Source organism: Lepeophtheirus salmonis, chromosome 5 (genome assembly GCF_016086655.4).
Source record: "Lepeophtheirus salmonis chromosome 5, UVic_Lsal_1.4, whole genome shotgun sequence".
In the NCBI taxonomy this organism is placed as follows: Eukaryota; Metazoa; Arthropoda; class Copepoda; order Siphonostomatoida; family Caligidae; genus Lepeophtheirus; species Lepeophtheirus salmonis.
The window spans coordinates 39335842-39476666 of record NC_052135.2 but is presented as its reverse complement, the minus strand read 5'-3'; the positions used below and the strand labels follow the sequence as shown (position 1 = coordinate 39476666).

General features: G+C 32.4%; 17 protein-coding genes and 6 long non-coding RNA genes across 38 annotated transcripts; 10 read left to right on the top strand and 13 right to left on the bottom strand.

The window, feature by feature from the left end:
- Nucleotides 1–20569: 20569 nt before the first annotated feature.
- Nucleotides 20570–22010, bottom strand: LOC139905580 (uncharacterized). 2 transcript variants are annotated; one of them, XR_011780455.1, is made up of 3 exons: nucleotides 21799–22010; nucleotides 21109–21260; nucleotides 20570–21043 (listed from the first exon to the last, which is right to left on the bottom strand). It is a non-coding gene; the product is annotated as an uncharacterized lncRNA (long non-coding RNA). The 2 variants fall into 2 exon arrangements; XR_011780454.1 differs by having other exon boundaries at nucleotides 20570–21039.
- Nucleotides 22011–26481: 4471 nt separating this feature from the next.
- On the bottom strand, nucleotides 26482–31496 carry LOC121118500 (uncharacterized). Of its 3 annotated transcripts, none has more exons than XM_071888669.1 (3): nucleotides 29466–31496; nucleotides 27155–28024; nucleotides 26482–26829 (listed from the first exon to the last, which is right to left on the bottom strand). In XM_071888669.1, exons 1-2 carry the CDS (start codon nucleotides 29785–29787, stop codon nucleotides 27357–27359), a joined length of 990 nt encoding a protein of 329 aa, XP_071744770.1. In that variant the 5' UTR covers nucleotides 29788–31496; the 3' UTR covers nucleotides 26482–26829; nucleotides 27155–27356. The 3 variants fall into 3 exon arrangements, with proteins under 3 accessions (XP_071744770.1, XP_040569014.1, XP_040569013.1); XM_040713080.2 differs by having other exon boundaries at nucleotides 27132–28024; nucleotides 29466–29874; XM_040713079.2 differs by having other exon boundaries at nucleotides 27182–28024; nucleotides 29466–29874.
- A 57-nt stretch (nucleotides 31497–31553) lies between these two features.
- Akt (Akt kinase) lies at nucleotides 31554–36215 on the bottom strand. Of its 3 annotated transcripts, none has more exons than XM_040712095.2 (9): nucleotides 35557–36215; nucleotides 34893–34989; nucleotides 33939–34179; nucleotides 33732–33873; nucleotides 33468–33665; nucleotides 33216–33407; nucleotides 32680–32946; nucleotides 32423–32587; nucleotides 31554–32359 (listed from the first exon to the last, which is right to left on the bottom strand). In XM_040712095.2, the coding sequence occupies exons 2-9, from the start codon at nucleotides 34954–34956 to the stop codon at nucleotides 32102–32104; spliced, it is 1527 nt and encodes a 508-aa protein (XP_040568029.1). In that variant the 5' UTR covers nucleotides 34957–34989; nucleotides 35557–36215; the 3' UTR covers nucleotides 31554–32101. The 3 variants fall into 3 exon arrangements, with proteins under 3 accessions (XP_040568029.1, XP_040568030.1, XP_040568031.1); XM_040712096.2 differs by having other exon boundaries at nucleotides 35392–35842; XM_040712097.2 differs by having other exon boundaries at nucleotides 35388–35707.
- Nucleotides 36216–44329: 8114 nt separating this feature from the next.
- LOC121117676 (peptidyl-prolyl cis-trans isomerase) lies at nucleotides 44330–45329 on the top strand. The gene is made up of 2 exons (XM_040712133.2): nucleotides 44330–44552; nucleotides 44645–45329. The coding sequence occupies exons 1-2, from the start codon at nucleotides 44489–44491 to the stop codon at nucleotides 45178–45180; spliced, it is 600 nt and encodes a 199-aa protein (XP_040568067.1). The 5' UTR covers nucleotides 44330–44488; the 3' UTR covers nucleotides 45181–45329.
- Nucleotides 45330–45772: 443 nt separating this feature from the next.
- On the bottom strand, nucleotides 45773–46959 carry LOC121117675 (uracil phosphoribosyltransferase krishah). Its single transcript, XM_071888667.1, has 2 exons — nucleotides 46128–46959; nucleotides 45773–45832 (listed from the first exon to the last, which is right to left on the bottom strand). The coding sequence occupies exons 1-2, from the start codon at nucleotides 46835–46837 to the stop codon at nucleotides 45826–45828; spliced, it is 717 nt and encodes a 238-aa protein (XP_071744768.1). The 5' UTR covers nucleotides 46838–46959; the 3' UTR covers nucleotides 45773–45825.
- Nucleotides 46960–64575: 17616 nt separating this feature from the next.
- Nucleotides 64576–67181, top strand: LOC121118109 (tachykinin-like peptides receptor 99D). Its single transcript, XM_040712654.2, has 5 exons — nucleotides 64576–64703; nucleotides 65308–65490; nucleotides 65559–66105; nucleotides 66164–66509; nucleotides 66568–67181. Exons 3-5 carry the CDS (start codon nucleotides 65561–65563, stop codon nucleotides 66697–66699), a joined length of 1023 nt encoding a protein of 340 aa, XP_040568588.1. The 5' UTR covers nucleotides 64576–64703; nucleotides 65308–65490; nucleotides 65559–65560; the 3' UTR covers nucleotides 66700–67181.
- LOC121118110 (max-like protein X) lies at nucleotides 66919–68383 on the bottom strand. The gene is made up of 2 exons (XM_040712655.2): nucleotides 67760–68383; nucleotides 66919–67626 (listed from the first exon to the last, which is right to left on the bottom strand). Exons 1-2 carry the CDS (start codon nucleotides 68059–68061, stop codon nucleotides 67182–67184), a joined length of 747 nt encoding a protein of 248 aa, XP_040568589.1. The 5' UTR covers nucleotides 68062–68383; the 3' UTR covers nucleotides 66919–67181.
- A 221-nt stretch (nucleotides 68384–68604) lies between these two features.
- LOC121118107 (eukaryotic translation initiation factor 4E) lies at nucleotides 68605–72585 on the bottom strand. Of its 3 annotated transcripts, XM_040712653.2 has the most exons (5): nucleotides 72489–72585; nucleotides 72241–72411; nucleotides 71782–71965; nucleotides 71285–71719; nucleotides 69966–71223 (listed from the first exon to the last, which is right to left on the bottom strand). In XM_040712653.2, exons 3-5 carry the CDS (start codon nucleotides 71951–71953, stop codon nucleotides 70013–70015), a joined length of 1818 nt encoding a protein of 605 aa, XP_040568587.1. In that variant the 5' UTR covers nucleotides 71954–71965; nucleotides 72241–72411; nucleotides 72489–72585; the 3' UTR covers nucleotides 69966–70012. The 3 variants fall into 3 exon arrangements, with proteins under 3 accessions (XP_071744766.1, XP_071744767.1, XP_040568587.1); XM_071888665.1 differs by lacking the exons at nucleotides 69966–71223; nucleotides 71285–71719; nucleotides 71782–71965; nucleotides 72489–72585 and adding exons at nucleotides 68605–69102; nucleotides 69176–69371; nucleotides 69584–69815 and having other exon boundaries at nucleotides 72241–72375; XM_071888666.1 differs by lacking the exons at nucleotides 69966–71223; nucleotides 71285–71719; nucleotides 71782–71965; nucleotides 72489–72585 and adding exons at nucleotides 68605–69102; nucleotides 69176–69371; nucleotides 69584–69787 and having other exon boundaries at nucleotides 72241–72363.
- Nucleotides 72586–72664: 79 nt separating this feature from the next.
- LOC121118106 (monocarboxylate transporter 12-B) lies at nucleotides 72665–77118 on the bottom strand. Its single transcript, XM_040712652.2, has one exon. It carries the CDS (start codon nucleotides 75247–75249, stop codon nucleotides 73336–73338), a length of 1914 nt encoding a protein of 637 aa, XP_040568586.1. The 5' UTR covers nucleotides 75250–77118; the 3' UTR covers nucleotides 72665–73335.
- A 738-nt stretch (nucleotides 77119–77856) lies between these two features.
- LOC121118111 (insulin-degrading enzyme-like) lies at nucleotides 77857–81207 on the top strand. Its single transcript, XM_040712656.2, is given in 3 exon segments — nucleotides 77857–78194; nucleotides 78269–80643; nucleotides 80645–81207. Coding segments are annotated over 3 exon segments (2898 nt in total). The 5' UTR covers nucleotides 77857–77998; the 3' UTR covers nucleotides 80972–81207.
- Nucleotides 81208–81275: 68 nt separating this feature from the next.
- On the bottom strand, nucleotides 81276–87923 carry sea (mitochondrial citrate transporter scheggia). Of its 3 annotated transcripts, none has more exons than XM_040712659.2 (4): nucleotides 87769–87923; nucleotides 82369–82589; nucleotides 81960–82297; nucleotides 81276–81896 (listed from the first exon to the last, which is right to left on the bottom strand). In XM_040712659.2, the coding sequence occupies exons 2-4, from the start codon at nucleotides 82541–82543 to the stop codon at nucleotides 81501–81503; spliced, it is 909 nt and encodes a 302-aa protein (XP_040568593.1). In that variant the 5' UTR covers nucleotides 82544–82589; nucleotides 87769–87923; the 3' UTR covers nucleotides 81276–81500. The 3 variants fall into 3 exon arrangements, with proteins under 3 accessions (XP_040568593.1, XP_040568594.1, XP_040568592.1); XM_040712660.2 differs by having other exon boundaries at nucleotides 87626–87831; XM_040712658.2 differs by lacking the exon at nucleotides 87769–87923 and having other exon boundaries at nucleotides 82369–82668.
- A 71-nt stretch (nucleotides 87924–87994) lies between these two features.
- On the bottom strand, nucleotides 87995–89251 carry RpS7 (ribosomal protein S7). Its single transcript, XM_040712661.2, has 4 exons — nucleotides 89096–89251; nucleotides 88773–88946; nucleotides 88197–88526; nucleotides 87995–88124 (listed from the first exon to the last, which is right to left on the bottom strand). Exons 2-4 carry the CDS (start codon nucleotides 88944–88946, stop codon nucleotides 88047–88049), a joined length of 582 nt encoding a protein of 193 aa, XP_040568595.1. The 5' UTR covers nucleotides 89096–89251; the 3' UTR covers nucleotides 87995–88046.
- Nucleotides 89252–89547: 296 nt separating this feature from the next.
- LOC121118112 (CAAX prenyl protease 1 homolog) lies at nucleotides 89548–91348 on the top strand. The gene has a single exon (XM_040712657.2). It carries the CDS (start codon nucleotides 89887–89889, stop codon nucleotides 91210–91212), a length of 1326 nt encoding a protein of 441 aa, XP_040568591.1. The 5' UTR covers nucleotides 89548–89886; the 3' UTR covers nucleotides 91213–91348.
- A 3396-nt stretch (nucleotides 91349–94744) lies between these two features.
- Fs(2)Ket (Importin subunit beta Fs(2)Ket) lies at nucleotides 94745–101357 on the top strand. 2 transcript variants are annotated; one of them, XM_040713040.2, is made up of 10 exons: nucleotides 94745–95589; nucleotides 95664–95722; nucleotides 95891–96295; nucleotides 96434–96586; nucleotides 96640–96938; nucleotides 97007–98330; nucleotides 98386–98606; nucleotides 98673–98840; nucleotides 100437–100537; nucleotides 100975–101357. In XM_040713040.2, exons 1-10 carry the CDS (start codon nucleotides 95538–95540, stop codon nucleotides 101241–101243), a joined length of 3051 nt encoding a protein of 1016 aa, XP_040568974.1. In that variant the 5' UTR covers nucleotides 94745–95537; the 3' UTR covers nucleotides 101244–101357. The 2 variants fall into 2 exon arrangements, with proteins under 2 accessions (XP_040568974.1, XP_040568978.1); XM_040713044.2 differs by lacking the exons at nucleotides 100437–100537; nucleotides 100975–101357 and adding an exon at nucleotides 99244–100352.
- A 1437-nt stretch (nucleotides 101358–102794) lies between these two features.
- Nucleotides 102795–103140, top strand: LOC139905465 (uncharacterized). Its single transcript, XR_011780227.1, has 2 exons — nucleotides 102795–102931; nucleotides 102988–103140. It is a non-coding gene; the product is annotated as an uncharacterized lncRNA (long non-coding RNA).
- A 1066-nt stretch (nucleotides 103141–104206) lies between these two features.
- Nucleotides 104207–105601, top strand: LOC121118462 (very-long-chain 3-oxoacyl-CoA reductase). Its single transcript, XM_040713045.2, has 3 exons — nucleotides 104207–104288; nucleotides 104362–104851; nucleotides 104917–105601. The coding sequence occupies exons 2-3, from the start codon at nucleotides 104536–104538 to the stop codon at nucleotides 105516–105518; spliced, it is 918 nt and encodes a 305-aa protein (XP_040568979.1). The 5' UTR covers nucleotides 104207–104288; nucleotides 104362–104535; the 3' UTR covers nucleotides 105519–105601.
- A 2202-nt stretch (nucleotides 105602–107803) lies between these two features.
- On the top strand, nucleotides 107804–108199 carry LOC139905466 (uncharacterized). Its single transcript, XR_011780228.1, has 3 exons — nucleotides 107804–107938; nucleotides 107994–108112; nucleotides 108174–108199. It is a non-coding gene; the product is annotated as an uncharacterized lncRNA (long non-coding RNA).
- Nucleotides 108200–108237: 38 nt separating this feature from the next.
- LOC139905464 (uncharacterized) lies at nucleotides 108238–109481 on the bottom strand. Its single transcript, XR_011780226.1, has 2 exons — nucleotides 109342–109481; nucleotides 108238–109286 (listed from the first exon to the last, which is right to left on the bottom strand). It is a non-coding gene; the product is annotated as an uncharacterized lncRNA (long non-coding RNA).
- Nucleotides 109482–109843: 362 nt separating this feature from the next.
- Nucleotides 109844–110684, top strand: LOC121118650 (uncharacterized). The gene is made up of 2 exons (XR_011780225.1): nucleotides 109844–110241; nucleotides 110296–110684. It is a non-coding gene; the product is annotated as an uncharacterized lncRNA (long non-coding RNA).
- Nucleotides 110685–111761: 1077 nt separating this feature from the next.
- Nucleotides 111762–122246, bottom strand: Pi4KIIIalpha (phosphatidylinositol 4-kinase III alpha). 4 transcript variants are annotated; one of them, XM_040713317.2, is made up of 17 exons: nucleotides 121576–122191; nucleotides 121331–121507; nucleotides 121100–121277; nucleotides 120754–120906; nucleotides 119916–120005; nucleotides 119603–119849; nucleotides 119366–119543; nucleotides 119088–119306; nucleotides 117883–117969; nucleotides 116377–117694; nucleotides 115996–116301; nucleotides 114970–115932; nucleotides 112928–114905; nucleotides 112632–112872; nucleotides 112417–112576; nucleotides 112256–112345; nucleotides 111762–112201 (listed from the first exon to the last, which is right to left on the bottom strand). In XM_040713317.2, exons 1-17 carry the CDS (start codon nucleotides 121868–121870, stop codon nucleotides 112066–112068), a joined length of 6816 nt encoding a protein of 2271 aa, XP_040569251.1. In that variant the 5' UTR covers nucleotides 121871–122191; the 3' UTR covers nucleotides 111762–112065. The 4 variants fall into 4 exon arrangements, with proteins under 4 accessions (XP_040569251.1, XP_040569252.1, XP_040569253.1 ...); XM_040713318.2 differs by lacking the exon at nucleotides 117883–117969; XM_040713319.2 differs by lacking the exon at nucleotides 120754–120906.
- mei-W68 (meiotic W68) lies at nucleotides 122244–126191 on the bottom strand. 2 transcript variants are annotated; one of them, XM_040713320.2, is made up of 6 exons: nucleotides 125825–126191; nucleotides 124859–125084; nucleotides 124642–124797; nucleotides 124371–124579; nucleotides 124111–124278; nucleotides 122244–122525 (listed from the first exon to the last, which is right to left on the bottom strand). In XM_040713320.2, exons 1-6 carry the CDS (start codon nucleotides 126137–126139, stop codon nucleotides 122343–122345), a joined length of 1257 nt encoding a protein of 418 aa, XP_040569254.1. In that variant the 5' UTR covers nucleotides 126140–126191; the 3' UTR covers nucleotides 122244–122342. The 2 variants fall into 2 exon arrangements, with proteins under 2 accessions (XP_040569254.1, XP_071744765.1); XM_071888664.1 differs by lacking the exon at nucleotides 122244–122525 and adding an exon at nucleotides 122820–123011 and having other exon boundaries at nucleotides 125825–126171.
- A 4787-nt stretch (nucleotides 126192–130978) lies between these two features.
- LOC121118421 (uncharacterized) lies at nucleotides 130979–131470 on the top strand. The gene is made up of 3 exons (XR_005864441.2): nucleotides 130979–131119; nucleotides 131175–131288; nucleotides 131336–131470. It is a non-coding gene; the product is annotated as an uncharacterized lncRNA (long non-coding RNA).
- Nucleotides 131471–132354: 884 nt separating this feature from the next.
- On the bottom strand, nucleotides 132355–133915 carry LOC121118419 (innexin shaking-B). Of its 2 annotated transcripts, none has more exons than XM_040713003.2 (5): nucleotides 133597–133915; nucleotides 133310–133527; nucleotides 133078–133247; nucleotides 132632–133021; nucleotides 132355–132565 (listed from the first exon to the last, which is right to left on the bottom strand). In XM_040713003.2, the coding sequence occupies exons 1-5, from the start codon at nucleotides 133609–133611 to the stop codon at nucleotides 132555–132557; spliced, it is 804 nt and encodes a 267-aa protein (XP_040568937.1). In that variant the 5' UTR covers nucleotides 133612–133915; the 3' UTR covers nucleotides 132355–132554. The 2 variants fall into 2 exon arrangements, with proteins under 2 accessions (XP_040568937.1, XP_040568936.1); XM_040713002.2 differs by having other exon boundaries at nucleotides 132636–133021.
- Nucleotides 133916–140825: the final 6910 nt, after the last annotated feature.

Genomic DNA, 140825 nt, shown 5'->3' with positions numbered 1-140825 from the left:
TTAGGGCTCTTAGTTTAATTATTATCTCGATGTTTTATTACAAACTCCGTCCCTTTAAAGAGTGACTATTAACACTATTTATAGTTAATTAATTACTGAATGTAGTATTTTTTTTTAAATCCTTATATAATGTCCTGCCAATTTTTTTTTTTTTTTTAAATTTAATTATAAGATCAACTATCTCATAAATTTTCTAAAAAAATAATATTCGTCAAGGAAATGTACACATAAAACTTACAGAATATATACACTTTGAAATAGCAAATATCTTTTGGGATATTTGGGAAATAGTTTGAAATATTGTGTATTTCAATTTATGGTCGGGGAAATTTATAACAAAAGTCGGTTTTTCTTTAAACGCGAATTAAATTTAAATTTTTTCGCTTTTGTAAAAAATAAAATGCAGGGTTTTTTTTCAATATTTTTAAGTGAGCTTATTTACTTTTTACCATATGTTTGTAGGTTATATATATAAAAGGCTAATCCTTTTTATATCATGTCTTAGTTATAGAACTAATTGGTGTAGACCAGTGGCTCTGAACCTTTGAGTAATTCCCCACTGTTGGAAAATGGTAGAGTTGTCAAGTGGGGAATTACCGGTCCGACTGAAGTGTTATTGTTTCAAAATTTCATCAAATTTTCAACGAAATTTCAAATCAAAATATTCACAAACTTTTTTTATAACAAAAACAACAAATTTATGAGGTATTGTAAATCATGTTTGGGAAAAAGTTATTAAACTGTTGGGTTTTTAAATGTCTACCACAAGCTCAATCTTGTTGCGTCTCTCTTTGGTGTAATAGATCGGTACCAGAGCTCCCATTACTAAGTAATTACTCATACGTGCAAGGTTGTGTTTTTATCGGTCTAGCGGTTCAAACCGTTCTGGTTCATGAACTGCTAGAACCGGAACCGATAAAGTCGAACCGAGACCATAATATATCACTTATCAGTATCAGTTCTTGTATTTATGTTCTTATATAGAATATATACAGAAATTACAATATGTATTCTAAGAAATAAATTAGATTAAATCAATAAGTCAATTTTTCTGAGCTCTTTTTTTGTGCAATTGTAGCGTTTTTCAATGATTTTTTTAAGTCGTCTCCGTAATACAGATGTATCTGAGTTACAATAGCTAAGGGCTTCTTATTAATCTTAGTGGTTTTAGGCACCGGACGGTGTAAATAAAAGAAGGAAGGGTGAGGTGCATTATGGATCAAGGTCCGCTCCTAAGCTTGACGGTACCCTATAAATTGATAAATTTAATATTTCTTAATCCAGGGTTTCCCAAACTTTCCTATACAAAGACCCCCTACACTAATACATTTTTAGCTGGGTACTCTTTATACAAAACATGTGTACTATATTTATGTAGACTGAAAGAAATCTTCCATCCTCCATCTGCCTGCACTACCCTCCCCCCTTTGGGCACCTGCTAGAACATTTTCAATATATTTAGTTTGTGGGAATATATGGTTTGATTCTGGAGATGAATCAACGCCATGATCACTAATAGATTGATAAGCCTAATTATTTTTCTAAAAACTGATACTTTTTACACGACTCCACTAATACCTACTTAAAAATTGGTGGAGATTATAGCAGGAAATACTATGTTAAGGATTGTTTTGGTGAACTATCTTTTGTCTCTCGTCTGCTGTCACGACGTCAAAGAATTTCCCCTGCTTTGCTTAATATCATCACTCTTTGTATTTTATCAATATGTTTCAGACCCCTTCAGTGCGGGAAAGCATTATAAATAATATAGTGCCTATATAAAAATATTATATGTATTATTATGAATTTCCTTTTAAATTGTGTTATAAACTTCAAATAACATACCAACATAAATGCATGCAAAAGTTTGTCTAGATGAGAAGTCCATCTTTTATTATTTTCAAAAAATTGCAAAATAGAAATTAGCAAAAAAATGCTAAACATTGTTTTGCTCTGTTTTTGAAAGAAAAAGTAGTTATAACTACTTATTGGCTCTTTAGAGTGGAACAAAAACATACCAATATTTTTTTGTCTTTGCAAAAACAAAAAAGTTTTGAAGAATAATGCCGTCGGAGAAATATCCCTCGATGACTTGTTCATTTTAGCAAATATTGCAAAAGTTATGTAATAAAATGTTCCGTAAATTGAAAATACTCTAATTTTAAGCTGATGACATCAATTTTGTGTTCAATATGCATCGTTTTGTGGCATTTCTTTTTAAAAATTGAAAATTTATGTTTGATGAAAATAAGACAAACAATCAAAAAAAAATAACATATATTTCAGTGAAACATCAATCTTTATAGATCAAACGAATTTCCAGACAAATTTGTACAAACTTTATTTTATCTACAAATCCAACCTGTCATAGGAAATCCTTCTTTTTTTCTTTTCTTTTTTTTGGACAATAAAAAAAAACCGACACTTATTCATATATAGATTTTTTTTTTTGCCAATAAATTTTGTGGTTTGAAATAAATTTAGGAAACGTCGTTATTGTTATAGTTGTTTTTTGAGACGCCGTCACTTTTTGAAGTGTAAGTCTCCTTGAGGTCCAAAAAAATAATTTTTGTGTTTTGGGTATAGAATATGTCCAGGGTATTGACAGCTGTAGAAAAATACATAGGGTATTTTTTCGTTAGCGAAGTAACACAGTAATCTCCTATTTATATTATTACTAAATTTTGTCCAATGTTCACTGAGACGTCATTTATGCACTATTGGCAAGTTATTCAGGTTTACAGGGTTTTAAGTGCATCCACCTATAGCCCCAAAGAGGATGAATATGGTTTTAGGTCGGAGCTCTATGAGGCCAGGGGGGTTTTGATTGCTCCCTCAATCGAATTGATTTAATATTTTAAAACTTATTCAATTATTCACGTACAAAAATGGTTCATTGTTCATTTTACTTTATTGTGATTCCATTATTTGTACTTTTTTCAAGATAAGATAACTAAATTTAAAGGACGGAATTGAGGCATATTTTTAAAGATTTGAGACTCTAATTTGGAACCATCTACAAAATAAATAGTAATAAATCTTAATCAGAATATATTTCGATTAATTCTAAAGGCATTTAATAAGTAAAAATTGTTTCAATCTACATAAGTATAATTCAAAAAGAAAGGTTTATGTTGCCAACTTTGATAGACAAGATATCTGCTGAGAGATATCAAATGAAAACTTATTGAGCTTCTTACTGGGTAATATGTTTGAATTTTCAAAATAGGGAGAAATAATTAGTAAAAGCACTAATATCTAATAGATTATTAATATATACTTTTTTTTAAATGTATGTATGCTCACAAGGATCTGAACAATTTTTACATCCCTATTAATAAGATATTATTAAGGATTAATGGGTGCATAGCACGATTATGTATCTGTGATCAATGTACTTATACATGTATGTATATCTATTAATAAAGTATAGCATTAGCTTCAAACATAGTTAATTGGTTATTAAATCATAGTCAATTGAGGTATATTTATGGACTGATTGGGTGTGCCCATTACGACTGTTGTTAAATCTTTTTCGTAGTTAATTCCACGGGTATGAGTTGTTGCTATGCGTAATTATAATTAACATAAAATCATAACGGTTAAATAAGAAATACACTCATATACCTTATAACCCTTAAATACTAGTTATATATGTAGTTATTGGATCGATCTTGGTTTCAAGAACAGTCTAATTATCAATTTTCGAAGGTCTTGAACATGAACAGAGCTGGAAGTTTGCATTTTATTTGTACATAGTTCTAAATTACTCATAATTCATCAAAAGTGTAGGCGATAGGGGCAGATTAGGCAAATTTGGGAAATTAGTTTTCCATATTCGAGAAATTATTATTTATTTATTTTTGTACAACAGAAATTTTTTTTAAAAGTCATCATAGAACTGTCTTTTCTAAAAGAAAAAAATCCTAATTCCAAATTTGTATTGAATTAATCACTAATATTTCGGCAAAATTGAAGTTGACCCTCTAAAAAAATATTATTTCCTACGTCTATGGGAGTCATTAACTGAGATTTCAGGCTCAAAATGAAAAGAAATTCATAAAATTGTATTTTCGAATATTCGGACAAAATTAAAAAATTTAAAATATAAAAGTTTGAACGGATTGCTGAACCAAGGCAAAGATCAATGAAATGATAAAAACCGTCGAGCCTATGCAAGATAAAACCTTGAAAATTATTATATTGTGTGCTAATTATCCTGTTTTTGAAATGAAATACATATTATGATTTATTTATTCAAGATCAAAGCCTTACCAAGATGGAACTGTGGTGGGGGTAATCATGTCAGTCAATTCAGCCATTATAAAATGTGCTTTTCTCTTGAGCACACAAGGTTTATTGTTCATATTTGTTTATAATTATAGCAGGATTGTTATAAGTATACCATACATATATTATCTGGTTCCTAAATCTAATCTAAATTAAAAATATAATAACTATCAAACAATGATAAATATATCAAACCACAAATTATTATTTTTATTACTACTTTTAATGGAGGGTATAAAGAAATACACATCCCAAGTTTGCATTCGATTATAATTTTTTTAAGGATGTATCGCTTCTAAACTTTCAACGTACCTCGGCCCCATTGTAAATCTTAGGGATGCATCCGAATCGAATGCAAAATCAATTCCAAAGAACAACCAAATGCTGTTATGAGACCAATAATTTTGTACCAGTTACTGTAACAAATTTGGTATCACTATTTCGGTACTTCTCAATACTTCTCCGAATATAATTATTAACAAATGTCTTTAAAGGAGATTAATATATACTTACGGTGGCGTTTTTAGGATTTTTGTTTGGAGTAGGGACAAGCTGAGAAATAGGATTTTCTGTGAACTATAAAAGGCATTTTTTTTTTTTTTTTTTTTTGGGGGCTTAAAAATATGTAGTGTTACGTCATCAACGGTTCAATTTTTCAAAAACGGAATGTAACTGAAAGTACTAGCCCCAAAACCAAATTCGTATACAACTGTTGCTACTGCGTCAGTACTCCGGTGCCAGTATAATTAGTTATTGATGAAAATCGTGTGCATTTTGGGCGTGTTAAAAAAAAGAAACCAAAAATCAATACGGTAACCATTACAATTTGAAGAATGTTTGGGAGGAGAGAAAGAATATTGCTCATGACGTTTCATTAGATCAGCTACAATCAGTTGTGACAAGAGAGGAAGGAAAAAAGAATATAAAATAGGACATTTGCTAGAATTACTCCGATGTCGATCCCCAATTCTAATCTGAATCCAACAAGGACTTACAATTGTAAATCTGTAACAAATCCTCAGGGTTATGCTACGATTTACATCACTAACTATAATAATTAAATATCGAGCAACAATAAAACAACCAATGTTAAATGACGTCATCAAAGACATCAGCCAGTGGCGTGATCATCAATCAATCTTCACCCATTTTTATAAGAATAAGGAATTAATGATTTAATAAGGCCAAAATTAAGAATAAAGCAAATAATTCACGTGCTTTAAAGATAATTAAAGTTTTACTTATCTCATTCCATTTGTGTAATGAGGTGCTTTACTATAATATTTATGAGAGTGATGTCTTCTAGGGGGCCTTTAAAATTTGGAACGTTACTGTATGACAGATAACAAAGACAGGGATATACTGGAATAAGCAGGACGTGGAACGGGCCGGTTATAAGTTTCATATTAAGGAACGATACAGCCTATGATTGAATATTATACCCACTAGACCTGTTCAAATTTTAACTTTTTTTTTCAAACCTTTTAATATTTAACTTTCTCCCCGCTCTCCAAGGTCTATAAAATATGATATACCAGCCATTGCGTTTTTGGACGTCGGTAATGCATGCCGCATGGGCCTTAAAAATTTATTATTGGTAGCTCTAAACTAAGGAACAAAAAAAGGGGATTTTTGGTATTCTTCTGACTATAGCTTCGCAATGGCTTATCGTATAGCCTTGATTTAGGTATCAAATCAAAGTCAAAAAACAGCACTTTAATTTGTATACATATACTGTTAACTCTTTATTTGTAACCATAGGTAAATTTTACGGCGGATATTAAAAAATCCTTAAATTTTTTTTTAATTTCCATTTTTTTCCTGTCTTTTGAGATATTCTACTAAGTTATTATTATCCTGACGTATATGTATACCAAAATAGAATAAAATACAAAAATTACTTTTTTTCCTGGAAAAAACTCTATACTAAAAAACATAATAGTTAATAGTCTCGCTGTACTCGTCTCAGGTACTCCATAGTACGAGAAAGGGAAAATGCTTTCATAACAAGTTCCACCGGACTTCAACAATAAAAAGTTACGTTGGACCTATAGGAAAAATGGAACCTGAAAACGAAATTGTTGATCTAGGATTTGTCACAACAGCTAGCAATAGTGGCATCAACAACGGTACAACCAAACGGATTGAAGACTAACTTGGGAGAAAAGTTTTATACTTCGTTTGGAGACATCATATATCAAGGGTGATAATTGGAAGAGCAGGAGAGGGTATTTTTGGCAAGAGTAAGGGTCTTGACAAAATGTTCGGTAAATCAAACGAAGTTTGGTTCATCATAGATAAGGACAATCCAAGAATTTTAGCCAATGTTGAAAATGATTTGAACCCCTTGAAGTAAAAATCAAATAATGCCATAAATAATTTTTAGAGAAGACATCTCCAAGCCAGACTTCAGAAAAGAAACGGAGCTGTGCCTGACTATTCTCAGTAAGAAACCTAGTTGATGTATTCATTGGACCAAGACCAGTGCAATTCATCAAGACCGTTAGATTGCCAAGAATACATATTTTATAAAAATGCTAATGTTTTTAAAATACAAAAAGGACACCATCATTAAACTAGAGAAAATAAATAAATTCATGGGTTTATTTTATACAAAGCACTAGATAAATCTGGCCCCGATGCTCCTATCCACGACTTCCAATTGATTAAAAACATGCTTCACTATCAATATATTGATAATGGACTCGCAACCTCTATTCTGAAGAAAATTAGAAATCACATTAGTTATGACTCCAGAATTAGTAACATTTACCTTATTCAGTTAACATGAGAGTATGACAATGCCTATAAAACAAAAAGCTGGCAATCAAGGTATCAAAAACCGAAAAGCTGGAGTTTTATAGAAAAGGCAAGCCAGTTTTTCCAGTCATCACTCAAACTACATCTCTCACAAACTTGGTAGAACCTGAGTCACATTTTCTTTTTTGAAAAGTAACTGGCTTATTACACCGGTTGATACCTGGTAAAAAATTAAAACTCTAAAGCAGCATAGGAGTTTGTGAAGTCTGTAAAAGTGACCAATGATTTTGCTGAAAGAGGCGACAAATCCATGAGTTACTTTTCAACTAGGATTACCACCGATCAAGAGTAGACAAACTGTTTACTGCAAGTTGTGGAATACCACAGAAAATAAATATATTAGATTCAAGAAATCTAATTTAAACCATTAAAATCAATGTATTTCTAGTGTGGTATATTGGATTGTTTTTTAGTATAGAGCTATTTTTTTTGACAGGAAAAAATATACTTTTGTATTTTATTCCATTGGATTCTATTTTTGCTTTAATTTTTGTATACACATACGTCAAGATAATAATAACGTAGGAGAATACTTAATAAGAGAGGGAAAAAATATAAAAACAAGCCTTTTTTTATATGTGCGGTAAAATCTACCCTGTGGTGCAAATAAAGGGTTAATATTATATTTATACGATAGATAAAATACATTTTATTGGCTTTGATTTTATACCCATATCAATTCTATACGATAAGCTATTTCGAAGCTATAGTCAAAAGAATACAAAAAATACTTTTTTTTTGCCTTATTTTAGACCCATAAATGTTCAATGCCCATGCAGCAGGCATTGCCCCAGTCCAAAATCGAAATGACTTGTATATTAAATTCTATAGAATTTGAAGAACGGGAAAAAGTTAAATATTAAAAGGTTAAAAAAAAAGTAATAATTTCAACAGGTCTAACACCCATTTTAAAACTGGAGCTATCAATTTCAATGAATGAAACAAATCAACTTATTGTAGAAATAATATGATAAAACGTGTTTATGGATAATTACATTCATATTTTTATAAAACGAAAATTGAAATCCTATTACATAAATGTCATCGGAATGATTATTACTAAATTAGAAAACCCTAAATTTATATTAATGAAATCTTCTAAATCCAATAAATAATTATTTAATATTCATACTAGGAGGAAGTCTTAATTGTTAATAATTAGTTTAATAAAATATGAAGGAACAGAATATGGGTTCCCAATCTTATTTCCTCCATTTGGTAGAAATTTAGGCACTTTAACTCCTCTAAAATTTAAACTGAGTTTAAAATCAGATTAAATTTAATTTTTTTTATTTTTTAAGAAAAGGGAACAAAAATCCCAAAGATCTGATTTGTGCTTCCAACTCCTTCTCGTGAAGGGATATAATGGATCTATAGCTCATATATTCCCTTGATTCCTCCAATATATGATGACAGTCAAATTCAATCTAAGGATCCTAACTCTAACCAAGTACCGTATGGACTTTTTTTAGAGTCCGAACTGTTTTAACTCATCAGTTTGGGGGAAATCCACATTGAAATCAATACAAAGTACGAATTGTGCAGAGCGCGGCTAGTTATTAATCAACTTGTATATATAAATATTTTTTTCCAAGGTTCAAAATAATACTCAACTTTTGCTTTTTATTTCTTAGCATAGTTAATGAAACTTTAGATGCAATATCAATTTAAATGTTTGTAATTTTAGGTTTCAATTTAGCACATTGACCAAATAATTTGGCCCACTAGTGATTATCGATAAGTTGATAGGAAATAATAGCATTTATTAGCATGAAAGAAACAAAATTTAATTTAAACTAAAAAAATAACATTTGGGTTTCATAAAAAAGTAAGGGTTAAGAATGGAAGCTAATCCTTGAATTTTAGAAGAAAACTAATGAATATGTATGGAAAAAACTACTCCAAAGCTCTAAAATCAGAAAATGTATCACAACTCAGAATTGAGCAAAGGCATTGCTAATCCAACACTACTAGGTGTTTATTTCACAAAAGTGTAGGAACACAGCGCGTAGAAACTTGTGCAAAATTGAAGAATGCCAACTTTCCATCTCTTTCTTACTTCTAATGATGATAACTATGAAAGCAGTTGTCTTTTTTCTTTTTATATAGGGTTTCTATAAAATTACATTTCACATAAACCATTCTTCCCTTGAACGCATTTCAGACATCTTACATTTTAAAAGAAAATCTGTAACATAATTTCTGGTTGTAAATTTGGGGTAATAGAACATTAAGACTAAAATATTTTATCCAAGTACAAGCTTTCTAAAAAAGGCTCATTTTTGACCTAGAAATAACTCCACTCTCATTTTTAAATGCGCACTTCCTCAGCATAAATGTATTAAAACAAATTTTTTTTCTCATATTTTAGACTGTCTTCAGTGCAATCAAAATAATGTATAATTTAGTGCAGTAAAAAAAAAAGAATTGAACAAAAAGAGGTATAAATATCTATAGGTTTTATTGTAATATGTATGATAGCTATTATAAAAATAAATGGGATTATTGATTTTTAAAACTTTGGTTACCTGTTTTCCCCAAAAAAATAAAAATATTATATTATATATTAATATTATTTTATTTTTTAGAAAGGAAATTTGATATTTTTAAGGAAATAAGCTGGGACTTTTGGCAATCATTGAATGAACAAAAATATTTTTAGACTAATTTAATGTATTTAAATTTGAAAAATAGAATACCTATACGTGGAATTATTTTAAATATGTCAAGTAAACCTCCTAAATTGATATTGAAAAAAGCATATATCATGGTTTAATACATCCCAAAAGTTTGCACAATAAGAACTTGTATAGAAATGGGTTAGTATGTGCCCCCTACACAAACACTCAATATAACGAACTAATTATAGAAAGCCAAATATCCAATTTTATAGACTAATTCCTTATCATTATTGAAATTTACCTTTAATTTTCTAAGGAATAGAGTGGACACAGTGGGGGAGACGGTAATATTTCACAAAATCATGGATTTTTCTTAAAATTGGATATGTTGTGAAGAAATAAATGTATTGTGCATGAGATACAAAAACACATTTAAAAATAGTTAGTAGAACTAATTTTATGGAAGTTTTTCTGAAACAAATCTAGGATTTTTTTTCGCATTAATTAATTAAGCTGTGCTATTTCTTTCATTTTTTTAAAACTCTTATTATTATTTATTTTTTTACAACACAAAAAGCCATATATGAATTTTGTTTATGGTTTTTACAGAAGTGGGCTACAGAAAGAATGGGCATTTTTTAGAATTAAAATGGTAAAAATAGTTGTTAGTACGCAAGAGTGCGTACATTTTGGTTTTATTTTATATAACCATGGATTCTTACGGACTTTCTAACACCAGAGAATCTGCCTCATTCTGTCCCTCTTGCTCATATGACAAAATTAAATTTCTATTATTTGGTTATTTTTGGGTGTATTTATACTTTTTTATATCTGATGAAGCCATATATATATATATGTATATAGTTGGATACAGAAGATTTTATAATAAAAATAAAAGTACAGAATGAAAAGATCCTTCAATATGTGATTTAGTAGATCCTCTTTCATTTAGTAGTAACCAGGGTGGATGTGGGTGGTAACATAAGTTATACAAGAGTCAAGTGCAGTTCTTTTTTTCAATGGGAACTCAACTCCTGGAAAATGTAAAAAAGACACGTAATCCTACATTACTCTAATAAATTACCTGGTTTGGATATAAATATAAGTGGAGAGTTGAGGGTTTTTTAAAACTCTCGAAGTTCTTGACGATTGGACATTGCCACAAAATCTAACATATGTTGTAGTGCTTTCTCGTACATTCATTTTCCCAATAGTAAATCATGCTGTATTATCGAGGATCTTCATTTCTGGATAACAGAAACACCAAACTTCCCCATAACCAAGTTCATCTCTTTTATATAAAACATGTATATACATTCTTGAAGAGTTCAGCCAGCCATGCTAGAGACATGCTCATTATAACATAACTCTAGGAGCTTGTAGACTTCCTGTATTCGAAGATAGTGATTATAACGATATAAATCGTGGAGGTTTCGTTTTTACATTTTATTTGCACAGGTGCTTGAGTTGAAGTTGGTGTTTCATCCACGGATTTGTAATCCGACAGCGTCACGTCCAACCCTGTCCTCTTACTTTTGAGGTAGAACTTGAGATATTGGTCTCTTTATTTAAAGGTAAGAACTTTATTGGGACCTTTTCATTGGCAGCCTGATTTCTTACTCTCGCAATCGCTCGAAACGCTTGTCTGTTCTCTTTCTGATTGAACAACAAACTAGACTACTTCCTCACTTAGTCTCTAGGCTCACCGACAGTCAAGGTAGGACAATCTCGGCATAAATAGGGGAGAAACTTGAGTGTCATGTGTTCAAAGTTTGTTATTCCCATTCTATTGTAGGTATGAAATAGTTAAATTATATCACGTAAGTGTCCTCTTTACTAGTTGAAACTACCATCAAAAGACATCTGGGACTATCGAAACTTGTTTTGAATTATTTCTGGTAAAATTTTTGCCCTTTATTATAAAAAAGACACAAATATCTTCACTCTTTCGTATTAAAAGGACACTGGTGTCCCATATTTTGATTCATTCATCATCACATTATTTTTCATGATATCTGAGATATTTTAAAATATTATATTTGTTGCTTATTTAATATTTGTCTAGTATATGGAATAATTGTTGAAAAGTGTGCTTTTTTTTGATAAAAAATGTAAAAGTTCAGACAATTTATATTCGTTTGGACACTGCTGTCCACTCTAATTCTGGCAACATTAGTTATTGAAGTTATTGTTAAAATTATTTCGAATTAGTTATAATATGATCAAAAAGATCATTGATCAATTGACAGCAATCATCTTTGATATTCTTTTCAATTCCTTGTGGGTCTGAAAGTGTAAAATAACGGGTAGTTATTGTAAACGTTTTCAATCTTATCTGATCTCATCTCATATCCTACAAACCTGTTTTAATATAATAACATACTAATAGAGATTAAATCCGGTGGTAATGTCATTCTACCAGGTCAGTTGTTCATTATGCTTCTTTACGAATACATGCCCCCGTGTATATACAAGGTTCGGAAGCAAAACGTGCACTATTAATAAATGCTAATTATATAATTAAAATAGAAAGGGTTTGTAATTTTTCCCTGCATCTCCTGTAAACAATCATAAACATTTCTCAAATCTTTCATCATGAGTGAGCAAGAAGCAAAACGGCAGAGGATCTCAGATCTTCTGGATGCCAAAATTGAGGTGGCAGAGATTATTGGCATTGTCAAGTGCTCCATACATGAAAAAGGATGGAAAATACCTCACAAGGAAAGAAGGAAGTGGGGACACAACTTCAAAAGGGATTTAGAGTTTCTGGTGGACATGAAGAAGAAGATCAAGGAGGACCTCACAAAATCCATGAATCGCCTCTCTAACAAGTTAGACGTGTACTAGCGGACAATCAGGAGTGCTGTGTAGGAGGACTTGGGGTTGTCCTCTTACACAAAGATCCCACGCTACCTGTTGAAGGACACTCTGAAAGAAAGGAGATTGTAGAGGTGCAAGAAAGTTTGTGCGTGGATCCATAGTAAAAATTTTCTCTGGCGAGAAGATTTTCACCGAGGGCCAGGTCCACAACCGTCGGAACGACTGTGGGCTTGGGGATCACCAAAGGAAGTAAAGGAGGAGTTCTGTAAAAAACATAAGGCCCAAACAATGGTCCTGGGGGGCGTGGTGTCTGACGGCAAGAAGATACACCCCTTCTTTTTAAGGCTGGGGGAAAAATCGGCCAGGAAGCCTACTATTATGTGCTGAGGTTCACCATACTGCCATGGTTCAAGACCACCTACCCAGAGGTCAACTATGTGTGGACCCAAGATGGTACAACCTCACACAAATAGGCCAAATGCCAGAAGTTCTGCGCCAACAACATGGCTGATTTTTGGCACAAGCATGTGCCCATCATCTTCGCCGGATTTTAACCCGTTGGACTTTTCTGTGTAAAACACATTGGAGAGAGAGACTAATCGAACATCTCATCCGAACGTGGACTACCTGAAGGCCGCCATTGTGAAGGAGGGGAACAACTTGTCCAAGAAGTGCATCATCAACTACTGCCAGGCTTTCTGCCGCCGTGTGGATGCTGTGATTGCTACTGAGGGTGTCATATTGAGTGAACATTTTCACAAAATTCGTGTCTCAAAGTTTTGTTAAAAAAATTTCAAAATTATTGACATTTTTCTAAAATCAGTCATTCGGTCCACGTTTTGCTTCCGAACCCTGTAGTTCTAATGATAATGTGTAATCCGCAATATTTAATTATTATTATACTCGATACAATTTCCTTATATTACATGAAAAAAGTTACTTTTTGCCAATGACAATAATTAATTTAACATAGGAGAACCAAAACCATTAAAAACTGTATATATATTTTTTCGCAAAACTTTAGAAACAGGTAAAAATCCAAGTACTCTTGAAAAGTACAAAGATATTTGAATTAAATCAAAGTAATAGGCACTAAAACTTCCTATGAAATGGCTAGATTTGTAGAATTAATTTTATTTGGGATCGACTAGGAATTTAAAAAGTAGGATTATTGGTGGATTTATCTGATCCCTGCAATTGTAATAATTAATTAATTTATTTATTTTTTTTTTTTTTTTTTTTTTTTTTTTTCCTTCCTATGCACATATCTTTATTTCACACATTAAAATTATTACAAGTATATAGTTATAGTATATAGTTTGCCCCACTAAACGAATATTTCCTATTATAACAAAAAACAACAACAACAACAACACGAGTGCCACATCTTTTTTTCTCTTTCCTCTCCCTCCAAAGCACCGGCTTTACAAGTAAATACTATCGATAAATAGAAATATCATCCACTAATAGGTAGCATGTATATATAAACAAACTCTCTCAATATTACTATTATTAAAAAAGAAATCAAAGAACACAGTGATGGACTAATGATAATTTAAAAACAATAGATTTTTTTAAACAAAGCAAAAGACAACGATCCCAAACACCACATTTTCGTCGCATTAAAGGAATTAAAAGTCCGTCTTTATTATTGTTAGTTCAAACTCGTCGAGAGCCACCTCCGCTATTTTTGGAGAAGGGCAGACACCTCTGAACCGCGCCGAAGAGATAAGAGTCTGTAGCTTGCATATCACCTTCGATGCCAAACGTAGTCCCTTGTTGGTTCCTTCGAAGCCGTACAGAAGCTCGTGGTTTGATGGCTTCCTACCCAATTTGGACTCGACACCTTGGCTCACTTCATGTATTATATATTTCAGGGCGCTGCAATCCCTGAAGTTATGCGATATTGTCTTTTTTTTACCACATTCCTTGCAGGTTGCCCGGTCGTCATTGAAGAGCCCTTCCGTGAAAAAGACCCGAGACGAGATGCGATATTTCATGTACATTTGCTTTGGTGTAAGAATAGGATCCCAAACACGCTTGATGAAGTCCTGTACTCCTTTGGTTTCCCTCGCAGCCTCTCTAAATTTGTCAGTGTGGTCTTGCCTACATATGTTGTCTCTGATAGTCGATGTGGCCACTTTGAAGGGGTCCCCGTCTCTTTTCCTTTTTGGATAGAATGAGTATTGCTGGAGTTGATTCTTGAGCATGACCAATAGAGGATGAACCCCTCTTGCACTTAACACATCTTCCACTGTGACTAATCCCAAATTATTCTTCACTTTTTCAGGTAGATAAATGGTAATCAGCTCATTTCCTTCGATTGGGGCCCCTAAGCCTATAGCCCGCCAGTATGCTCTTCGTGATTCAATCGGAACGCTATTCATTTCTCTCATCGGCGACCACTGTAAACCATCCGGATACTTTTTACCTTGAGCTTCTAGCATCGCCCTCTTCCACGGGAACCCTACATATGGGGCCCTCCTCCTCCAAGATAATAAAAGGAGTTGCCACTGTAATCTTAGGTCAAGCATTCCCAAGCCTCCACGGATCTTGGGAGTGAACAAACGGCTCGTCCCAACCGTTTTTGGGAGCCGAACGAAATCAATTCCTTTCTTCCTCCAAGTATGGCACAATGTCTCATCATATGGTGTACATCTAAGGATGTGGTTTACTCTTGGAATTACCACTTGATTCCAACATTTTATTCTCTCGACAAGGGTGAGTCTATGTTTTAAAATTTCATCAATGGATCTGCTAATAATGCTATCTATCTTCTTTAGGTTTTTTACATTATCGTTTTTGATAGAGATGGTATTTCCCAGGATTGTTGCTTCTTCCACTAAATTAAAGGAACATAGATTTTGAGGAATCGTTGTCATATTTGTAAGCATCTGAGTTTTAGATGCATTCACCCTTAAACCAGATCTTTCTCCGAATATTTCCAACACTTCCCCCAGCCTAGACGCTTGGGAGTCAATGTTGCAACCACTAAGAATGACAGTTCCATCATCTGCAAAAACAGGTTCGTCACTTTTTCCCCTCCAATATTTGCACCTCTAATCTCGGCATCTAACATTTTTTGTAGGCGAGCAACGGCTAAAAGAAAAAGCATTGGACTCACAGGATCCCCTTGTCTCACACCCCGCTGTAGCCTTACTGTCGGACTCTTTCTAATATCAATGATTGACTCCGCTTCATTCGTCAAGTTTTTCACAGCCTCACAAAAGACTTGAGGGAAATTCATCCTCATTAGTTCGTCAATAATGAAGGAATGCTCAACTGTATCGAACGCTTTTTCAAAGTCCAGAAGAATCAAGGCAATATCTTCTCCTTTTTGCCTCGGAACAACCAACAACGGTTTTTAATGACATCGTTACATCTTCCATTTGATGACCAGGGCGGAACCCGAATTGAGTTTTTGGAAGCTTTTTGTTTAAAATCGGTTTTAATCTCTCAGTAATACAGCCTGAATAAATTTTATACTCAGTTTCAAGTAGTGTTATTGGTCGCCAATTTTTAATCTCTGTCTTGTCTTTTCCTTTTTTGGTATTAAAATTATCAACCCCTTTTTCGATCGTTTGAGAGACCTGAGCCATAAAAAGCATTGTTGAAAAGTTCAGCAAGGTATAAAGTTAATTGTGGGAAATGCTTGTAAAATTCAGCTGTAAATCCGCTTATACCTGGGGATTTTTTTACCTTAAGTTTTTTAGTTATATATTCCCAGATCTCAGATGGAGTAAATCTCTTTGTCAGATCCCCCTGCTCTTTTTCAGACAGATCATTTTCTTTTACGATTTTTCTCCCAGTCCTAAGCTCTTTCCTGGCAGTATATAGGCGTTGATAATAGTTCTGAATAAATTTAATCTTCTGGTCTGTGGTGCATTTTTTTGTATGTTCAGTCTCAATGACACTGAGTATATCAACTCGATTTGTTTTTTCCATGTTTTTTAATAGACTTAAATTTCTTGAATTTATATTTTCATTTAAAGTACGGGATCTAGTACGTGCCCCTTGCATTTTATAATTTATTAACGTTTCTAATTCTTCACATAATATACAGTCTTCCTTTTCTTCTAATAATTTTATTATATTTTTTTCTCGGTCTCTTCTCCTCTTCGCCTCAGTCTTACCAGCAAAAATTAAGATTCTTTTAGCAGTCTTGTAAAAAAGACTTAATGCTTCTTCCACAGTCCATCCAGAATTTATATCTTCCTGAATGTCATCAATCGCATTGTGGATTGCCTCCTCAACCTCAGCAATTTCGAGTAACTTTTCATTTAGTTTCCATCTAGTAGGCTTATCATTTTTTATGTTCTTTTCAATAACGGCCTCGAGAACGAAATGATCCGATAACCCGTTTGAGCTTAGCCTTGTCAGTTTAAATTGATCTGACATGACCTTGTCGGATACGTAGATGTGATCTATCCTGCTTTTTGATGTTTTTCCCCGATAGTCTCTGACAAAGGTAGGTCTATAGTTTTTTGTTACATCTGCAAGATCCGTTAAATTGTTTTCTTTTTTCCAGACCTTTAATTCTGAAATGTTCGGGAATCCAGATTCTGATGTGAAGTCTCGTTTTGATTTTTCTGCCACATTGAAGTCGCCGGCTATTATGACCTTCTCCTTTTAGGATTACATTTAAACTTTGCTAAAGTTGTCTTAAAAAAATTTTCTCTCCAGATGGAATATATACACCTAAAATCTTGTATATTGTACCCGAAAAGCTTACATCAATTGTTAAAATATTTCCTTCTTCGTCGTTAAAAATGTGGTTCGCAGTTAAACCATTTCTGACCAATATTGTTACACCCCTTGATGGGTGCTTTGAATCTTTTAAAATCGCCTTTGAGGAGAAAATTTTATACTTTGAATTTATAAAATGCCATCCGTCAGTTTTTCGTATTCTAGTGTCCAAAAGGCAGACAATCTCGGGAAAATTTAATGAGTTCAAGAATTTCAACAAAGAAATCCTCTTTTGATTGGAACACAGTCCATTCATATTCGCTTCTAGTACTCTGAATTTTCACGATTTTTTTTTTTTTTTTTTTGTGCTAGATCTTAGATGATTCGACTCCTCACTTTCTGAGTTAGTCCTTGATCTTCTTTTTTTTTTGATTCTGCCATCTCATTTTCATTTTGAGGTCTCTCTTTCTCTACTTCTCCGACCTTCTGATTCTCGGGAAAGCTTCCTTTTGATTTTTCTATTTTCTGCTGACTGTCAATCTCATTATATTCTACATTCAATTCCCCTTCAATCGGCGACACGTGATCTTCTTCATCCTCTTTTCCAGCGGGATTTATCACCGCTTCCAGTACATTTGGTTTTTCATTTTTTTGAGGTCTTCTAGGTTGATAGTAATAGGTACAGGAGTATTTTCAGCGGGATTTATCACCGCTTCCAGTACATTTGGTTTTTCATTTTTTTTTAGGTCTTCTAGGTTGATAGTAATAGGTACAGGAGTATTGTCAGGGTAAATGCGTTTCATTCTTCGCGCTAGCCATCTCCTATATTCAGACGGTGACTTGGGACGATTCACACAGTCTTTCATAAGGTGCCCAAAATTGTAGCACTTTGCACATTGTTTTTTCCTTCCCGGGAAATATAAAGGCCTTATTTGTTGATCGATGGGTAGATACGAAGGTATATTTTCTAATTTTCCAAAAACTGTTACTGAAGCGTGGGGGGTGGAGGTGCTCACTCTAGTTCGAATTTCCTCTGACCAGTCTTTAACAATTTTTGCATTACTTGCCTCAAGTATTTCATCCGCTCTTTTTTTAACTCTCCCAATTGATTCAACTTTAGCAAAAAGGCCAACACAATGTTGAATTACATCTGTTGCAACTGTACCTCTAACTTCGGGGACTCTTATTTCGAATGATAAAGGCTCATTCATATTTTTCATGAGAGCTCTCGATTCTACATTTGCTGTAAAAGTTTCTCCCTCTCGATCTTTGAGTTCAATATTACAGGGCAAGGCTGTTTTAGAGAATATTTCGTCTTTCATTATCCTCCGTGTGGAAGTGAATAGAGGTCTGTGTGGAAGACGTAAACTGACCGAGTCCAAATCTATTGGGCTCAGTCCTAAAACCTTCGTCCAGAGCAGGACTGCATTATCAAAAGTCATATCACTTGGTGCTATTTTTTTATTCTCACCTAATTTTGAAATGAATAAAGGTAATACGAACCACCCTTTTTCGTTATTTACTTCATCAGTTTCCGATGGTTTTCTGTTTTTTATTGAAAAAGGATTCCATTCCGGAATTCCTGCTTGCGTTACTTTGTTATAGGATCTCATTTTTTCCATTACGGTGGGGTTTTCTTTACAGGGAACCTCCAGTGTTGTCTCGGTATCCCTATCCAAACGGAGATCTTCCACTATTTCAGCGGGGTTTGAGCTAGGGATACCATTTTTCTGTGTCAAAAAATTCCGAATGTTGGTTTGCCTCGTCACGGACGAGACGGGCTGGGTCAATGACATTCTTCAAAGCTTCTCCCCAGGAAAGGATTAATCCTAATGGGGAAGCTACTTCGGAAACTTTGCACTGCAGATATTATACGGTTTTTTTTATTTCGGCAAACTGCACTGCTAGAGAGCACGTCTTGTCAGCTTCCAACAACTTGTCCAAGAAGTGCATCATCAACTACTGCCAGGCTTTCTGCCGCCGTGTGGATGCTGTGATTGCTACTGAGGGTGTCATATTGAGTGAACATTTTCACAAAATTCGTGTCTCAAAGTTTTGTTAAAAAAATTTTCAAAATTATTGACATTTTTCTAAAATCAGTCATTCGGTCCACGTTTTGCTTCCGAACCCTGTAGTTCTAATGATAATGTGTAATCCGCAATATTTAATTATTATTATACTCGATACAATTTCCTTATATTACATGAAAAAAGTTACTTTTTGCCAATGACAATAATTAATTTAACATAGGAGAACCAAAACCATTAAAAACTGTATATATATTTTTTTCGCAAAACTTTAGAAACAGGTAAAAATCCAAGCACTCTTGAAAAGTACAAAGATATTTGAATTAAATCAAAGTAATAGGCACTAAAACTTCCTATGAAATGGCTAGATTTGTAGAATTAATTTTATTTGGGATCGACTAGGAATTTAAAAAGTAGGATTATTGGTGGATTTATCTGATCCCTGCAATTGTAATAATTAATTTATTGTCTCCACAATGTAAATAAGATTGTATAATCATGTAAATACATATTTTAATTGATATGAGGGTATATTATGTGTCATATAACTAGACGTTAGAGAAATATAGTTTTGATCAGCAGTCCTCCCTCTTTTATTGATTGGCCCATCATGGCATCTAATATAAAGCAGTCATATCTATTCATATGGAAAAGCCAGTAAGAAAAAATATGAAATTAGTTGGAAAATTATTTTCTAAAAAAAATTATCTCAAAATATGTCTTAAAAAATATAAGTTATTTCAAAGAATTTTTCTTTTATTTTTTTTTTATAAATATGGTAAATTTAATATAAAAAATTCTACAACGCCCTTAATGATTTTCCTACCATTTTCCTACATATTAATTAAATAAAAATATTTTACAAAATTAGATTGTTAATATTTCCTCCAAGATGGCATACATCAAAGTACATTAAAGTATCCAAAATTGATATTCCCAACAAAATAATGAGAAATTGACGGACTTTATTTGAAAGGGACCATATCAGGACAAATATAAGTCTCTTACATCGAATAAAGGCTCTAAACAATAACCGAAATTAACCAAGGAGGGGGCGAAGTAGATTTAAATGTACTTTTTTTAGAGATATTAAAGTTATTTGTAATTACTTGTAATGATTTAAATACAAGTGTAAGTACTATTAAGAATATATTTACTTATTGTTTTGTCTCAGTCCCATTTTATGAGTTAGTCTACTTTTATAAAAAGTAAATTCCTGGTAAATTATTTATAAAAATATATATATTTATTCTCATAACTTTTTAAACGAAATAATTGAAATCCTTTTTATAATTTTCTATCGAAATACTTGTAAGTATTTTAGTATTCATAACTTCTACTTTTCAAACCAAGTATCCGTACTCGTGCTACATAAATACTTAAGTTTAAGTACTCAATTATAGGACTTAATGGCAATTAAGTACAAGTATTAAAGCTGACCTTAACTCATCCCTCAAATTAAAATAATAAACATATTCTCAAATATACCTCTGAATCATTGGGCTGTATGTATGTACATATATATTAAGTTAAAAAAAATATTGATTTTCTCCTATGCTTGATTTTTATATAAGATTTTTTTAATGTTCTTTTAATTGGTCAGAAGGAGTTGCACTAATAAGTATAAATAAAGATGGGATATGCGTAAAGAAAAAGCTAAGTATAACGAATAGAAAAGGAAAAACAGTCAATGTGTGTGCTCTTTCTTCCTTTTTATTCATTATTTAATCAGTCGTAAGTGAGTAAACATCTCCATCTGAAAGAAGAATTATCGCCTATCTTCGATGTAAATTGTTTTAAAAATACGTAATAAAATTAATATATATGAATTTGAATATAATTACCTTGCACTCATGCTATTTTAAATGTAGAAAGTTCCCCTCTTTATAGAAGTAGTACATTTTCTACCTTCAAAATCATCAAACAGACAGCTGATATTAACAAGGGTCTTAATTCAGGTATACCATATGTCTTGCTCTCGTCTATTCCTCCCACTCTTACAAAAAAAAATCATATACCACTATAAACATGTAAGCAAAGGCTCAATGGCGCCCTCTACAAATATGGTAGACCAACTAAGAAATTACAACAATGACATGGCACAAGGTGATAAGGTTATTTGTCAACCATTTTCTATATTTTTATCCAAAAAAAACAGCTTTATTTAGATTTAAATACTCGAATGTATATCTAAAAAAAGAGACCTATAATAGGCTTGATATTGAAAGTAAATACATTCATAAAAACTGTGATTTATGAATTTCACATCTCTGACTTTTTTATATAAATACATGTTTGTTTCTAAAAATTACTTTTTTTCCATAAAAATATAACAAATGGCGTTTTGAACTTATGCTATATCGCTGTAGTAATTTCTCAGTTCTTTAACCCCATTTGTAGCGGGGGCACTTGAGCCTTTACTTACAGGTTTCTAGTACTATATGCTATAATTATAAGTAAGTATTATAATATTAGAATTACTCCATCTGACCTAGGAATTGTCTTTGAAGTCCATATACGTAATGTATACTTACTTCTTTGGGAAGGACGAAGACGTGAACCTACGCGCATTGAGTTCAAGAGAATAATTTCTCCCGAGGGCGGTTCCATTGAGCTACGTTACTCCACATATCCTTTTTATATTGACAAACAAAAATTATTAGCAAATTACTTTTCCATTGAAGACATCATAAATGAGACATGAGACTATTTTTGGCATAAAAAGAGAATAGGAGTATACATTTGCATTTTGTATTATATTATATACACTATAGATACATAGCACCTCATAATGTATTGTCAAAGAGACGCTTCTTATCATATTTCCCGAAAGAATGTATACATACATAGATATATAAAGAGAGAAGAAAAGGAAACTATCGTATTTAAAATATATTATATTTTTCCAATAGAGAAACATATATATTTTTCTGCTTATGTTGCTCTTGGCGCTCTAAAATATTATCGAAAGTATAGAAATTCCATAAAAATATCAATCACCATATTTATATATTACTATTATCATCATCATTCCTTGTAAATGCTCTTTTTCTCCTACTTTTTTAATGATCCAATCAAATTAGATATAAACCCCAAATGTTTTGTTTTTCTCAAAATAATTTCCCTTAAATTGCTATTAATTTTAAAAAACTTCGTAATTATTAATAAGCCGAACAGATGAACATAAGACTATCCACTGACATGTTAAAGAAAACCCCCAGAAAATTAACGTGGTCAATCTGACAATCTGAAAATTGTTTTGGAGAAGAGCAATATTGCTGTCATGACTGCAAACACCTATGAGATCAAAGTAATAAACACAAACCCAACTCCATATGTAGAAATTATATAGACAGGAATTACTCTGACGTAGATCCTCAATTCTACTCCGACTACAACAAGGCTTTATACTTATAACCCCTCAGCGTTATTCTCCGTCATGTATGAGCAAACAAATTTGTGGTTAACCTTTATAGTTTATGCGACATATATGTTATCTCCTCAAGAATGAAAGAATAATGAGAATAGCTTAAGAAAATGAAAACATATTTTCAGGTTGCAACTACAAAAAGCCACCCTCTTCCATTATAGTATTATTTTTATCTATGGAGACGACTAAATTTGTATAAAACATGTCTTAGAAAGCGGGAGCGGCTTTTCTAGTTGGCAATCATAACATGGTCATAATTTTCAGTAGTTTTTATCATTATTATTTAATTTTTGAAGACATAAAATAGTATAACAGTTAATCTGCTCTCCTACCAAACATTCTTCAAATTGTAAGGGTGACCGTATTAATTTTCTGTTTCTTTTAGTTTTTACATATCGGCGGTGCATACATCAATGGAGACAATCATGAGATCTTTGATGCTAAATAAAAAAATATTGACTCAAGCAACAATGAAATTGTGTAAGAAGTACTTTTAATACGAAGTTTTATCTTTTTAAACCTAATGTCACCAAGCTTAGCCCGATCGGACTTATACAACGCGAGATTCGGATTACTAAAGCTATCTATTGGAAAAATAATTTAATTTAAATATTTTTACTAGACCTATTATAATACTATAAACTTGTACGCGAAGGCTCTTGTGCACCCGCCACAAATGGGCTTGAAAAACTGAGAAATTACTACATTGACATTATAAAAATTAAAATGACCATTTTTCAACCATTTGTAATATTTTTAAGGAAAAAAAAATTTAGATTTCTATAGCCAAATGTCAAAAAAATCAGGCCTGTAAAATTCATAAATCATAATATAGTGACTTTCACAGATCTTTTTTTATATAGTTATAAAACGATTTAAAAATAATAAATAAGTTTTTTTCATAAAAATATGACAAATGGCCTTTTGAACTTATGTTTTGCCATTGTAGTAATTTCCCAGTTATTAAAATTAAATTTCAAATATTAAATTTTTTGGAAAAAATTTCAAAAATCCATATTTATTTACATAAAACAGTAAGAAAAATAAACTTTATGGAAAATAAATTTAGAAAAAATTTCAAATATTGAATTTTTGAAAAATAAATTCAAAAATCTACAGTTATTCACAAAAGATTAATTTTATTGAAAAAAAAATACAAATATTATTTTATTTAGAAAAAAAATTTCAAAAATATATATTTCATATACCTAATTCATGTGTGTTAAGGATAGCATTGCAACAGCTGATTTAAATTTCATACATTTTTTTTCTCTTTTTCAAAGAAAAGTTGATAGATTCAATTAAGATATTCACCTTGTAGTATGTATCTACCATGGATTACAATAGACATTGTTAAAGTAAGTCATGGACCTAAGAACATATGAACATAGCAATTTTTACGGATATCTCTTAACCTTTCCTTCTCTAAAATTAGGATCAATCACGGTATTAACTGGTAGTTGGCTAAATATGTCATAGTCTCCAATTCTTATACTTTTCTTTATTTAGTCAATAGTAGGGATATTTATAGCTTCATAAGAAATAATTCGAGCTAAAGAAGCCAACACTAAGAAAAAACTAACACGAAAGATATTGTGTTGTTAACTTTACTGTATCTCGCAACTTTTTCTCTAAAAAGAAACTAAAAGGTCCAATATCAGTTATTTAATTGGACCGACCGTGGCATTATTATTCATTTTTTCAAAAAAAAACTCAAAAAAACCAAGCCCCCTCCAAAAACAATAATAATAATCCTGCAGACACCCCTGTTATATCATATCATATATGTAATATGTATGTATACTATCAATCAACTTCCTTTGTACATACTTATTTATTATAGAAATATAAACATGAACGCTTAGATACAAAATATGTACTATATACTAAATTTTTTAAGAAAAAAATGATTTGGATACATCCTTGCATTTAGGTTTTATGTTTCTTCCATGCACCAAATACAAAATTCAAAAATAAACAATACGTTACAGGGGCGTCCACAGGATTCTATTTTGGAGAATATTTAATTTTTGGGAAAAATAAATTCAAAAATTCAGAGCAGTTCACAAAAAATTAAAAAATTTCGAAAATAATTTAAAATAATAATTTTTATGGAAAAAAAATTTAAAAATCCATAGCTATCCTAAAAACAAAATCCACATTTATTAAAGAAATAATTAATTGTATTATTAATGTGCCCTGTCATAAAAAAAATAGTTTAAGAAACACTAATCTAGACTCTTATATTCAGAGGTTAAAATAATATCAAATTTGAATTATTTTTGTAACTGTTATTTGAACATAGTTTTCATTTGCCAAAGCAGTCGTCATTATTATTTTATTCTTGAGTAAAGTAATTACTAGTGCTAGATGGACAAAGATTAACTCTAAGGATTTGTTGTAGAGTTATAAGTATAAGTCCTTGTTGGACTCAGAGTAGAATTGAGGATCGACATCGCAGTAATTCCTGTCTATATCTACTTCATGACAGCTAAGCTGTTATCCTCCCAAACACTATTCATGTTGTCATGGTGACCACGTTAATTCTCAGTTTCTTTTTTTTGGATGACAATAAAATCTTTTCTTTTTTTTTTTGGAAAAATAAATGGGTTAGGTTGAAAAATAGTTCCTAATTCTACAAAACTTATTGAAGAAAAGTTTCAACAGTTTTTAAGAATGTATTTAGAGGTAGCTCAACTGCCCTAAATTTTTGAAAATCTACATTTTCAACAAAAAAACTGTGTATTAGCATAAATACTGTCCATATACTACAAATTAATGCTTTTTTGTAAGAGCAATAATAAATAAGCTTACTAAATTTACGATGAAATATATTTTATAATTATTTCAACAAATATAATATTTAGGTATTCAAAATGATGGCAATTTAAGTTGATTGAAATTTAGGTTATGACCCGTTTTTTTTACTTCTTTAGCATATCGCAACCCAACTATTGGACTTTTTATTACTGGTTTTATGTGATAAAATTGAATTAAAATGGTAAAAAAAAGGTCATTAAAAGGTAACTAAGGCCATAGTTATTACAAATTTAAATTGTTTTGCTGAATTGCAAAGTTCATGTTGATCAATTCAACTTTTGGGTTGCAGTATGCAATATTTTTGAAAACTGTTCAAACTTTTATTAAATGTTTTTTGTATAATTAGGAACCATTTTTTAGCATAAGCCTTTCACTTTTCCAAAAAAAATGATTTTATTGTCACCCTAATACTGGTGTTTTATATCATTGTAATCTTTTGTTATATTCTACTAAAATAAGATAGTTTGCAGTTAAGTAGGTGTTGTAAATATGGTACCCATGGTTACTGGACCTTATCACTTGGTAAACCAAGAGTCAAGAGGCTTTTCAATTTTAGAATAAGCTCGAGATACAATTTATTTTTCGTGGAGGAATGGTGAGGGATATTTTATGAGTGGTTTACAAAAGAAATTTGAACTATGATTCCTTCCCCCCCTGCGATTTCAACGACTATGATGAAGCAGTTTTCATTTACTGGCTATTATAAATTACATGTTCAATTTTAAAATCCAATCCACGCCCTTTCTCTCTCTAATAAGAAAGCATACAATTCAAAATAAAAGTTTGCAATATAAGTATAATATAACTTAAGAAAAGTTAATTACAGTTGACTTTCGTCATAACTTAATCAGTTGTAATGGAATTTTTTGGCTCCCTGGTTTATCGGCTCGATGCACAGACAAGACCTCTAGTTACGCTTCTGGAAACATGGATACTAATCAGTATCCGATAAATAATATTGTTGTAATTTTTGAGCCATAGACATAGGTTAATTTTATTCAATAAGTAAGCAAGAACTTTACAAAAAAAAAAGTTATTGTTTTTATTAATGAAACAGAAACGCCAATTATTATAATATTTTTGTCTTTTCATAGCATTTAAAATTTTAAAAAGCCTATTTACATGAAATTTGGGAGGAAATATATTCAAAATTCATCCTCCCAAATCAATTCATATTAATTGAGAGAAGGACAAATATAAGCAATAATTGTAGTTAATCGATTTAGATTTGAGCTAAATTAGTCTATGCTATCAAAACACAGATAGCACATGCAAAAAATATTGAGGGTTTATTTTAAAATATCCACTTCCAGAGCTAAGTACAAAAGTAACAGGCATTAGAATTTGTCAGCAATTTAATGTTAAATAGAGAAAAAAATCCTTTAATTGAACATTTTTAAAAATTTGAATTAGATGATAAAATGTAAAACACAACAGGTTTATTTAAAAATAATTCGAAGCTCAAACTGTGTCTACTTTTAAAACTGTTTGACGTATCTTTTTCGTATCTAATCCTAATTAACTGTGTCTACTTTTGAACTTTGAATTAAGACTTAAAAAATATCTATAATATTAAAAGAAACTCAAAGACTAGATTCATGTTGACTAAAATTGCACTAGTAGAGAGACAATTCCGATGCCTGTAATATAATAAGAAAGTTTCATACGGAAGGGAATTAACATAACAAAGAAACATATATATGAAATAAACTATTTTCCTGCACCATCAAACTATTGGTTAACAATCATCTTTCTATCAGTTTTATCTTTGGCAATATTAATCTTGTAGAGATGATTCTGAAGCTAGTGTAAAAAGGTCTTGAGACAGACATGTAGCATTATTTAATAACGAACACCATTTACAAGAGCTGACTTCATAGACTTGAAATATGCAATTGCTGCAGCTTCTTTACGCTTATGCGCAGCTGCAATAGCGGCCTGTTGACTCCCAATATAGGCTCCTGATGAGTAAATTCCTTTGTAGTCTTCAGGAAGTCCAATACGATCGGAAAATTCTTTATAGTAAAGAGTAAGTTTTGCAGTCTTTTTTGATCCAGAGGAAACATCAAAATATTGATATGTCCCTCTCTCAAATTCATAAGACCTTTCCTCAAGAGGGACTTGAGGTATTCTGGCTATCCATGTCCTTGTTAATTTATTGAATCGCCATCCACGATCGAATAAATTATAACCAGCAATTAATTGCAATACCTCTCCTACTGCGGTATAGAAAAGAAAAAATAAAAGATCCGTGGGCCAATAATGAGATCCTGGCAAGGGTAATTGATCATAGAGAATTGAAGAATGTAGATATTCCTTGGGAACATAATAGTAGTCGTTCAAAACACCAAGAACATTGTTAGAAAAAGGGGTTTTGAAGCGATAAGGAGATTCCAGTCTTCGCGAGCGAGATAGTGAGTAATTTGAATACCCCAGATCAGCTGGAGTTATTATTGAGCTCCAAGGAGATAACAAGGATTTTCGGCTTTCTTCTATTAACATTTCCAATCCTAAAATAATAAGATTAAAAAAAGGATCCAAGATGAAAATTCATTCATTTATAATTGATTTTTGAAACTATTCTCAAAGAGATATTTGATAAGTATTTTTCTAAAATAAAAATTAATAATGAGTGATTTAAGTATATAAAAAAATGCATACGGAGATTAATAGTATTAAAAAAAGATGAAGAAGGGGGAGGGATCTCTTATCTCTTTTTAAGCCACATTAATTTTTACATTGTAAAATATATTTTTCTTAGAAAATATAAATTACAAAAGTAAGCAATAAGAGTTTCTTAAACTTTTTTCTACGTGGAACCTTTTATGGTTCAGAAACTTTCCGGAGAATTTCAGATCCTAATAAATTGATATGGTCATAATAAAATTGCAATGGAAATGTTTTTTCAAGGGATCCACTTTGATAATCAGTATTTGTACTTCATAATATGATGGAATCATGTTAACGAAGTAAGACTTTTCAACATTAAAGCTGTCATCTTTATTGACATTATTTTAATTATTTTTAAGAAAGCAAATTAAAAAATACATTTGCAATATATATTTAGGTAGTTAGATAATTCCATCTGTATCAATAAACTAAACTAAAATCTGTATAACCCAAAATACACAAATTAGGATTTCCAGTAGAAACTAATAGGCTTTATTATACCCACCTAAAATAAAATTAGAAAAATAACATTAAAAAAATAAGCTCTTGATTAAATATAGGTAAAAAGTAATGTTTCTTCATTCTTTCACAAAGGCGATAATGCTTATGTAGTTGAACTTTCAATTCTTACTAAATAATTTAAGAAATCCCTAAATCAGAAGTAAAATAATGTTTTAAGTAATAATTAAAGTGATTTAAGTAGTCTTATGTTATTTAAAATTTCTAATTTTTTTTCAATATCGGAGAGGTGAATAAAAATTCTAGGAATTGAGAAAATGGAGCAAGGATTTGTCGGATAAAAATACCTCGCAATTTTTAATTTGACAGATACGCTTTCATCGTAAATTTTAAAGAGTTATCAATCAAAATTCCTAATTTTAGCATATTTAAGATTGTGTAAAATTTGTTGGCTGGGATTCCAACCTTCAGTTTGGAAAGAGTAAACAATTAAAGGAATGCCTAAATTGAAATTAAAATAATGTAATAAATAGTAACTAAAAATAAGACCAATCGTTTCATAAATCGTAAAAGATGTCCCAGAGTGAAATAAAAAGAGGACAATCTATTAGTGACCGCTCTAACATAATTACACATTTTGAACACAATGGTGCATTTTTGCAGTTGTGGCAGCTTAAGGATCATCCCAGGGGATGTAACAGAAACTGTAGACATAAGTAATAAGTATATTAAAGTAAAGTCTATTGCATTTTGAAATACTATACAAAGCATTTTGATATATCTAATAATAATAAATAGACACTGTACAATTAAGCGAATTACCTCTGAGTCCATAATCATCTTTAGGTAAGTTTCCACACCTAGGACTAAACGGCTTGGAATTTGGATCTAATTTAGACTTATTATTATGAATAATAAGATTGTTGTTAATTTGATTACTGTCATTGTTATTATTAGAGTCGCAAAGCTGTTGAGAGAGGTAATTAATAGTATCGTTGTTGATGCTACTCGTGCCACTGAGTGAGGTCAAGGATTGGTTATCTCCTAAGCATATAGCAGAATCTTCTAAGGGAGATGAATAACTTTTATCACTACTCATCCAAGTGTCTCCTCCTCCTAAAGAGCCCATCATTGCCAATGACATATTTTATATTTATAATAATATGATCGACAGTCGACACGGAATTATTGTTGTTATTGACTGGAAGAACACAACATTGAGTACTCCACTGTTGAGATTAAAACTTGCTTAGAATTTCAAGTCTGTGGTTTTGACACAATTCAAATATAATTTTATATTTATACTCTAATGACGTCATTAGCATTACACTTCTGAATTTTAAGACTAATTCATTGCATATTTAGTCATATAATTAAGTTATAACTCATGAGTTAATAATTTATATTGTGGGGGACTGGTTTTTCTATTTATGTACTTAATTATGATACTCAGTGTACAAAATAAAATATTTTGACTACAATTCCTCCCAATGAATAAAAAGTTAGGTTTTAAAATTGAATATATATGTAATATATTTATTACCCGAAAGCCACAATCAATGATTCATTGATCTGGAGAGGTAAAAAAGGGCTTAGATTATATAATCCCTAAAGTAATAGAAGAAAATAATTTTAATGGGAAAAAAACTCTCGGATGAAATACATAATACTAATAAAAATTAATTGGTCATTTGTATTAGCACTTCATTTCATCATCAATGAAAAAAATTTAGCTCTTCTTTTAATTTCTAAGTTTGGTCTGACATAATATACAGAAATAGCTAATATTGAATTCATTTTCTTAATAATATTTATTCTATAAAATCGTGCATTCCATGAATTCATAAATAAGTACCAGAACACATTCCTCTGAGAAAAAGAGGACGATTGGTATTGAGCATTCACAGTGACCTCGGCTTCACAGGGGTCTCTTTATCAGATGCATATATAAATTAACTTGGTTTTCCTTGTTGAGGACGGTCTTTGACTCCTGCAGTCGTAGTGGGCCCCGCACTTGATTGAAAAATAATTGGAACCTTTCTTTTTTACAAAGAAAGGCAATTTAAATATAACGATTATTCAAAATTTATTAATGATTATCATTATCTCTACCAAGATTAGGCTTTGAAACTTGTGCAATATGACTTCGCAATAGCTAAGACGGGCCTCTATTGATTAATTGCCAAACCCTGCAATGGCATTCAAAATCAACTCCATAATATCCAAAAATCATTTAAATTGTGATGAGTTAAAATTTAAATGTTAGATACTTATCCTAATACTTCTTAAATATAACTATTACTTGAATTATTTTTCCTCCAAAGTCGGAATTATTTAATTATATATGAAATACTTATTGTAATGAATTAATTGACGGCAATCTATTTACCAGAATAATACATTTAACAAATACGGATTGTTCAAATATATATTTTTAATAAGTATATAATTAATTAACAATAAATGAAAAATCTTCAAACTTCTTGAAAATAAGAATATTAATTTTGATGCGTTATAACTTAAAATAAAAACACTGTATTCATTTTGACGAAAACTGTTAAAAATTATAAATAAAAAATTTCCTTCCAAAGTTTTTCAATAAATTCTATATACCTTGTTGACCTTGACACTTGCTTTTAACAGTAATATTATTTCAAAGGAATTGATTCTGAACAAGGAGGAAAAAACAGAATTAACTTCACATTCTTTTGATATTCTATATAAATTGATACAGGCGTCAGCGTTTACCCCACCTAGAAAGTAATGATGATTATATAGTTTTCACAAAAATAACTGTTATTTAGATTTGTTGTGACAAAGTCTTGTATTAATATATTTGAGTCTCACCTCAGTTGTTTCGTGTTGCATATTTATTTATATTTTACATATTATTGAAAATGAAACTCAAAATTAATATGTTCCAACACTATATTTAAGAATATCAACGTTCACAGAATATTGAAATAGCAAGACAGTAAACAGCAAATTGATTTCTATTGTTTTGAAGTAACATATCTAATTAAAAACGCCATTTTATATCATAATTTAACCCTAGCATCATATATACCTATATGCATACATACAAAAAAAATTATAAGTAACGATATCATTAAATAAATGTGACCTCTGTATGAATAATTTACCGGATCCGTACATTTTAATATATATATATATAATTCTATATATTAGTTTTAACAATTAAGGGGTCTCAGTACCAATTAAAGGGAGTAGTAGCAGTAAGACCAAATATTGAATTCAGTAAAATTAAAATGATTTGAATAAGCAGCGAATAATAAAAGGTAATTACCAAATTAGAAAAAAAATTATGGTTAATATTTTTTTGTTAGTTTTTTTTTCTATTTTTTTTTTTTTTTTTGCTGCTATTTGGATAATAATTGAATCATTTTTTAAAATAAAACAAGGTTTGGCATATTTGATTTTAATAATAAAAAGCACTATTATTCAGAAAGAAGTGATAAAGAATTGCCAGAGTGAAGTGACGCCGTTGTCATTACAGATCCTGGCCCTTGGTAAGAAAATTGAGAAAAAAGGGGATTATTTTGATCTTCAGAAAGTTCAGGTATTGCATCATGTTCGCCTAAATGGCCACCTCCTTCATCAGGAGGGGTCAATTCTACTGACTCTCCAGTAAATTCAGAGTCAAAGTAACGAGTATCTGTTTCCGACATCACTTGAGGTTTAAATGGAGGTATGATCTATATGTAATATAAAAAGTGTAAGTGAGGGATTAAGGAAATTTTTTTCTCTATTTTAATTACTTTTTTCTGTTCCAAATCTGTCCAATTAATGGAGGCAAAGAAAACGTGATTCATGATTTCTTTCGCATCTTCCGGGCCACCTCCAAGGCGTTGGAAGGGATCCTTAATCAAAAGCCCACTTAGAAGATCACGAGCATTTGATGAGATTCTACCAGGAAAGCGTACCTATAGATCCAATAAAAGATAAAAATATTGAATGAATCATATTTTTTATTCATATTATGATTAATGTGTACAATAGTGAATGATTCTCTCACCTCTTCCATAATAATAAGTTCAAACATAGTTTGCTGATCGGTATTATAAAACGGTAATCTACCGCTTATCATTTCATACATAACAACCCCAACTCCCCACCAATCAACTTGCCGTCCATAGTCATTATCGTTGAGAACCTCAGGAGCTAAATACTCAGGAGTTCCGCAAAATGTTTGGGTTGTACGTCCCCATTGAATATCTTCCTTGCATAACCCAAAATCTGCGATTTTTATATGACCGTCTTTGTCCAATAGCAAATTCTCCAACTAAATTAAATAAATATAAAATTAATATCATTGACTAAAATATTCTTATTTTTTCAATGCAATGTTGCATTCAAGGTTTCTTCTCTTCATCTAAGTAAAAAGCTGAGTGTGATAAAAACAATCTAAAAATTGAAGTTTAGAAAAAGGAATTGTTCAAATATTCAAGAACAATACAAGGCCATTAAATTATAATACTAAGTATCATTGAAACTGATGGAAATATCCATATAGGTATGAGATATAAATTACTTATAAAGTGTAACAATTACCTTAAGATCACGGTAAATAATAGAATTTGTGTGTAGGTATGCAATAGCTGATATAATTTCAGCTCCGTAAAATCTTGTTCGATCTTCAGAAAAACATCTTTCTCTTTTTAAATGGAAATATAGTTCTCCTCCATTAACATATTCAGTTACCAGGCATAAACGATCAACAGTGGTAAATGAATATTTTAAGGTCTAAATGAGTAAAAATATAATAAGTAAATAATAGTTTTTTTTGAAAATAATAGGACGTACCAAAAGAAAAGGATGCTTTGTTTTTTGAAGAACTCTTTTTTCGGTCATAGTATGATCCACTTCATCCTTTTTAATTATGACCTCTTTTTTCAATATTTTGATGGCGTATAGATGATTAGTTGCTTTTTCTCTACACAAGATTACTTTTCCAAACGTTCCTTTTCCTAATACTTTAAGGAATTCAAAATTTTCAAAAGTCTAGAAGAAAGAGAGACAAATCCGTTATTAAAATATACAATCACTATAAAAGATGTAGGAACTTACAATCTTTGCTTTTCCGGAACGATGTTGCTTGGTTCCTCTCTTACGAAACATTTCATATAGAGGTTTGTCAGATTCCTCTGCGTCCATTTCATCAACTTCCAGCTTCTTTTTAACTTCTTCGATGGTACGAACCCAGCTCGTTCTACAACATTCAGTAAATAAAGTATAAGATCTTCTGTTTTTCTCGTATAAAATATTTTTAATTACCTTTCCTCCTCATTATTTACATGAAAGGTTCTTTCAATGACAGTGGTCATCTGAAGTCCACGAATAAAAAACGTGAATGGTCGAGGTCGACATGCTTCAATAATTTGACAATTTTTGACAGTGAAATTGTTAAGAGGCTCTCCATAGTCCGCTTCTGAGGCTGGTGGTTTCTTAAATCCCAAAAATTGACCATCATCTTTCAAAACGAAATAGCGCGGACGCCAATTGGTTATATGTTCGCCTGAATTAAAAGTAAAAAAAGAATATAAATTATCATTACGTTCCATATATTCCTTAAATATAAAAATGAAAGAGAGAGACTTGAAGAACAAGACGACAAGGAAGAAAAATAAGTATGTAGTACATTAAAGGGAAATAATGTTTAATATCAAAATCATTAGTAATCAATGTTGGCGCCTACTTCTCCACTCTGCTTTGCTAAACAAAATTTCGATATTATCTTATTTATATATAACAAAATAGCTACATATATATTCACTGAGAATGAATTCATGGCAACTCAATTCAATTCTATGCCAAAGATTCATTCTTAAGCAATGTAATAATATATATATATATATATATACAGAATATTGAAGCTAGCTGTAAATATTTAATCTTTTATCAATTGGCAATAACTACAAGATACAATACATAATAATAAACAGTTAAACCTCAAAACTAAGACAGAGGGAGAAAAAAAAAGAGGGATAAAAGTAGCATTACTGTATGTGAATATTAATTTTAAAAATAAAAAAAAATACCAGGTAAAATAAACAAATATATAAGTTGTCGTTTTTTGTATAAATAACTAAGAACCCCCTACACTAAATGAGTGTAGAACTGTGTTAAATATAAATACGATAACAATGAAAACATCAAATGCATCAATTAGAGAATTGTCAGTCAAGTAAAAAAAATCATTCTATCCAATTTCGCGATCCAATATTTTACCTCTTTTTTGAAGCCATCCTTCTTTGAGAATTTTAGCAGGCGGAGGCGACGTACCAGACTCCATGGATGGTGCTTATATCTGTAGACTTTGCCTTACCTATTGGAAATAAAATAAATTCAGAATTAGTTATGACTCATAAAAAATCGTACATAATAAAATAATGTTAGAAAATGATGGGGATTTAGGCTTTTATTCATTGATTATGGAGCTGTTAAATATAGCGATGGTTCATCATGGGTCTTGTTAAAGAATTTTAAGGCTACAAAATCTAAGCTAAAATTGGTGGACTCTTTATTAATGATGATTAATTGGCGTGAGGCCCCCAATGCTATCATGAATCCGCCTCATACAATGTGTAACACGCATCCCAGTATCAAGGCCGGGGTTCATAGTCAGTTATTTCGTAGGACGGACTACAGGTCCCAAGAAAACATCCGCTCCCGTAACTTAAGGTTATAAATGCATTGTAAAAGAGTACAGGAACGAAATCTCACAGACCTCACTCCTAGCTTTAATCCTACAAAATAGAAACAACACGGCTGAGTAAAGATCACTTGGGAGCTCCAGAATGGATTTGCTCAAAGCTGGATTACAATCCTTTATCCTCACATTTGAAGTATGGAATGGGACTTGAATATTATAATAGACCTAAGGAGAGCTCACCTTATTAAAAAACCAAAACAACATAGGCTGAACAAATATATTGAGAGAGAGAGAGAGAGAGAAAGAAAGAGAGAGAGAAGAGAATCCCGGAGTGACCTTCTGTATTATAAATTTTAATTGTTCCTGATGAGTGTCAAAGCTACTTCAATTCAATTCACTTATTCTTTTCTTTTCTTTATTTTATTTTTCTTTTCTATTTTTTTCTTCTTTTTTTCCGTTGTCCAATATCAATATGTGACTGCTGCTGTTGTTGTTGCTGCTATTGATGCAGTCTTCAAGAAAATACAGAATAATAATTTTTTTACATATTAAAAAAAGGAGGGGGAGAAATCAGGCTCGCCAGAAGAAACTTTACATCTAGCTCTCTCGTCGCGGACGCGCTACCAATTCTGTTTGGGATTTATTACTCCGTATACTACAACTAGTATACAATATTTAATTATTAAAAAATCGATAATATAATTAACATAGTTCAACTTTTGGACCTTTCTCTCTATAAAAGATAGAAATTAGAGGAAAATAAACCAATTTCATAACTAACTCTTTGGCTTGATGATCAAAATAAGAAGTACACTTCATAAAATAATACAAAAAAATCGTGTGTGCAAAAAGTCACTATTTCTTTAGCTTTATTTTTATCAACTTCTACTATTAATACTGACTTATAAGTTATATTATCATTGAAGGTGTAATAGAGATTTTCCGTCGTCGTTGTTGTTTTTGTTTTTGCATCTTATGACAGGGGGGGAGGGGGGGGGAGACTCATGATTACACTTTTCATAATATTTGTATTTTTTGTATTAGTAGAAGTAGAATGTAGTATTTTTTAATTATTTTTTTGTAGCTAGAATTTGTAGCGATCAGATTAAGATTTTATTGTTGTTTTTCTTATCAATTTATTGTTATTTTGATGTTAGGATCGTCTTGGATGTTCATCTGCGTATCTTCTCCTACAATATGTTTACGATTTTACAAGGTTGTTTGTCATCCTCCAGGAGGAGGGATGAGTTTGTCTACATAGGATTGTTAAAAACATAATATTTTTTTCTATTCCTCAGCTCTCCCTAGAAGTAGTATTCACTATTCCTACGATGATAATGCAGTGCAGTCGTGACGAGAAATATTTGACTGAGTAGTGTATAACTATTGACTACACTTGGACTTGTTTATTTTGTATAATATTTTCTTTTCTTAGCTTAATGTCTTACAAAAATGGAGTCTTCTTGAGCAGATGGATGATGTAATCCTTACTCAGTAGTAGTATTCTGTATTCATCCCTCTTTGAAAATAATATTTAAGCCTCCAAGAGTGAAGTACTACATTATTCTTCATAAAATCCTCTTAACATGCTGAATTAAGTATAACCAGACATGAAGGTCGATGAATATATTAGTTATTACATAATGGCAATCTCTGATTGTACAGTTATTTTGAAAATTATCAAGGAATAATTATTTAAATTTAGAGTATCGATTTTGTATTTATTTAAAGCTACAAACTGCTGAAAATTGCTTGATTTTAGTGTGATTCTTTCTTGCATAAATAGGGAAATTATAATTATTTGAGTGAAGCCCCTTTGATAGTATTAATAAAATAAATTATATTGAATGATGAAAGGAGCCTTGTTAAACATTATATCAATTACTCATATTGGGTATTTGCCAACAGATTTTAATACTCCGACAATTCATATATTTTATATGTACAAACATATATATTTATATTACAGGCAAGAGAGACATCATGGAGGGAGGTAAATACTACAAAATACATTTTATAATATTGACAAACAAGTACATATAAAAACTGTAAGGTGAGAAGTTGAAGATTTTTACATCTGTTGCAGTAACAAAAAATCAGTAGCAAATGTCCTTAAGAAGGAAATTATGATGAGTGATGACTGAGAGCTAGAAACATAAAATTTGTAATCACCCATATTCCCCCACTCTTATACCATCATTATAAAATGAAACCTACCACTACACTACTACCTACCTTAACAGGGGCGTCCGCAGGGGGTGGGCTGGAGGCCCCTCCAAAAAAAAAAATATATACGTATATATAACCCTACGAACGCCTCTGCTTAACCTAGGACTTTCTATAATACATTACACCAAAGTCCCATTAATTAAAAAAGTCTAAATTAATTATTTCCCTATTTTATCATTTTTTCTATCCTTAATCTGTTTGAATTCCTTTTGATCCTTGAATATATTTATTTATCCACTGTAATAATATACTATAACCTATCCGTTATTATTGCCCATGATGAAATTAATTTTAATTGGTGTGTGTTTCTTAGGAAAGCGTAAATATATAATTCTAGGACATGCAAGATATTTTTTATCATTGAAATGAACTATAGAATATGTATAAAATATTTAAGATATGATATATAATAAGAGCCTATCATTTGGTTGACTTAGTTATTAAATATATATAGATTGATAAAAATACTTTCGTAAAAACGAAAATATAAAGGATGTTAATTGTAAAAAAAAAATTATAAATGGTTCATATTCGAGTTCATATCTATCTAGAAATTTAATTTATATGGTGCAAAAGTTCCCAATAGGTGGATCACCTCGTTGTTATAATTTATTTAATCAACAACCTAATAATGTCAAAAGACTTAACATCTATGTAAATTGTGGAACTTTGACTCATTATAACGTGGCTAGAGATGTTAATAAAACAAAGAATTTTGAAATACTGGTCTTTCTAAATTTATTCTATTCGATCGATGGATATATAATTTATTATTGCGAATAATCGAATAAGAAAAATTAATAAATACATTTTTCTACAAAAGTCATTTGTAAGAATGACTAAGGCTTATATTCGAAAATTCATTCAATTTTCGTTCGATAAAACTTGAAAATTTACAATATTCAATTTTTTCATGTTTTTGGATTATTTTTACATCTCCAAGACTGTCCTTTTTTTGTCCGGAGATTTCCTCTTTTTACATCCTGTCGTGACTTTTTTTTATAAATTCATAAAATGTCCAACTTTCATGGATGGTCTGTATTAGGGGACTCTTTTCCCAGATCCCACTCTTGACTGGGCGCCCGAGCGGGTTAAGTTAAATATAATACACTTAGAGGAAACTTATAAAAAATGATAAGACTTATTTTTTGAACAAGTCATTCGGTTAATATACACACAATAAATGCTAAAAAAGGAAAGAAAGAAAAGGGATCTGTACATTTATTTTTACCTAAGTACCGCATACTCTAAAACCGGCCCAGTTTTAACAGTTTTTCGGATCGAATTAAGTTGAAAGTCATTCGTTGTAGAAAAAAAACCTCCTCCTCCCCCCCAAAAAAAATGCGGAAGCCCCTGAGTTGTTATTATTATCTTATCATTTTTGAGGAGAGAACATATCAGTATTGTGTAACTACGTATGTGTGTGCTCATGAAAAACAGCAAGTAATACTGAAGAATACTTGAGAAGTTATCTTTTATTATTAAAGCAAGGTTCGTCGACCAAAGGAAAGACTCAAACAGATGTATCTAATGAAGGCACCTGCAAAAAACATAACATTCAAGAATTATAAGTTGATAAAGCATAATAGCGGGACAGGGTTGTGTTCAGAGTTTAAAAGATTGGGTACCAAATCATACACATTGAAGGATCAGTGATCTGTTAAGACAAATTGAACTTTCTCAAACAGTAATTTGAATAATCCCATATAATAGCTAAATATACATTGATGTTACATGGGTGTTCTCAGGGATTTGGATGAAGGGGCATTAGACCCCGTATCAAAAACACACAAATATAATTCTGGAGACGCCCCTGGGTTAGGAGAGGGAAATATATCAAAAGGAAAGTATAAACCGTGAAATCAACTGTAATTGAAAGAGGAGTGGGAAGAGGCAAAACTTTGGAGTACATGTCCAGGGTTCTAATGTTGATGGATAAAAAAATACAATACAAATTGTTAAAACCACAAGATCACAGTACATATATTTTAAGGGGGGCCAGTTGTGAAAATCAAATTCTGTAAAATAATACCCCCTCGCCTCCTAGTAGTAAATTTATAAATATATTCCTTTCTCTATGGATTTCTTTTGGATTTTACTCAAAAAAACAACTTGGGATCTTAAACCTCAAGTATATTTTATTATAAAGTATTTAGAGTGAGATAAATAGATGATAATACCATGAAATTATCATAGCCATAAATATATATATAGAGAAAAAAAATATCATTTTTCTGTCCTTTTTCACGAAAAGGTTATGTAACTTTGTGTGTGTCTTATATTCGATAAATAGAGTGGTCCATATTTAGTCGAACTTAGAAATACGCCCTACTGACAAATATAAAAGTCCTAAAAATATTTTTATTTACTTTTTAAAGAATAATACTATTGTATATTTTTACAAAATGATATTCGAATTGCCTCCCTCTACACTAAATTACAGTCGGAAGTCTCCTTACAGAATAACAGCTTTTACATACTAATTCTTAATGGATTTTCTTCCACGATAATTCAGTAACTGCCATCCGCACGTCATTGGTGAGTTTAGAAAGTTTAGAATTGGTCTCCCTCTCGACATATCTCTACATGAAGAAGTCAAGGGGAGTCAAATTTGGTGAGGAGGGATCCCAACATTATTTGTACCATAACTGCTCAGTTTTACTCATCCTGCTGAAAGCAGATTTTAACCCCATGGAAGGTGGCATTGATACAGCAAAGAACTTTTGTCTCGAGAAAATTTGAATAGGTTTTATGATCCTTTAAGTGGCCATGTGGACTCCTAAAAAGGGATGATATATTTCAATGGGGTGTGAGATGTAAACAACGTGGTTCAAAATAATCCAAGAGATGGCGCGTCATACTCGGGCCCTAGAAATCTATCATATTATTTATATATTTTATATATCAAGGTTAATAGAAATACAATGTTATACCATAGTCCATAGTCCATAACGCATGTACGACTGATGTTTGACTTTTGTTTAATCTGACAAATCGTGTATTCCCCTTATGACGAAGGCCCACATTTAATTAATGATTTCAATTTATACGACTAAATGTTTGAGATTCCCTCACGTTTATTTTTCCTATATAGCCCTTTTACAGTTTAATAAATTAATAATGTAGGTTGATCCAAAAAGAATTGGATCCCCGATCTTATACGATGATATATAAGATTTTCTAAATGAAAGCTTTGAAATTTACAATTTATACTTTCAACTATATATTGTCATTAATTAACATTATCTGGATTGATCATTTTTAGAGTTAAGAGCCTCTGGAAACAATGTTATTCATCATTAAACAAAGATAAATCAAATTCTAAAGAAATAAATACAATTTTAATATTGTTTTGGAAATATTTACCATTAATTTTGAAAGATATTAACATCATTTATCTATATTTTCAACAAGCTTTGAATCTTAAAAATAGCCCAAAACAAAATAAAAATTATAGCCTTATTCTGCAGGCCCGAAGATAATAGAGTAAAATTACAACCATATTTGGAAATAAGGAATCAAATTCTACTATTTCGATTTTGTGATATTTTTGCTGTTGAGCAGCATTAGTAATTACTGCACGTGTAAATGCCATTCTCTGTAGTTTTTCTTTCTTTCAATTAAATGAACAAGGCCCAAGTATGACGCATTATCTAGCGGTATAATTTTTTTTATTAGTTTCCTTGCATCCCATTCGAAGCTACAGCTCCTCAGTACATTACGAAGTTGAGTTTCTAACCTCTGGTAAAATACTTTAGGTATCTTTGAACAATATCTTATCATTTGAGTGTAAAACTTTTTCGAAGCATCAAAAAAAAATTTCGTCCGAAGAAGTTACAATCACCTCCAGATTCTTTGCATAGCATCTGGCAACTGAACCTTTGTCATTACGCTCTTTTAGCTTGAGTTAGGCGTTTTTTTGGGTGCTTGTAAAGCTGAAATTTGTGATCATTTTGTATTAATCTCGTCATTGAGCTTCTACTAACTTGGTGCTTTAAAGCAAGCTTTCTGATTGATCTTGCAGGATTTCGTCATATTTTTGCTCGGACTGCCTGAGAAAGCAACCTTGTCCTAATAGTTTTGATATGATGATAGTCGGAATATTTCTGCTCTTAAGAAGGTTGGTGATAGCGATACGTTTACTTTCTGGATCCATAATGAAGCAGATATTAAATATTAATTTTTTTTTGTATCACTAACAATTTAGTTTTTTAAACTTTAATTTATTTTATCACGGAAAAATAATTTATTACATCACTCAACCTCTAAAATGGCTACTGTCATTTTGTATTGAATCAAAGTTAAGTCCTACTTTTTTAAGTCGGACTAAATATGGACCACTCATAGGAATGTAAATCAACTTAAGTGTCTATTAAAATACATTAAGATGATCCCATTTTGACAGAAATGGGGACTTGAGACTCGACATGGAATGCAGTATAAAGACTTTTATCACCTTTGCATTTTGATTCCTTAAAAAAGAGAACATGTGGTGTAATTAGTGTCAGTTTTAATGAGACGGCGGGTTAATATTTGAAATAAAATATTACGTCTTGAAAAGAAATCCTCATAAATTTTTTTTAACCTTTCTTATTAACTTTGTTCTTCCAGATCATTAGATTATTCCAGTTCAGAACAAAAATTCATTCATTCATCCCCCCCCCTCCCTTGCAGACGCCTCTTGATACCAAGTCTGATCAAAATCAGTCTGTAACTTTTGTCGTAATCCTGGCGACTAAAAAAAATAAACAGAGGCAATGGGGTAGGGGCGTTATTTACTTTTTTTAGTAGGTACGCATTCTCTTGTAAATTTATTAATTCATATTCTATGTGTAAGAACTCTGCATATATCCAAGGTAACTATATATAAAGGCAGTCAGGTTGGTGTTAGCTGACTCAGCTCACGTAACGACGTCACTCTTGCGGCAGTTCAGATAATTTCATTGAAGTGAAGTGTTCTAATTTGGATCTGTTTAGCAAAAATGGCATCATCTCGAGGTTCAAAGCGTGTTTGTACCGTGGCTTTCTGCCCCAATCCACGGTATGCCCAGTATTTTGCATTTCCTCAGAACAATTTGATGCTCCAGCGTCTTTGGATCTCAGTCTGCAGGAGAAAAGACACAATTAATATTAAAAATGCCAAGATTTATGATAGGCCTTTTACATCCAATGATTTTGAGCGGAATCTACAGTGTGAGCTCCTTGACTTAAAAGCCAGTAAGAAATTAAAAAGTGATGCAGTCCCCTGACTCCATTCTTCCAAGATTCTAGACTCCTTGATGCCGAAAAAGTAATTACAGCAGATACAGAAGAATCATCCTGCAGGATTATATATAGTCACCTTGGTATATTACTAACCTACTTTTCATTTACCATTGAAGCATTTTTTTTATATAAGCACTAATGAGCTATTTAGTAACTGTGTGATCATGCAATTTGTTACAAAACAGTTGTATACCTGTCTCTTCAGAGATTAATCAGTAACTTCACCAACGAAGTTGAGGTTTAGTGATAGTAATAAAACTGACTTTATAAAATGTAAACTCGATTTGGGTTTTTTCGCAAATCAATTTACCATTTGAGTCGATTAAAAAAACCATCGACTTAAGACGATAATTGTTCAAATCAACACAACACTTATGATAAAGACATTTCATAAGTTGTTAAATTGTTTTGTTGTCAAACCTATAGAAAGACAGTGTTTTTTAACAAAAAATGAAAATACTTATGTTGTCAAAATTTTGATTTTAAATAATTCATTGTTGTCCCATTTTTCTATAAAAAAGTTCAAATTGTCGTTTCTAAATTTTTTTAAATATGACCTTATATAAAAAAAAAAGTCCATAAAAATTTAGCTTTACAAAAAAAAATTATCTCAAGGTAACTCAATTACCCCCCCCAATAAAAATCCTTCAATATTTTGAAAGACATTTTTTTTTGTTTTTCGAAAAAATGTATTGAAACTTGTTTTGTTTTTTTAAATAGTCCTTATATAATTTTTTATTTATAATTTCATTTTTTATTATAAGTCAATTTTCAAAAGTTTATCAAAGAAAAAACCGGATATTTTATAAAATTTAATGATTGCAGCTTAGAATTTTATTCGGCGTGATATTAGACGTCACGTCATTCAATTGGTACATCAATTTTTTAAATAAATTCTGATAAATGAAGGATTTAAGAATTAATTAGTGAAACCTAAAAAATAATTGAATACCCAAACAAGAAAGAATGTCGAAAAACAAAGGATTCTGTTGTTTTTGATTATAATTTATAATTGCAACTCGCTCGTATAATTAATAATATTGAGATTTTTATTGTATTTAAATACACATAATATATATATTTCTACTGTTAAAGAAACGAACTGTGAAGTCCTACATTATAAAAAATACATAAATTATAATTATCCAAACATGTCCATTCTTGTTTTTCTGTTATCGTTTTAAGACTTATAAGACTTTTGATGAAAGGAATGAGCCGATTGCGATGTATAAATAAATACTAATAAGTAATACAAAACAGCATAAGTAACCATAAATAAGTATAGATTGCTTGAGGATATTAGTTGTGATATATGATTTACTTATACTTGTATATTTTTTGCAAAAAAAAAAAAAATATAATTTTTATTATAGATTAATTATTATCATAACATAAATACCACAAAAGCTGATGTCTTCTTAAGTCGATGACAGCCGGTGAGGTTGCTAGGCTATATCAATAAAAACTTCGTCGTTATGGCTATATATTCTTTCTGTATTAATAAAGTAACTAGCCAGCTGTCTCAAAGAACATAGCCGTAACTATTTTAAAATCTAAGATGGCGTTATTGTACAATTGTATGTTGTAAGCGTTGTGCACGTTTATGTTCAAAGTGTTGAGTAATTTGTAATCCTCATTGTTTATTTCCTAATTAAATACTAATAGTAATTCTTTCATAATGGTCATCGGTTTCGTGACGCGGAATGCATTTAGGAGTTGTATTAACAATAAGTTATTACCTTGTAAGTTTTGTCAGTTATTTTATTTATCATTGATATTAATAAATTATAATTAGATATTAATTAATTTATTCTTTTTTCAATTCATGGCACAGCCAAGATTGGACTCCGGTTTTACTCCGCTGATTCGTCATCTAAGTTACCGCAAGTATTTTTTGACATCGATATTGGTGGAAAAAATGAAGGACGTATTGTTTTTGAACTCCGATCTGACGTAGTTCCTAAAACTGCGGATAACTTTCGAGCCCTATGTACAGGAGAAAAAGGTTATGGCTTCAAAAACTCATCATTCCATCGTATTATACCAGGCTTCATGTGTCAGGGTGGAGATTTTACTAATCACAATGGTACCGGAGGAAAGTCCATCTATGGAGAGAAATTCCCTGATGAGAACTTTGACTTAAAGCATACAGGACCTGGGATTCTTTCCATGGCTAACGCTGGCCCAAATACAAATGGATCTCAATTTTTTATATGTACTGCCAAAACAGACTGGTTGAATGGTGCCCATGTTGTCTTTGGAAGTGTTGTTGAAGGTTTGGATATTGTCAAAAAAATGGAATCTGTAGGGTCACGCAATGGTAGAGCCTCAAAACAAGTAACGATTCAAGACTGTGGAGAGGTTGATTAATAATTATGCCGCGGTCTACACTATTTTCTTAACCTAATTCTCTCAGAAATAGCTTATATATTCTTTTTATCTAATATTGATTAATACGTATTTTTTGACTGTTTTTTTTAAATATAATCACTGAAAATATATTTTCCCAGTATTTATTATGTTGCCGACTGAAATTTGATTATTTATTATAAATATGGTGTCAATTTCATATTATAGAACCAAGGAAGGAAACATATTATTATACTGTTACATTTATAGTATTAAAATTAATTACACGTGATGATATTATGTATGTACGAAGGGTTTCTATAACATTAAGACTTCTTTGAAACAATTGTATAACCTCTCCTCATTCAAATCCATCTAAATTTATCCTCCAAATTGAATATTCACTTAGCAAAAATCTCAGGTGATGTAGGAAACTTAATATTATCTTCTCTTTTTTCAACCTACCACGTTGCATTGATTAAGTCTTATTTTAATTATCGAATGCTGACAAATGAATAATTTGATACTCAAACATGCAAGGAATTGTTACTGTAGTGAGCTTCACAAAATTTCTTGAACTCGAAATGAAATAACTGTTCATTGAATTTCTGAATTAAAAATTATGTGCTGAGTGAGTTCATAAAGAGCCCTTTGCGTGTATTTATGTTAAAATCTGTAAAATTGAATAAATGTACGATTAAAGGGTTTTGTAGTAATGTATGGAAACAAGACAAATAAATGATGTGAAAGTTTCACTTTATAAATGCATAACATTTTGGTAACAATTATTAAATAATACTTAAAACTTATTAAGTCCAACATTAAGTAACCATCATTTCATATTAGTAATATAATAGACATAATGCAATGATATGCCATGTTTAAAAGTAAACCAAAAATATTAATTTGTTTGAAAGGAAATTTTGAAAAATCTATTTGACATGATGATTTATTCAGAAAAAATTTACGTGTTCTCAGTTCCAAAGTATTTTTGTCCGAAATGATCGGGTACAACAGAATGAAGTTCAGAAGTAAGGATTTTGAGTTTTGGAAATTCGGAAGTGACTCTATGGGCAGCTACTGGCGTACAAAAGAGATTGATGAGTATGACATGTTCTTGAGGCACGTTGGAATCATCTATTAACACACGAAGTGATCTTGATACTTTGGTACCTGTCTTCATTATTGGATAAAGTAGAAGAACCTTTCTATCCGCAATATCTGAAGGGAATTTAGCAAAGATGACACGATCGTGATCCACTAATATTTTGCCTATTAATAAATAAACAAATAATTCAAATAACATATATAAAATGAAAAATATTAGTTTGGACATTCCTATTCTCATGGATCGACAACAATCTTGGAGAGCTTTCTCCATTGCTTCACCAGATCGAACAATTGAAACACCGCAATTTCCCTTCTCAAATTTTATGCCTTTGAATACAGCATCTGTGGGAGTAATGACTTCCTCTTCAGAGTATGGCAACTGATTGAGTCCCTCTTCAATCACCATTCTAATCAGCCGATCTGCTCCAAATTTAAAGTCTCCTCGACTCGTATTTTTATCTCTTATGAGCGTGTGAAGACCATTGACTTGATTTGTAGATGGAAGAATTTTGAAATTCGGGCCAAAAGATGATTCATTCTCGGGTTCTATCTGGGACTCCATAGTCATTTTCGTATTCGATCTTGTCACACGTCGAGTGAATTGTAAAAAAGTAATACTAAACCTCAATCAGGTTATACGACTGACATCACATCAACTGTTCCAATGTTTTTATACTGAATAATAATTTTTATTATTGTAAAAATTGTAATGTAATAATAACAAACGTCCAATTAATGTACGGTCCTGACACCTGGCGACTAGCTTTTAAAAAAGAATTGTACTAGTACTTGTTCAAATATATTTAACTTAAGTATTTGGTTATTAATTATTACTAACTAAAGTCATCACATTATTTTCTCTTGCACATTTGATATTATAATATTAATATACTATTTCTTTTTTCTTGAATGAGAGTGTGTAAGCAGTTTAATGAATAATGATAGAAAATACATTTGATATAGGGGATTATTCAATTCTAATAAAAATGCAAAATATGTCTTGTACAAGTTGCAACTTTTAAAAGTGAATTGTACAAGTACAATTTGTTCTTGTATAAATTACTAACTATTAATTCATTCTATAATTTAATTCTGATCTATTAAAATTACTTGATCATTATGTAATTAGGAGTAATATAACTGTGGGTATTTGAACTTTAACTTGTGCCATAGAATAGATATCTATTAGTAATTTTTATTCAAAAAGTCCAAAGTTATCTAATTAATTAATTGATTTCCAAGAAATATTCAATATTGGCCTCATCACAATTACTCTAAATTCCTCTTCTCGTTTTTAGTTACAACTTGTAGAATTTCCTTATACTATTCTGTTTGTACAAGCAGAATATACATAAATACATCATTTAAGTGCTAAATCATGGAAATATAATTACATCCATAATTAATTATATATCATAAACGAAGCAAAAAAAATTAATTTGGTTCCATTTTTAACGTTGAAGCAAATAGCTAATTTTTTTGCAAGTATATCCATGGAATTATAGTCTCTAAAGTTCCATGGTATTTTAATCATCAAAAGCTGGCATAAGAACACATCTTCCTAGCCTGAAATATAAAAAAGAGCTTAGCTTCTTCACTAATCACTAGTGATGGGACAATTAATCGAAATCGAAGAATCGGTCGTTTTTCTTGGAATCGTTATCGAGAAGATAACGTTTAATTTCTTATTTTAATTCTTACGTATTATTATTTATTACTTTTCTAAGTTATGAAAAAAAATTATGAAATGTATTTGTCAAGACACAAAAATGAAAATATGAATTTGTGACTTGAGTCGTATAATTTTTTTAAATATTGCAATAAAATAATTAAAGATAAAAAATTCTTGAAAACTAAGAAGAAACAAATTTAATACAAACTCAACGTGAACAAATATGTTCTAAGCACATGCCGTCGGTGCAGCATCAGATACATACTTTAGTTATAAAATAAATATTATTTAGAATTTGCAGTTACGTACCTAAGGCCATCTTTCAATGTGATCAGACCAGATTCATGGTCTCTGGAGGGCAAGTTTTGTTTTTTTTTCGTTAATAAGTTTTTTTTTTTATAAAACAAGATCCATTCCCCGTGTCTCAAATTTTTTAAAAGGTATGGGTTGTATATTCGAAAATGCACTAAAAAAAAATAAAAATCCAAAAAGGGAATTATTGAACTTTGTACTTACAGAAAAAAAGGGAATTAGGAAGAGGATTAGTAAGTTAGTCTTAGTATTTATCTTCATTATGCTTGTACATATTTCTAATTATTATGTTAATAAATTCTGGAGTTATTTAAAGCATTAATAAAATAATTCGAAATATATAATACAGGACGTCCTAGTACAACTATAATGTTATATCATAGTAGATATGTAAGTTATTTTCTTCAACAATTAATATCTTCATCTAGGATACGTTCATATTTTATTTTTGGAGCTTAGGTATCCGTTGTAAAAGCTTTCGTTTATTTTGTGATGATTTTTTTATTGTTATGCTGTCATTTGGCATTTTTTTATCTCTGATAATTTAGTATTGCATTTAAAAAGATCCTTATGAATTTACACAAATAGTGGATAAATATTAAAAGTGCCCAATACACTACGGCACTATTAAAGATGTCAAAATGTACAAGAGATGTCTTTTATTTATCAGGATAGATAGCAAGGTCCATTATAAAAGTCACAAAATGCGAAGAATGTTATAAAGTACAAACATTTTTTATTTATCCAATGATGTGTACAAGTTGATAGAGCTAAACCATTTAAAAGAAAATTGATAAAATAATTATAAAAAAAAGTTGATTCGTTTCACTTTCTAATATAATTAATTTATCTTGTGTCTTCACTGTTAAACTTTTTAAGGAAGTTATGAACGGTGATGAAACAAGGGCATTATTTTTTTTTCTTTAAGTCAGTCAAATGACTTATCTTCAAACATAGATATATATATATATATAAGTCGAATTCAAGAGCAAACTGAGTTCAGTTTAAAATTAACAATGATTAAGTGATGAGGATCATTCTTTTGACATATATCAAATATATTCAATGTTACGAGTATATATCTACAATATGTATATTTCAAAACGGAGCTGTTTACAAGTAATTTTCACGACTACTACTAGAGTCCAAATACAAGTACAAGTCAAGTCGCAAGTTTTTGGATACGTGAGTGAGCCTTGACTCTTACTAAAATCTGAACCTTGTGGATCTTACGACGAAATCTAGTTGAGTTAAGATTCTTTCACATTGAATCCTAGTCAAATCTAAAATTTCTTTTTTCTAGTCCAAATCGGTTTATCGTGGTGTTTGAATTATAATTAATTGATGACGTAATAAACTGGATAATATTTTCATCACTTCACTTCTACAGGGTGAAAAATCTATTGACGCCAGTTTTAACCTTTCACTAAGATATCTGTAACTCTCTTCAAAATAAAGATAAAAACTTGAAATTTGGTATGATTAATCCTTTATTAATGTTCATAAAAAAATATTAACGGATAAAATCACCACTAGCTGAAATGACCTCCTCCAGGCAGGGCCGCACGTGGGAGCAGGCCTTGATGATGTCCTTTCTTGGGATGTGGCTGAATACCTCCATGATGAGGGAGGCCTTGGTGTTGTGGGGGTGACAATTGGTATTCCTTTCAGCCACACCCAACACATCAAAGTCCAAGGGCTTTAGTTAGGGGATGCTAGGGAGCCAGATCTCATTCTCCCAGAAGTGAGGAAGGTTCTACCTGTACCATTCTTCGTGGTGTTTGCATTGTGGGCCGGTGCTCCATCTTTTTGGAAGATGTACGGTTCTCCATTGGCCAACTCATCCATCCAGGGCTTCACAACTTTTATCATCACATTAAGATACACCACAGCGTACACCCTGAGGCCGCTCTTGAACACGTGGGGGCATGACGTCCCCCTGTCCGTCTTTTATGAGCACACGCCAACGTTCGAACAGGTAATTTACACAAATTATGAAAATAATAAAATAAAAAATTGTGTATCCTTTGGAAGGTTCTACCACTCTTCAAAGTTTTGTAAAAATTTATGTCTTGACAGATTTAAAGCATTTGTCTAAAATAATACAAAAATGAATTTTGAGAGCTTTTTTATGACTCAAATAAGAATGGGCATTTTGTAGAGCACAAAAACCTCCGCGTATGGTCATTTTTGTGGTGTGATATTTTGTTCATTATACTAACAATTACAAATTAACGGGCCAGCTAAAAAACACCGGATTTACATGTATGAATATAACTAAAGCTTTAAATGTAACTAAAGAAAATAGCTGAGGCTGCATGGGCCATTCAACTCTTGAAGTAAAAGATTCCACCCTCCACCCCCTCTTCCACTTGCAAATACATTCCGCCGCCTCTGTTCCATTTCCTAATGTTATCTTATAGGTTTTTCCAAAATATAAGATAGTATATTGAAATTGTACCCATCTGTTTGTGGGTTCGGGAATTACCCTCCTCTAACACCAAGCGTGTTCCATAACTGGCTAAGGTAATGTTACCTTTCAATCCCTATGCTTTTCTTCAAGCATAGGTAATACTAATAGGGATGTTATTGAAAATAAATCGAAGAGCATCGAGGCTCCCCCAAAAAAAAAATTTGCTGAGTATTTTGAAAAGTTAGATAGGTCGGAGAAAAAATTGGAGTACCGGTGACATTAAAAAATCGAAGATCAATTTTTTTTTTTGGAAGGTCAATTTGGGGCCCCTTTGCTCCTGACTTCCCCTAACTACGCCATTCTCCGAAAATTATAAATTATGAGTAGACTCAAGTGAACTGCTACCTGATTCCTGAAGGTACAAAATAAGAATCATTTAAAGGATTCAGTTTTTTTGTTGAATAGATTCACGATGTGATTCAGTTCTTTTTGTTTTATTATTCAGTCAATTTGATGATTCAGTTCTTTTGATGAGTCATATATTTTATTGATTAAGTTCCTTCGGTGATTCAGTTATTTTTAGTGAATCAGCTCAGCAACTGATACAGTTCATTTGCTGAGTTAATTACATTGCAGTCGTTCGTTTGCACTCATAGAGGCAAAGTTATACACAAATATATGCTCTTTCGCCTGAATATATTCATAATAACTCAAGAGGATGAAATTACGATGTCAGCCCTGGAGGTAGCCCCCACATTTAACAAAATTACTAATATATTAATCCGGGATTTGGTGGGGGGTACCAGGATAGAAAAGCGAAGGACAACGGTAGAAAGAAGAAAGAAAATCAAAAATATAAGCAACAAAAGTCTACAAATAGGGTGAGCAATAAAATAAGGGAGGGGGGACTTTTACTCCAAAAAGGCAATAGACAACTCACTTAAAAAAGACTTTGGGAAAGCTATGTCAGCCGTGATATACGGAAAAGTCGCATTCCACCTCAAAAAGAATAAAATACCTGAGGTGTTTTTGGAGGGAGATTTTTTCCGTGACATCAAAAGCTGACAACAGGCAGCCCGAAGTAATCAACGCTATTATATATGAGCAGCAAGGGCCGGTCACTGAAGATGAAATCAAGAACTGCCTCCCATCTGCAGGTACAGGGAAGAACCCTCTCGGTATGGATGGGAGTATATTTAGATCCCTCGATATCCCAGTGATCACAAAGTCTTATAATAAAATACTCCTAGCTTGGAATATCCACCCTCTAGCTTCTTTGTGGCAATACCTCCATCATTCCCGAGAAGGAGGACACCATAGAGATGGGGGACTATCGACCAATAATTGTTTTACCTCATGATCCACACATTTCATAAAGTGATTGCCAATCGTTTGAAGCAAGTGTCGATCAGTGAGTGTCAGAGGGGTTTTTGTGAGGTAAATGGATGTTCAGAGAACTCCCTCATTCTCAGAACCTTACTACAATTAGCCACAAAGTCAAACAAGAAAAGGAGAGTGGCAGTGGCCTTTATAGACTTTGCAAAGGCCTTTGACTCAGTCTCACATGAGTCACTGTTGAAGGCCAGCGCAAGGTTAGGCCTCCCACCCTTGCTCCTGAAATATTTAACGAAGGTCTATAGTAACGCCTCCGTCACCCTACAGGGTAGCGAGAATATAAAGTGTAATATTTTCTCATAGTTCTTTATTTTGGGACTCCTTCCCTTCCCTTGTCCCTGTTCTATCCTTCACTCCTCATCTATACATTTATATCTTCGGTACTCAAATAGTAAAGTACTACGCTAGGGGTAAAATAGATATTTATACAACATCCCCCCTTTTTTTTACATATAATTTTTTTTTTTTTTTTTTAAAATACAAATACAAACAATCCATCTTTTCTTCCTTCAAAACTCCACCTTTTGTACTTGTACCAGAGTTCTGACGTAAGGTTGCTTTCCTATTCTTACACTCACCCTTCTCCCATTTCTCTTTTCGATGTATGCCTCTTTGTTTAGGTCTGGTACCTTTACGATGTCCCCTCTCTCCAAGTTTATTTTTAGAACCACTCGATGATCTTCATTATAATAATTTTCACTAGCCTTTCGTTGTTGTTCCTCAATTTTTCTCAGTTCCTCATCATCCCGTTTCCTTATAATCCTTGGCACCTTTGTTCTGACCTCCCTATTAAAGAGGGGCTGAGCAGGGGATTTTCCATTTTGCAATGGAGCCGACCTGTAAACCAGTAACGCGTCTTCTACAGGTCGATTTTTTTTCAAAAAGTTATTTACGGTTTCCACGCCTCTTTCAGCTAAACCATTCTGGTGTGGCTGTTTTGGAAATGAAAAAGTCTGATTAAACCCCCACTCCTTTTCAAAATCCGAAAACTCCCGACTCGTAAAATAAGGCCCATGGTCTGAAACCAACGTCTCAGGAATACTATGTCTAGCAAATACTGACTTCAGTACTCCTACTATTGATGTGGACCTTTGACTCTTAAGCTCTTCCATTTCGATGTATCTACTGTAAAAGTCCACTAATATAAGATAGTATTTTCTTTGAAACATAAATAAATCACATGCAACAAGTTTCCATGGTCCTGATGGCCACTCACTACGTATCAAAGGTAACTTCCTCTTGCTTTCAAACTCCGTGCACTTTCCCCATGAATAGATCGTTTCTTTTATTTGTCGATTCAATCCCGGCCAGAATACGGACTCCTTCGCCCTTAACTTTGTTTTACTTATACTCAAATTCAAATGTCTTTCATGCAACCGATGTAGTATATCCCACCGTAATTTCAAAGGTATTACTATTCTCTCTCCGTAAACAACTGAATTACCCCAACGAAAAATGTTATCACGATATTGATAAAACGGTCTAATTTCCTCTGGAATTTGGTTAATATTTTCAGGCCACCCTTCCTCTACATATTCTAAATCTTTCCGCAGCACCGGATCTTCCTTAGGTAACCTTGTTATTTCAACTAAACGCTTGTCAGATGCTGGTATACCATCGATTATTCATATAGTAATATAATTAATATCAGCTCCAATCCTTTTGCCTGACAACGGATTACTATCCTTTGAGGCATCCTTCCCTCTTCTACCCAAAAAATCCGCTATATATTGCGTTTCTCCCGGGTTGTACCTAATACCATAATCGTACGTCTGCATACGTAGCTTAAATCTCTACATTCTTAGAGGCAAATCAGGTAATGGTCTACTTCCCAACAGACACTCAAATGGCTTATGATCCGTCTCGATTTGAAATTTCTTCCCCCAAATAGATTTAGCAAAATATTCGCAAGCCCCAACCACTTCTAGAGCTTCCTTTTCTATAAGAGCATACCTCTTCTCAGCTTCTGTCGGAGTACGACTTGCATACAAAATGGGGATCCATCCTTCTCCTTTCTTCTGGTACAGCACTGTACCTAATCCATGTGCAGACGCATCTGTATTCACAAGATGTTGTTTCTTTCTGTCATATCTTCCCAACGGGTCCATTTTCGAAAGTTCACCTTGAATTGTTCTTGAAACATTCTTCATGCGGCTTGTCCTATATATAATGAACATTTTTTTTTTTTTTTAAATAAAGCGATTAGTGGTGTCGGCAATTCGGTTATATTAGGAACAAACTTCACAATTTGATTTACCATTCCCAAATATGATCTCAACTTTCCCATTTTTGTCGGTGCTCTTGCATCTTGAATTGCTCTTATTCTTCCAGAATCAACCTTGATCCATTTACTGATATCACGTAGCCCAAATGTTTTACTCCAGTAACTCCTCGGATACACATATCCTCATTCAGCTGGACTCTATTTCTCTTTGGAATATCTTGTACTTTCTTTAGCCTGGTATCATGCACGCCTTGAACAGGATCTAATAAGTGGCACAGTTTCCCCTGGAAAACCTCTGGTTCACTCGAAATTCCGAACAGGAGACGATTGAATTTATACCTCCCAATGGGGGTGATAAATGTAGTGAGGAAGGAGACTACTCTCTTCCTCTAAACGAATATGATGGAATCCCATCACTGCATCCAACTTTGAAAAATAACCGCCTTTTATTCGAGCTATTATGCCGTGATACGAACCTATTGGATACCAAGGAATCCGAATATATTAATTCAGTTTTTGATAATCTACACATAAACGTATTCCCACAGCCTTCTTTACAACTATAATAGGTGAACACTAATCCGTTGGGTCAATAACTTTCTCAATGATAACATAGTTTTCTAATTTCTTTATTTGCTCTTTTACTAAATCATGCACAGGTATTGGAACTTCCCGGGCTACCAATTCGGCCCATGGGATTGCTTCTTTCCTAAGTTCTATTTTATATTCCCCCGGAATACTCGGAAAATTCCAAATTATCAATAGTTTTTTTAATTAATTTTAAACCCATAATTTTGTTATATCCCAGGAGTGGTCTCTTTACATTTCCAAAAATTACTTTTCCCTTTAGTTTTCTTTCTCATTATTCACACTCAATCCACGATCCACCTTCCATTTCTATTACATTCCACATTTGGACCTCTTTCTGGTCCCACCTTTTTCATTGCTTTTAGTTTCAGTGTCTTTATATATGCATTCGGAAACACCGTAACATTAGCTCTTGTATCTACCTTTACTTTGACAGGTATCCTATTGGCCAACATGGTAATGTACCATGCTGTGCCACACTCTTCCTCCTCAATGGTATCTAGAAAAACACTGCGGAGAAGTGTTTATCTCTTGAATATCTAGTGTTTCATCCACCAACTCCTCTACTCTCCTGTTTTTATCCTAGTTTCTCCAGCACATCCTTGCGTAGTGTCCCACCTTTTCACACTTTCGACACTTTGCCTTGTATTGTTGAGCTGGGTATTTTGTTTGTATGTTCTGTTCCTTAGCTCCTTAGCATCTACAAAGTTCTCTTTTATCTCCGTAAATTTTGTTTTAGTCATTTTTTTTCTCCTCGGACACGAACCTCATTGATCTTAATTGTTTTTTTGTTTTCTCATAAAGTCTCATTTCCTTTAGGCATAGATCTAAGGTCAGTTCTGCCTTAGACAGCAGTGTCTTTTTTAAATGTACTTGTGAGTCCGGTATATAGAACACCAATTTGTCTCTCGAGTTTCTCTCCCGATCAGACGCAAATTCACAATTGGCAGACATTCGCCTAATCCGCGAATAGAAATCCTTCCAACTTTCTGCTTCTCCTTTTCCTACGGACCGGAACATATAGGACTCAAACATCACATCCTTTTTTGGACTAAAATATTGCTCGAACTTTCCTCTGACCACCTCATACTTAAATTTATCGGCGTCTGATAGTTCAAAGTCTCTATATATCTCCAACTTTACAAATTACTTGAATCAAAAGAGCATTGAGAACATTTTTGGAGTTCTTGAAATAGTTCCTGCTCCAGGAGACGAATGTTTTTTTCTCTTTATTATTGGATATATGGATTCTTTATGTCCCTAAACACGGAATAGATGAGGAGGATGGATAAAATGGAAGACTAAATAGAATTAAAAATCGATAGTGGACACTTATTTCCACTACCAAAGTTGAGTGAGTTCAAGTTATATTGGTATAAAAAACTAGAAAGTGTGCAGTTGAATTCAGTCTGCTCCTAATAAATTTGTCAGTCCCCAGATTAATAGAAATACATGTATGTCTATTAACCCTGGTCAGTCCTAGGACTGGTCCTAATCTAATGTTACTAGAACAGCCTTAGGCAACAAGAAAATGGCTGTTTATACTTTATTAATTAACCTATTATTTATTATTATAGCCCTTTCGAATTTTTAACTTTTATATATGTTATTCATTTAGAGTGAGACCATCTGTTAATCGAACAGAAAAAAAAGGTTTTGAAAATAGTATCTAACTATAAAAAAACAGATACATATGTTAGCTTCTTCTTAAGCATATAATTATATGTATATCAACAAATATGAAATAAATATATGTTCCAAAGCTTTTAATGTATTGTTGTCGATGATGCAGCACCTTAGAAAAGGAGAGTCTGGTCATTATTGGCGCCATCTAAATAGAAAAATATGAACTAATAACGTAAACCCCTCAGCTTATATAAATGAATAAAATAAAACTCAATAAAATACTTAATTTTTACAAAATTAAATATATTTTTAGAAAATAATATACAAATAAACGGGGGATTTACAAATGAAGAAACTATTTGTCCCATTTTTAGGTTTTTGCTCGTATTATTTGCCACTAAGACATTTGAGGCACCTTAAAATTATATATTTTTATCTCTTCCATCCATTATAGCCAGTAATGTGTAAGTTCTCAAAAAGATCTTGGAAGGAATAAAGGAAATCCATGGTCTCTTTATATTTTGACATTAACACATACTGAGCACAAAAGAGCGTCTTCTAGAAGTGGTAATGGTAATAAAGAACGATAGCGTTCATTAGAAGGGAAAATTTAAGCTTTCACCTTAAAAAATAAAAAGACTGAAAATTAAATATATTATAAATTAAATTTAAAACTACCTTCAAAAGTAATTACGTCCTTTAAAGTACCAGGATTGAAGTCTAAATCTTCCAACCGTCTTCTCAATGTCCTTAGACTTGGTAGTGAAAATCCTTGTCGAAGGAGCATCTCGTATCCTGTGGTACCACAAGCAATTCTTAGCTGTAATGTTAGTACAAGAGTACATCAGATCTAACTTTTTTCCATTTCTGGCCTCCCAAGACCTGGCCCTCCGACTCTCCCGATTGCAGTCCGTTAGATTACTTCTTCTAGGGAAAGTTGGAGAGGGATGTCTGATCAAAGCACCGCAACAGCGTGGACAGCCTGAAGGCAACTATGAAGAAATATTGGGCTAGGATCTCAGCATCAAATGTGGAGAATGCATGCAGGAACAGGATCGAGAAAGTAATTGCCGCTGAGGGCAATAACATTGAATAAAATAATACATAAATGTCAAAAAATAATTGTTGTTTTATTGCTTACATCTCTGTCTAGTCTACAATTTTAGAAAGACACTTTTCAATTTTGTCCGGATTTTCTCGGCAACCCTGTATATATAACTATGAACAAAGAAACAATTCTACCTAAAGAATGAATAGTCGATGTGACATACTCCCCTGAATTAGGTTGGAATTCGTCAGTTTCTGTGGAACGCTCTCGTACTTCAGGCTTGAATTCAATAGTTTGAGTAGCCGTCATTTTGAAAACTAGTTCAACTATTAAAAATAAAATTCAGTGTTAGTAATACATATATACAAATTAAATTTATAGAAACAATTCATACATTTTAGAAAGATCATATGATGTCAATACAGTACTTGTTGAATTGGCATAGGAGGGTCGAAGGAGTATACAATGTCCCAGTTCTCTGGCATTTTCAAATGAAATATCTCCAACTTCTCCGACTTGATAAAAATTGTAGGTGGATCAAGCAATTTATCATGTATCTTCATGGAATTAAGTGTTGTTGTTTTTTTGTTTCGCTGCTTCTTTAGAATAGAAAAATTTGCAGGGGATTGCACGAGGTCTTAAATGCCTGCGTTTTCGATTTATTGAAAGAAAAATATATTCTTGTTTAAAATTTTTGAACATAAAACATTTTAATTCGTAGTTCTTCCACCTCAGAACAAGTAAGTAAGCCTTATTTTGTTGTAAATCTTTTGGAAAATTAAAAAAAACACGCTATATCGGCGCCTAGAAAATGGTTATTCCGGCATCCAAAAAAAGCACAAGCAGGCATTTTCACACAAAAAAAATTTATTCTTACTAATAAAAAATGACTTCTATTCATTTAAACTAGGGGTTTATAGATATGTGTACTGAATCAGCTGAGGTTTTAGCTATAGAATGCCCAGCCTCTCCTATTCTAAAGCCCTGGCTTTACAATTAACAGAGACGGTACTTGGCAAGATGTGTGACGGTACCGATTTTAAATTCGATATAACGGACCGATCCAACCCTTAATAATATTATATTTAAGACCATTGCCAATAGTGGGGGTAACACACCCTAAGGATTATTTTATTCCGAAAATGGGGGTTATTTATTTAATGAGTCAAAAAAAATTGTAGTATATTTTTTTTAAAAAGGTCATGTCATATTATAGTCAGAAAAATGGTATCGTCTTTTGCAGGACTGGTGTCAGGGGGGAGAACGGGGGTATCATAAGAATTGTTTTAAAAAGATTAACCTTTTTTTCCATGTAAGACCAAGCACAAAATAGAAATTCAGTGTAAATAAGGGACGTGAGGAAATAACACGTGTTTTTTATTTTTATTTATGGTTAAAGCAAGGAAGGGTAGTCAAGCTATCATGGCCATGAACAACATAAAGATAGTATACATCGTGCTTAAATTGGACAGTACGAGCGGTATGGACTCGGCAGGTTGAAACAGCTAAGGGATTGCTAGAACTAGATGTAATGGAGAGAGTAATACCTCTGTTCCTGAATAAAAGGGCTTTCAACGCGTGTACAGCCATTTGACAGAGGAGGAGAAGAAACGAGAGGGGAAGATCATATAGGTGTTAAGGAAGGCATTCTCTATGAGTCCGCCTACGACTTATGAGAACCTCAAGGATAAGAAATGGAAAGCGGTGGATTATACTGAGGTTTGTTTGGCTGGAATCAATACCCTCATTAGTCTGATGGGAGTCTCGAATTTATCAGACCTAATTCATCACGTATTTTATCAGCAATGGTGAAGATGTCAGATCGCGTATACAACACAAGGAGTAGATGCTATGAGTGAGAGCGACCTTGCAAAATTCGACCAAGAGATCAATAAATGGATCTAAAACGGTTGGCTAGAAGTAAGTACTTGGAAAGATGGTGGTTGATTCCCCTCAATGCCGTCCCTCAAAAAAGAAAAGGGAAGGTGATACCTATTTTGCACATCAAGGAGTTGAACGACTACGTGGAATGCAGTGGTGTAGACGTAGAAGTATGTGGGGTGAAAACTACAGGAGTGGAGGCTGTTCTTAGATAATATCCCTCTTCTGGATTTGTGATATGCCTATATGTAAACAAAGGTTGACAAGGAGTGCTCATAAGTAAGGAAGGTGAATTATAAGGGAGAATGGTATAAAATGTATATTCTTGAATTCGGGTTGAATTGTGCTCCACAAATAAGGATCAATATTGTGGATTGTGAATACAGAGGTGAGCGAGGATATAACAAGAAGGTACATGCTCCTGTTCTACGGGAAGCTAGTGGGGCACTTCCCTGTGGCAGGTTGGCTTAGATTAACTGTGAGGGGTTTTTTTAAAGAACATGTGATGAATAATAATGGAGTGACTGTCCCAGAGCCAATACTGTCCGAATGCTTCGTAATATTGTTGATATAATTATAAAGTTAGAACCGGTACATGACACATGGAGGGCGAGGGGCACTGGTATGAGGTTTGGTGGGATGTTAGTTCAATTGTACTTGTTGTGGTAATCGTAAAGGATGGAGAAAGAATTGAGAATGGGGCTGGATCCGAAAGAAAGAAGACGGTGCTCATATAAACCTGGTAGAGTTAAGTGCAGTTGTCAGAGGGGTTAATATGATAATGAAGTAGGGGCATAAAAAAATATCAATTAGGACCCACTCTGCTACTGTATACTCATGGCTTACCACATTAAAATGGGGAGTAAAGAAACTCAGATGGTCTAGAATATCAGAAATGCTTGTCAAAATAAGAGTTTCACTACTTGGAGAACTCCTGATTGAGTATAGAACAGTTTGAGACGCGGAGTTTGTCAGGTCTGAGAGAAACTTAGGATACACAATGACGCGAGTCCCAAGACATGGATGGTGAGGTGTGGCAGTGGTGAGAAGGAGTTGGAGGAATTGGTGAAGAGAGGTCATGCAAATCACCATCGTGAGATAGAGACCACGCTTCATTTTGCGAAACAATCACTGGCGAAATACCAAAAAGTTAGCTGAGAAGACAGTAAGAGAATGCGACAAATGTAATTCTATCGACCTGACATCAAAAAAGTATAGGGGGAGGCTCATTGTCAGTGGAATTAGATTGGCTATGTATCAACCATGTTGGTAAGGCAAGTTCCTTACTGTAGTAGACTATAGTCCTAGTGGGTTTGTAGTATGGAGAGCATTTAACAGTGAGACGGAAGATGAGGTGCGTCAGAAGATCGTAGAAATATTCAGTCAAATTGGACCACCAAGAGAAATACTTTGTGATAATGACAGGAAATTTAGATTAAAAAAATACATCAACCCTAGACAGATGGAACACAAGTCAACAGAGCAATTAAAGTCTCCTCTGCTTGTACAAAAAATTATGGTAAATTGGAATTCCAATACGGGCAAAATTTCCTTGTTTAGTGCACCTCTTACAAGTGGCAGCTGGACTTTGAGTGCGTTCCATTTCAACAGAAGAAACAACGATCTTTTCCAACTAGAATTATATCACTATTGGCATTGTTTTTTGCCTATTATTGGAAATATAAAATTATTGATGTATTTCAAAATCAATCTCTCGAGTCCACGTTTTTCTGCCCTACCCTGTATATTATGTTGTTGTTTTTTGAAAAAATGGGATGTCAATCTGAAAATTTGACGAAAAAAATCAAGTTTAATAGAAATACAAGGTTATACGATAACGTTTTTCTCACTGATGTTTAATTTCTAGTATTAAATGGTGTTAATGTACCGTTGTTATTCTCTATGACGTCAAAATCTGTTTGTCTTGCCAAGCAGTCGGTACAGTACATCAAATTGAAAATTCTAGCTAGTCCAATTACATCATGGTCTAACCTCGTATTTCGATTGACCTTGGGGATAATAATGTAATCAGGGCCGATTATAATATATCAAATAATTATATATAAAAGTTGAATAAATGTTGAAATCGAAACTTTATTACCTTATCTTTTTGTTTGCTTATCTTTAGAGCAAAGTATAAAATCATTATTCCCTTGTATTTTAAAAGTGACTTGAAAGGTTATTATTCCAATGTCACGTTAAATAATACTAAAAACAGTTGTCGAACAAAAAAAACTTTTTCTAAAGAGAAATATTTTGTTGCCTGTTATAAAAATTTTAAAAATATATAATTTTGTTATATCAATGATAATAATGAGTTCTTTAAACTATGATCTTAACGTATAAAAGAGTTTATTTTTAGTTGCCAATCTTTAGAGTGTTTTGTATTTTGTAAAACTGTTTTTTCAAAATTCTGTAATTTTTCATGAGAGAATATCTAAGTATAAAGTGTAACCACGAGTATCTGTGTTCATGAATGACGGAGAGTAGCACGTGGTATACATTAGTCGTCATTAAATTCCCTTCTTTTTATCCATAATTTAATATATAATTACTCCCTTGAATGTACTACTATCAATGGATGAGTTAAAATATTATTTTTAAGAGCTATTTCACTCTTGATAATGAAAACTTTATACCTTAATTTATATCACAATTGAAAATTTTTTAGATAGCCCGGAATGTATAATAGGTCAGTCGGGTTATGAAAGAAACCTAACTTGTATTGCACAACCTTCCTTCTAAAAAAAAAAAAAGGTCCAAAATCAGTTGATAATTACCCATTTTTATCTATCTGGAACAGTTATTAATCAATAATAATTTATGGGAATTATTCTGCACTAATTCTTATTCTACAAATCAAAGTTCAGAACAGTGTTTACAGGGAAAAAAGTAGAAAATCACTAGCTGACAAGAAATACTCTGTAATTTTTGTGTTAGCGAGGTTATGGCGTGGGAAAAACCTAGATGTCATCTTCTTTCAAATAAGTATCCTTATGAATGCGTTGTGTTTTTTGAACTGTATATTTTTAAGTATTGCGTTTTGAACTCAACTTTTTAATTCAAATCTGTTTCAAATCAAACTGCTGGATTTTATGAATGATAAGAAATATTTTATATTGGTGTACAAATAATGTTAGTCTACATATAAGCAAAACAATGATTTTGGCAATGGACAAGTTCAACAAGATTTCATGACAACAAAACAGGCACCCACATGTAGTATTAGAGGTTAAAAAAATGGCATACTTTTTGGCATTTATAAAATATAATAAAGATTTGAAAACAAATAGTAATTTTTTTATAAAAAGTACTCTTTAAAAATCGATAAAAATGTAATTAAATTAAATATAGGCACAAGTCATTAAAAGAATATAAGAAAACATTTTTTTCTAAAAAAAAGTCCGAATCAAATGTTTTTTAAGAGGCCCTTTCATTCTATTTATGAAAAAACCGATTTTACTTTCCAAAAAAGGGATTATCAGTCGAAGTTTTATTGAAAAAAATATTAACTCCCCCTCCAAAGATTTTTTTTTTTTTTTTCAATAGCCCCGAAAACAATATATAGAGTTGGTTTCGAAAGACAATATATTGTTGGTTATTTTGAGTTGGAAAACAAAGATCTAAATACAAAAAATATGGTAGGAATTCCTTTTCTCAACTATATACAAGTAATTTCAATTTAAAATTAGGCTAAAGATTTTGATTAGTACAAGTATTTACATGTCAGTATAATTAATAAGAATTCTACGTATTTTTTCTTAGTATCCATCTTATCTAATCTAATTTATTTATTAGTTACAGCAAACTTTGATTTAATGATAGATATTTTTCACGTGACGTCACAATTTTGATCTCGTCCATTTCGAGAGCCTAAACAACCAATTTTTATAAGAATGAAAACGTCTTTTTCATTAATATTAAGGAAAATAGTGGACTATTGAATATTAAAATGAGAGCAACAAATAGAAAGGCTTAACCTTAATGTCTATAAAAACTTTATCGCTAATTGCCTTGTTTCATTATATTATATATATATATATATGACCCTAAAATATATTTTAAAAATACGTCGTTATAGCATCTTATTTCCATATTGTAGATAAAAATAACTATTACAATGGAAAGAATATTTTTCCTTAACTATCCTACTTTTTTGGTCCTTTATCTATCAAAAAATAAAAGAATGTATCCATTTTTAAGGATTTTTAGTGCATATTACTTTAATTCAATTCAAATACACTCTTTATCATGAACGTGAAGTAATATTCAATTAAAGCCATTTGAGTGAGTTAATGGAGACGTAGCTACTCAATACTTGGAGGTTCTTTCCTTAATAATGAAAGAATATTAATAACATTTGACTCAACCGATAAGCAAACAAATAGACATACAGACTTTGTTTTATAAATGTATATTAGTTATGATGATGAAGATTCAAAGATCTACTTGCTTTGCGAGTATTATTTCAGATTGTGGCTTTTAAGACTATTTAATGAACAAGTAAGGAACATTGACCACAATTTAAAAAAAAATCATTAAACAATGATTCATGTACTTCCTTAAACTCTCTGTGTCACTTGCGTCTCCGATGAGTTGTCGAACTTTGCTCCTGCCATCACCAGAAACGTTGTGGTGACCAAAGTTGTGATTATATTTTTGCATAAGTGGTGTGTGGGGTTACTTTTTGGTAATTTTTGACATAATAATATTGGGGGGTGGAATTACGACATTAGACAAAATATATTTATAAATATTACCTAATTTTAACAACAACCTCTGTCTTTCGCACAAAATATTACAAATTTGACTACAAAATTTTGTGGTGACAATTTTTTTCCCCACAAACGGTGCTGTAACATAAAGTTTTCCACCGGGAAGCCTAATATTTTGTATTGAAAAAATAGGGAAAACATTAATTTCTATATAAGAATATGGAAAATAAATTGTTTTTAGATGCAAATTAAACATTTTAATACATTTATAGTTTGCTAACCTCTATTTTAAGTAATTTAAAATTTCCCATAAAAAGTGGTTCATATATCTTAAATCTTATAAATCTTTACCTATCACTTTTAAATATTCTAGAAATATATCTATAGTATGGCTAAGTTAATTGGACATTTACAGTTTATTGCCAACTTGATAAATATTTGAATGACTTTCTATCATTTGTATTAATTAAACGTCACACATCACTTTCCTACATTAAACAAGAATCATGCCAATGAAAAGGATTGAAATCATTGATTATAATTTACAAAAAAGGATTAAGGTATTATCATTATTATGAATATTATCTTACAGTTATAATAACGCAACACTTGTTTGAGCGGAATATCTCTTCGGCAGCTGGGAAGGACTAAGCGCGTGTTTTTGCTATGTACTTATAATATGTATAATCTAATCAAGAAATAGCTTGGTCCACTTTGACGTTGATTTTCATCTCTAAAATGTCTATATCAAACAATATGTAGAACTAAAAACTTCTGTCAAGGATTAGACTCAAAAATATATGAAAGTGGATTGAATTGACATTTAAAAAATAAAGCCAAAAAATGATGTTTTTGTCATAGGACAATCAAATGACGGAAATCATGTTTTCCTAAGGTGAAATTAACTAATTCCAAAATGTCGCCATATGACATCCACAAGAATCCTGCCTGACATAGCCGAACATAAATAACATGATTTTTATTGTTGAGGTTGCGTTTTAACCAAAATAACTTAATGTTCCATTTCAAATTTTACAAAAAATGTCACTATAATTATTGCAACTAAAACCAAAAAAGAAATATGTAATTTAGCAATGATGTTTCCAACAATCTAAAAGATACTATTTCTTAAAGTTGAAATATTTTTCTTTCATGGCGCAATAGATTAACGGTTTAGTCCTGGATAAAACTACTTTTTTTCTTGTGCGAGATTGACCAAAAATTTGAACAAGACTTGGAATAATAATTATCCTAAAATCCATCGTCAACCCAACCCCTATTTCATCTATTTTCCCAATGACTCAAATGGATGTTATTTTATCTTGCATATACTTTTATATTGTTTAAGTGAGTATCATGTCTATTATACTCGAAACATACAAGTGTAAACGACTCCTTAATTATTTATTGTCCAGTCATGAATAATACAACAATTAGTGAAGGTGCTGAACAGATTTATGCTGTTCCAACTGGAATTGTTATACTTTTGTCTCTCTTTTATGGAGGAATATCTCTTATTGCAATCCTAGGAAATGCTCTCGTCATATTTATCGTGCGAACGAGTTCCCGGATGAAGAGTATTATCAATTGCTACATTTGCAATTTAGCTCTCGCAGATATTGTCATTGGGATTTTTTCCATTCCTTTTCAATTTCAAGCTGCACTCCTCCAAAGATGGAATCTGCCAACATTTATGTGTCCGGTGTGCCCTTTCTTCCAAAATGTTAGCGTCAACATATCTATATTCACTCTGGTTGCCATAGCAAGGGATCGTTACAAGGCCATACTTTTCCCTCTTACAAATCATCCTAGCAAACGTGTGATGCAAATCAAAATTGGAGCCATTTGGTGTTCCTCCATCATAATAGCGCTTCCACAAGCCATAGCTTTCGAAGTTATCATGGTAGATGAAGATATACCCCAGTGTTACCCTTCTAAAGTCTCAATCTTATTTCTAAAATGGTAAATTAAATTTTCATTCTAAAATTAATTTCAAAAAAATACTTTTAAAAATTTATAGGTACATGTTTTCCCTATTCTTTATACAATACTTTGTCCCGCTCTTGCTAATCAGCTATGCTTACATTGCTATTGCTGTAAAACTTTGGGGAAGTAAAATCCCCGGAGCCGCACAGAGACGTAGGGATGCTTCTGTATTAAAGAATAAGAAGAGAACAATTAAGGTCCTAATCACGGTTGTTATTCTCTTTGGATTAGCATGGCTTCCTCTACAAGTTTACTCCGTTGCGAATACTGTCTATCCAAAAATTAATAACTACAAATTCATCAATATTCTTTGGTTCTGTGCACACTGGCTTGCAATGAGCAATTCATGCTACAATCCTTTTATTTACTTACTTTGCCATGTAAGTTTTATTGATATTTTAGTAATTGTAACAATAACCTGTTTAACACTTTTTAAAGGAAAAATTTAAGAAGGAGTTTACACATCGATTCAAGTTTTTTGGATCAAACACAACTCAGGAAACACAATGGGGACAGTTAGAAAGTACCATCAACAGAGGAAGGACACCAAATACAATGGAAACTCAATAGATTTCTAACCTTTCCGATTAAAGCTCGTTTCACATAATATGTTAAGTATTATTCCAGTTTTATATGGATATAATCTTCATGGAATAAGTCATTGTTTCACAATACTTATGAAACTGATATAGAATATGTTTTTTTCCTTCCATAATATTGTTAATTCGGTGTCCTTGTTTGTCAGCTACGTATCTTAAGTTATATGTATATTAAAAAAAAGCAAATTCGTAAAAATAACTAATATCATTAATATTCATAAAATCAAACAACGTATGTACATAATATATGTATACCATAATTAATATCACTTAATTTATCACAACTAGACGAAATTTGTAATAATGATAATTTATATAATATAGTTTTAATAATGAAATGTTTGTTTTTTCACTTAAAATTATTTCCATGGCATTAATGATATCAATTAATGTGTTTCTGTCAGTGGTACATCACCATGAAAGAATAAAGAAAATCACCATAGTTTGAATTAACTAATTATCGTAAAGTTTTTTTTCGTCCTTTTTGATTTGATGTTCTTCATGCACTCTACACAATAATTGCTGCATAAGTTCTTGAAGTAACTGAGGCTTACATTGTTCCTCGAGCCATGAAAACACACAACCAGATAACTCTGAAAAGTTTTTCATATTGACACTGTCGTTAAATGATTGAAACAAGGAGTCCATTAGAAGCTGAAAGACTTGAAATTTTACTTCCCCAGGAAGAAGGGCTGTGTCCTTGAGAAACAGGGATGAGGATGAAGGCTGGGATTTATGAGCCTTTGCTAAAGCTTCATAATTTTTCCTCATGATTTGCAGAGCTACCACTTCCTTTCTCAGTGATGCCAATTCATCTTCTTGTACTTTTTTTTGGCCTTGAACATGTTGAATGTATTCAATGGACTTTTGCAGTACAATTGCTTTGCTAACTTTATATCTTAAAAAATAATACAAATATTGATCTTAAAATATAATAATACAAAAGACGTAAGATAATTATTAATAATATTATAATCTATAATTTGATAGAAGCAGAAATGAATTAAAGTTGAAAATATGATACAACTCACCCTCCCCCACTACTTGAACCTGTTCCACCACCAACAGATTCCTGTGCAGTTGGACATGTAGGTACTAGGTCCTGCAAAAAGTCGTATCCTTTTTTAATTGCGTCTCTTCTCTTCTGTTCAGCCTGAGTATGTGCCTCTCTTCTTCTTTCTCGATATGACAAATTGGACTTGGAGTCAGAGTCTTCGTCATCCGTAGCATTGTCAACTCCAGCGTGTAGAGATCCTGTCGAACTCGCTCTAGAGAGTGACTGCTGATAATATTTGTTCCCTGCTCCACTATTTGAACTATTTCCTCCAGACATTGTTTTTGTATTGTGTATAAATTTATCTGGCTATTCCGTATTACACTATATAGACTAGGATATGGATGATCTTGATGGTTATAGATATTAATATTACGCTATGATCATTATTTGCGTCCCCTTAAGGAGAACGAAATAAACAAGGTGTATGTATGATGTCTATACTGTCTTACTATCAGATTATATGAACAGACATTATTTTCCAACGCGTACGGTTAAAAGAAAAACTATGCATAGCTTGTTTATGTAGATAAAAGTCCAAATGTATACGTACGTATCAACAGCTTGATGGTGTTATTGAAATAATACATAGTAATAAAGTGTCTAGCTAATAATGTATGCGTGTTCGATTAGCTATATAATTATAAGTGATAAGTGATAACGAAGTAATACTGTTTTAAAAGATTGCTATAATATTATTTCTCCCTCTCTACGTGCCCTAACTCAATAATGGGAAATATATCGATGTAATACATACTTTTTTAAGTTAAAAATACAAAAAGTGATGAGAAACACATAAGAGCAGGGAAAAAGACAAATGCATTGAAATTTTTCATAACAGCCATTATATATATTTATGCTTCAACATAGATAACTCAACAATTTTATTTTTTGTTCTTTATATGATATATAAATAATGTTTGAACAATAAATCTGCACACATTAATTTATGATAAATAACGTTGTTGGGAAAAGAAATTATATGCAGTTATGTTTCTAGGTATTAAATAAAATTAAAATAAATAGACTATGACTACACTTGATACTTAGGACGAATAGCGGTGGAGTTAATGCGTTTTTGATTATCACGATGAACTTCAAATGAAAGTTGTTCGTCTCTTCTAAGCCCAAGTCTTTTCTTGAGAATCGCTCCAATTCTTCGGATGCCGTCATCCTCGTCATACGCTGTACCCAACCAAATTGATATTTTATCTGATTTATTACGAAGACTAACAACAGCACCATTAATCAAATCACCAGACCCTTCAAAAGCTTCACCTATTAAAGACATCATCACTTCTAGCCAATTCACATCTAGTCCTGAGTACAAGATATTGATTAACAAACCAACTGAACGTAAAATCAAATTAAACGACTATCAGTATCTACTAACCTCCGTCAAATGATTTTCTTCTATTTACAGGAGTACTATAAACCCAGCGTCCTCCATTACAATTAGAAGCGTCTTCCCACATGGGTTTTACTCCCTTTTTAAAGAGACAATAGTCACATTTATCACTTATCTCGGAGGCTAACTCGATATGATTATATATGGCCCAAAAATCTTCCACAGTATTGAATGAAATTACCTATAGTAAAATAAAATAAAGTTTTAGGTAAAAAAAAGTAAATAGAGTAGTCGTATAACTTCTATAATGTAATACTTAGCCTATTTTAAGTAGTTAAGTAATCTTTCATAAGTAGACGTAGGTATAAAATTATATACCTACATCAGTATTGTTGTTTGTCTCATAATTATTTACTCAGGAACTAATTTTTCAAAATAAAATAAAAATTTAACCTCTTTGAGATTGTCTTCCCATGCATTTTGTGGATCATGATTATAATACCAAAGAGTCCATTCATGTTCTAACGGATGCTTGATTTCAAAGTCGGTAGGACTATCAGCGGGAGATACGGAGGCACTAGAATAAGGTGAGGTGCTTTCAGCCGAATATTTTCGACTACGAGTTTCGTATTGCTTTCGACTTGTTTTCATCTTTTTCTGAAGATAAACTTTATTCAATATTTACCTATAAATGATTCATTATTATTCATAAATATATACTACGAATGATGCATAAGTACATAGATTAGAAAGATATTATAGCTCAATCAAATTCTAGATAGACTTCTTTAAAAATGAGAAACTACATTAGTTTGGAATAAATAAAACCAGTATATAATCATAATTATTTAATCTTTATTAATGGACTATACGGAACAAAAACTAATTAGCATAAATAGTTTCGAAAGACATGTTGATTTTCTTAGTCTTATTGAACCATTGATGAGCTTCACTCCTAGAGAAGTCGTTATTCCTTGGATTCCAAACTCCACAATTTGCTTTATAACGTAAATAAAGAGAAACTTTTTTAGACACACCAGTATAAACAATAAGTCCCAAATCCCTCCTTTGAATGAAACCCGACGCAACTGACTCTACATCTTCATTTATAATTATACTGAGAACTCCTTCGCCCAATTTCTCAGAGAAATAGGACAGAGTCTCATTTTTAGATCTAAGAGTCAACAAGATGACATTTCCACAGGACAAAGCACAAACAATAAGTGGCATCCACTTAGACAAACATTCTCCATCTTCTAAAATGAAGCCTACAACTCCAGCTGGATCCTTTATATCCAAAATATGTTTATCTCCTCTGCCTGATCCGCAGTCTAAATTGTCAGGCATAACCCATTTAGCGAGCTCGTTAGAATACATATTACAGAAATTAAGGGCATTGTAAATATAGCGGACTCTTTTAGTCTTGAACCAAGCACCACTAGCCTTAAGTGCACAAATGTATGACTTATCGACAGAATATGGAATGACTTGTTGAAAATGATTATCAATATCTTGTTTATTAAAATGATCATTCCTCTGAAGCTGTTTAGGAATTCTACCTTTCATACGATATATAAAGGACTCGTCTACGTTATTAATGTGGACAGTCTCAAAGTCAAGTTTATGAACGATTTCCATGCTCTGTGAAAAGTTTTCAGAGAAGACGAAGGCTTCTTCTCCATAATAACTCATAAAAAGAGACAATAACTCTTTAGACGTTCTAAATGGAGTTGCCATGAAGATAAGACCAACATTAGGATCAATGTTAGTTGGAAATGAAGTGAGAATGAGTGGAGCAATATCTTTGGATGAATACGCTTCAACACCTTCAGTTTTGAGTAATTCAGAAAGATTTCGTATAGTTTCTTTGGTGATAATGCAATCTACTCCAAGTTCGCTATTATGACTTCCAATTACAAATTTTTTCATTCTTCCATTCATTTTTTCAAGAAATATGTGGAAAATAGACTCTTGGATAAACAAGCGTGGAATTCTAAAAACCGAATACCCGTTGTAGCTCTTAATGGAAGTAATAATAGACTCAATTACTGAATCCAAATCAGCAGAGTCCAGAATTATAGCAGGACTCCCACCTATAAATATATAAAAGCAAGAATGTGGAGACTCTTGAATGGTACTAGAGAGAAATCATACCCTTTCGAATGGATGGCAAAAAGGATCCACTTGAGCTGACGAGCCATTTCACCTCGTCACTCGGAGAGTAAAAAGAGTCCCATTCATACAAAATGGGTACTCCCTTTAAATAGTCTGGGAGAGTGGATAAAGAGCCTCCCTCCCAGAGAGGGATTTCAAACGAGCCCTTTTTAAATTTTGCTTCATTCGTCAACTTTTTAAAAAAGGCAGCAAGAGAATCCTTTTTGTGTGTTAAAAAGATAACAGGGTGCCCGGCAGCCAAGGCTTCAATGCTACGGTTAAAAAACACGTCTCCCATCATGACCACAGGTCCTTGAAAAGTCCATTCATCTCCCATACGGAGTGCACACTCATAAATCCATTCAATCAGTCCATCTACATCTAATCTTCGATTATCCAACTCGCACAAGGACTGGAAAAACGCCGCATTCCTCTCTATAAAATCAACACATCAAATGACGGCAAAAGTCAATGAGACGGACAACAAACAACTCTACCTAAAGCCTGCGCTAAGCAAAGCAGTGGAAAAGGAGACTCTGCTAATACATGCGAACAGTCCCAGGAACAGCTTTCCTCCTCAAAGAGCCCTTCACCTTCGTTCGACATCCAACTCATGGCTGCTTGAGCAGATCCTTTCCTCATTACTCCCCTCGAATATTCCAGCTTCATTCTCTCGACCCACTAAGGAACAAAGAACTAATTGTAATTTCAAATGTGGAGATGGGGGAGACATGAGAGAGACGAGGGAGAGCAAGTAGGAAGCAACAACATAAGAAACTCTCTCTCCAATTCACTCAAACGCCGACAACTTCATCTTAGTTTTAATTTATAATATTCAAGTATACAACAAAAAACCTGTAGAACGAGTTCTATGATTTCGGGAGAGAGAAACACAAAACACCCATTCAGATACTGAGATTCTATATCAACAAAGAAGAAGAGTCTTAAGGACTTACCTTTGCTTTAGATCACCACCTCCTTCTTCTCACTCAATCCCTGTCACAATAAAATGGCGAATTTCTTTTAAGGATCCTAGTTTTTTAAGTACTTCTTTAATCCTAACTGGATGATATCCTTAACCAATCAAATAAGTAGGACATCATCATTTTACATTTGGACCTTCATTACTTTGCAAATTATAAATTTGATTTTTTCAAATTGACCATTTTTAATTTAATTATAGAAAATTGAAAAACAGACATACCATTAGGCTATGGATTCTTTAATTCTCTTGATAAGAAATAAAGACTTAAAATTCAAAAAGAATGTTTATGTAAGTTGATGATATAGCATAATGTTTGAGACTACTCCTATTTCACAAGTTGAAACAAAGTATACTCTTTCTCAAAAAGACAGTAGATAAATAGACATACGTACATGTTTGCATAATAATATTATTATTATATTATATCCTTACAACAAATCAAAGTCATAGCAAAATGATTATAATCTTAATATATAAGTCTATATTGATTGAGCAAAGTCGCACTTTTCTAAATTAATAAAAGCTTTAACATGAAATAGTAGACAAATTCATTTTTTTTTAAAGAGACTGACAACATTATCAATAAAAATACAATCGAGAATGAATATTATACATAATAATTAATTAATTATATAATGCACATTGTACAACGGATGCGCGTTCGTGAGAATTCTTAGAAGAAAAATATAGAGATATAAGTATTTATTATATAAATTGAACTACATTGGGAAAAAAATGATCCTAAACAATTTGGATGGTCAAGATATTACTCCTCAAAAATATATAACTATGACTGTATAGCTGGCTAGGGTTAGAACTTATATTTAATGTTAAGAAAACTTGAGTGACACAAGCAAATATACATTAACTAAACGTTCTAACCCTATGGAATATTTACATATCAATGAGAAAATACATAATAATATACTAACATAATGATTATATAAGTAAAAAAAAATTGCGACATATTGAATCACTGATTAATAGTACATACTATACATAGATGGATGTATTCGATGATGACGAAGACTCAATATCCTTTATTGCTATTGTCATAATATATTATTTAAACACCGATTCCATTATTCTTCTCTGGAGTTTCGGAATGAAAAGTAACAATAGTATTGAGGGGTTCCTCTTCTTCAGAGTCTCTTAAATTTTCAACTGGACTATCACAATGTTTTGACTTCAAGTTTTTCAGAAAATTAATAAAGGGTATGACTAGAAGTAACGTTCCAGATAGGGCTATAAAAAACCCAGAAAGGCCGAAAGTGTAAAACCATTCCTTAGTCTCATCATAAAGGTAGCCAGCCAAAGGAGGACCAATAAGATTTGACATTCCTTGAGCAAGAAGTACGTAGCCATAAGCAGTAGAAAATTGATTTAATGAAACAATTTCTACCAAAATCGGCGATGTTAGTGAGTAATTAGCCGCAATGGAAAATCCATATAAACCAGCCATGAAAGCAAGAGCCCAGTATTGAGTTAAAAAGGGAACAAATGCGTTGGCAATGCCACATATCAGCATACAAGAGGCATAAAGCCAGTTCATATTGATCCAATCTTTGTCACCACACCAACCTATGATAAATCCTCCTAACATATTAAATATTCCAATCACAGATATAAGAAGAGTTGCTCTTTTAGGACTAAAACCGAGGTCTTTCTCTGCATAATCCATCAAATATATGTACATAACATCAAACCACATATATAATATAAGATTAGACAGACAGAAAAATATAAATTGAAAGTTCATAAAGGAGCAGTTTTGAAAATAAGAAAGAATCCCCGTGCCGTTAGCGAGATAAATCGTTTCGCCATTTTTAGGTTCTTTGCGAGTATCTTTAATTTCATGAAGAGACGCATTCGAATTACTTTGAATCCCTAACAAATCAGGACAAGAGGAAGCCCTGACTCGATATCGAACAATCGTATGAGAAACTTGACATTTACTCATCTTCATACGATAAACGTGTTTTTCATCTACAGGGCAAACATCAATAGTTGCTTCAATAAAACCTAATTTTCGTTTTTCTTGTGGTAATGGAGGAACAAGGCCAGTAAGCGTACTATTCTTCCTAAAGAAGGAGCTCATCTTTCGCTTCAGATGTGTGCGACTACAAAGATGCCGTATAGGTTGATTCATTTCTTCAATATCTTGGGGTGATTTAATAATTTGTAGTTTGTAGTTTTTACTTCGGAGAGCAGTAATGACTTCTTCTGAGGATTTGATATCTTCCGAGGACAAAAATGTAGGTAAATCTAGAAGAGAGGATGTTTTCATTTTAGAAGGAACACTACGCATTTCTTGTGTGGATTTAGTACGTCTTCTTGGAAGAGAACCATTAGTTACTCTCTGAGAGCGTGATGTGGACCAATGAAGGTCCTTAAACAAAAGTCCACACACGACCATTTGTAAACAGCATCCTCCTAGAAGAATGGAAGCTCCTCGCCATCGATATTCTGTAACAAGGAATTGAGTAAGAGGAGCAAAGATGAAAGTTCCAACACCAGAGCCACATACTGAGATCCCAGTGGCTAAACTCCTTTTATCATCAAAATAAATGGTTACAATAACAATGGCAGCCACATAGCAGAGACTAAGTCCAAAGCCCGCAATGAGGCCAAAAGTAATGTAGAGGTGAGCGAGAGAAGTTCCAAGAGAGGAAAGTAGAAATCCAAAGGTTGCTAGGAGGGATCCTATCACAGTTGCAATACGACATCCATATCGGTCGCAAAAAGTAGAAGCTAATGGCCCACTAAGGAGAGGAACGGCATGAAATATAGAGACAACCCAAGCTGTCAAGGCTTTACTCAGTTGAAACTCTTCTTGGAGCTCAATGAATAGAATACCAAAGGAAAATGTCACTCCATCTGCTATACAATTCACCATAAAGGATCCAAGAACCACAACCCATCCCCAGCCTCCGTCTGGGGCATCGTAGCTATAGTCCTCCTCCTCATCTTCCTCATCCATTCCTTCCGTCCGTCTCACTTTACGTACTGGTACTTCACGTACTTATTATCTGTCAACTTAGCCTTTCTTTGTTTCACCACGTACTCTGCGACTGCTGCTCACATCTCTCTCACTTCAGCTTTATGTACTTATTTCCCTTATTAGCTTCAGCTACAATTTCTTCTTTTTCTTTCTTCAGCTTCACCCTTTCTACAACTCAGTCACTAACACAAAGTACTTGGATATCCTTAGCTACAATTTACTATCATTGTCATTGACTCTATTGTAGCTTCAATCAAATAACTATGGCTACCTACCCACTAACACCATTATCCGTTCATTACTACATTCTTTCCTGTTTCCTACACAAAAAGTTGATAGAAAAAGAAATTGGGTACTCAAAATTTGATATACAATACTTGGCTTTCAAATTTTATTTTTCAGTAGATTAAATAGAAAATTGAGTTATCCAGGAGGAGCTTTAGATGTTTTTTTGTTTCCCAGAAAAACACTAGGAAGTATTCCTGTAATGAACACTTAATATAAAATCAAACCCCTGGGTATCTTTCTATCTATTTGCCAAATTCTTCAAATACTCTTACGGACAAGGAATGAAAGTGATTGTCAAATGACCGTAAAGAAGATAATATAAAGATTGAAATAATCAGACTAATAAGTAATACATATAGAGTACAGTATTAACTATTATATACTTATTTTACTCATATACAGTTACCTACATAGACATATGACTTTATGAGTGTGCTTGTTGAAAAAAAGGCAGACAAAATGACATGATGACATTGTAAAACAAACATAAGCACTGTCGCTAGTAGGGTTTCTCATTTCCCTAGAAATTGTCATAGAACGGGATCCCGGTTCTTTTAAATTCCGTAACCCGATCCAACTTCCAAAAAAAAAACTTTATTAATAAAGTGATGAAAGAGCTAAGTTTTGGTAGAGATGAGGTTGTATAATTGTCCAATACCCGACCATGGGCTAAAAGTAAACTCAATATGCATACATAATTAATGCAGTATTTCACAGGAAATTATCGTAGGTGTAAACCCCAAGAAATCTCGAGAGAGAAACTTCAATTAATTGATACTAGTAATTTTTTTTTAAATTGAATCATTATATATCAGATAATAAATTTAATACTGAGAACATGCATCATCAATAAGATCTCTTCTAGTGGAGTGTAAAATATCATGTATGTACATATAATATACATTTATTACCAATCTTCATAAAGGATATAAACAGATTAGAAAGTGAACATAGTCTATAATAATATAAGCCATTAAAAAAAACAATTATTGTCAATTATATAATATGATGAATCTCTGTGTTTTATTCTATATCGAGGAAAAAATCAATATTTTAATCCGAAGAAACAAGTAAATACAGGGAGGGAGAAAGGATGTGTATGTAGTAAGCGGAGGAATGAGATTAGAAAGAGTAAAGGACTTCAAACAATTTTTGAAATACATCACATATATCACTGATATATATTGAGTGTTTTCACTTTTTACTGACATAGCCGCTCATAATATATTAATTTTATTTTAATTAGATTAGCCCCGTTTGATCCCACGCTAGAAAAAGTTATGATTTTTGGTTAAACTAATTTAGATTGGGAAAAAAATCTTTATCACTCCTGAAACTTTATAATGAAATGTATTGAATGAACTTTTTACATAATTATTTTTTTAGTTTCATTAACTTAAGTTTGTGTAATTTCCCCCAAAAACATACTACCAATTATATAAATTTGATGAAACTTGTGCAGTCTAATAGTATGGGCAAGATTTAAGTATTTAGAAAAAAATTATAATATTTGAAACTGAAGAGTTATGAATCGAAAATTAAACTACACCCATTTGACCCCACCCTACCTGAATGTATAATTGATCGCATTGGAGATTACAAAATCCGTTTTTTGTAAATTGTAGATTAGGATGACCAACAACCGTCCTCTTTTATCCTTACATGTTCTCTTTTTACACCCTGTCCGATGACTTTTTTATAAATTCCTGAATGTCCGATTTTGTTAGTCATATCAAGATCCAAAATTTTTATTAATAAATCCTTTATTTGCCAAATTCTGAGGTTGTACCTAAATTATGCGGATTTTCAGTACACTTACTTTCGATTTAAATCAAATATCACGGTTTATCATAAGCATCAAATATTATTCAATGTAAGTTTTAGGTTTGTTTATTCAAAAAGCCATTTGATTAAGATGCATTAAGATTTATTGGAAATATGTCCATTTTATGAAGTAAAATTTTCAACTTTGATCCCCAAAATGTCGTATCCTTCAATTATGATACAATTAATGACTTGAAAAATTTAGGAGTCTCCTATTTTAAATTACTAATCCCTAGGTGTATAATATTATGCGGATACTGCATTGATATAATAGAGAAATTAAATAACTACCGTTGATCTCCAGTTAAGTGGGTAATCATAATTAGGTATGTTTTTATATTAGGGATGGTATAATATAAGTAAAGTAACATAACCATTACTTTAGAATGAAGATGAAAAGCAAATACAATGAAAAGCTGTGAATGGGTGTTTGTTTGTTATCATTTAGAAATGGTTGTCCTTGTGTGATGTCACAGATGCTACAATAGTCAATATAATTATAGATTAGAAAAATATTGATTTCATTTGTCTTTGATTGTAGTTAATATTGTGAAGGAAAAACGGAAAGATAAATTATATAAATTAACGATTATCATTTATATAGAATTTCATCAAAATGTCCATTATTAAATCATCTGAAGATAATAGAGAATATCGCGGGCTTACTTTGGAGAATGGACTCAAAGTCATGCTCATTTCTGATGCCAAGACGGAGAAGTCCGCTGCTGCAATGGATGTATTTGTTGGGCATATGTCAGACCCCGAGGAGCTCCTGGGCCTCGCGCATTTCTTAGAGCATATGCTCTTTTTAGGTTCTATTTTAATTTAACATCATTTCTATATTATATTTAATTTAAATGCATGTGCTTTGTTGTCCGAAATGCAGGAACGGAGAAGTATCCAGACGAAAGCGAGTACTCTCACTTCATATCTAAACATAGTGGGTCCAACAATGCTTACACTTCCCATGATCACACCACTTACATCTTTGACATTGGATCAGACTATCTGAAGGAAGCACTAGATCGATTTTGCCAGTTCTTTATATCCCCTCTATTTACAGAATCTGCAACGGATAGAGAGGTCAAAGCCGTTCATTCAGAGCATGAAAAAAATATCGCTTCGGATTTGTGGCGTATTCTACAATTAGAAAAAAGTCTTTCTAATCCAGAACACGATTTTTCTAAATTTGGAACAGGTAATATATATACCCTCGATGAGAATCCTAAATCCAAGGGAATCTCTGTGCGAGATCAGTTGATCAAGTTTCACAAAAAGTGGTATTCGTCTGATATTATGTCCCTTGCCGTACTTGGCTCTGAGTCTCTTGATGAATTGGAGAAAATAGTCGTCGATAAATTCTCTGCTGTTCCAAAAAAAGGAATAAAGCCCCCATTTTGGTCAGAGCATCCTATTGATGAATCCAGCTATAGTTATAGAACCTTCGTTGTTCCTATCAAGGATCTGAGAAACTTATTAATTACGTTTCCTACTCCCGATCTTCATCCTTATTACAAATCTAGTCCTAGTAATTACATTGCTCATTTGATTGGACATGAAGGAAAAGGGTCTCTTCTATCAGAGTTAAGAGCAAGAGGATGGGCCAATGGTTTGGAGTCTGGGGAAAAGTTTGAGACCAGGGGATTTTCTTTCTTTTGTGTTAGTGTAGATTTAACTGAAATCGGAATCAATCATACGGATGAAATAATATCTCTCGTTTTTCAATATATTGAATTAATTAGACGAGAAGGCCTTCAGAAATGGATTTTTGATCAATGCAAAGAGATTAAGGCTACTCATTTCAAGTATTTAGATAAATCAAAACCCTATAACTTTGTAACCTCTCTTTCTACTTGTCTTCAAAAATATCCCATGAATGAAGCTCTTTGTGGACCATACTTAATTGATGATTGGGATCCAGAGCTTGTCAATATGGTACTTGATTATCTTTGCCCACAAAAAGTTCGCATTTTTGTTGTTGGCAAAATGTTTGAAAACAAGGCAACTGAAACCGAGAAGTGGTATGGGACCAAATATTACCAAGAGAAAATTAATTCTAACTTAATTGAAGATTGGTCCGAGTCCAAAATGATTTGTCCAAATTTAAAATTACCTGAAACTAATCCATTTATTTCAAAGAATTTTGATTTGGTTAAAAGGGAACCTGGACAAGGCAAATTTCCGTCTATCATTAAGGATACTCCCTTGATGCGACTATGGTTCAAACAAGATGACGAATTTTTATTACCAAAAGCAAACCTAAAATTTGAATTCAAGATACCTTTAGTAAATGCAGATCCACATCACGTGAATTTATCTCGTCTTTTTTTATCTCTTCTGAGAGATGACCTAAACGAATATATCTACTCTGCTATTTTGGCTGGTTTAAATTATGCTATTCACAATACCAAACAAGGAATTATGCTTGGTGTTTATGGCTACAACGAGATGCAGCCTATGTTATTAGATAAAGTGATGTATAAACTAACAAATTTTAAGACTGATGAAAAACGATTTTGTATTCTCAAAGAACAGTACGTAAGAAGTTTGAAGAATTTCAAAATGGATCAGCCTCATGAGCATAGTATATATAATAATAATATTATACTATCAGAAAAAGACTGGCACAAAGATGAATTATTAGATGTCATAGATGAATTAACTATTGAGTCTATGAATGAATTTGTGGGAAAGCTCTTCTCCAAAACATATATTGAAGGATTAGTTCATGGTAATTTGACAAAATCAAATGCTCTGGATATTTTCAACATTATAGAACAAACTCTGAGCAAGTCTAAACCTCTAACTCTATCACAATTAGTCAAATTAAGTGATAGAGAGCTGGTTTTAGAGGACAATTCTCATGTCATATATGAAGTCACGAATGAATACCACAAGTGTTCTAGTATTGAGAGTTACTATCAAATAGGACTACGAAACCATAAATCAAATATACTTTTGGAACTTATAGCTCAAATAATGGACGAACCATGTTTTAATATCCTTAGAACTAAGGAACAGTTGGGTTATTTAGTTTACTCAGGACTGAGGCGTAATACTGTGGTTCAAGGTTTTCGTTTTGTGATTCGTTCAGACAGACATCCACGATTTGTGGATTCACGAATTGAAGCCTTTCTTCAATACATGATAAACTTTATTAGAGAAATGAGCATAGATGAATTCAATGATCATAAACAAGCTTTGCAAGTAAAACGTTTGGAGAAACCGAAACGTTTAAGTTCAATGACAGATAGGTATTGGGGGGGAGATTTTAAGACAAACCTATATTTTTGATAGGGATGTTATTGAAACTAATGAGCTCTTAAGCGTCACGAAAGAGGAGCTTATGATTTTTTTCGAAAAGTTTCTAAGTAATGAAAGTAAAATCAGACGTAAATTAGCTTGTCATGTTATTTCAATGACAAGTGATGGAGTTGGAAAAAAGGATCAAGTGGATATGACGAGCGAATACGTGAAAGATGCACCACCTCCAAAGCAAGTTGTTACCCCTATTATTATTAAGGATACTCTGATCTTTAAGTCAAGTCGCCCACTATATCCCCAAAAAAAAATATCATATGACCCCTAATCATTCAAGAATTAGATCATTCCAATTTTTTTATTTGGTAAAATAAATTATTAAGTAGGTTTTATGTTTTTTTAAATCGGATTTTAGCTCTAAATATACATACAAAAGTATTTCAACCTGTAGGACTCAACTAATCTACATCGTATATTTTCTACTATAATTTTGTATATTTCGAGGAACTTTCTTACCTCACCAATGATTAATACTGAATAAATACATCATTTTTATTCCCTAAATACTCACTAGCTGATTATAATATGATATTTCCTAGATTTTGGGTCATTTGGTCAAATTGCTAAACATGTACAACGAGAATAATGTAATTCATAAAAAAATAAATAATATAACTAGACGATCAATACATGTACATTACAATAATAATATTCATATAATATCAAGTGTTACAGCGACAACATATAAGGGGTAAGGCTAACTTAAAAATAATTTTACAATTAATTAATGACAATAATAAATTCAAAAATTTCAAACAATGAACTTTAGTGCCCAAACTAACTAAAACTGCATAACTCTATACCCAAACTTTATTGAATAATTCCATGAAGGAATCATATATCATAAAAGTAATTGCCACATCCAATACAACGCGACTCATTCTTGGAATCGTTCCTTTATAAAATGCCTTTGGTCCTTCGTGTACAAGTATCTGTTTTGCACAATCAAATGTGTTTTTATAACGATGTGCTTCAAGTCCTTGCATTCGAGTCTTAACAACATCAAGAGGTGTATTACCAATAACAGAGCATGCTCCTGCAAATCCTCCAAAAGCCCCAACTAACAACTTAGGAACATGCTTTGTATTGTCACCTCCTCGATACCAATCTTTTAAAGACTCCATTACATAAAATCGAATTGCTTGGTTAGAACCTTGTTTCATGATGGTAGCAGAAACTCCTTGGTAAGTACCCTAATCAAGATTTTAAAATGTTCAAGAAAAATGAATATATTATTTGAACGTTAGACGTCATACTTTAATCCCTTGGTCCTTTAAAATACATCTGAGTCCATGGTAAAAACCTTTATATTGAGGATTAGGACTTCTTTGATCATTGATAAACTTTACTTTAACCGTTTCCATCGGAGTTACAGCAAAAATTGCCTCAGATACACCCGCACCTAAACCACAAAGTAAACGACTTCCTGGGCTCAAATTTCCTTTTTCATCGGCGGATTTCTTCTTGAAATATTCAAATGAACCAAATCGTACTGCAGATTTGGGTATCGACCCATAAACCAGGACAGAGAGACCTCTATAAAGACCTCTTATACCTCTTTCATTTATAGTTTGTTTTGTGCAATCAGCAATCCCTAAAATCGAATTAATTAATGCGTTAGTGAGCAAACCTATTTATCAAATATAACACTAACAATTAACAAACCTTTATATTTTCCAACTTTTTCATCGAGCTGTAATTGCGTTTTGACATATTCAGTGGGATATGTTATACAAATCTCAATTCCTCCTGTGATTCCTCCAGCAACGATTCCCTTCACTGTTTTATTGCTTCCACCCTGAGTGGTAGATACAGCAGATAGTTGTCTAACATTATCCATATTGATGTTGTCAATTGATGTCCCTGATTATAGTACGTTTTGTATCCTAAAACAGAGAAAAACTAGTTGCAGTAAAAATTCATTCCACACGCCTTATCAAGACAGAAGAACCTGGAAAACTGGAATACTGACTGAAATAAATATGTACTAGCACTCTTAAATGCCATTGAAGTAGTTATTATGAGGGAAATCATTTTTTTTAACTTCAATAAGTGTTATTCATCCCCTATTTAGAAAACTTTCATATTATGCTGAAGTTTAATGCTCCTACAAATGTATAGTTACGGTTTTAATAAAATATGACTATTAATACAGTAGACTTAGTTCAGGTCAACTATTAGTGACGGTGGTTCATCGCTCCAAGTGGTAACAATAATGTATGGTTATTTCAAGATTTTTCCATATTAACAAGTTACATAAAAATTCTATGCACCATTAGTATCCTAATAAAAAAATATACTTGTTCTCCTTAGCCTCTTTCAATCTTCAAATAGATATCCAATCCATTTTGTTATAAAGGTTACCTGGACATATTTACTATAACTTATAGTAAATATGTAGTGAGTCAACCAGAAATGACGCTTGAGTAAAAATCAAGTTATTGATATTTGTTCCATTATGGGATTTATGTTCAAATTTGAGGGATGGATGAGATACTCAAGAACATTAGCTATAATTTAGAGCCTTTCTTTAATTAATGTGACTCCAATTGACCTCGTTACAACCTTTTGAATATAATTGGTCATATTCAAAGCCTCAGATATTTGTTAATATTTATTAAAACGGAGTTGACTAAAATAAAGCGAGTTGATCTGATCCAACTTTACCCCCAGAGGAATGATATTATTATTATCTGTGTATTATATACTATTATAGTATTATTCATAGAATGAAACACGGTTACTATTAAGTTTCCAAACGTTATAAATTATTTCCGACAACGTTTTTACCACCTCCTATTTGGAAATTCGAACGTTTTGTAGGGAGCAATCCTTGGAAATGACCACAATTTCCAAAGATCCTCTCAAATGTGTGTTTTTTCTTGAATGGGTGAAAAAGAAGACAGGATGAAGCTCTATATGGGAATGTCCAAACGTACCCTTTGATAGTTCCGTAAAATACATTTGGATTGTCTTCAAATGGAAAGAAAAGACTAAACACACGAGTCAGTTATACTAAATATAATAGGAATGAAGTTCAATTGTTGACAATTGACTTTTCGGAGGCAAGTCCATTCCATATTCATCTATTAAAAGAAGAAAGATTCGCTTGTTATATTTATATAAAATCAATTTTCGATCAAATGTTGAAGATGAAGGAGCAGGGACATCTCACATATATCATACATATTTGATAAAGGGAACAAGTAAATTTATATATTGTACTTTAAAAATAGGTTTATATATTCTTATTTTCTTTTATACCTATTACAGGAAACTTGGAAGAAAGGTTCTAATTGTACTGCATTACTTGTATATCATGAAATAATGCAATTCAATGTGACAATTGTGGTGCGTGATTTCTTTTTTCCATAATATTTTTATTTGTCATCTATTTTTTTTTTTTACTGCCTTTCAGAGGTCAGAACAAGAATTTCATTATTATGGGCCTTTTAGCATACATTGTAATGCTGCGAAAAGTGGATAAAATCTATGTTCTCCTCTGATCATCCTGGGATTGTAATAATGAATGAGTGGTCCAACAGTAAAGAAATTAATTCGTTAAGGCTATTAACGAATATAATTTCATCTAAGGAATTAACAATTTTGATTCCTGAAGATTTTTTATCAGAAGAAAGAAAATAATATCTAAAAAAAAAATATAGGCCCTCTAATCAATTGTGAGAAAAAGAGGAAAAATTTATGGAGCACTCTTCAAGTCTTCTACCTATATCAATTTCGTCTACCGCAAGTCCTCTTTCTACACCATACTCTCCTTCAACATTGAATCCGTTTCTTACCTCGATCACCCTCCTATATTTAATCAGCTTCCCTCCTCTTCCCACCTCATCATCATAAAGAGTTAAAGAAAGGTACTTCAATTGTATTAGATGTTCCTTATATAAACGATTTTTAAATAAAAAAGATCGAAAATGTAGATGAAGTAAATTTTACATTAACAAACATTTAAAACAGTTTTGTTAAAAATTGATTTGTAAAAACATTAATAAATAGTTGAAAGACTGTTATCTCGATCCTTGTTTTTTATTCCAAAAAAAATAATTATATTTTCAAAAAATTCAAACTTGTGTAATGTGTATAACACATTGAGATGAAAGTTATGGATACAAAACCGAAATCTCCGAATAATTTATCAAATTGCACTGGTATATTGAATCACTTAGAAAACTTTGCATATATAAGGAAATCTGAATGCTCAACAATCATAAACTATATTCCATATTATAGTTTTTCTTTGATTAAGGAAAGATCGATGACTCACAAGTAATATATATTTAATTGAGTTTATAATAAAAAACGCATAACATCAAAGGGATGATTAAGAAGAAGTATTCCGCAATAAGATTCAAAGTATAGTCATTCGATTCTTGAAATTACAAAACTAAAGTAACTCAAAAGTCAACTTCTTTACGTTCCATCCATTTTCTTCCTCTCTTCAATCCCATATTTTTACTTCGTTCTGTCTTTAATGTAGACAGTTGTGCATCATAATTTATATCGTACAGGAGCGCAAAAAAATCTAATATAATGAATATAAAATAATCCAACATTGAAGACATCGAGGAAATTATGAATGCAGAAACATCTCTCACCTGCTTCAATAAACACTTATTATATGCTTAGAATTAAGGAATCAATGTCCTCCTCAACTCCAATGAGCAATTTGTGTTTTATATCCTAACTCTATTTGATATTCCTCTGAATGATAATACAATTATATTTGTCAGAGACTAGAGCAAAATTTGAAGTAAAGGGATTCAGAGGATTCATTGAAAGTATTTGAAAGTATTGGAAGGCATTGGGAAAAGAGGGACAAACAGTAAAGACTTTTGTATTTCAAGTTGTGAGTTGAAGTAAACAATATTCAAAAGAGCTTCTCACTCTTTAATATCTACTACGAACCTCAATATATTTAATAATATTTAATAAAGAACATGAGTTCCTTCAATAAAAATTTCCGAATTACTTGTTTCATTGAAGATTAACGGCTCAAGAACTCTGTTCATTAATAAATCCTAGCATCAACGAAGATAGTAGAATTTGGTTATCAAAATTAAAAATTAAATTAGGGACACCATATGTTTATTTCATTTTATTGTGACAGCAAATTTTTGAAATCTTTAAGTAGGAATAACGGGGTCTCTGTAGGGCTAATCAAAATAATTTATTAAAAGAAATAGAAGATGATTAGTTGAAGAATACAAATCCATCCCACAATTTTTTGAGAAAAAGTATTTCAAGCGTCATTTCTAGTTGTCTCACAACATACTATGTTGTATATACCAGATCCCTTTGGATAATTTCTCTTGAACCACTTGAACTAGAACCGACAAAGTCGAACCGAAACTGCCATATATTGCTTATCGGTTTCGGTTCTCGTGCTTTTGTCTCTAAAGAGAATATATAAAAAAATACAATATATATGATAAACAATAGATTAGCTTCAATCAATAAGTCAATTTTCTAAGTTTTTTTTTTTTGCAATTGCAGTGTTTTCCAATGATTTCTTAACGACGCCAGGGTAATACAGTTGTTTCTTAGTTCCCAAATAGCTAAAGGTTTCTTATGGATCTGGAAAGGTGGTTTTAGGCACCAGAAGTGCTAATAAAAGAATGAAGTATTGGGGTAGATTATGGATCCAGGTGCGCTACTAAGCTTATCCGGGCCCTAGAATATGTATGATAACTAATATTTCTTTAGACAGGGTTTCCTAAACTTTCTGTAGACTGAAGCAATTCTCCATCTTTCTATGACCTCCCCTGACAGTTCCTACTTTGAAAACAATTGTCTTAGGCAACCTTAGTTTTCAAGGCTCCTTGTGGAACTTGGGGCACTGCCCACTGAGTGTTTAAGGTGTCTACACCCCTGTTTGTATCTTATATAATTTCCTTGGCCCGAATTTTCAAGCTATGGTCCTTGTTATAAGTGCCTGTTACCAAACTAAGAGTTTATAAAAAATAACAGAGACCAATAATGCCGAACCGAAACCGTTTAAATAAAAGAACCAGGGCCGATGGAACCTGAACCGGGCACAACTTTGTGTATGTAAATTGCAATCAAGAAATATCCTGACTTATTAATGAAAAATTTAGTTGGTACTTATGATGAGGATAATGTAATAATTAAAAATCCAATAGATATTAATTGTGTTAGTTCATTCTTTCCCCCAATTAAATTATTATTTGTTATCTATAATCATAAGGCACATTAGTTAATTAATTAAAGGGTCCACGGTTCTTTCACTAATTTATACATAATAAAGAATCAAAATGAAATTTTAATTACCTACTATAAGATATAGCGTAATATTATATTAATATATTATAACTAGGAGGAACCTTACATACCCAGAACCAGGGGCGATACTAGCTTTCCTTATTTTAAGGGGTTTGACCCTATCATCCAAAAAACCCAGACTTATCAACCCCTTCCCCATAACGTGAAGAAATTTTGATACTGTTTCCTCATATTTATGTGCCTTTTTTCTTACTTTAAATTGGAAAAAGTTAATTACAAATCGAGTTAACTCGCATCAAAGTACATGTTCGGGAGAAAATAGTACGAAGACCTTCGCATTCATTATTACTGAATAAAATGAATAATAATCAGTAGATTTTAACTGCAGCAATATAGTTACAATTTTTTTCACAGAATTACAAATTTAAACTTTTTTTAATCCCCCTTTTAGTAGAATCGAAGCTTATCATGCGACCCACATCACATTTTGTCGACAATGCTCCAAGAATATTAGATATATTATGCCATTGATATACAATAGTATACTGGTGGTATGTTTAATTACAGATCAATTCAAGCTTAAATTGGTTGTATCAAGGAATATAGCTTATAACGCGTTTTAAGTAGAAAAAGACAAAACATGACATAAAATGACAAACCTTACCTTCATTATCCAGCCCTAATTAACATTAATACGCACTTTAGAGCAGATATGCATATATTTAACTATTGAACATTATGCCCTAATATCCCAAAATAGAGTACACCATAACATGAGCAAGAATGGGTTCTATTAGTATATTTTACCTTATCAATGAATGACGTTATGTCATATTGACTTGGAACGAAGCAAGTTCAACCATGAAAACTAAAAAAACTATATATATACATATATAAATTTAAAAAAACCACAACGTTGTGAGAGTATCATGTGCCATGAGAGAGAAAAAATTGCTTTCTACGACTTACAAGAGAACCAATCTCTTTTGATATTAAAAAAAAAATAACATAGGCGAAAGATAAGCAAGGAAAACACTTTTTTTAAGGGTTTATTGTAGCAATATTTAATATATCCAACAAAAAGTTTATAGGTAAGCCTCAGGGAACTCGAAGGAAACTTCCTTCCCAGTCAACTTCTTATAGACAGCGCCAAAAGTCCCGGTCTAGAAGAAAAAAAAAAAAAAAAAGGATATGAAATGTAAGATCGATTAAGATTTAATTGCATAAATAATCACCTTATGTTCAATGTTGGTTTGTTGATTTTTATCCAAGTGGATTTTGAAGAGTCTGGATCCGTCAAGACGAATTCTAGTTCTCTTTCCCACGATCTCGGCAGGATAAACTAAATCGTCTAGAATGCAGCTGTGGACAGAAGTAAGAGTCCGACTGCGAGGTCTTTTCTGTTTGAGTTTATTGGCCTTTCTTGTGGGCTTGGGAAGAATACGCCGTTGGGCAACAAAAACGACATGTGTTCCATTAAACTTCTTTTCCAATTCGCGAACTAAACGAGGCTGAATCTTCTGAAAGGCCTTTAATTGGGGAACTGGGACAAAGATTACATAGGCCTGAAATGCAAAGAGATAGAATTGAGTCATCATTCATGGACATCGTTCAACTCAATAGTTTTACATGGAAATGAAATTGTTTGGAGCCTGAATATACCCGGGCATAAATAGCCAAACGGGAACTTGGACAGCTCTAATGGAGGTTACTCTAGCGAAATATTAGTTTGTTAAGAGATGAACACTATTATCAAGTTCAGCTCTCACTGGGACCTCGCACAGACAAAACTCGAAATGTTTCTTTCTTACCTTTTTGTCTCCAACCTCGATCTCTTTAACTGCGGTAATGTAGAGCTCACGGAGTGGAGCCTTTAAATCAGAGTTGAGTTCAAGGTCCAAGATGGCCTGAGAGACTTTCTTTTCGAGCTCATCAGGATCTTCGAGATTGGCCTTAATTATCTTGATTCGGTTCGCGAATGTCATCTGTGATAAAAGAACAAGAAGAAATCCATTAATATCTCAGTCATCACATGAGATAATCGGGTAAAAATCATCTCTTAGAGATGTGTAAATCTCGTGTCCATTCATTAGGGAGTATTTTTTAAGACTTGAGAGCAGAAAAATGTACGTACCTTCGGATCGAATCCTGTCCGGAAAAGGAAGATGAAAGGAAATAATAAAAATAACAATTACAACGTTTTCTATTTTAAGTTCGAACTCTTTCTCTTCCTGTATGTCGGTCCGCTAACCGCTGCTATTACTAATAACTAGCCCACAGCTACAATATCGAAGAAGCTCAGCTCTATAGATTCTCTGTCTAAAGTATAGCCACATTTAAAACCTGGCATTTATAATAATTATATTAAATAGTTAATTAAATGAATTTATTTAGCTCTCATACTATGTATTCTGATCCACCTCGTTATACGGTGAATTTCTTAAACATATTTCTTATGATTCAGGCCAGAAGGCACAAATCTGTGTCCGTTGGTTCTAATGCATTAGATAAATATATTAGTTTTGTAGCCAACGTAATAGAGAAATGTAAATTTTGGGACTTATTAACTATCGAACGTCAGAGTTCGGTTCTCGTTTAAAGATGTAAAAGCTATAAAAAATGTAGTTAGGAATCCGACAAAGGATTCTGTTAGATTTTCAAACTTGAAAAGATCCGTATATATATTATAATAATTAGTTATGTTTAATGTCTTTGATGTATGTTCTACAAATGCCTGGCAGGGCTTGAAATACCGGGAAGTAAGTGTTGGCTATTGTCAGCTGTTGAGTGTAATCCGAAGTGACTCTGATATTCTAATAGTTTCTTCTTTTGTGTACGACCTATGAATGATTAATTAGTTATTAGGATCGATTAAGAGTGAAGGGAAGTCTAGTGTGTAATTGATTAGAAGATCAAGAAGGAGTTATGGATCCCGACTGGATCTTTAAACTTGTGCTGAGCTTTTCGTGGGTGGAGTACCTTTGGGAGGCATATTTGAGTAAGCGGCAACGGGTGATTTATGTGGAGAAAGTGCGTCCTCCCAAGGAGTTGTCTGGTATTGTGAGTGATGGTGATTATGAGTCAGCTCGGACCTATGCTTTGGATCGTTCCATCTTTGGAAGCTATCAGGCCCTTTTCAGTCAGATCCTGAGCACGTTGATTGTGTGTTCCAACGGCTTCAAATTGGTTTGGGATGTCTGCAGCGTGGAAAATGAAATCTGGACCTCCCTTCTCTATATCTTTGTATTTAATGTGATTCAGGTGGTGATCGGCGTGCCGTGGACGGTCTACGAGACCTTTGTCCTGGAGGAGAAGCACGGCTTCAACAAGCAAACCCCTGTTTTTTTCATCAAGGACCAAATGAAGAAGTTTCTCCTATCCCAAGTGATTATGATGCCTCTCATTGCTGCCATCATTAAAATCATTCAATATGGTGGAGATTATTTCTTCATTTACTTATGGCTCTTCACCCTCTGCTTTGTTCTCGTCATGATGATCATCTATCCTGAGTTTATTGCACCTCTTTTTGACAAATATATTCCCTTGCCGGATGGAGAATTGAGAACCAAGATTGAGGAACTCGCCTCTTCCGTTCAATTCCCATTGTATAAATTATTTGTTGTGGAGGGCTCAAAGCGTTCATCTCATAGCAATGCCTACTTTTATGGGTTCTTCAATTTTAAAAGAATAGTTCTCTTTGACACACTGTTGGAAGAGTCTGAGCGCAAAAAGGTCAAGGAACTCACTGGAAGTGATGATAAACCTGAGAGTGAGGAAGACGCAGCAAAGGGATGTGGTACATCAGAGATCTTGGCTGTACTCGCTCACGAATTGGGGCATTGGAAGTTGAATCATGTCTTTAAAAATATTGTTATTGCACAGATCCAAATTTTGGCCATGTTTGCTCTCTTTAAACACTTATACCAAGATCAAAATCTATACGCAGCATTTGGATTTATTGATCAAAGACCCATCATTATTGGACTAATGATCATATTTCAAATGATCACGGCACCTGTTAATGCAATCCTTAGCTTTTTGATGACTGTACTTACGAGAAGATTTGAATTTCAAGCAGATGATTTTGCTGCAAGTATGGGGAAATCCAAAGAGCTCAAATCTGCTCTTATCAAACTTAATAAGGACAACAAAGGTTTTCCTTTATTTGATCCTTTATATTCAGCCTGGCATCACTCTCATCCACCCATTTTAGAACGAATTAAGGTTCTCGATGCCGGTAAACGTGATTAAAATTTAATATCATCTTTGTATTTATATTTTCAAATATGTAGTTATTGTATTTTGTCAATTATTTTGAATTTTTTATGAACAAAGTAAGTGTTTCGCTTTCGTAATTCGTGTTAATAAATGCAAATAGTGTATTAAAGTCAGATTTACTTATTCCTATGTTTTCTTCTAATCTATTTAGCTGTATTGTCTCTTTAACAATTACATTTGATTCGTTATTTTAAGGTACATTCTCCTTTGTAATGCTGGAAATCTTGGGTACTTTCGTCTTAATAATATAGAACAATATTCAAATTGCAACATTAGTGGTGTATGCCCTAATTAATATGCCTAATATTTGTATTAATATTTAATATTAAGTATGCCCTTTATGCCCTAATTAACAAAGATCAACTAACTTTTTTATAAAGGCACGGTTACTAGGAAAAATGACGAATATGAGTCGGATATTATTATAATTGATGACTTGATAGTTTGAATATAAAACTAACATATTTTTCTATTTTTTATGATACATACCAAGGTTAATTGAAATAGAAGTATTTCTATTAACCTTGATATATATGATCAGTGGCGTCGCTAGTTTTTGAACCCCCAGGCACACACATACAATGAAAGTTAGCATCGCCAGCAGGGGAGAGTCTTACAAGCATTTGGATCTTCAGCGCAACCTCCACTATGCAGAGCCTTTAAAAACTAGTTTTTGGTATGTAATTGCTCCACAAGGTAAAACGCTTAGCAAATTATAAAAACTACCTACTATAATATGCTTACAAATGAATGCCGAACATATAAAAAAATAAGAGTCAACTTATGACTAAATAACGCTGGCATGTAGCAGTAAAAATGCTTACTCATAGTCGATATTGCGCTTCTCACTTTATGCCAACGACATTTTTGCTGGGTATCAATTATTATTGGTATTCGTATATTATAATAATTTTAGAAATCCGGATACGTGTGGATTGTACAAATAATGCTGCATTAAGTCTCTAATATTATTGATATTGATGATCATCCAACAATGGTATACCATTGTTTTTATTCCAAAATCCTTGGTAGGAATTATCCATTCTGCGAATATCTTTGTGAAATCGCTCTCCTTTTCATCACTCCATGTACCAAGGTTTTCGGGGAATAAATCTAAGTGGGAATCAGTGTTAACTTCGTCTGCGTCATAATATTGTCTTCGTTATAATTTTTGTCAATTTTCAAAGAAAATATACCAGAGTATCAAGTTGATAGCAATAAAATTGGATCATAATCAAATCCTTAACGATCAAATTGTTTACCATTGAATTGTTTAGTAATCGAATTACCCAAATAATTTCCCCTGACAATGAAAATGAAGTTAAAATGACCATTGCTCACTCTAATAGAAATTTTATAGATTGCCCGGCCATTTTGCAAAAGGCTCGCTCTGATGGGAATTTTGCACATTGCCGGTAACACATTCATACTCATTACACAGACACTTAATTATTAATTACATTTAATACGTTTTAAGAAAAATTTTGTGTTATGAGTTTGTTGTAAGACCATGGGTTGCGCGAACCATCAGCATCAGTAATTGCATTGATATTTTTTGGGTTGATAATCGTAAGTCATTAGTTTTTGTCAATGTCATAATATAATCTTCGTCAAACATCGTCATAGTTAACTTATATTTCGTCTTCGCCATAATTTTTGTTAGATTTTTGTTTCCGTCATGAAAAAAACTTTCGTTAACGAAATGATTTCATTTCGTCAGGCTTGACGATGTTAACACTGGTGTGGGAATTCAGGAAGTCCAACAAAAATTCGTTAATAGCTAACGTGAACATTATGTTCAAGTAAATTGTTCTCCTTTTGTTCTGATTTTTCTTTAGACAGGCATAAGTCTCTAACAAGATCATTCAACTGCTCTTGGATAAGGAGTTGAGTTTCTTAAGTTATATCTTCGTAAGTTTAATCTGTATCAACAGATAGCCCGGAAACACAAGTTGCAACTTCAGGACTTTCCATATCACTACGATAGAATCTAAGGAGTCATCCGGAGGGATTGGAATAGGAAATTAATCATCATGCTGACTCCAAGTTTGGATATTCAATCAGGCTTATTTTAGGAAGAAAACCCCAATAAGTTCACACTACAGAGAACATAACGACATTTTTTTATATATTTATATTATATTTTATATAAGAGGGAGATATGTGAACAAATTTTGAGAATCTTAGATTTATTTTTGATTTGAAAAAAATATAATTTTAATATTTGGAGGCTTTACAAAATATATTGATTTGACACTAATAAATAAGCAAACATATTAAAAAAATCAGCTTCATCTTAGCAACTATACGTGCTAGAAGAAAATATATGAAGACATATTTGGAATTAACTTCAAAAATGAAATGAGATACCCTCTAAATTATTTTGGATGAAAATTCTGTCACCAGTGTAAGGCCAGCTATTATACATCACTGATTTACTGATAATTAAAAGCTTTTGATAAGTTCTCATTATTCTAAAGTAAGCATGTTATCAGTATCAGAGATATATAGAGCAATGTCATTATTTTGCATGTCACTGGCAATATGTATGCAAAGTAGATAATTAAAGGTTCTTCATTTCAATTTATATTTCTTTCCTTCTTATAAATACTGTAATCAAGAACAAATATGAAAAATATTCTCGATTACGTAGGCTTCTGTAGTTATCTTGATCATGACTGAATACTTAAAATGTAGTCGACAAAAAATTATTTAAGAAGTTCATTTATTTTATTAAGTAGATATACCCAAGGTTTATATATTATATCCTACCTACATATTATTGCTTATAAATGAAATACATCTCGACTTATCGATCGAATATAGTTGCAAGTCTAAAAAATATATAAACAACAGATAATATATTTTTATAATACGAAATTTCTTTTAAAGATACCTAAATACATATTCTCAAATTGAATTTCAAATAGCGTAATCATTGGAGGTAGAAAATGAATATTATATGCCATAAATGCAGATTGATAATTTGTCTATATCATTACAAGACATAAGTGATTAAATATTAAGTAATTTATTTATTTTGTAACTTGTAAATTTATTTTGTTTATGTAACAACAATCGGTTTTAATTTATTAATTATTTGTAATAATTACTTTGTTTTTTAACATACAATTAATTATAAGAATTTAATAACTGAATTATATTGATTTAATACTATCCCATATTTTCCCAAGGTGGTCATTACTCAAATATGTTAAATTTATTTGAAAGTAATGCAGTTCTACGAGACTGCGACCATAAAAATATGAATTATAATTATTGGATAATATAATTGTTCATTAGCCTTATCATTACATAAGAAGACAACTACTCAAAATGTTAAGACAAATGCATTTAGTCGAATCTGGTCGTGCTAGAAAACTCGGAAGTTCTAAAACTTAGGAGGGTATTAAAATAATAAAAATATAACTTGTGATGATTAATAAGGGGATAGTAGTAAATTGAAAATTGGCGCTTCCTCTGTCTAGGTCTTTAGGTAAAGTGTGCAGTGAATATTGTATTAGGTTATGACTTATGACCAAATTTTGAGATGGCTTAATTCTTTCATAGTTGGGCACACTTTATAAGTAAGTTTAGCACGTAAGTTTTTAATTATCATTAAATTTAGCAAAAGTAACGATGTTTATCACTAAATTAAATACAAGATGTATTTTTCTAATACCTTTTAAGTCATTATCTGACATTTATCATTAGGAGTAAATCTATGTAAATCAATTATCATTAAAAAATGTAAATTTGATTATATTCAAACTAATACCAACACAACATTTGCGATAGATGATTGGACCTAATTTAAAAAAATGGATTCATTTATTGATATCTTGAAGATATTGTATTATGGCTACTGATCTGAAAGGAGTTTTATTTAATGAAATAAAATGTAGTCCTATTTTCAGGATTTATTCTCTACCGGCTCTCATTGTTCCTTAAAGTATTTCCCTCGTCATTGCTTCCTTGCCTCTTGAATTCTCTCTTTTTGTTTCTCTTTATTTCTCTTCTTTTCCCTCTCCCTCTGTACGTACGTGTGTATGTATTTTATAGCTGCTGCTAGCTCTTTCTTTCTCTCTTTTTCTCCCTCCTTTTTCTGTTTCTAGCTCTTTTTCCCTCCTTTTCTATTCGTGTTTTCTCAGCTCTTCTTAGTTCTTATTTCCTTTTTATTTCTTAACTTAATTCTCCTCCACTTATTCTGCCTCTATCTCTTGGTTGAAATTCATATTTTATCAGGTTGTCTGAACGGGAAATCTGTTCCTATCTAAGGGATCCTTGAAATTGACACAATGACACCCACAGCTCAGCTATTGCAAGTCTTAGAGAAGACTATTTCTCCAGGTATATATCTCATTTTGGATCCTAACTTACTGTAACATAATTTTATTTATCGTGATTTTATATTTTATTGTCAGATCAAAGCGAACTCCAAGCTGCTCAGCAATTCTTGGAACATGCAGCCCAGACTAGTCTGGTAAGATTTTGGTTTAGTAGGTTATTGAAGAAGAGGTGGGACGTAAGTGGTTGTTTGGTGTCCTCCTGAGCTGTGGATCTGCAATGCCCACATGGCACCTCACTTTGTCCCACCGGTTCCTCTTTGTTTCCATGCCCTTGCCTTCATGTTCTCTTTTTTCTTTTATAGACCGAGTTTCTGAAATCCTTATCTGATATATTGGCCGGGGGTGGTAACTCGAGTGTTGCGCGTCGACAGGCTGGTATTCAGTTAAAGAATCAAATTAAGACCATCGGCTTTGCTTCACGCGACAGGCTTGCTCCACGCGACAGACTAACTGAGCGGTGGTTTACAGAAATTCCACTAGAAGTGCGGGAGTATGTCAAGCGAAATGTCGTTGGAGCACTTGGAATGGAAGGCTACAGACCATCTGCTGCGGCTCAATGTGTACAACACCTTGCTGAAATTGAGTTACCTAAGAATCTTTGGCCAGATCTCATAGGCATTCTTGTTGAAAATGTAACAAACCAGAATAGTACCGAGATGCTTAGAGAATCTGCTTTAGAAGCTCTTGGATATATTTGCCAGGAAAACGTAAGGAAAAAATCGGAGTTCTTAATTATGTATAGATTGTAAAAACTGCCACATATATTAAATTCCTTTATTTAATTATTTATATTTATTTATATGAGTTCCTTTATTTACTCAACTAACAAGAACTGTTTCACCTAGGACTCTCAATGGCTGGAAAGTAAATCTAATCAAATTTTGACTGCCATTGTCCATGGAATGAAAAAGGATGAACCTAGCTCTCACGTGCGGCTTGCTGCTACTAATGCACTCCTTAACTCATTGGAATTTACTCGTGCAAATTTTGACAAAGAGGTAAATATGCGTGTGATATCTACTTTACCTTAATAATGACATACTATTCTTAGGCTGAGCGTCACTTTATAATGCAAGTGGTTTGTGAAGCAACTCAAGCAACTGATCTCAGAGTTAAAGTTGCTGCTTTGGAAGTTCTCGTCAAAATTATGTCGCACTATTACCAATATATGGAAGCCTACATGGGACCTGCTCTTTTTGCGATTACTCTCGAGGCCATGAAATCTGATTGCGACGAAGTTGCCCTTCAAGGTATTGAATTTTGGTCTAATGTTTGCGACGAAGAAGTTGATCTTCAGATTGAAGCTGCTGACGCACAAGAAATAGGAAGACCACCGGAGCATGTTTCACGGTAAGCTCAAATGCGTTTTAGAAAATAATTTATGAACTACATTCAAACTCTAATTCATCACTTGATAGATATTACGCCAAAGGAGCCCTTCAATTTATTGTACCTATTTTGATGGAAACTTTGGTCAAGCAAGAAGACTATGATGATGAAGACGATTGGAAACCTTGCAAAGCTGCGGGTGTTTGTTTAATGCTATTGGCTTCTTGTTGTGAAGACGATATTGTTATTCACGTCTTATCGTTTGTTAAGGACAATATTAAGCATGTGGACTGGCGTCGTCGAGATGCTGCACTTATGGCTTTTGGTTCCATTCTTGAGGGTCCAGATGCATCTAAATTGAAACCAATCGTGGATCAAGCTATGCCTATGCTAATGGAATTAATGAAGGACAGCGTTGTAATAGTTAAAGACACGGCAGCTTGGGCCATAGGGAGAGTGTGCGAATTAATACCCCAATCTGCAACCAACCCTACTTACCTTCAGCCGTTATTAGAAGCTCTTGTTTCTGGATTATCTGCGGAACCTCGTGTTTCAGCTAACGTATGTTGGGCATTTACTTCACTTTCTGAAGCTGCTTATGAAGCTGCACAGGGTTCATTAGAGAATCCATCAGACACTCCAGAAACGTATTGTCTGTCTCCATACTTTGATCATATCATTCAAAAATTGTTGGAAACTACTGATCGGGCTGATGCTGGTACAGGTAATTTGCGCTCTGCTGCATATGAAGCTTTGATGGAAATGGTCAAAAATTCACCCAAGGACTGTTATTTGTCTGTTCAAAATACAATCCTAATAATACTAGAGAGACTTCAACAAGTTCTACAATTGGAATCACGAATTCAGTCTCCAACAGACCGACTTCAGTATTATGATCTTCAATCGCTACTCTGTGCAACCATGCAATCTGTTTTAAGAAAAATGGAATCTCCGCATGCTTCTCAAATCGCGGATCCTATTATGACATCTCTTCTGCATATGTTCCAGTCCTCTGTGGCGAATAAAACTGGAGGTGTACAAGAAGACGCTCTTATGGCTGTTAGTACCTTGGTTGGAGTGATAGGAGAAGGGTTTCACAAATATATGGAATCTTTTAAGCCTTATTTACTCATTGGGCTGAAGAATGTTGCTGAATATCAGGTGTGTCATGACGCTGTTGGTTTGGTGGGAGATATTTGTAGAGCTTTAGGTTCTAATGTTACTCCCTATTGTGACGAAATTATGACCATACTACTCGAAAACTTGAGCAACAATCGAGTAAATCGTATCGTGAAACCTCAAATATTTTGTGTATTCGGTGATATAGCTCTTGCGTTAGGGCCAGATTTTAAAAAATATTTAGATATTGTTTTCAGGACCCTGGTAGAAGCCTCACAAGTCCGAGTCGACAAGGCAAGTCATTTTGATTATCTTTATATTAAATCTTATTCATTTAATTATATTATAGGTCGATATTGATATGATGGAATATCTTAACGAGTTACGTGAGGGGTGTTTGGATGCCTGTACAGGAATAATTCAGGGTCTAAAGGGAAATGGGCCTACTAATTCTCCAGACTTGGCTCTAATTCACCCTCATGTTCAGTTCATGGTTCAATTTATAACTACCATCGGTCAAGACTCAGAGCATAGTGATGGAACTATTTGTTCGAGTGCAGGACTTATCGGGTATATTTTGAGCCTTTTTTTTTTGTTTCATTATTATACATTCTATGTTTTCAACTTTGATTTTAGTGACATTTGTGCGGCGTTTGGTCCTACTGTCTACCCAATGTTGGATACAAAGGTAATTGAAGACATATTAATTGAAGGAAGACGATCAAGAGTGAATAAAACGAAAACTATCAGCTTTTGGGCTACCAAAGAAATGAAGAGATTGAAAAATGACGTTTCAACATCCTGGTAAGTTTAATTCTTTCTTTTTTGTCATTGTCGTCGCGATCAATGTTTGCAATCTTCAAAGATTTAAGTTTCTTAAGAACCTAATTAAACGACACAGATTTTCATTTTTCTTTCTTTATAGGCCTATGCAGAACAACGGTAACCTTAACTTGAGTTAAATAATAATAATACATGAATAACTTTCTGCTTTCTAATTATCTTAGTTATAGTTATTTTTCCCAACAATAATACATTGAACGTGACATTACTGTAAAAGTATGTTTTAAGTTTTCTCAAAACAACTCAAAATATGCACTAGTTATACTATGCTTAGTAAATTTTGAGGGGATATTAAAATGTACTTTTAGCCTGTATTAAAGTTTGACATTTATTGACTCATTAACTTCATTTTTTGTTTTTCCAGAGTGAATGAATATTGAGTGAATCCTTGAGAAAGTTCGGCCGAGTGATATTTGCTATTAAAAATTGAGATGTTTTTTGGTTTTATTTCTTTCTGTCCCTTCTATATATATATCCTATTACTAAACCAGATGGTAGATTGCCATCTACTATTAGTAGCAAATAATTTTTGATAAAAAAAATGTGCGATGTTTGATGATGAAAAATTATTTTGTTGTGTCATAAGTCGAAAAAAATTTGAAGAAAAAGTGAGAAATTTGTGTAAACGTGCTATTTTTTAAAATTATGTGATAACGTGAAACTGATTTGCTTGAGAAAATTATCAATGTAATTGTAATAATAATCATTAATAATGGGTTCTGAATGCTCATTTTAAGTTCCAACTTTGTTCCTCTTTACACACTTGAGATTAGCCTCGACCCGTCTCCGTCGCTCCCCGAAGCAATTGAATTCATCCAGTTTGAGATAATTATTATTTTGAGACTTTTTATGCTGTAATCAAACGTATGTTGTTGATAAGTGTTCCTTTTATTCTTGGAATCCCCTATTGTGTGCTGACGACAATACGCTGTTAGCTACCTCCAGGATTCTTCCATTTAAATAATGAAAAAGGAACAATTAAAACTACATCTGATGACGACTACCAAAACCTATTATATAGAAACCTGTGCTGTGATCCTATTTTTTATATGAAATCGTTATATGGTAAGTGGTGATACAATTTATTAATCTAGTGAGTCTTTATTACTGTGAGAGTGTTTGAAAGCCCCTTCTGACAATTAGGTATATAATTATCAATTAAATATGCAAGCGAAATGCATCAGTCTTGAGTGTTACTCTACAATAGTCAAAACTATTTTTTTTGTGCTAAAATAAACTTAAAAAGAAGTAACGAAGTTAGCCCCCCACCTCCCATTATGCTAGTTGAGTCCATGTGTTAACTTATTGTCTTATTCTGTGATTTGATCCAAGTGGTATGATTATGACGCTTTATTATCTTTGTATTTTAAATATTAAAATTGAATTGATCCCCTTTGTCCTTCGATTATAATACTGATAAAAAATGTTTAAATAATTTATGTCTATTTAAAAAAATAAAATTTGTCAACACAATCATCCTTTTTATTTATTCACTGAGATTCATCTAGCTATCCAGCAACAGCAGTTACTTTTTAATAACTCTTCCTCCTTTTCCAGGGACTCTTCCACACAAAGTTATACAACAACTAATGATGTATTTTACAATGTCTCGGTGTTTGTTGAACCACAGTCATATATACAGCAAGAAATATCAGAAGGTATCTTTGAGTTTTTCGTTGTTGTGGCATTAGTGTTGAGTTGATTTTTTGTCCAGCCCTTTGTACATATTCATATGTAGCTGTCCTTTTTTTCTATCGGAGGAGCATGTACCTACCTAATATTTAATATTTAAGTGTGTAGGATCTTTATCGAAGCCGCCATAATGGGAAAACTCGTGTTACATCAACATTAGGTCTGAATATATGAAATAGACATTTTTTTAAAGCCTTCTCAGTTTATTCATGAAATAGTACCTTCACTGGAGAAAACCCATAAGAACATAATAAATTATGGAAGTTTAGTTTCTTAAATTATTTTAACGGATGTACACAAATATTTTTTAAACCCTACTAAGAGTGGTGTTATAACTAATATACTCTATACTAATTAATCAGCAATTGATAGTTAATTTAATTTAATTATTATTGTATCATAGAGTCAGTCACACTTCGATTGCCGTCCAGGAAACCTATTACGGTTCAAAATGTAACTGCCAATATCAGACTTCCCACTTTGAAGAGCCCTGAAGATGAAAATATAGTTTATTTTCATTCAAGTTTTGGGTGTGGGGATCCTCGAAATATTGATTCGTCACCTTATAGGAGATCTAAAAGGGTAGCCTGGAATATGAGTAGTCATACTTCTTCCATCTCGAGGGAATTCTCGAAAAAAAAGCGATTTGGAGAGGACTCTGACGACGAATGATGCAGATTGGAGACTGTATGAACTCATTTTTTCTTCTAACATTGTTTGCATTGCATTTTTAAAAAAATATTTTCATTACACCAAATACATACAGTAATTTATAAGTATTTTTAAGAATTTGCGGTTGGTATTAGAAGTTTATCATTTATCAGTGCCTTAGACTAACATATTCTAGACTTAAAGCTTTAAATAAAGTAACGAAACGCGCCCGTTAGCCTGAAGAGATACAATGGTGTAGCATTTGAACACTTTTTCGCAAGGTGTCGCGTTTCATATGACGTCAAATCTGTTATTTTTCTTACTGACGTAATCTGTGATATTAATATATTATAATTTATAAAGAGTATGATAATGAATTTATGATAAAGCACGCCTCACACTCTAAATTTGATGGGACCAAAGATAAAATTATTTTATTCTTTGATTTTTCCTTTTTTTTAATTTCCGACGAAAGAGAAGAGGTTGGAGTTTGGAATTGTATACATTTATGATTTATTGATTGTTATTATAATAATAGATGAATAATTTAAGATACAATGGTCAATTATTATCAGAGGTAGGAACTTGGCCTCGAGACTTGACTTGGACTCCATAGTTTAATATAAAATATATATGAGAAAAATAACGGAATAAACATCGTAATCTTTGAACTAGAATTTAAAAAAATATTGGGTTAACAAAACTTCATTTTATAAAATCTTATCTAGTTAAGCTTCGAATGAGCATCTTCTAAAAAGTAAAGTATATTAGATAACATCATGACTCCTAATTATATCCATTTATCCGAATAACCATTTTCCAGTCGCGGATATATCGTGGTTTTTTTTATTTTCAAAAAGATTTACATAAGGCTTGGTTAAGTGTTCTGAGGTGGAAGAACTACAAACCAAAATGTTTAATGTTCTCCTCACTTCAAAGAGGAAGATATTTTTCATTCAATAAATCGAAATCAGAGGCATTTAAGAGTTAGTACAATTCCCAGTAAATTTTCCTATTGTAAAGAAGGAAAACCAAGAAAAACACTTAATTCCATGAAGTTACATGATCAATCGCTGTTTATCTCAGACAAAACCTCTGTATCTACCTTTTAAGTTGGAAATACTTCATCTGAAAATGAAACTGAACCATAACGTTGTATACTCCTTGAACACTCATGCCAGTTCAACAGGTACTGTATAGACATCATATGATCTTATAAAATGTATGATTTATTAGTTATTTATATAAATTTAATCTGTATATATGTATTATTATTACAAACTTTGAATTTGAACCAGTTTCCAAAATGACGGCTAGTCAAACAATTGAATACAAGCCTGATGTACAAGTGTTCCATACAAACTGACGAATTCGAACCTAATTCAGGGGAGTATGTCAAATCGACTGTTCATTCTTTAGCTAGAATTGACTCAATTTGTTCTTTTAGTCATAGCTTTACATACATATTATAGACATGAATGGGGCAATTCATCATATATTTAATGATGAGCACCTACGTTATCTGTGCAATAATACAAAAATATTGCCACCTGGTCTCATTGCAGCTACGAATTGTTTGTGGTACCACAGGATACGAGATTCTACTTCGACAAGGATTTCCTATACCAAGTCTAGGGACATGGAGAAGACAGTTAGAAGTTTTAGACTTCAATCCTGGTATTTTAGAGGACGTAATTTCTTTGTTCAAGGTAGTTTTAAATTTAATGTATAATATATTTAGTTTAAAGTCTTTAAATATTTTAAGGTGAAAGTTCAAAGTTTCCCTCTAATAAATATCTTACAACGGCATGGTTTTGTCAAATAGGGTTTGGTTAGACCTCATCACTTCCAGATGACGCTCTATTGTTATCTTTTTGCATTTAATATCAAAATATAAAGAGACCATGAATTTCCTTTATTCCTTCCGAGATCTTTTTTAGAACTTACACATTAACAGCTATAATGTCTGGAAGCCAATCCAAAGAGGCATAATTTTAAGTAAATCATCTCTGATAAAGTGGCAACATAAGTTTCTTTCGATTTATAAATTTGATTTCTTGTCGTGTAGCCACTTTACTCAAGACTGCGTTGAGAGTTTGTTCTCCTCTATAATAGCAAAAATCCTACACCAAATCTAAAGGAGCTTAAAAATTGTCTGAAACTATTGACTTTGTTACAGTACTTCTCTGAGAAAGATACTGAGAGCTATCAACATGATGGTTCCGTGTTCCTCACTGATCTGGAGGATATATCTTAACAGCTTTCTCAAAAAGTGGAAGTTAACTATAAACAAAAAATTTATATTTGTTTGCCTGAACACAAATACCTCAAAAAATTGTCTTTAACTCACTTGGGAGGTTATTGAATTTGCAGAACTATCAAGTCTTCATGTCTCCAATTTTTAAAGTATTATAATAAGGAATATAATAATTGTTCTCTAAATTTACTTACTAAAGAAAAGTCGTCTTCGGAAAACTCTTTGATTTATTGTAGCGATTTTTCAATTTCATTGTTTATAAAAGCTAGCTATATGTTTGAAAGCTACGATCCAAAAATATGTAAGAGGAACAATGCTATTCATAGGATATCTTCGTCAATCTTGACAAATCTTTTCAATGAATTTATTACTTCTTGTCGCCCTGAAGCATTTGGTAAAATTATAAATAAAAATTGTAATTGTAAGCCACACTTTTATTGTAGAGATAAAAATATAAATCTTGAAGGTTTCTCAAATGTGTTAGTGGCAAGTAATACGAGCAAAAACTTTATAATGAGACAAATTATTTCTTCATTAGTAAATCCTCTGTTTATTTGTATATTATTTTCTATGAATATATTTAATTTTGTATATAATTAAGTATTTGATTCAGTTTTACTTAATTGATTTATATAACCTTAAGGTTTTACGTTATTAGTTCATATTTTTCTCTTTAGATGGCGCGCATGACAAACTGACTCTTTTCTAAGGCACTGAAGGTTACTACTTATTTACATTTTGAACCCAAGTTATAGTTATTACAATTTTGCATCAATCAATTTATTTTAAAGAAGGGAAAATTTCCATGGGTAGTGTGATAGACGTCGTCTATTTTGATATGACAATATCAGTTCTAATAATTGTCTAATTTAATTTGTACAGGAGGAGTTGATGACATACAAGTAGATCTTAAAATAATCTAGCATGACTTTGCAGATGTCGTTCCATTCTGTACACGGATGACGAAACAAGGGTCAAGTCGTACAGCGTTGTTAAAAATGATCATATACATTCTTTGTAACGTTAACTTAATCTATCTGAAGTTCTCAGTCCGCCATGTTATCCCTGATATATTATTCAGTTGTTATATATTCATTTACTAAGTTGCTTCTATCGATATTTGAATTAATCTACACGAACTTTGTTCTTGAGCCTTTAGACGTACGGAAATGTGGAGGAGATTGGGCACTTGTTACTGGCTCAACGGATGGGATTGGGAAGGCTTATGCTAGGGCTTTGGCTTCTAAAGGTTTAAATATTATATTGATTAGTCGAACGTTGAGTAAGCTAGAAGGAGTGTCCCAAGAAATAAAAGAAGAATTTGGAGTTAAAGTAAAGATAATTGACGTTGATTTCTCAAAGGATCCTAATGGTAAGAGCTAGCCTGCAAATTAATATATCATGTTAAGTGATTTTTATTAATCATGATTTGAGTAGACTACGCAAGTCGCATCGAACAGGAAATATCCAAACTTAAAATAGGAGTGTTGGTAAATAATGTGGGAATGAGCTATGAGCATCCTGAAGAATACTTAGACATTGAAAATGGTGACGAAGTTGTCTCGAAAATTGTATCCTGTAACATCACCTCTCTAAATACCATGGTGAGGCTCGTATTACCTCAAATGAAGAATCGTGGAAGAGGAGCTGTCATAAATATCAGTAGCTTTACAGCTTTGTTCCCGTTTCCCCTTCTCAGTGCTTATGCTGCTAGCAAGTCCTACGTTGCAAGTCTCACTAAAGGACTCAAATATGAGTACGAATCCATGGGAATCACTGTTCAATGTATCCTTCCTGCCTATGTATGTAGTAACATGAGTAAAATTCGTAAAGCCAGTCTCTTGATTCCCACAGCGGATGACTTTGTGAAATCTGCACTTAAAAGACTTGGTAGGCAGTCCTTCACTTCGGGTTACTGGGTACATGAGGCTCAAAGTATCATTCTAGGGTGCCTTCCTGAGGTATTGAATGTCAAATTAACGTATGACCAGCTACACGGAATCAAAATAAAAGCTCTCAAGAAAAAGAGCAAATCATAATTGTATCTTCTTATTCAAATAAAGTACACTACAATATAATTAATTATGATCGTGTTAATTTGAAATTTAATAGTATAAAACAACCACAAGATTCTTTGGTTATGATTATTTAATGATTACTGATACACATACCTACCGTAGAGAATATAGTTATATCATCTATGGTACCAACCTACCTACTACCATGCCGGTTAGAATGGCCAAAAACCAATAATAATTGACTACGACTATGAATTCTTTGACCCCCCAGCAAGGAATATTTTATGAGGCGTCAAATTCGGAAACAATTAAGAAATTTCGAAATATAAATTCATTTAATGAAACATATATACCATTTATTACACAAGGTCGTTTAAAAAATATAGTCCCGCGTTACATTTTTTTTATAAAAGTGTAAATTTGAAGCGCAGGGGCACTAAAATTATGTATGTGATCTTCCCTATTGTTCAAATCTCTTGTTTGATGTATCGCATGATCATTCATATTTAAGGAAATAATAATTTTTACCGTATTAAGGCTCTGAATTTTAATTTTTAACTAGGACCTGCCTAGTTAATATCAATATTGACTGCGCATATGAGTGAATGCAAAAAGAGGTTGAAAGGCAATGTTACGTGGCAGATAAACATATCTCATCGTTACTTTTTATTATATTATACAACCTATTCCCGAAAGAAACAGAAAAGGGACCGAAATCATCCGCTAAATAAGTCAATCTCTTATTCGTAATATACTATACATACTATCGCCGTCATATGATTTCTTCACCATTTTTAAAAATTAATTACAAAAATATACTTCGTAATATTAAAATCTACATAGTATTTTATTCGATTCGGTATTATAAAGTAGTAATATTTTATTCAATCCGTAGCTATAAATTTTTATTTCTATGTGATAGCCAAAATTTCTTCATATAAATAATAAAATGAGTCATTTTAAATGACCAATATATTATATATAACTTATCCCTCGTCCCTTAATAATATAAGGGACATGGGATCCACAAAAAATTGCATTCCTGTTCTTTTGGAAACGGAGTAAAAGTATAGAATAACTTATTACTTTGTTTATTTATCAAAAAGATTGCATTATGAACTAATGACTAAAGGCTAAGATTGGACAGGTTGAGACACATAAAAAGGAGGACTTACTACCCAAGGTTAATAGAAATACTATAGTATTTCTATTAATCTTGACTATCCCCTAACTGATAGTAGAAAAGGAGAATTCGCTCTGAAAAGAATTAAAATGGTGTATTTATATTTAATTATTATTGGATCGGAATTCAGTATTCATAATTAATTGACAACAACGCCCGTTACTTGTTGTACAGATCAGGTTACTCTGGCAATCCAAAGGAGGACAAACATTTTAAGCTACCTATGAAAAATAAAAACTCTTCTTCATAGTTGGATCAGGGCTATATCCTATACCAAGGTATTATTTAATAATATGATTTCTTTGCAATTACTGTTTATGTATTTATCTTTCACTGATATTTTAGGTAAACTATGCACAAATATATCAATACTATAAGTTTCTATTAATGGGTCATTATACGTAGTATATCTTCATTAAACATTTTGCTAATAAATACTTTCGTTATACCCTCAAAAATCATAATAAAGCAGGCAGATGATAATCACATCAGTATTTTAAACAATGACACCATATGTATTTTTTTCTCCCTTCTCCTTGTAGGCGTTTTTCTCTACAATATTATCAACTTTAGGCCTATGGATAAGGGTGATAATTTTGGTAAGAATAGAAAAGCGTGCAAGGAGAAGAGAAGAAATACTTATGGCATCATGGATTAAATAATATACATCTTCTTCTATCAAGAACGTTATCATTCCGGCCTTTATTATTCTATATTAATATAGCATTAGACGCGGATAGTTAATAGAGAACTGAATAATATGCCTAAAATAACGTCGCCTTCTGTCTGGATTTATGAAAATGGAGGCCCAGGAATTTGGAAAATACTTACCGGATGAGAAAAAGATGGTTTGTCAGATTTGTCGATATAAATGTGCCTTTAGTCCCCTGTCTAGAATTACACGCCACTCATTATCCTCATCTCATAACAAGAGTATGGATATTCATCTATAAAATCAAGTTAACTATGAATACATCAAGTCAGACTTCAACTTTGATCTATTAATGATGCTTATTGCATGTAGTAGAATCTTATCCATAGCTAATCATCCTACGTTCAAACAATTTATGGAGAAATACAAGGGTAAATTCTTCCCTTCCTAAGGGACCATCATTAAATTAATGGAGGATGTTGGTAATGATGTCATTTATAGAAATACCCCCCATTTTAAATTGTGAAGTTAAGATAATTTTAAGCATGTTTAGAGTTATCCACAACAAATTACGAAATGGAACTCTGAATTTTGTACCATCTAACAGTAAGTATTCATTTATGATTTTATATCTAATTTTTAAAATATGATTCTATTTTAGCTAAAATTATCAAGAATTATGATACACATCTCATTAAATGGTCACAACAACGGGAGTAATAGCTTTGGATGGTTCGCAACTAGTTTGTCTGAGAATAGTTTCTTCACTTAAAGACTTGGGTATGATCATTAGGTTTTCCGATATTATAGTCAATAAATATTACTTTTTTTATCACTTAAGGCTTAGCTATGGTTGATAGGCTCAAAATTCATGTCAAAACAAGAAAATATTATTTGGATCAATCTATTATTTCAATATTCTGTATTTATTGTTATTATTAGTTATATGATTACAATTGTTTAATTTTGTATATTTAACATAGATGTATGATGGTATATTTTTTTATTATTTAGATTATATTTAATTAAAGCCTTCTTTTTTAAACTTTGAACTTCAAATATATTTTGAAATACTCTACTTTGTCGTTTCATTAGCTATTATTCTGAGAATAAGCTTCATAATGAATTACAATTTCATGGAGTGTGACGTTATAAAATCTACTGTAACGGATAAAAAACGTAATAATATACGTAGGATATCCTCATTAAACATTTTGCAAATAAATACTTTCGTTATACCCTCAAAAGGGGTTAAAAGCAGGCACCTGACAATGATACCATAAGTCTTTCTCCCCCCTTCTCCTTGCACGCGTTTTTCTCTACAAAATTATCAACTTTATATGGGCATCGAGCAATTGCGTGTAAAAAGTGTGAGCGATACATTTGGTACTGTTCAAGGTGACTGTTACTGTTGATTAAAGATATGGTTTTGGCTCTTTCCAGAATGTGTTATATAGGCTAGTAGCCGAACTTGAAGTAGTAGTTCTTGGAGCTGGACTGGTTTTGTGTAACACCCTCAATGTTGATGCAGTCTCATCTATAATGAAACTTCATCTTTCTTTAAGATACGACGAGAGAGAATAGCTGGTATTTTTCTATGGGGTTTGAATCCGTTCTTTCAGATTTATACTCTTCTTTTCTAAAATGTTTGCTGTACAATCTTGAATTTTTATTCGGATCCTAATCGGTGGTCCTATAAGTATATAAGGATCATTCAACGTGTACACACCCTCACGGCATGAACATCACCGATTATGATAATTTTTGGTGAGCTGGCTTTTCTATATGAAAGAAGAGAGTATGTGAAATATGAGAGTTCTAGGTCCGCTCAAAGTTGAGCCTAATGTGCGCGACTAGTGTTGTTCAGAAGGCCATAATTCCTTTCATAGTGGCAATTTAAGCAATTGTTTTTGCTATTTAATCAGTTGTGTATCATAATTCTTGATATGTTTAGCTCAAATAGAATCATATTTTAGGGTTAGATTTAAAAAAAATTGAATACTTTTTACTGATAACTTGATCGTCATTTGGTGTGGATGACTCAAAACATCCTCCCTTAATTTAATGATGATTCCTCGGGGAAGGCATAGGTTTACCCGTGTATTTCTCCATAAATTTTTTGAACGTAGATGATTAGCAATGGATAAGGTTATATTACATACAATAGGCATCTTTGTGAGATCAAAGTTAAAGTCTGACTTGATGTATTCATCGTCAAATTGATTTTATAGATGAATATCCATACTCTTGTTATGAGATGAGGATAATGAGTGGCGTGTAATTCTAGACAGGGGACTAAAGGCACATTTATATCGACAAATCTGACAAACCATCTTTTTTCTCATCCAGTAAGTATTTTCCAAATTCCTGGGCCTCCATTTTCATAAATCCAGATAGAAGGCAACGTTATTTTAGGTATTTTATTCAGTTCTCTATCGACTATTTGCATCTAATACAGCATAGCTCAAGGAATACTAGAACTGTATTTAGTATTCCTTGCATACCTACTCATTGTGCAGAATTATAGATATGGCCAGATATACATGGCCAAAACAAATAGAAGCTAGCTAGCTAATAATGTGACATCTAAATGACGTCATATTATGGCGGGATTTCGTTAGGAACTGAGCACGAAAGCTTTAGAATTGTCTGATAACCTCATAGTCATTATCAATCATCTCGGACAATTGGTACTCGTTCGCTTGGGTATACTTCGATGGATAGACATGGAATTATACCAGAGGATCTGCGCCAAACATTAAAAGAAAATCGCTCAAAGGTTTGGGATAGCTATTTTGAGAAGTGGTCATCTCATTGCGCTGAAGAAGACAATGATGCTGAAACTGTGTTTGGCGTCTCCCAAGATGTAGAAAGAGCCGCTTGCTCCAAATGTGGTAAAGACACGCAAGGTGAGCTTTTAGATGTAGAAAGTCTTTCACAGTCATTTATTTTGATTCTTACAGTTCCTTTGGTCTACGATTGGAAGACATTCTTGTGTGAAAAGTGTCTCATCTCCTCCTCGGGCCATCAATACTGCCGAATTCGAGATTGTAGGATATGCATGAAAGTAGCTAATATATTGTCAAACAGAATGGGTCTTATATCTGCTTTCGAAAAAGGAGCTATTACCAATGTCAAAAAAAAGGATTATTTCCTTGTACAAAACACTTTTAAAGAGAAACAGAGACACCATTAGTATTAATTATTACTTATTAGCTTAAAAAAGATTATTACTGTCATATTCCATCCGGAAACCTAAAAAATCTATAGAAAAGTACATTTTTTAAATATTCATATATAAATATAAAATATATAGTTCATTGCCTCAAAAATAAATAGACACACTGCTCAATTTGTTTTTAATTCCATTCAAAGTCGAGACGTACGTTTTATTTTTATTATTTGATAACCTTAAATTCCTTGTTGGAACATCACCAACATTATAATCTATTAAATATTCATTGATTTTGGATTATCCAACGGTAAAGGCTCTTCTGAAGCTGTTCTTTTCAGAATACAGATGTGACTTCAAATTAACTCATTATCTGTCTTCACTATTTTTATCGCATTTTTTATTCTTCATTGTTCTATTTATATAATTATATTCCACATCTAGCATATTTTTAGCCATACCAGGGCCTTGAAAAGGTTTTTGTGAGTGAATTTCTCTTAAAATACAATACGGATCAGGGATATCAACTATACTATAATATTATAGTAAATTTTTATCCACTCATAGAAACGCATAACCAGGGTATTTATTTCAGAAACGGAGACAGATACAGCGTCTAGACAAATAATAAAAGCTGTTCAGAATTCTGAGTTACGTATTTAAGGCTATGTTTCATTCTGGTCAAACCAGATTCCTGGGATCTGGAGTTTGTTTTTTCGCAATAGGTTAATTTGTTTTTCCATTAAACAAGATTGATTCCCCGTGTCTCAAAGTTTTTTTAAAGGTATGGGTTGTAGATTCGAAAATGCACCAAAAAGATTAAAAAAACGAAAAAAAAAAAAAATCTTATTTCATTACTTAAAATAAGTTAAGTATTATATTATATTTTAATATATTGAAATTAAATATTGGAATAATTTTGAGAAATAGTTATTTATTCTTCAAAAAATATTGTGCGTTCTAATAAATAAAGTTCATAACTCAAATTTGATATTTTTAACTGCTGCAACTGTCCTCGTAGCAAAGGACAAGATTTTACAAGTCGTATTCCATTGCAATTTATGGAAAAAATATTCACTGGTATAAGCTCTAAATAAGTTCAAATAATAGCTAAAATATGTGGGTATGATTTGTTCAAATTTGCCGAGTCTTAATTAAACCATCTTGGGAATTGAATCCAAAATAAAGTATTGTAACTGTCCCTGGTCTCCTCCCAGATACTATTCTAATATACAAATAAGTTATAAAGAGTATAAATAAAAATAAATAAACTATATTTAGCTTCAAAAATTTCATGTTCTTAACAATATAAAATAATATACTTTGAAACATTAAACTTATATGTGTATATCGATGGAATGTGATGTGAAAAGTACAATTCAGGAATAATTACGCTTAAAATAAAATTATTTTAAGATATAAGAGACAATAAATAGCAACATTCAAAAATAATGAATGAGGAGAAAATCAGAGGGTTAAAATGATTTTAATTAACAGGGAAAATAAATACATTTATCTGACTAGTGTAAGGTAGTAGAGGTGAATGAGCCCATGTTGTCCATTAATATGGAATACTGTTTTGTTGATACTGGAGCATGTCATAGGCTCTTGTTCTGAAATTCAGGAATGAGTTCTTGATCACACTTATCATGTAAGATGAAGCGACCAAGTCTGAAGCCGTGGGTTGGAGTCTTCCTCTAAAAAATAAAAAAATAAGTACTTAATTGAAACTCATTATGGAACCACCCTACCTTAATTGTTCTATTGTCTGACCACGAAAACAAGGAAGTTCGGTGTCCAGCATCAATTGCACCAAATGAATGATGTCTTTGGAGTAAGGCCTAAAATTTGTATAGAGAATAAACTTAGTAATTAGATTGATGTACTTAAATTAAAAAAAAACAATTCCTACCTAATGGCTAAATAAGCTTGAACACAGAGTTCCATAAACCGTCTAAATCCAGAAGCTTCCATCTTTCCACCCATAATTTCAACAAATTCAGTTGTTAATTTCATATCTGGCTCAAATGCCAAATTTCCACCCGGAGAGCTCTCAAACATAAAACCGAAATCTAAAATAGTGACAATAGTGATAGATTACGGAAAGGAAGAAATATTTTAATATACCGATATGAATTATATGGCCATGCTTGTCCACCATTATATTCCCATTGTGACGATCTTTGATCTGTAGTATGAATCCGATTACACTATATGCTGCCATTGATGTTATGAAACAACGCCTAGCTTTTTTATACTTCTGACCTTCGCCAAATTCTTTAATGAAATACTGATGGAGATCAATATTAACTTTTCGACCAATTTGATCCCTTGACTTGGCATCAGGGACACACTCTATCACTCCACACTAGACGATTTAAAAACAAATAAATAAATAAAAATGTATATAGGTACGTGATTACCCCAGGACTTGTTGCAACCACTTTGTAGGGAAATAGAAATAAATCCAGTCCGGCCTGTCGAAATATATATTGGAATAATTCAATCACTTGAAGAGCCAACATATCTTGACGACAATCGTCTCCCACTTTAAATATTGCTGCCTGCCAATATTCTGCATGTTGATCATCATTGGAAATGACAGATTCATCCTCGTTTTCACTATACTCGATGCCTTTTTGCTCTAATTTATTTATACCTAATCTGCGCACTTTAAATCTCGCTAGATAGGGAGCCTTTGCTGCACTTTGCATTGGAGTTCCACTTGTACGATCAATATCTAAAACAAGAGCTTCAGGATTTGAAGGTAAATAACATCCGTGCTGCAAAACTATTTCCTGAAGGGCTTTGACACAAGCTGTTTTGCGTTGCTGACCTTTTGGATATTCCTTTATTTTTCCTGAGACTTGAGTTACTTTTTTAAAGAAGTCAAATTCTCTAGTATAAAATTTCTTGGCTGCTCCGCTAAGACCGTTTTCAATTGCTTGTCGTAATGGTACAAGTCTTTCATACATTTCTGGATCCTTTTCCAAACCTTCCTCATCCGTAAACATATTTGTCTCCATATTCCAAATCAACTGATGAGCTACAAGATTTGATTTTTTTGAAATGTTTTTAATAAACTCCTTAACAAATCCCAAATCATCCCATCGAGTAGCTTGGACCAACTGAGGTATATAAAATAAAACTGCCTCTGAAGGATATGAGCTCAATACCCTCACAGCGTACTGGGCAGTCAAAGGATGTGTAGGAATTGTTCTAGGACAGAGAAGAGACAGGGCTTTTAAAGGACTGCATCGCTTCCAAGTGAGGATATACGGTAAAATGGATGAATCATTTTCAATTGAGTCTTTTGTTAGGAAAAAATCTAAGGCCTTGTCTAAATGACAAACTTCAGTCGGATGTGCTTGCACAAGTATTGTTACATCATTTTCAAGAACAACTGATTTAAATCTGCTTGGTAAAAATACTGCTAGAGCAGGTGAAACATCCCATGCATTTCGAGCATTTTCTTTCCAAGACTTGTCAGTAGTCCGATTACGGACATCATCTAAAAATTTCATAGCATCCTCATATTGACGACCCACGTTACCCACTGCAGTCGTTCCATAGTCTCTATTAGTCAACAAAGAAGCCAACGCCTCTCTAGTCTCAATTAAAGGATTTTGATTTGTGACGAGGGTCTCAATTTCTACAGAGAGGAGTGAGAGTATTAACCATCTTTTTTTGGTATAATCTTTTACAAGCGAGTCATTAGCAATGAAATGTCTTTGTTGTTGTCGGGATACAGATCGTTTGGTCAATGTGTTGGTTCCACCATTAGACGCTAATGGTACAGTATTCATCCATCCAATGTTGGAATTTCCGGCGCCTACCCCAATTGTTGAAGTGACAATGGGATTTCTACCAAATTCACTCGAAATACTTCTATTATCAAAATTATAGGCAGAATTATAATTAGAAATAGAAGAGTTGATTGCAATACTTCCTCCAGTTATAGAGTAACCACCCGCATTTGCATGAGTAAAATTTCGCTCAGATACCAATCCATCTAGATCACCAACCATATGAGACTTGATATATTTTTTGTCAGCATGCATAACTGTCCAAAACTTAAGCATTATTTGTATATCTTCACTCAACTCATTTCCAGTCTGGGTTGGATATTTTTTATCAGAACAAAAATAATCTAATGCTACACTGTAAATCCTTTGTCTCAAAACATTTTTAGCGAGGGATTTATGCAACACATCCCCTTGTAGTAGAGACATTCCACATGTCAATAATCTAAACCTAGTACCAGCAGTAGAAGAATGTCTAGTCATGAGACATTCGGCAGATCCCACTTTAATGGCAAGAGTTCTTTGTAACATTAGAGTAAACATTATAATTTGATCTCGATTACAATATTTGGCTATTTCAATCCGCTCCTGAATAAATCTTTAGAACATCATGAGAAGTATTAATTAGTTGAAGATAAGGGCGAATTAAAAATATCATTTACCTGATCCATATGTCATGAGGAGCAACAATCGGTCTGATAGGCTTTACTTCTGTTTTCATTTTTTCGTCTGGAGCCAATGGACTACTTGCATCGACATCGTCCTTTGCAAATAAACCCAAATTGGCATGCTGTGCAGAATGCCAAGCAGCTATCATTTCTTGTAAAAACGGCATTTCCATGTCAGGCCGAGCAGAAAGAAGCCAATTCCAACACTCTACAACGGTTTTCATGGATTCTTCTTCGAATAATTTAAGAGGTGCTCGGGTAATTTCAAACAAAAGTCCATCATCAATTGCAGGTTTGATGAGTATGAGAGATGCTGTCATCTTCCACATTGCATTGTGAAACTGTTTTTTTCCCTTTTCAATGCTATCTGAGGAAGAATCCAAACCAGATGCAAGTGATGCACCTTCTTTCAATTCTTCAAAGAAAGATTTTATAACATTATATCTTTTAACTCCACTTTTATCGTAAAGAAGTGCAGATACACTCGAGGTATTGCTCAGTCTCTTTGTCATAGCAGACAAAAAAAGAGATGCATCAATTTTACCGGAGTTAATTTGCGTTAATCCCGTACTTCTGAGTGTTCCTGATCTCTCTAGCCCCGAGGATAAGTTTTGAATACATTCAGATGCCAATGACACACCCGCATGATTATAATAATTGATCTGAGTAACAGTATTGATATATTCCTGAAGATGAGACTGAACAGTACCAGGAGCCCATTCCATAGATGTCTTTATAAATTGCTTGATTCTTTGAGCAAAATCAAGCAAAATTTCTTCCCTCTCTTGAAGAGTATCCATTAAAATAACTTTCCTCTTTATTCGACCGATTTCAACTTCTTGACTATCCTCATTATTTATAGACGACTTAAGCTGTTGAAGAGCATTCAACATCCCAAAAAGAACTGCTTTGCTCCAAAGTAAGTGTGGAAACTTGTCAACGAGTTCACTTAAAAATCTAATTAAACAAGAATAGGTTAATAATTAGTTAACAATTTGATTAAGTTAAAAGTATACGTACACATCTGATCTCTTCCTAATATTCCTATTTGGATTATTAAACTCAATGAGTAAAATTACTGCTATAATTTCTAAATTACGGTCGCGAGCCTTAGTTTTAGATTTTTCAGCCATAGTTTGACAGTATTCTGAAAATAACTTTGTAACAATCGAAGAAATGCATTCATAGATTCCATTTTTGTCAACTTGAATTGCCTTATCCTCCAAATAATCAAACAATTTATTAAAAGACGATACATCCGTCACCATTTTGAGTCGTAAATATTCTAGCCAGTAGACAGAGGTTAAATAAATGATAATGGGAAATCTAAAATAATAATAATAAAAAAAAACATAAATAAAATACGTGTCAACGGCAATGTTATAATGTCTTGATACGGACGTGTATTTTGGAACGAGATTAACCATAACGGGAGGATTGTCGAGTAATGCCAAAAGCTGTGTTTTCATTTCTTGAAGTTCGGCATAAGTAACGCCTTCTGTGGAGATAGCTTGTGTAACTTTCATTACTCTTATTTCATGTTTTTCCCCAGTACTAAATGTTAATTTAGGGGCCTTAGCAGCAATTTCACTAACTCCATCATACCAATCCTGAGGCCAAAGACCATTATCATCTTTTGTAAATCCAAACACAACAGCATATAACCAAAAGTCGCTAAAAAACTTTTTCAAACGGTTATTTGGATTTGATAAGTCTTTATCATCCATCCGCCGTATGAGAACAGCAATCACTGGTATTAATACTCCTAAATTTCCTGCACTATTAGAGGCTTTGAGCAAACCTCGTTCAGTTTTATCAGATAGCTTTTTGACCTCTAATCCAATATTAACATAAAGTTCCATCATCTTAATCAAAAAATCATTTAAAAGAATCAACCCTTGAATGTTTGCTGCTATATTACCGAGAGCATTTATTACAGCGCCGGAACATCGTTGGTATTTATTTCTACGATCAGTAGCAGAATGGTGTTGACCTCCATAAACAGTTTGGGAAGCTTCCTTGATAATTTCTTTAAACTTCTTCATTATTTCTGTATAAATACCATCAATCGCTGTTCTCGATATGGCAATACAGCCCATTTGGTCTATTAACATTGTGTCTTGTTCTGAAGGACTGGTATCAAACCATTGAAGCATAAATTTAAGTACAGCCTTTGTATTATCTTCAGAATTTCTTAATATGACAGCAATATGTCCTAATGCTAAAATAGTATTAGCAGAGCTTAGATTCCAATTTTTGTCTTTGACACTATCTGGGTGAAACAACCTGGTAGTTACTGCACTAACAAGAGCCGGTATACTATTATAATCACGGTCCAGACTTGCTTTGAGACAAACACATAAATTTTCTATGGCACAGTCCCTTAATTTTTCAAATGCAACGTAGCAGGCATTGACTTTTTTATTTTCAGCAATGTTTTGTGTAGATTGATTACTCTCTGTATCGGATACTGTTATGTTTGGAAGTCTCTTTGTATAGTCCAAGTTATGTCGATATAATCTTGTCAATATGGGAGAAGGATTTGTGAGAAATTCTCTTAAACAATCACTACTCTGCTTGGCAAGAGATGGAAATTTTTCAGACATCTTCCCCAATCCTTCAATACAAACCATTATAAGAGGCATATGAGCTAGAATGAGACGATGACTTGACGTAGTAGAAATCTTATCCGTTAATTTTGAGACTAAGCTATCGGCTCCTATTAAAAAGGAAAACAGTGAACGTTAGATAGTCAGACATAAGTATAGTATGTATATTGCAAAATATAATATTTAATTGCACAAACACTTCTATCAACGAATAAATATAGGTACATTTAAACAATTACAAATAAATGAGTAATTAATTATCAAACTTTAAACAAAAAAGGTAAAAAGAGATACATACCGAATTCAGAAGCATCCACCATTAAATGTGAAGCCATAAATGATGACAAAAAATGCTTATCACTATAATCTACTATTCCATTTGCTTCTACAATTTTGGAATAAATATGTACATGCAAATAAAAGAGATCAAATAAAGGCGTTAGGGGAAAGAGGAACGACAACAAATTATTGGGAATTAACACTAAGGAAAGACAGTAGTAGATAATAATATGTAGGTATTTTCATTTTCTCCAAAAATGCATTCAAAATAAATTAACAATTACCTACATGTTTAATCATTATATAAAAACCTCAACACTAGAACGACGGTGTTATAGTATTTCTTTGGTCGTACTTACGCCAACAAAAATATTCTCACCTGTTTTTAAGTAATGAAACTTTGCCTACAAAATTATTTCGAAACATATAAAAAGGTTCAATGAACACTCAAGATTTCTTTTTGACAAATAATAGTAAAAAGAGACCAGAACGACGGAGTTGTTGCATAATACCTCACTTCGTGAACTGCTGGTATCAAAAATGCGAATCATCGTAAGGGCGTCCGTATATATATATATATTTGGGGGTCGGGCGGGGTATTTTTTTTTTAAACATTACATTCTTTAAATTAGATGATAATTTTATATAACGATTACAATTTTGCATTTTTTTTGGTGGAGGAGAGGTGTTACATCTCCTGCAGACACCCCAGCATCGTCATTCTAGTGCTAAGAGTAATAAAGCTTTAGTATGTATAGTAGCACAAACAAAAAAAAAAAAAAAAAAAAAAAAAAAAAAAAAAAAAAAAAGGCTCCAATACAGGGATGACAAGGTTTTATAAAAAATACAGAAACATTAGACAACTTTAAGCAAATAACTCATTAATATAGAATTATAATGGAAGTAACTATGTACTTAATACGTACAACTATTTTAGACACCAATGATTAAAACATTAAAAGTACAAATATGTAGTATTTAAGTCCTTTTTTTAATTAAAAAGAAGAAAGTAAGCTAGGTCATTGTACATAATATATGCATGCACTCTACTGGATATCTTTGAAATATGTTTAAATCTGGATGGTCAAAATAAACATAATTTAAGGTTATAAGAATTAACATGTATATATATGTATGTAAGTATATTGTATCAAACTTTTTGAAAAAAGCTATGTGGAGAAGTATACAAACTAATTAAAGTAACTGAATGAGTACGGAACAAACCTTTTTCGTCTCTTGTCACGTATACCAGTATGTCTACACAAACAGCATTGGTCTGGACATTAAGTTTAAATTTGTTCACAACGGGTTTTTCAGATGATGGTATGTGTTCTTCTAACTCCCCATTGATCTCAGAGTCTTTGGTTTGAAGCTCAGTTTGACCAGACAAAAATAGCTTTTTGACAAATATTTGAATTTCCTTGATGAAGGAAGAAGACAAACCTATTCAAAAAGAAGTTAAGTCATAATTTTCAATTAATTAACTTAATACAATAATTCACCATGAGACGTATGCAAAACTTCTCTTAGTACCGATATCATCGACAAACTAACAATTTCCAAAAAGGTTTTGTATGGCCACTGCTTAAGAGACTCTAAATCAAAAGTCTCTACACATAAATTATCTAGAAATTCCAAGACTTCTTTATTTAACGTTTTTTTGACAAGCCGAAACAATGACTATAAATAAGGAAATTAATACTCTGAGACCGTCTAGTTGTCTAGATAATGAGCCCTACCTCAATATGCTCAGAAGGAAAGGCTAACTTATTCTTGCACGTATCAAACATACCATGAGATGTGCAAGTCTTTGTAAGCGGTGCTTGTATTTGATGAAAAGAAGAGCCGTATTTGTGAAAAAAATAATTTGTAGGATCATAGGGCTGAACTGACTGTTGACTTTGAAATGCTAATTTCTTTTGATACGATAAACTCTGACGATGACTTTGATAAACCATCAAATCCGCTCGCAGTGATGGACGGAAACTAAAAAAAAAAAAAAAAATACATACATAGATCAGAGTATAACATAATATGAATATACATCTATACCTTAAATCAACAATAGAATCCACAGATTGAGAATTAATTATTTCACGATGGTTTTGAAATGTGCGGGAAAGAGATTTTGGAATAATAGATCTACATCAAAATAAACTACAATGTATTAATCAAATAAATTACTTGATATACGACGAAGAAAGAAATATTTTAAAATAATTAATAAGAAAAAAATGTCAAATGAGGATTACCCCAATGAATAATAATATGTATTGAAGTTAAATATTAATAATTTACATAAACAGGTTTTAGAAGCAAATAGCATTAAGCTTATACATAAATATGCACATATTATGTATAAAAAAGAGGCTAAAAGACAATTATTTATGTGGTCATTCAAAATAAAAACAATTTTGAACAAAAATCAAGATTTTTTTTATTACTTAACATAGGTTGATATTTTATAGACATATTTGAGTCAATTACAGGCCTTGTATTCAAATTTGTGGGATGAGTTTAGATCCGCATAAATTTTAGCTTTAGTGTTAACATTTATTGGGTTAAAGATACTTATATTGGCCTTTCAAATAAAATATAAATATTATTTTATTTTACTGTGACGATCAATTTTGGATACTTTAAGTGGAATTTGCGACAAAGGACTAATAAGAATTTCGTATTATAATTTAAAAGAATGAGTCATAAAGAAATAAATAAAATTAATCAGTTGGTTTTGATGTCATCCAAAACAGCGTGAGTATGCCGTGTGCTAATGTATATAGTGCATAATAAGGTCAAGATTTAAATAGTGATTTGTGGGAAATGAGAAAAAGAGGATAATGTTATTTAGGTCATGCAACTTCAAGTTCTGATTACTGGTCTAGCTAACCTGTCCAGCAATAAATGAGAAGGATGACAGTAAAAATGATGTCGATGCTGATGTTGTCGATGGCTTTTGTTCGCTAGGATATGGTTTTGATTTATGGGGGATTTATCCTGTATCTGCTGTTGTTGCTGCCTGTCTTCGAAAGAGTATGATTGCCTTGAGAAGTATCATAATTACTCGGTACTAACATTATTCATAAGCCACAAATAGTACATACATAGATGATCCTAAGCCTACTTTCTAATTAAGTTATCTACTCAATCTTCCATAATTCAAAAATTAGTGAATATGAAATGATACTAATGATATAAGTACTAAGAAACTAGATATAATAAAGAAGGAACTTCACCTAAAATTATTGAAATGACTCTTGTTGTAGTTCTTGACTGTGGATATGGATGGGGGAACTTGAACTTGAGGCTTTGGAGGAAATAGTTTATTCAGTAAGAAATCATTGGAATGACTAAATCTTCCCATAGCCCTGGAAGTGCCCAAAAGAACGGGTACAACTGTGCAACATAAATATTCTGAAAAGGAGAGTAAATAGTAGAATTACTGGAATGAATAATGAAGCACTTACCGGAATGGTGAGTGTCCTCATTTTGATTTTCCCTTCCTTTTTCGATTATTTTGACTAGTTTTTCCATTAATGTAATTTGGGCAATGAATATATCAGAGCGGTAGTCCAGGCAGTTGACAGCAATGTCCGAGAGGAGAGTATTCAAAGAAAAGGAAAAGGATTCGCCCACTGGAACCTCTACAAGAAGGAAAGTAAGATACTGAGTGCAATTCAGCATTCTACAACCAAAAGGAACTTTTACTTACTTCCATCTGGAGATTTACGAACCAATACTTTGGTACGATAGAGTTGGGACTCCACATGAAGAAGATAAGGAACGATTTTATTCTTCCAAGCTCCTTTGGATTCAAGTAGGAAAATCCCTAGAGCAATCAGCGCATCCTGATTCTTTTCTGTCAATTCCACGGAGTCCCTTGACGGACATTGAGAGAAAAGAGGATCACGGATCCGGTCCCATTCTACGTCCTGTATTTTTGCAAGACTTCGAGCCAAGGAAAAAATTGTAGAACGGTAAAGCTTAAGTGGATCCGAGTCCAACATATCCAAAATAGAATTCAGTATATCAGCTGAGCAACTCCTTCTCTTCCTCTTCTTTTGGCAACTTAGTTTTCAATTCTGTCCTTAAGTTCTTCTCTTCTTCATAGGCAGATTTACACAATCTTCTCCATCTACTATTGTGCTTACTGTCTCTTAATATTTACTACTGTAAATGTACGTATCTTCCTCCTTTTCGTGTCCTTCCCAGCCCAACTCCTCAATTCTCTTTCACTCTCTCTATTTACCTCTCTTTATAAGTCTTATAATAGGTCATGTCATAATTAATATAATATCACTCCTCACTCTTTTTTTCTTTTTACAACTGATTAAACTACCCTAGACCTTAATAGTACACAAATAGTAGACATTAACAATGTCTATTTTATCAATGCTAATTTTATTAATACGTAGTTATACCTTTGTCACAAGTATCATGATCTATTTGTACAAAGTTAAATAATTTATATACTTATAATTATATATATTCACCAAAGTTGATTTTCTCTACTATGTATGATAATATAGATTCGGACTGTATCTCCGCCTTCTTGTTTACTTCCAGCATATATTCAATTTGCATAATCATAAAATCATCAATGTAGGGTCGATTGAGTAAGCTATGACATCGTCGTACATCGGGCTCATTCATTTCCAATAGCTGAATAGATTAACAAATCACAATATCAATTTATTTATATTAGGGTGATCATATTTTAAATCTTATTCTTTTAATTATGGTAACTTGAATTTTATATTAAATCGAATGAAAATCGACATAATCTAGAAAACAAGACATTTCAACAAATTATAAAAAAGTAGCCGGGTAGGATATAAAAAGAGGACATGTTCGGAGAAAAGAGGACAATTGGTCATCCTAATTAGAAATATTTATGTAAATAGGACGTTTATATAGGTAATTGATTTATTTTTTAGATCTCCAGGCTACCTTGTGGACACCACTTCTAAGTATAAACTGCCGGGAGGTCGGATTTTTCCCCCAATAAGTAGGAATATAGTAAGAGAGAGTGCTTCTAGGCTAAGAACCTTGGACTAAATCTTATGAATTTATAATTGATATTCGGTAAAAGTACATTTTAATTAGGAACTCCTCCATATCCAGGGCCGGTTTTAGCATGAGCAGAGCCTGCAGCAAAGATAAATATTTAAAAAAAATCATTTTACTTTTTAGAAAATAAATGCATCGCCTCTCCTTGCATATTTTTAAATGGCCTTTTAAAAAAAATCAATTTTGAGCATATTTCATTGACTGATATTTTTGTAGAAAAACAATTTTTATTTACTTTCTCATAATGACCTTTCTTTTTATTATTTATGGAATTTTTATAAAATTTCATTTTGTTGTATATACCGGTTGGAAACTTGAAACATAGACACATATATTATGTTGATTTGAGAGGTCCTGTATGAGGAAATGAGGTAAGCCTGTAATATTATATCTCAAGCACCTGCTGCCTTTTGAATTTTTAAAATCAGACTAGAAATGTCATCGCAGCGAGATTCAAGGCTTAGGGCATCAATTCTTCTTCATGCGGTCACACTCTAACAGAGGTAGCCAGGCTGACAGGAATAGCTCGTAAAACCATCTACAATGTTAAGAAGAGGCTAGACCACATCGAGACGATAGAAAGGAAAGGGGACTCAGGAAAAATGCCTTCAGTGGTATTGTGGTGCCTATAATGAGGTTCCTAGAGGATTACAAGCTCACGGCATCCATGTATATCGACGTTATCAAGGCCAACCTGCTCCTCTAGGCTCAGACAAATTTCCCCGATGGTAAAGTCAACTTTCAGCTAGATGGAGACATCGAGAGGAGGGGCTGTAGCATCCGTCACCCGAACATTGAAGCCCTCCTTCGACGAGGAGTGGACTGCCATGGACCCAAACTTCATTCGCAATACTTGTAACTCTTTTTTACAAGCGATTTTTCGCCATCTGTGGGGCCAATGGCGGCCGAATAGAATAAATCAATATTACATTCCCATTGGCTATGTATCAGAAAAAGATTAATAGATATTTTTGTTAAATGTACACTTAAAGAATGGCAGACTATTTTTTTTTCCTAAGTGTGTAAGTTTCAAGTTTCCATCCGGTATTTAAAATTTTACGTAACACCCGATGCCAATCAAGAGCGGGGGTACTTTCCCCCTAATACCCCCTATAACCAGCCCTGCTCCCATATTTAAGGAATCCAAGAGTAATAATATCAAATAAAATATATTTACTTGATTAGACTCCATTAATTCAAAATCCGTTGGATGTAGCCCAATCCATTTGAGTGCAGGGACGGTCATATTTTCACAACACCATGCCATCGAAAGTGATCCATATTTGTAAACAAACATAATGTCAATACCGTATGGATCTCCATCCACCAGCGCAAACATTGGCAACTATTATATGTACATACATATAGGAAAGTAAAAAGTAGAACAAAATGTAAGGATTTTGTGTATCTATGTCGGCACATACAAACACTACCCACTTTAAAACATTGATAAATCCTATGTAATAACTGTCTTGTATTTACGTCTGGAACACCTTTGCCAGTAATTATTATAACTTCACGGTTGAATATATGTAATAAGTTACTATTCACTAGTCTCTGAAATACAGCATCTTTCTCCACGACCAGACATAATTTTGCATTTGATGACATTTGACGAATACCAAGAACATTGTCTGGAACATTGGCTAATAATATGTATAATGAAAATTAATTTTTTGTTTAGAATATCATTTGTGAAAAGTCTTACTGACGGATTTTCTACAGTCAACGAGATGAAAATTATCAGGATCGACATAGTTAAAATCCCCATAAATAAGACCTTTAGAGGTGGTTAATATATGAAGATCATATCGGGAAATCTGAAGCATGGATGATATAACAAAAAGTGATTCATTCAGCTCATCTATGAAAATGATTAATTATAATTAATCCATCATTAATATAATATATAAAAGCTAAATTACGTTGATTCTTAAAATCCTTGGCTCTTTGATAGTACATATCTCTTTGAGTTGCTCTCGTATCATCCATAAGAAGTTTCAAAATCATTTGTAAAACAAACATAATTTTAGTATATTTATTCTGTGAGCCTCGAACGTAGAGTGAAGTCTTCACAGCTCCCAAGGCCATTAGAGAGTCTTCGACAGGAACAAGACCATAACTAGGATCGTATTGTACATAGTTCCAATCCTTTTTGTATTACATAATCAATTATGAAGAATGATTAAGATTTCAATTACTAATTACATAGTGTGCATATAATAATAAAACATTTTCACTGACGTTTTAAATTGCATAATAATTTGAGTAAACACCATCTTGAGGGCTCAAAGTTGATATTTACTTGATAGAATGAACAAATATCCAAGAAATTTTTATTAAACTCTAAAAAATTGGTTGTAAGAATTAAAAAAAGAAAGACCTAACACCCGTATTGAATACTACTTGATGTCAATGATACACCCGGATATTTGAACATAATCAAGGTAACATATACTGAAAATCCCTATGAAATGTCTAAATTTGTACAATTATTTTACTTTTTCCATCGATTAGGGACGAGAAAAGTAGTTCAATTAAAAGAAAAATATCTTATTCTTTCCATTATAATAGTTAATTTTTATCTAGAATATGGAAATAAGTCTGTATAACGACGTAATAACATATTTTTCATACATTTTAGGATCACATATATATTAAAACAAGGCAATTGAGCGATAACTTTTAAGGTCTTTATTTTTGGTCTCATTTTGACATGATCCAATAATTCACAAATTTCCTAAAATAAGAATGAAAAAAGGTTTTTGATTGCTATAAAACTAGGTTGTTTAGGACTCCAAAATAGACAACATCAACAATGCTAACGTCACATGAAAACACTCTATTAATTATCATTAAAAAATGATGGAAAAATATTGAAATGTCAATGCCTTTCTATTAGGAGAGTAAAAGGTTGGATTTTGACCAGACAGTAAATCTTGGATTTGTTCCCTTATACAAGCTTGGACAGCTTGTATAGCATATATGCGACGTTCTTGAGGACTTAATCTCTCTCTGTCACTCCCAACATTAGGGTTCAATGGACTCCAGTTCCACTCACATTCACGTATACTACTAATCGTATTCCAAAAATACCTTAATTTATCTCTATTATACTTAAAAATCATGAATTCTTCGTCTCTTTGCCTTGAGTCTTGCAAAAAGGCCTCATCTCCCATAACAGCCTCTTCATCTTCGAAATACATCTTCCCGTTTGAGTCATTATTATCAAACCGGTTTTCATAGCGGTGATTTTTTTAACTAAATAAAGTCAGTTAGTACGGCTATCAGCTGAAGGCGCAATGGATGTTGGCGTAATTGGCTGTATACCATAGTCCACATGACTTCTAACACTCTAGTATGTACTATCAATTATCGTCAATCGGACATGATGCTTTAAACCCAGCCCTAAAGGTCAGTTCACTGTTAGGTTTCAAATTTACATTATATTTAAATCAAATAAATTTGAATCATAATAATTTTAATATTCAAAACTAAATAGGACTAAGTGTATAGTTACAAAAATAGTGTAAACTATTCTACGAATGGCCTTCAAGGGTTAAGAAGACATGTTTTTGATGAAAGGAAAAAAAAATCATCACTACACTAAAGAGCTCTTTAATTAACAATGTTACATTTTTACGTATTAATTCCTATTTTTTCCCTATATTAATTATGTATAGACGATACATTAAATACAGTATCGTACCGACAGCTGGGCAAGAAAAATAGATTTTGACAAACACGTTACGACTGATCTACTATGACGTCAATATTAAAAGCGTGGTGTAAGTCAAATATCAGTCGTAAATCAGTTATGGACTATGGTATAACACTGTCATTTTTTTGGAAAATTGGTCACAAGTTCTAATTTCTTGGCTAAACAACACAAAATTCAGAATTGAAACTTAAAAAATCATAAATACCACATTTTTACCCTATCAAAGACTTATTAAACTATTTTTAATGTTTATTTTCTACCCTAAATATTTTATTCACACTTTTGGCAGTTAAATCGGAGTTCAGTCTTAAACCATGTCATATACAGGCAGTCCCCACTTATCACAGTTTTTGGGAACATGAAAAATCTGAGTTATATAAAATCTGCGTTGTAAGGTGACTTTTTAAATACTAAAACCCGTGAAATGGAAGACATTTTTTTTTTCAATGTCTACTTTTTAATATTTATTGGTTGTGACAAAAAAATATTTTATTAATAATTAATAATCATATATGACAGACAAGTAACTTTTAAATAATTGTTCAGTTTAATCTTAATCACGTAATAACTTGATTTTTAATCTGATCATTTCAATACTACAAAATTAAAATAATCGGAGCTTAACCAATATTTGTTCAGAAACCTTTTAATTGCAAGTTTGTATAATAAATAAATTAACCAAACGTTTTAATTCTAGGTATAAAATCAAATGGTTACACCCCCCCTCCTCTGCAAAATTAAACACTTTTATTATATGAATGAATATATAACAAACTTATCCACAACTATAAAAATTCTAATTTACTTCAATAGATATTTTTTTTCTAATTTATGATCATAATATATATATAAAAAAATGCAATTTGAGGGGGATCTACAGCACTATGCGGGGAATCAGAATGATTCCAAACATCATGCTATGCGAAATCTGCGGTGTTTAAAACTGGATATCGTGGGCACCTCCTGTACCTACCTTTCATTGATTACATTAGGCTTGGGACAAGGATAAATGTGCGGGAGCTTTTTCTTTCTTTTGTTTCTTAAAATTATTCTTCGAGTATTTACACATATAAACTTATATTGTAAAAATTTATATCACCACCGAGCCCCCACTCAAGAGCGGGTCTTTGGCAATTGTAACATACAAATCTTTATTGAAAAGTATATCAAACTTAAAGAAGACACTAAGGGGAAATTTTTTGGTTCACAAAGCCACAGACGTGATGGTTACAGCTCCAGAAGAAGTGATCCAATGCCTTCTCTATGGGGAACAACATTGACACATATGAGCAACTAATATGAATGAGATGAGTTATATAAGATTATTGATAAAAGCGTAAAGTTTGGAATTAATGAAAAATATATGCGAATCCATAAAACAATAAAACAAAATAGGAGATCAAATTTAATGAAGCAAACTCAGATGAATTACAGTAAGAAGTATATAATATCAAAAATAGAAAAATTATATATATAAATGCAATCTCCATTGGAGTAACGATCATCTTCGTGGAAATTTAAACAGTATACCAAATTATATTGTTTTGGGAAAATTGTCATCCAGTGCTACAGAAGAAATGTATAATTATATTTTATCTAATTATGTGCGTAGCAAAAGATAATAATGGACCATAATAAATTAAAGATTTAATGGGAGTATTTAATAAAGAATTATTTACTAATTTGATATATTAAATTTTAATAAATTCATCAATATGAGACTATACGAGGTGTTATAAAACAGTAAGGTGACTTCAAATTTTACAGGTACGTATATTTAATAAGCTAGATTTTTTGATTTTTTATACTAGTATATTAAAAAAAGAACATATATTTATAAACGAAATTTATTTATAATCTAAGGTCCTAAGAGGCTGCAAGAACAACAATTCCGCTGGGGATTTCCTACAAGCTAATTGAGCTGCTCGATATGAGAACAAGATCTCATCGAGAGAAAGGCCAGGGACCTTCTTTATCATTTCCTTAACTGAGAGAACATCCCGTTCTGCCAAGCCAATTGATTGCGGGTGATACGGTGGGAAAGTGAGAGGAATACTTCCCCACTCCCGAAGTTTATACTTGAATCCGCTGTTTGAGAATTGTGGACTGTAATGTATTTCATATTTCCTTCCCCCTTGTTCTTATCTTCTTGTATTTTCTTTTATATATATATGTATTAAAAGTACTGTATTTTACGTAGTATAAATAGTCTTGTATTTTGTAAATAAATTAGAGTAGGGTTTTGTATTATAAAGAATACAGATGATCTTATAAAAAGCATAGTCTTATTCCTCCACGCCATTTCTTCTTCTCATTTGTCTCTCGGTCATCCTGGATCTCTCCACCTATAAATAAGTTTGTGTCTCTCCCTCGTCAAGACACAACATGGACCATTGTCAGAATGAACACTTTTAGGCAACCCAAACTTCGTAAACCACGCGAACATTTGTTTCGGCATAGCGAATGTATAAGTATTGACATTTTTGCTGCTTCGATCCACTTTGAACCAGCATCTACCATAGCCAGGACGTCGTTCCCATTTATCTTGGCGTAATCCACTTGAATACGCTCTCATTCGCTTGCCGGAGAGAAAGGGAAAAATTGAGACGGTGAAATTCTTGACACATCTTACATGCGTGGACAAACTCCTTAATGTCTTGATCGATACCCGGCCACTATAGTCTACTCCTGACTATGGGTTTCATCCTTACAACACCAGAGTTATTAATATGGAGCTCCTGTAGGAAACTACTTCTTAATATTAGCGGGAATACAAGGCGAAAACCGAAGTTATTCCGAACGGATAATGCATTGCGTTTCCTCAAGAATGATTCATCTACTACATAATTCCAAGTTCCAAACTTCTCTGAAGATAGTACCAAAGATAACATTTTGTCGCTACTCGTCTGTTTAATAAGTTAATGTTAATCTATCCCTGTCGACACAAGCAAATTGCATATCATTATATCCATTGCATCATCACCAATAGATGGTTTGTCCAAGGGATCACGGGAGAGAGAATCTGCGTGAGTAATGGCTGACCCTTTTACATATGATATATTATATCGAACATTGACAACTTAATGTCAAGCCGTGAGAGCCTTGTGGAAACTACGGGAGGAAGTTCTTTTCCCGGATTAAAAATGTACTGTAGAGGACGGTGGTCGGTCCTGATGATAAACTTTCTCCCAATTTCATATTTTTCAAATATTAGCAATCTAAAAATGATTGCCATTGCTTCTTTGTCAATATGTGAATAATTTGCTTCTGACGTAGACAATTTACGTGATGCAAAGGCAACAAGGCGTTCCATATCTTCGTCCAGTTGGGAGAGTACCGCCTCTAGACCAATTGGAGATACATCTGTAGTTAGAAAGAGAGGTAAAGCAGGATCATAATGCATAAGACATGGTGCACTCGACACCGCACGCTTTATATTGTTAAAACTTGATTGTGATTGTGATCCCCATGTAAAAGTAATATTATTTTTAGTTAAATCATGTTAGGGGGGAAGCCTCTTCGGATAAGTTCTTAATAAAGTGACTATAAAACTGTACTAATCCAAGAAAAGACTTAACTTCCGAACACGACTTTGGATTGGGGAATTCCCGGACAGGACGTGAAAGCTCAGGGTCCAACGATTTTCCTTTCTCGGATATTTGAAACCCAAGGTAGTTAAGCTCAGAACACATAAATATACATTTAACTTTCTTTAACCTTGCCCTAGTAGAGCTAATGCGTCGGAACATTTGTTTGAGAATGCCAATATGCTCAGCTTCACCTATAATGAAAATAAATACGTCATCAATGTATTCTTTGACGCCAGAAATCCCTTCAAAAAAGCTTCCCTTGAGCTGCCTGTACATTAGCAGGAGCAGAGGCTAACCCGTAATACAACAAGTTATATTTTAATAAGCCTAAAGGTGTATGAATTACAATTTTTTTTTTAGAAGTTTTATCCAATTTGTACTGTTCATAACATCGTGTGAATCCAAGTTTGGAGAAATACGAGCTCCAGACAACCAGGTGAATATTTCATCCGGGTGACGCAATTGATACAGTTGCTTATTAATAATATGTGAGAAAGTCTTTGTAAAATCAGCACAAATGTGTACCTTATTATCGGGATTCACTAGAGTTACGATAGGTGAGGCCAATTCCGAAGTATGTACCTGCTTCAGAGTACCACGACTAACTATAGACTTAATTTTATCGTTAACAATATCATGAAGAGCTAAAGGTACATGGCAAGTACGAATACATCGAGGACGTACGTCTTCACAAACATGAACTGTGGCTTTGGTGTGATTTATTGTTAGACCCGGAGTTTCTTTGAAGATTCCAGAAAATTCACGGTTGACAACATCGATTTCGCTATGCTTCCCCTTGACTGTGCAGCACAGTGGAGCTGAATTGTTCAGTCTTACGAGATCTAAATCTAAGCAAGAGCCAAATCCTAAGATAGGTTGGCCAATATTAGTACATATAAAATTTAGTTTAAATTCTTTATCCCCATTCAGTGAAACAGGGAGACACGCCGAACCTATTGTGGGTACATTGCCACCTCCAAAAATCTCTACATAAGAATTATATTTGGGGAAAGAGGCACCCGGAACCATATGACCTGGGATAAGGTTAGTGCTAGCCAAGTAAGTCAAGTAAAAATTTGATTTTTCCCCAGATACAAGCAACCATGTAATGCTCGATCCTCCATATGATGCTCCTTTGAGAGGTTGAATATTGTGGAAACTATAGGTGTATGGGCCTTTTACAACAGCTCCGAAAATGGTTCTTCTTCCCACATTTTGAACATACTTTTCCCAGTGCCGAACAAATAACTCGTTCTAAAGGATGAATCGAACTGCAGAACTTACTAAGTTTTGGTTCTTTTTTATTACGGGTATGGAACTTCCTATTAGCCATCCCAAGTTCTTTTGCTCCATGGTGTTCCGATAACAACACCGAATTCTGGGATTTTGATTCCATGTCGACTGTTGTTGAGATTGTATTCTCCACTGACCGATCCAACCGCAGTACCCCATCCAGCTTCCTGAAGCCTTTTTCGAACGTGGCATGCCGTAGTTTATTAAACGATGTGTTTTTTAATAGTATGCCAAGGATAATTTTGTCCTCATAAGACACATTACAACTGCTACAATCGAATTTACAAAACCACGATTATTTCTTTAGCCGTGTAATAAAGTCATCCAGAGGCTCAAACTTGTTTTTTTTTTCTTCAATACCCTTAGCCTGAATCGTTTCCCTATTATTGACTCCACAGGAGAAAAGACATCAGTTACCGTCCTTACCAATGCCGTATAGCAGTCTTCATTCTCTTTTTCTTCCACGAATAGGGTCTTCTTCCACTGCTGAACCTAGGGGCCAGCACAATTTAAAATAAGTAACAGCTTCCGTTCGTTAGGCATACTCCCCATCAAGGAAACGTATTTGTTGAATTCGTCGATCCACGAGGCCCAACGATGGCCCTTTCGGGCTCCTGCCATTTCAAATTGTTCCAGCTGCGAGAACAAAAGTATAATTTGCAGTGTCTCAAAAAGGATATATTATAATAATTAGTATATAGAAACTAATTATAACTTGTCGAAGAATTCAAAATATGTAATCCAGACTCAATTTTGAGAAAAATCGTTCTAATTTGCTTTTATGTCGACAGATCCCATAAATAAAATATACAACAACTTTGTTGGAATACATAATATATTTTTCTATTTAAACATTAAATGTATAATTTTCAAGGATTACTAATAATTAATTAATTAGTTCATATTTCACAACCACCTTCTAACTGTTCCAAAAATAAATATCGAGTTATTCCACTCATGTTTTGAAGTATGCGAGTTATAAGAAACCAGTCACCATGATCCAAGTTCTCCAAATGCTTACACTTTTTCTACAATAAAATGTTGGGAAAACAGCAATACAAAATACTCATACTTAACAATTTTGTTATTTTTACCTACCGAAAAGCCAGATCTGTGCCATCCATACACATAGCCAAGGAAAAAACGCCTTAATTCTAAAGAAACGATAAGGAGAAGTCTAAGAGTAACAGAGAAGGCAGAGGCTAGAGCTAGAAAACTTAACCATAGACCGAAAAGAATGTAAAATTTCTGATTGATCAAATTAAGTGGAAGAATACAGATCCCTTCGTAAGTCTCTCGTTCCCCACCTGAACCATATTTAAAGTAGTTACACTTTCCTGTAAGTGGTAAAAACCCACTTGAATCATCCACAGAAAGACCATTTAGAGTTAATTCAATGAAACGACCCCCAAGGAAGAGATCCGTGAAATGAAATTGCGCAAGAACATTAATTAGATTTAACATTTCACAGGCATAGAACACAACTATTAATTAGATAAATTAAATTGTTATTTGAACGAATAATAGGTACACTTCTTACAGGCCCATCCCTTGTGTTTTCCTAGATTGCCATGCATATAGTCGATGATGTTGGATATAGAGTCTGAAAATTCGAGTTTATCTTCTTTCGTCAATGATATTATAGTTTTTCTATCGATCTTGTCAAGGAGGGATTGTATTTTTCCTCCTTCATTGTAATCCCAAATGAATCTGTTTGAGCAAAAGACACGGGAACTTACAAAATCGTTTATTTTCAATATTAAAGCCATTACTTTGGTAAATAGAAGCAAGAAGCCTGAATTATAACGACAAAAACAACCCATTGATAATAGTTGTGATGCCAGCATGAATTATTATCACAATTTAAATGCTGAGGAGACTTGGCAACCCAATCTCCCTTTGTTTCTACTCCATGTATCCAACAATAGGTATTAAAAGTACTCTCATCCATTTTTCCCGTTTCTGTGCAATGCATAGGTGTTCCAACATACTTATAATTAAATGCATGTGTTAATTAAGTTTAAAGTGATTCGTAATAATTATTTAATTACCAACGTACCTGTGAAATGGTCATAAGAATACAAAAAGACAAAAGCCCAGAAACAGTCACAAAGTGATGAAGTCGAAATATCCAATCATCATTACGAATTTCCGAAGAAAAAAATGTCAGCTACGGGATTTAAAAACTCTACAAAGGACATGACTCGAATTGAGAATAAACACAGGAAGAGGTAAACAAACGTTGTAGTTTTATCAATTTTTCACTCGTTTAATATTATTAATCATTGAGGGTGAATAATAATAGCACTTCCATATAGCAAATGAAAGATAGACATAAATTTGACAAATTTCACAGTAGGAGAGACAAGATAGGAGTCACATGTTCATGAACATACATTTGTCACGTCCTTACATTTATTGTACCTTGCAAGCTTCCCCTCCAAAAGAAACATAAAAAAGGACCCAAAATCAGTTGGTAGTTGATAAATTCTTCCCTACAATGGAATTATTATGCAATAATTCAAAGGAATTGTTCAAAGCTCTCAAACAGAAAGAGAAAATTCAAATTCAACCAATCAATATCTAGAACACTGATAAGGGGAAAAGATGTAGAAAAATTGACAATTGACAAAACAAACAATGTACGCTTTTATATAAGTGGAATAGTGTTAGATGGGTCTAAAAAAAACCTAAAAGACTGCAGTCCTATCAGTTTAGTCCTAATAAAATTTGTCAGTCCTAGGACCGATCCTTATCCAAGGTGACTGTATATATATAGTCACCTTGGTACTAAATTGTTTTTTGTAGAAACTACAACAGCTGAAATTACTTAGTTACTACTAACTACGTCATTTGAGTAGCTGAAGTTACATAAGAATTCATAACATCTTTCAAAGAGACAATACACCTGTAGGGAATGTCTCACTAGAACGTATTATAATAAATTCCAGATATAATACATTATTTTCTTAGTTCTTATATTCTTCAATCCTAGCTGAGAGTAAAGAAAATAAAAAGATAACTAGGACCGCTGGACTGAAAGACGGATGCATCAGTCCTTAAGACCGTTAAACGGTAAAAAAAATCAGTCTGTTAAAAAAATAGACTGAAAGGGGTGGGGAAAAAAGACTGATGAAGCAATCAGTTCTAGGACTGATTTCACACTTAAATAGAGTAACACCATAACAAAACTAACAAAAAAAAATAACTGTTTATTTTTCAATCCGCTGTCTTATTAGTACTCTGAATGTTGATTGGTTCATCTCAAATAAGCTGTTGAGAAGAATCGGCTCTTTTCTCTCCTTTCTCCATGAATTCCAAATTTATAAATCTTTTTTTTTTTAATTCACCGTTCTTAATATGTTAATATATAGATTATTTACGATTGTGAATTAAATTTAATGTATATGAGAAGGAATTCATTTTTGTTAATTTTTAACCCTTTAGATATAGAAAAACGATAAAATATTTTTGGTCGGGTTTTAGCTAATTTTACTCCTTTGTGCGCCAATTTTTTACGTTAATTGTTTAAGCGCTCAAAAAAGAATGAAATCCTCATTTTTTGCTCAATATTCAAACCTAGTATATTGTCTTAACACAAACTTGACTCGACGTAGACCTTAAGCCTTTTGATCCAACACCACTAAAATATGTATATGTATACATATATATAATTCACTATTTCTTCAAGTTCATAAATCTTTTATTATATCAATGTAAGAAAAAGGATGGACAGACAAGACTGGGTTTTAACCCTGATAGATAATATATAAAAAGGCTTTAATAGTAATTATTTCTCATTTTTTATATGTGTTCATGTAAAAGTTTTACATAGTAATATATAATTTTGTTTTCCTATGAAAAAAATTCAAAAAACACTTTTTCCTCATAAAAAGCTAAAATACATATGGGTAATTTCATAAAAAAATTACAAACAAGTCAAATAATTTATTGACTACAAACAGGAATCTTATCCTGATCCTCAATCACATTTTTTATACACTAATAAGAACAGTCTTCCTCAAAGTAATTTTTTTGGTAGTTACTATTAGTAAGAACAGATGCTAAGGAAATATACATTAAAAGTTCGGTGTCCTAATTTTTATTTAAATAAATTCACCCGAATTTTAAGACAAGTATAGGGTAGAGGCGGTGAAACGGGCGTTCTATTACCTTAGGAGGTTTGTTTAAAAAAATACAAAGAACTTTTAAAATGTTTAATGGTTGTATGTTAGAATTACAAGCTATTATCATCAATTCCGCCTAGGTAGCATTAATTTAGAAAGAAATAAAATTATGAAAATTTAAATTAAAGAAAAAGTTGTATACTACACCCATCCAACCTCACCCTTAGGGTCAAATGTGCTAATGTTTTTCTTGCACCACTAAAATTTGATAATTTTCTAAAAAATATAGCTTCTAAAGACACTTTTTTTCATCTTGATACTAAAATTGATATTTAGGTTTAATATTACTCTTATATGAAGAATGCCATTTATAATTTGGCCCCTCACTTGCAAATACATTCCTACGTCGATGCCTCTACTCTAATAAAGAGCTCATTCTATTTTCTTGATAAACTTTTGTAAATTTGTAGAAGAATTTTGGAACTTTTTTTTTTACAAAATAAATTAGTTTTCTTGTTTTTTAAATTTGTCACTAACTTGTTGCCCCTAACGTTTGCACTTTACAAAATATTTATTGCAGGGAGACATGGACAATGTGGCCCCCTTGCCATTGACCCATAGTTTACTTTAACATATTTAAGTTAACATTTTATAAATAATTTTCGAACATGAATAGGGATGTAAATCGTGTGTATTTCTTACCTGTCCAGTTTTTGGATAATTGGTAATGTGAATAATAAATTTTCTATTCCTGAGCTGTTGTCATTATTATTTAATTTATGAGTAGTGAACTTCCTTTTCTATTAAATTCAATTATACTCCAAACATGATTGAACATTCGTGTGTGCTCATAAAAGACGGAGAGTAACTTTGAGGATTTGTTGCGGAGATATAATTGTAAGTCCTTGTTGGAGTCAGAGTAGAATGCGGAATCAACATCAGATTAATTCTTGGCAATGTCTTTTTTTTATTTCCTTTTCCCCTCCTCCCTCGTCAAAGCTGCTAGTAGCTGATATAATGAAACATCATGACAGTTAAGCTGTTCTCCTACAAATGATTACTCAAATTGACAGGTTTACCTTGTTGATTTTCGGTTTCTTTTTCTAACATGCCCAAAATACACATAATTTTCATCACTAGTTATAAACTACTATGTGAAATACTACGTTTTGAGCCCACCCTACATTATGGTCACATTTCATAACTGGAGCGAGTAATGATTTTGATGAAACTAAGGACTCATCAAAAATGAAAGCAGATTTTTATTATTATAATTATAGAGATGACTTTAATTTGAAGAAATTAGCCCCAGTTTTTACACATATAAGCACACAGAAAAGCTTTTGAAGCGAGCAATCCTAAAAAAAATGACAATAAAAAGAAACAAACTCATAAATAATAATGGAATATAAATAAGTACATATAATATTGTATGTCATACTGTTTTTCAAACGAAATGATCCTTGAATTTATGTGCCAAAGTTTGTCTTGCTATTGATATATATATATATAATGAAATGAAAGAACAAAAAAACAAAAAACAGATTTATATTTCTTGGAAAACCATAAAATCATTCTAAAAATGGAGAAATTCAATGCATATATTATTAAGTTTTTACAAATTACATACTATGCGGAAATTACGAGTATAATTTCACATAAGTAAGCACCCCAATTTTAATGATGTAACAAATGTATGGAAAACGCTGACCCGTACTTGTATTTTACTATAAGACTATAAGGAATCTAACTCAAAATGTAAGATTTGCTACTTGTAAACTGGACCTGGGACTATATGAATGGGGAATTACATCTTATTTTTAAAATATACCCTTGCAGGTATAAAAAATGAAAACAAAAAAAAGGAAAAAAGGTGAACATCTATCTAAGTTCTATCACTATTAGTTGCATAGTAACTTTGAACAACTGCAGCTAAGCATTTATGAATATTTTTCAATTTTCTTTAGATAGGGAATATACACCATTATGTTAATATTAAGGGAAATATCTAAAAAAAAAAAGTGAAACATAGATTACTTTTTAAACAAACTGGGATTAAGATTACACATTGTACAAAAGTCAACATATTTCTACATAGTGTTGCCTGTTCTAAATTTCACAGAGAAAGGAAGTCAGTCTATAGGAAGATTTACATATTACAATGTGCTCGAAAAATAATAATAGATAATCAATGTTTTGACGAGTTCCGAGTAACCATCGGCTTTTTATGCCGTAGAGTTAAAACACATAGAATGATGATGCGAAAAAGTCAAAAAAAAGAAGAAATAGTTGACAAAAACCTTCAAATTGTAATATTTAGGGATGTTATAAACATAGGTGGCGCTTCAAATAGCTTTATTTTAAAAAAAATTTATTTTAATAATAATAATTTATTAGCATAATTATATAAATGTAGAGATGTCAATAGGTTAGTAAAGTATTTTCGAAAATAATATTATATGAAGTAAATTAATACTTTATTCCTACTTTTAAATTTCAATATAATTTTATTTAGTCTTTCAAAATATTAATAATAGATTTGGGAGATTAGGCTGACTCAAATTCAATCTTCATAATTTATCTGAGAATTGTTCCCATATTTGGAGGATTTTGTAAAAGTTACCGCTCTGGAGGTACAATTATAGGCCACAAAAGTCAGCATGTTTAACTTGAGACTATATTTATATATATATATTATTTAAATAATATACGCGTGTAGTAATGATGTGAGGATTGATGTGATGTAATGAGATGCAAATTATCCCTTGAAATTGAAAAAAAATATTGTACCTTATATACTACTTTTTGGAATGTTTTGATCAACATTCAATTATCTGCTGTCGCGGTGTCAAAGAATTTCTCTTGCTATTGCTCAGTATCGTCACTTTTATGTATTTTAAATTTATGCCATGAGCACAGTTTTTTGTGTCTTTTTATATTTATTTCATAGACTCGAGTGTCAATTAACGATTTTGTTCGTGGCACATCACTAATTTTAATAATATAATATTTCTTTATTATGTATTTTTTTAAAAATACACCAAAAGTAAACTATAATTCATCATTCAGAGGGAAATTTTAATAATAAATTGTTTTGAAAAGTTTATGGACAAAACTGTTGTGGGTTATATCATCGTTAAGCAACATCATTTTAAGTAATATGATTGTTAGTAATTTCATTGCAAAACAATATCATCCTGTGCAATTAAGTTATGTTATGTACAGAGGATAAAACTATTGAAGGATGAAAAAAACATAGCATAAATACCTCTTTTGATATCCCATAAATCATAATACAGCCCTGCCCACAAGAACGGCAGGGGAACGTGGGGACACCAAGGCAGGTTAAATTCCTACACCACTGCTGCCTTAAGCAACAATGACGTCTTGTATTATCCTAAAATACACTCAAGCCCAATTGAACATGTTTGAGGCCCAAACAGTTCAACTGCACTACCGTGGGCCGAATTATATTCAGGGATATTGCCAAGTATTCACCTAGGAAACCTGTGGGATGAAATGTATTTCATCATTTTAGAATGGGTCTTTTTTGCTTATAAAGGTAACTGTAATGGAGTTTAAACTCCCTTGGAGCCCACTACTTTACCTGTTCAACCTGAGAAGCGCCTTATATTTTTGAAGGGGTTCATGATTGTTGAGGGAAGCGGCTGCGGAGGAACTTTTTAAATCATTCAATGCTTGGATTGTCCGAATATAATACAGTTGCAATCAAATTGCACACGATAATATTGAAATATAAGAATGAAAATATTCTCAATCATATTCCTTACAAATGGATGATGATGATATCACCCACAACAATTTTGCCTCAAAATAATAATGTATACTACGCAACGATGTTTCCCAACATTTTTCTCTACAACCTTCTCACTGCAATCATTTTATTGGACACCCCTCTGAAGACCGTCTGTATTTCTACTTCCTCATTATATAATATCTATTGTAAAATTTAAATTAGATACCATGAACAGAACAAAGAATTTTTCCCTCCCTATGGATACAACAATGTTCATATAATTTGAATGATATATATTTTTTCATTGTGCAATGCAAAGGTATGCTTTTTAATGTTTTATATGTATTATGTATGTTGGATATACTATTATTAAGTCCACTCCTTCCTTTTTTACAATTGAAAATGCACTTGGTAAATTAAAATTCTACACAAATCAACTCCCTATTTATTTCCTTACTCTTGTACTTGATTTATCACCACAAATCACGAAAACATAAAGAGTAACAACCCAGCATTGCTCGGAGTCTTTGACAACAGATAGAGAAACATATTTTGCTTTATAATTATAGATATGTACTCCTCATAGAGAAAAAAATATATAAAGGTTACTGACAAGGTATGCAAAAGGCTGTTTCATTGTCTTCAGTTGTTAACTTTGGTATGTATATTCGATATCTTATTCGAACTCGGGGACTTAAAAGTTGTTTTTTTTAAATAGGAATGTAAAATTGGGGGCCCCCCATGTTTTTGTTATGTCATTGTAGTAATTTCTCAGTCCCTCAATTTTCTTTTTCAATAAACTTTACCATCTAACGTATAACTGATCATGATTTAAAAAAAATATATTTTTAAAAAATCGATGAAAAAAAACAAAAAACGCGCTCAGCTTTAGCTACAGACCCTGATGTTACATTGTTATTTCTTAGACCAAGTAGTCACAAAGTTTTTAAGATATTAAACTCACACCCAGAAATGATGCCTCTACAAATATAAAAACAGCCAGACAAGCTTTGTTTGATGAATACAGAAGATATTATTGTAGCTTTATTAATCGAAGCTATGAAGATTAGTAATGAAAATCGTGTGTATGATGTACAAGTTAAAAAGAAGACACCATAAATCAACATGGTAAAAATTTGAAGAATATTTTAGAAGAGATCAGCACCAATCAACTGTAATAAGGGTAGATAGAAATAATCAAGGCCATTGGCAAGAATTACTTCAAAGTCGATCTCCAATTCTACTCTTAGTCCAACAAAGACTTACAATTATAACTCCGCAACAAACTTTCATGTATAAAAGGATTATCCAGGCACTACACTAAGGATAAGAAAATTCATATTTCAAATTACCGAATTCGCACGATTTACATCACTAATCACAAAATCTATGTACATTAAAATG

Excerpts from the sequence above, each read along its gene's own strand:
- mei-W68 (XM_040713320.2), bottom strand. The coding sequence starts at position 126,139 with ATGTATTTCGAAGATGAAGAGGCTGTTATGGGAGATGAGGCCTTTTTG. Across the intron at positions 124,798-124,858 it reads CAAGGATTTTAAGAATCAAC|ATGAGCTGAATGAATCACTT; the intron begins GTAATTTAGCTT and ends TCATTTTCATAG. Across the intron at positions 124,279-124,370 it reads GGATTTATCAATGTTTTAAA|TTGCCAATGTTTGCGCTGGT; the intron begins GTGGGTAGTGTT and ends TACATATAATAG.
- LOC121118112 (XM_040712657.2), top strand. The coding sequence starts at position 89,887 with ATGGATCCCGACTGGATCTTTAAACTTGTGCTGAGCTTTTCGTGGGTG.
- RpS7 (XM_040712661.2), bottom strand. The coding sequence starts at position 88,946 with ATGACATTCGCGAACCGAATCAAGATAATTAAGGCCAATCTCGAAGAT. Across the intron at positions 88,527-88,772 it reads TCGAGGTTGGAGACAAAAAG|GCCTATGTAATCTTTGTCCC; the intron begins GTAAGAAAGAAA and ends TTTGCATTTCAG. Across the intron at positions 88,125-88,196 it reads AAACCAACATTGAACATAAG|ACCGGGACTTTTGGCGCTGT; the intron begins GTGATTATTTAT and ends TTTTTCTTCTAG.
- LOC121118107 (XM_040712653.2), bottom strand. The coding sequence starts at position 71,953 with ATGAAGCTGGAATATTCGAGGGGAGTAATGAGGAAAGGATCTGCTCAA. Across the intron at positions 71,720-71,781 it reads TTGCTTAGCGCAGGCTTTAG|AGAGGAATGCGGCGTTTTTC; the intron begins GTAGAGTTGTTT and ends TTGATTTTATAG. Across the intron at positions 71,224-71,284 it reads TTTGCCATCCATTCGAAAGG|GTGGGAGTCCTGCTATAATT; the intron begins GTATGATTTCTC and ends ATATATTTATAG.
- LOC121118419 (XM_040713002.2), bottom strand. Across the intron at positions 133,248-133,309 it reads TCTTGCTTCTATTTACCAAA|ATTCATTTGGGATTACAATG; the intron begins GTAATGGCTTTA and ends TTGCTCAAACAG. Across the intron at positions 133,022-133,077 it reads AAAACACAAGGGATGGGCCT|TTGTGTTCTATGCCTGTGAA; the intron begins GTAAGAAGTGTA and ends TCTAATTAATAG.
- LOC121118109 (XM_040712654.2), top strand. The coding sequence starts at position 65,561 with ATGAATAATACAACAATTAGTGAAGGTGCTGAACAGATTTATGCTGTT. Across the intron at positions 66,106-66,163 it reads TCAATCTTATTTCTAAAATG|GTACATGTTTTCCCTATTCT; the intron begins GTAAATTAAATT and ends AAAAATTTATAG. Across the intron at positions 66,510-66,567 it reads TTATTTACTTACTTTGCCAT|GAAAAATTTAAGAAGGAGTT; the intron begins GTAAGTTTTATT and ends CACTTTTTAAAG.
- LOC121117675 (XM_071888667.1), bottom strand. The coding sequence starts at position 46,837 with ATGACTATGGAGTCCCAGATAGAACCCGAGAATGAATCATCTTTTGGC.
- LOC121117676 (XM_040712133.2), top strand. The coding sequence starts at position 44,489 with ATGGTCATCGGTTTCGTGACGCGGAATGCATTTAGGAGTTGTATTAAC. Across the intron at positions 44,553-44,644 it reads TAACAATAAGTTATTACCTT|CCAAGATTGGACTCCGGTTT; the intron begins GTAAGTTTTGTC and ends TTCATGGCACAG.
- LOC121118462 (XM_040713045.2), top strand. The coding sequence starts at position 104,536 with ATGTTATCCCTGATATATTATTCAGTTGTTATATATTCATTTACTAAG. Across the intron at positions 104,852-104,916 it reads TTTCTCAAAGGATCCTAATG|ACTACGCAAGTCGCATCGAA; the intron begins GTAAGAGCTAGC and ends TGATTTGAGTAG.
- Pi4KIIIalpha (XM_040713317.2), bottom strand. The coding sequence starts at position 121,870 with ATGTTGGACTCGGATCCACTTAAGCTTTACCGTTCTACAATTTTTTCC. Across the intron at positions 120,907-121,099 it reads AGTCATTTCAATAATTTTAG|GCAATCATACTCTTTCGAAG; the intron begins GTGAAGTTCCTT and ends ATACTTCTCAAG. Across the intron at positions 116,302-116,376 it reads AATCTCGTTCCAAAATACAC|ATTTCCCATTATCATTTATT; the intron begins GTCCGTATCAAG and ends TTATTATTTTAG.
- LOC121118106 (XM_040712652.2), bottom strand. The coding sequence starts at position 75,249 with ATGGATGAGGAAGATGAGGAGGAGGACTATAGCTACGATGCCCCAGAC.
- LOC121118110 (XM_040712655.2), bottom strand. The coding sequence starts at position 68,061 with ATGTCTGGAGGAAATAGTTCAAATAGTGGAGCAGGGAACAAATATTAT. Across the intron at positions 67,627-67,759 it reads GGTTCAAGTAGTGGGGGAGG|ATATAAAGTTAGCAAAGCAA; the intron begins GTGAGTTGTATC and ends TTATTTTTTAAG.
- Akt (XM_040712095.2), bottom strand. The coding sequence starts at position 34,956 with ATGGAGTCTGGTACGTCGCCTCCGCCTGCTAAAATTCTCAAAGAAGGA. Across the intron at positions 33,666-33,731 it reads GTTCCGGAAAAGCAAAGATT|ACTTTTGAAAATTTTGAATT; the intron begins GTAAGTTCCTAC and ends TCTTTCTTCTAG. Across the intron at positions 32,947-33,215 it reads TTATTTACCGTGATCTTAAG|TTGGAGAATTTGCTATTGGA; the intron begins GTAATTGTTACA and ends TATTTAATTTAG.
- sea (XM_040712659.2), bottom strand. The coding sequence starts at position 82,543 with ATGGATAATGTTAGACAACTATCTGCTGTATCTACCACTCAGGGTGGA. Across the intron at positions 82,298-82,368 it reads AAAAGTTGGAAAATATAAAG|GGATTGCTGATTGCACAAAA; the intron begins GTTTGTTAATTG and ends ATTCGATTTTAG. Across the intron at positions 81,897-81,959 it reads TAAAGGACCAAGGGATTAAA|GGTACTTACCAAGGAGTTTC; the intron begins GTATGACGTCTA and ends AATCTTGATTAG.
- LOC121118500 (XM_071888669.1), bottom strand. The coding sequence starts at position 29,787 with ATGTCATTGGCAATGATGGGCTCTTTAGGAGGAGGAGACACTTGGATG. Across the intron at positions 28,025-29,465 it reads AGATGATTATGGACTCAGAG|GATTGGAAATGTTAATAGAA; the intron begins GTAATTCGCTTA and ends TTATTATTTTAG.